Below are 144,179 nucleotides of genomic sequence, written 5' to 3'. Positions count from 1 at the left end.
TAGAATGATTCAGTGTGATTTCATGTTGGTTTTGTGTTTTTCCTCACATCAAGAATAGCTTTATATCTAGGTATTGTATAAGTGTGCTCTGGAAACAGAAAACTATTCTGTTTTTGAAAAGGTGTATATGCACAGATCAGGCCTCTTTTTTTTAGCTTTTTTTTTTTTTTTTTGTCTAAAAGATAAAACCTACATCAGTAGCAGAAGCAGAGCTTTGCATTGTCAAAAAGGATGAGAACATGTGTGGCATAAGAAAGTCACTCCAACATCCTAAAGACTGGAAACTAATATGTCTCTTATACATAGGCAGCTATGGGCCTGAATACATTGTTTTACAGATCTGAACAGGTGAACAGATCCACCAAAGAATGGAGAGAGCATAGAGTAGCTATACCTCAATTACAGGAAAAAGGAAAAAAGACAAAAATGTACCAGTGCCTCTGAAAGAGTTTCTCTACAATATAACAGCTCTTTGTGAACGAATGCACAGAGGACCAGAACACATCATGTAGAATGAGCTTTTCCTTGATTTCTGTTCATGTGTTTTCCTTTTCCCTTCTACTCCCCTCCCCTTGGCCACAAGCTTAAAATGATGTAAACTCTTCTGAGTGTCACACAAAATACATCTGAAGAGAGAGAGAGGGTTACAAAAATGGCCTATACTTGGGATGTCTGGAGAGGAAAAAAATGCATGCTGTTATACTTTTGAGGGCCCTTTCTCAAATGTTTCTTGTACCACCTGCACCATGGTGAATTAGAAGTACATGCCTTGTCTCTTCATCTGCCAAAATAACAGGTATTCACCTTACCAAAAATGACAAACTAGCTAACAAAGGTATCTGATACTTGTTAGACTAATTAGTCCGCCTCTGATGCCTCTGCTCAGTATTTGTCAGGACATGATATGTGAAGACATGCTTCAGCTGTATAATTTTAAAGTTTTTCCTATGTCTCAAAACATAATGATTCAGACCAGAGAGTGACCTGTCCTTGTATCCCACAGTTGCTAGAAATGGATGCCCAATGGAATGTAAGAACACAACAAGTGTATAATATTTCTTTCTAAAGTACTCTTTCAGCCTCCAACTATTTTCACTTCATTTTTAGATTTTATTTTTTTTTCTGAACCTGATCTATCTGTTTAGTAAATCTATGGTCGTCTCTCATGAAACTGTGCAGCCTGTCCTTTAACCTATGTAAACTTTTTGCACACACAGTAGCATTTGGCAAGGAATTCCAAAGGTCTGTCACTTGTAGCTTATACAGCTACTTGTGTTTTTTACTCTGACACCTGTTTGGCTTCATTTGACACCCCAATTTATATATTGGAACAGAAGTAAACTCCCAATATGTTTTTACCCTTTTCATAACACTTGCGGTGTTGTGGGCCTCTTTCACATCTCACTGTTAGTTACATCTGTTCTAGGCTGCAGAAGCCCAGCCTGCATGTTTGTTTCTCCTCTGTGGAACTGGTTTCGATCTTGCTGCCCTTCTCTGAAATTTTTCCAGTTGTAATACATTCTGAGAGCTGCCCAGTATTTCTAACATCATGCCAGCTGTAGGCAAACTGTAGATTTCTACCATACCGTGAAAATGAGATTTTAAGGGTTTTTTTCTCTATTTCTTCCTAAAATTTTCTAAAATGTTTCATTTTCTGTTTTGACTGCTGCTGTAAGTATTGAGTTGATGTTTATACCAAAATATTTACCAGAACTCCAGTGTTTTGGAGCCTGTCTGGTAAGTGAATCTATGGATTATTTTATTCCATGCAAAACATTTTTATTTACATTTCTGGTGCCATTCTATTGTTCAGACACTTAGTATTTTAAGGTCTTTCTGCAGTTACTAAGTTTGCCATTCCCTCTCACCTTATTTAAATACCTTTGTTTCGTCACCAAATTTGGTCACTTCATTGCTTACTCCCTTTCCAGGTCACTTAAGAATATGTTGAACAGCACGGTTCCCTCGGCACAGACCTCTGAATGTTTCTTCCATGCTGTTTCTTGTCATGAGTCAATGTTATACTCTTACATCTTGTCCATTTAGTTTCTTTAAAAGACTTTGGGAGAGATCTTCTTAAACAGGTTTAGGAAACTTAATTTGACAGAGTTACCCTTAAATGAAAATGCATTGAATTCTTCATTTTATCAGCTGTTGTGATAACCCTTGCAGCCAGTTTCGGTACGTTTGCAAGGCAGGCATTCTCTTCACAGAAACTATGTCAGCTTTTCTTTGAATAAATAGAATTAGTGGACACTGGAATAAATGCTATCCTTTGTAGTTTCTCTCTGTATACCCTGTCTCATATGAATATGGGCATAAATATTATCTCTGCCTAATGTGAGGCTTACAGGTCTGTAGTTGCCACTTTCATCACAAACCATTTTTTAAAGTCACATTTATGTTTATACAGCAGTCAGAGATTGAGGTGGGGCTTAAGAAATTACAGGTATGCAGGGATTCATATTTTTGTCAAAAGAGAAGATAACAAAAATGACTCACTGAAGGCTTGATGGTTTGACAGAAGCCAGAGTTAAGAATTTAAAACTTTGTCATCTTGATGTACAATGATTTCATATCATGTGCAGAAATGTAAACATCTTCACTCTTTTCTCTTATTGTCTTCAGCACCAAGTTTTAAGCTAATATAATAGTTCATTAAAAACATTTGTATTTAGTCACAGTCATGACTTTAAACTTTAGCCATCTTGTGATTATTAATATATAAAAGGCTTTAAGAGAAGCAGTCCAAGATTACAGATACATGGAAGTTGTTCTTAATCTTCTCTACAAAAATGATTTTGTAAAATTCACAGTTTTCCCCCCAGAGGGTTCTCATTCACTGTGTTTGTTTTCCTGTTTTCAAAGTCCATTCCATAGCAAGGCAAAGTAGCACCTGCACCAACGTGTAAACTTTGGGACGGCTGTAAACATTACTCCACTCTAACTTTAGCTGATGAGATAAAGGGACATGCTTTAAACATAGCTAGACTGGTAGTTGCATCGAGTAACTGAAGTTACTCCTTGTGCAAGTGCACAGATCATACTTCTTCAGAAATGAGATTACTGTTTTGTTCCACAGAAGCAAGGAGGTGAATATTTTCCACTTTAATTAAAGTAATGTGTGACAGCAGGAAAAAAAGGATAGACTGGTAATTCTGTATATATTCAGTACTGAAAATCTGGTAAAACTGTTTGAATATTTGGTTTATTGCATCAACTAATGTAGAAAACAGAAACAAATATTAAACCTGATTATGTGAAAATCTCTTTTGAAGTATAGGGACACTGTAATAGCAGTTATACAAAAAGTGGACAGAATTGGCATGTAACTATAGTAGTCCAAATTTGTAGTGTGAGAAAAAAAAATCACAGTAGATTTCGTGTTGAAGCTTTTCTTGAAGAAAGGCAGGAAAGGGTAAACATATGAAGTCTGCTAATGCATTTCATTTTTGTTTTCATTATTGCCTTAACAAAAAAGCCTAATGGGAAATGACACAACTTCTATCACTTTAACTTCATTAAGGCCAGAAGAAAGAGCTGCTTTCTAGTGGCTAAATGCTCAGTATGTGAAGCAATATCTGAATGGTGGTGGGGGACATATGGAGTGTGGATGGTCCAAAGAAATGGATGAAGTAAAAAGTCAATTTTTTTTTTTTCTCGAAGCATCCGCAGTAGCAGCATGGAATGTGGAGAAAGAAAGAAGGCAGATCAGTGCAACTGTGATTTACGGATGCTTACAGGAACAAATTATTTGTATTTGGAAAATAATAATTTTTAAAATAGATGACGTTGGTTTGAGCTAATAACTTTTTGACATCTCTGATAGCTTTTTTTTTTTTTTTGGCCAGAACAGAGTGTTTAGTGGACAAAGTAAAGCCATTGTGAAACACCATTGTGTAACTGAAAAGCCTTTCAGTACTCTTCTACGAGACAGTGTTTTTTAACCATATTAAGGAAATATGGATGGTGGTGTACTTTGGTTGGAAAAAATACAGCTTTTTGTGATTAAGCTGTCGCGCAAGAGAGGATGTTAGGTGAGGTCGTACCTGGCTGCATTCTGAACTCTCTGATGATTTAATTAATGATTTAGGCTGATGGAACAGAGCAGATACTATCAGACTCGATAACTTTATTTGGAAAGAGTTGCAGCTCTTGGGAAGACAAAATGAGAATGGTCTAGACAAATCAGAGTGGTGATCTGAAATAAGAAGATGAAGCTGAAATACAGACACAAAGTTTTTCACTTATAATGAGGGGAAGTACAAAAAAAGAAACAGGAGTTTCAGAATACTAGTTCTCCCAATAATAATAGTATATGAAACAACAGTATTGCAAAGTGGATCTAAGACTTATGCTAGATGTTAAAACATAACAAATACACATGACAGAAAAATTAACAGGCTACCATATGCAAGATGAGGAACTGATTATCCCTCCTCTTCTGGTGGTGACTATGAAGTCTCACCTGAAAATTGTATTTTAAGAAATGTAGACCAATTGTTAAGAGTCCAAAGAGGTACTTCAGTAATGAACACATTGGAAAACATGAGTTGTGAGGAAAGACTGAAACAAAGAAAAGATGAAGACTAAACAATTGTCAGGGATAAATTTGCATTCTGCTTAAGTGAAAGAGCAGGGGTAGATCGGGTTTTTTTTAGTCCAGCACATTGACAGTGGTAATTTTGGATTTGTCAATAGCTGTGCTCTCTTATCAGTAGCTATTTGAATAGAATGAGTGACTATGCAAACAGGGAGAGAGACAAAGACAAGGTAATCGCCACTGATTTTTCCATGTAACCTTGAATATGAAAAGGATACAAAACTCATTTTTCTTAACTTTTCAGTTACTGAGAGAGTTTTCAAACGTCTCTAAATAAGGAATGGTAATGCTATGTCTCTTAGATCTTGTAGTTGTTACAAAAAATGGCAACTTAAAAACACAGGGACAATGTGCAAGGAAACCTCTCTAAAACTGTCTGCTAGTGTTAGTTTCCTCAGCTGCCACCACCCGCTTGCTTCTGCTTGCAGCAATTTTGGAATGGCCTGCATGCAGGATATAATTCCAGATGGTCCCATGCAAGTAGTCTGTTCAAGTGTGAGAATTCCTACCGTTGGAATAAAAATGTGAAGCAAAGCCTTGGGAGAATATTTTGTTCCTTGTCTTTTGAAGTAACATGCAGACTCTTTTGTTAACATCAAAAAGGGAAGAAAGAAGTTTGTCCCAGTGCAGAGGTTTCCATCAGAGAGATTTCCATAATTGTTCCCAATACAAGTTAAAAACAAAAAGCTTTAAAAAAATGAGACATCTAAATCCAGCACTCTTGAACTTTATTTTATTTAGAATAGAAATAGAATTAAATTGAAGTATGCAAATTTGAGAATGAAACACCTTTTTTTTTTCTTTTTTTTTTTTTTTCCCCCCTTGCCTTAAGATGGACTCCTACTGTTCTTTTGGATACATATATAAGAAGTCATCTTTTGACTTTTTAAGGAACTTACTGCCTTTATTGCTGCACTGAGAAAGTGTAAAAGTAGTGCAGAAATTGTGTAAAATGCAGAAATACTTTAAAACTTCTAAAGAGAAGCATGTGGAAATATTGGTAACCTTTGTATTCTGAGACAAGGATGGACTATTTTTGCAGACTGAGGTAGGGATTTCCTGAAATGTTCCTGGAATGTAATTTTGCTGGGCTTTAGTTCTTAAAATAAATACCACATCACTGAGCTGCAGCAGAGGTGTAGCTCTAGTTGCTGAGGTGTGTGTGGTTGAGAGCTGCGTGAGAATTCATCTGTTTGCCAAGAATTGTGGAAAGCAGTTGTAGTAACAGAAAACAATGTGAGAAATGTATGTCAGATGAATGTCTGTAGACGTGGTAAATGGACAACAGGAAGAACCTGAAATCCAGGATAGAGACTGTTGCTGTTTTTTCCTATGTTGAGACATTCCCTGCTACATCTGCATTGATCTCCCTAAAGCAAGTGGCATCTGCGTGCTGACCAGATAGGCTGCCCAAAGCAAAAGGTGCTGAATGCAGTCAGGATCTGTGCCTGCAGTGGCACTACCCTCCAGCAATGGTAAGGGCAGGTGGCAACTGTAAATAAGATCTATTAGATGTACCAAAAGTTCCTCAAAAAACCAACCAGAACTTTGAGAAACCTGTCAGCTACAAATAAGAGAGGAATGATTGTGAGGGTTAGATGATCAAATGTAACACTTGTTTCACTGAGCAAATGCATGTTGTGTGAAAAGGAGTTCAGACAAGAAACTGATTTGAAGCAACTCAGCAAATCACTTCTAATTTGTCATAGTGTCCTACATGAAGTCTCACCAACTTTTCCTAGTGAAGAGTGGAGCAATTTTCTTAGAGATCTGTTTCACATGATGAAACTTGTCAATAAGGAGTAAGCAGTCAGAAGAGATCAGCAGAAAAGGCCTTATTTCTGAAATTTGTTTTATTGTGAATTGTGTTTTCTTGTGGCAAAAATTTAGTAGAGATGATGAAATGTGATTATTATTTGATATTTAATGATTAACATGGTGATCATAAAATTACAAAGAAAAAAATTGTAGTACATTTCAAGTAATCTTCCTCTTAAAGATTCCAACCCCACCCCGAAATTTTTTCAGGAAATGGAAGCTAAGTGTCTTGAATGCATTTCAGGTTTTTTCCTTACTAAAGTAATTTGCACCTGCAGACCAAATTCACATAAAGATCCTGCAAATGTTTTTTTATTTACTTTTGATTTAAATTTAATTCAGCAGTGTAGCACCTCTGTATTTAGAGAATTATTTTTCCAGATTCTCGCTCTCTATGCTGAAATTCCACGCAAGTGACTATGAAATTTTGTACAGATTCGGTATGCATTCAGATACCAGTGCATTAAGTTCTTCAAGGGAACACGCATGCAGAAATGGAAGATCTCAGAATAAATCTCTTGTAGGCAAAAAAAGAAACCCCTAAACACTCAAAAGCTCTGTTTCTAATCCACACTTTTTAAAATTCAGCTGCAAGTCTTACATCCCCTTCCTGCAAAATTATAAATCCTGGGCTTTTAAAACTATTTCTGAGGCATCTGTTTATGCAAATTGTGTGATTGGTAGAGAAGATGATGATTTACTTTTCTGTAAAGACATCTCTGAAAGTGATTTTATTTTTTAACATTGTTAAAGGATGAAGCATTTAATGTATAAACTACTCTCAAGTCTATGCAGAAACTTCCTAACAAACCCAGCCCACATGTTGATGTTTTAAGACATTTTTCACATTTTTAAAATCTGTACTGTCCAGGTTCCATGCCTGGGTTTATAGAACTTGTTGTTTACCTATCCAAAGACTTTTTTTTTTTTATTACCTATGGTTAAGGATATGGGAAAAACTTCTAAGGAATCCAAAGGCTCAGTTATAAAGGAGGTTTTGTTTGTTTCTGCCTTGTCCATTTAATTCCGGGATCACAGATTTTTGATGTGAATTGTCCATCATTAACTAGCCTTCAGTATTAACTACTAAGTTGCTTGCAAATGCCTAATTTCTGAGGACTATTTAAATAATGCAAGCTATGGTGAGACCTAAGGTAGTGCATTTTGCCATCAGATCCTATTTTACATCAGTGTCAATATCTAGAGATGGCAACTTTGTCAGAATCTGTTGTAACGTTATGTCTCCCTGAAATGGATATCCTGTTGCATTAGTGGCTATAAAAACATCTCATCAAACCTGTTGTGGTCTGACAGACACACATAAATATTTCAGGAGGAGAGGAGGAAGATTTCTTCTGCACTTGATGGATAACTTGAAAATTGAAGAGTGAATGTTATCAAATACTGGAAAGAGAGAAGCTGTCAGAAACACCTGGAGCTCTCAAACTCATCTTACTTAAGAGGGTGATGTGGGGGGGATGCCTGCTGCTGGCTAGTGGAGGCTGTGGATACTCAGCTCTAAGTATCAGTATTCCCTGGTTAAAGCATGGGGAGTTGGGCATCCAAGAATCTAGCTTGCTGTATGGGGAGCTGCGTGTGCCACCTCAGTTAGACAGATCTAGACTGTTTTACTCCACTTGTTATAGGCTTCCACCATTTCAGCTGTTTCTGGTTGCTCTTCAGCTGAGGGACCAGGAACCTCTTAGGCAGTAGAAAGATTAATCTGTTTCCTTCATTGGAAGCAAAAATTGGTAAACTAGTTACTGTTTTGCAGCTTTGTTTTCAATCTCCCAAATCCTGAGAACCTAAACCACTCTAATGAGGATGTCCATGCTTCTAGCACATGACTCTTGATGTCTTTGTGTGGTCTCTCAATGGAGGTGGTCTGCCTCTGGCCCTTCCTTGCGAGAGCTGACACACATGTCCAGAACATGTCTAAGGAATGGGACTCAGCTCCTCTGTGCCCGTGTTGACTCTGTAGTTCTGATTGGAGTAGTTGAACTCTGCGGTAACAGTCTTTGAACAGCAGCTAGCAGAATATTTAAATGCCTGAAGTGATGGTGTTTGAGCTGTAGCCCTAAGCAACTGTAGTTACATGTAGCCTCAGCAGTCTGTTTGCTCTTAATAGGCTGCCCAAGCATGTGAAAAAGGATCTTAATTTGTGAAAGCTGATATCTAGGTGCTTCTTAAAATCTGGCTCTTTTGTTCCAGCACTAATTCTCTTCTCTAATGTACTCTTTTGTTCTTTAAAAACAGAATTCCCTGATAATTTTTGACTTCTGGCTAATATTTTTAATGATTCAGTCTTCCTTCTAGTGCATAAAATGAATATTTAGGTATACTTAAGCATATAACATCTATGTGATTCGTTAATAAAGTGTGTTATTTGCGTAGCCTAAACAGCTGATATTTGTGCCTGTACCTTTTTTTCCCCATTGTATCCCTTAACATGTGATGTAAAATCAGATTAGGTTTTCACTCTGCCTTTCTGTGAACATATAGTGAAACAGTTGGATGTGCTTTTATATACTTTTTTTTTTTTTTTACCTGTTTGTTAAACAAGTTCACTAAGGGGAATTTTAAGAAAGCTTTTGATTTGTTGACTTGGAAGAGTTTGATATCCTACAGTTGGGTGAATATTGAAAAAAGCCATGTGTGCAACCCTGGGAATTCACCTGTTGCACATATATGCTAAAGCTCTGAGATATAATCATTGGGTGATCTTGTAAAATACCCATAATCAATCTGTGCCATGTATGCTGGCAGAGAACTGTTTCATAAATCAAAATAATTGCTGTTATATACTGATTTCTAAAGCTTACAGGCTTGCACATAAATTATCACTTTGTTTGAGACTGTGAATATAGTCTCCTGAAATCTTTTTCTCTTTGTAATCTTAACTGTTGTTCAGAGAATGTTTGGGATTTTGTCATAGAAATAATTTCCTGTCTTACCCACTACTGTTTGCACATACTTGTGTGAGTGCTAAATAGATTAGAATCAAAACATATGGGGATTTTTGTTTTGTTTTAAATACTCTGCAGGAACATAAGGAATTCCTTAATCACTTCAAACCCCTCTCTAAATTGATGTGTGTAGGCTTTCTTCTACTGGGATTACTTTAATAGAACTGGAACCAGTCGAGATACAGCAGTAATGTAATAGAAACATGTGGTTTTAGCAATAAGTGTTATTTGGAGGAGTTAGAGGAGTTTCAGGTGTTTCAAAACCCTTTGAGTGTAATAATAATGTTTGGTTATAACTGAAATACTTTCAGTGTACATGCTAATTTAGGAGTTGTGTTATAAAACTGGTTTGTGAAAAAAATGTAAAAGCTGATATTTTCTTAGGGTGTTAATTGTAAGTTCTAACTGATACAGTTCAATATTGCCTTTTTTCATCTACAAAGTTCACTCTGGCAATTTGTTTCTGAAAAATTTTCCTTCTGATTTTTCTACACATATTTGTCTTCCAGCTGTCCTCTTGAAAGTCTTTTTTTTCTTTACAATGACCTCTTGATTCTATTGAAATCAACTAGTTCCATTTGCATACTAGATCTATATACAGTGTTTGCTAATTTTTGTTGTGATGCTGGGCATCCTTAATTTTTGGTCTGGTTTCTCAGATTGGTATTAAAGCTATATTTGCAAGACCATTGCTTTAAAAATGGACAAATAAAACTCTCTACATCTGTCACATAGTGAAAACAAATGTTTTTTGCCTAGGTGGTATGTTTCCTCTCTGTTGGTAAATAGACACTATATTAATGGCTGCCAAAACAAACGTTACGTGGCTGTCGTTTCTAATGGCAGGAGGTAGTTCTCCCCTTTCTTCCTGCACCTCTGCCTTGCAACCTGAACTCTGGTTTAAAACCATGATAAGTGTCGTAATTTCTATGTTAAAACAGAGATCTCTTAATTTAGAGGATACATTCATTATGTGCCATAGTGGCTAAAGAGAAGATCTGTCCTGATCTCAGTTTTATTCGAATATTGCAGTTTATTTGGTATGTGACCAAATCTTAACACGTTCATAAGGTTTTTGTTTAGGCTTTAAAAATTCTCCTCCTAAATGTATTGTTTACTCTGAAAAAGTATTTCAAACATATTAGGTGAGCACATTAGGTGAGACTGGCTTGTAGATCTGCATTCATCTGGCGCATTACAGTTCTCATAACATGTTTCTAAAGCAAATTGCTGTAGGCACATTTGCTGACTTAATTGCTGTCTTATATATTGTTAAGTGCCATATAGCTTTTATAGAAAACAGACCATGGATCTTTCTTAACTAGTGGAATTAATAAAACTACAAAGAATTTTTATAATTGTAGATTAGAAGTTGCCTTGAGGTTATTCAGTTTTCTCCCAGTCTCTTTTCCACCACATCTTGTCATTGTGACTCGTATTTCTATAAAATTTTGACTCCTTTATTTTTACTTTTGAATACATACATACAAATGTATTAAATAAATATAAAATTCATTAAGTATAAACATACATACAATGTATTCATTAAAAGCCCATCAAGTTTGCACTGTGTTTAAAACTAGGAAACTGGATGAAGAATCAAAGAACAAAATTCAGATTTGGCAGTAATTGTATTTTAATGATAGTATTTATGATTGCTCTTAGACTACTTTGTGAATTGCATGTTGTGAGTTATGACTAAACTGCTCAAACCCGGTTTCCTAGTGCAAGACACAAATGTACATAAGCAGATGGCTGAGAGAGGAAACTGCACCAAATGTAGTTAGGATTATGGATCTCTAGCCAAAAGATGTGGTCTGAATAGGAAAATTGGTTGTGGGGGAAAATTGTGCTTACCTTTTGGTGGCAGCATATCTCTGATATCAAAGAATCTCTTCAGTATGATCTGCATCACTGATATTTTTGTAAATACTTGGCAAAGGCAAAGCAGCAAAGACAGTAGCAAAGACGGAGCCTTTCTAAGTAAGAAATGATGGTGGAGACACAGCCGAGGTGAATGGTACTAAGTAGGGTTGAAGGGTAACTCAGAGCTCTAGTAAGGGACTGCAGCTACTGGGCAATGAATCTGTAGTTGTTAATCTTGAGATAAGTTATAAATTCCTTGCAGAAAAGCAGGAGGCAGCTCTTCTGTTAACAAGCAAAAGAGGAACCTGAAATGCCATATGCCCCAGGAATTGGAATGGGAAATTTTTCACAGATAACCACAATACTGCTGACTTAAGCGCTGACTTGAGCACTGACTTTCTGAAGCTTATGTCCTTCTTTCTTTCTCTGACTTTAATTGCCCCAGAAGTTATCTTTGTAAAATGGACTCAGTGCTTGTATTATATTCTCTAGTACTGGTGACACAGGAAGTATACCCAAGTATTAAGTGCAAGCTGGAGTTGAATTTTCAGAAAGCTTTTCTAAAGAAAGTCTATTTGCTACCTCAGAGATGGTTACACCTGGATAATCTATGCATGATGGTGTGCTTACCAGCTTGGTATTGATCAATGTTTGCCACCCATATCTGTGGGAACATCTGATGTTATGATTTAATCTGTGTATGAGTGAGGTAACCACCTTACAGAACATGTTTTATTTACTAGATTGAGTGTTATAAAAGGTAAGAGCATGGTCCAATTAAAAAACAAAAATTGACATAAAATTACTCTCTAGTTCTACCTCATGAACATGCAGAACGATTGCAATTTCCACTTTGTACAACTCTAGTTTACTGAATAAGTCAAATTTCACCCTCCTATCTTTTCTAAAACCAAGACGTAAATAGCTAAAAATCTGTGTATGCTTACAAAATCAAGCTTTTAAACTTTTTTTTTTTTTTTTGCCTAAAGCGTATTCAAGTCATATCTGAGTTGAAAGCCCTGGTATGAAAGGACTTGTTACTTTGAATGAGAAAGGAAACTCGTTAGAGAAATAGCACTAGAACTATGATGAAGAGTGAAAACTATGTCATACTATCTACATCATACTATAGCAGAAGGGAGAGTTTTTCTTGTGTTGGCGACTATGCAGCACATAAACTGTGTTAACCTGTCTCCATAGAAAAAAATTCCTTAAACTTTATGACTCAGTGAAAAAAAAAAATTATAATGAAGGTTTTAGTTTACTTTGCCTAGAAGTAATTCAGAAGTAAGGGCAGACCTGCATGAAGGGGTAATGTAGTTTTGGAGCAATAAGCAAGGCAGTAAAGATAAAATGGTGGCTGTTGAGTATCCAGAGTATCTTGAGATACAGACCAGGTATCTATCTGTTTGGGCCAAGCTACAGGCAATCTTTGTCAAGATTAAGCATTCAGAAGGTCTTACTTGGAGCAGACTAAACTTTCTTTTAGTTCATGACAACTGCTTCAGCCTTAGAGACTTGGAATAAGCAGACGGACATCTGAAAATCCAAGCGGCACATTAGCTATGTCTTTTTTCCCATGCCTTTCCCTGCAGCTTTTGTATGAAGTTTGCAGGAGGTTCTGTAATGGTTTGTTATTAGAGTATAATTGTTGCAATGTTCTCAGGACAACACAAGCTCCTTTTCATGGTCCAGCCACAGTAGTGGTACAATAGAAAAGCTGTTAAGATGGAGCTGAAGATGGGGACTAGTTTTCCTAAAGAAACTAAGTCTTTTTTTCCCACATAAAAATGTTTCAGTGGTGAAGATGGTGGGGGATAAACCAAAAGTTACCAAAAATCTGAGTTTCGTACTTGCCTACTCTTCTCTGAAAATGAAAATTCAGCAATATGACTGTTAAGCATTGTAATCTGAATATTTCATATTCTCATTCTTTTATATGTGGGCATGATAAACAGCTGGAATAAGTCTCTTAAAATGAAACACAGTCATTCCTTTCTACAGAACTGATCCCAGGAAATGCATCCCCTTTGAGCTGATGGTCTGATATTACCAGGTAAGAACTTCCATGAAGCATTACAATGATGTTTTCAAGATCTAGACGTTGGAGTCGGGATATATATAATTTTTATCCCTGAATTAATAATTTTTTAAAAATTAATTATTAAAATTAATAATTTTTTAAAAAATTGGGGGGTATGGTGTGGTATGAGGAGGCAGATAATGCATGAGGTTTTTCACTGAAAAATCAATTGAAAGTTATCCCACTCCTCCCCCAACTGTAAACCCATGGAAAACTTTCCTTAAGATCTGTATTTGTTCTAGTTAGTCTAATTAAACTTTGCTTTGAATTTGCTGTAGTGTAACAGGACAGAGACTTTGTGAAAGACTATCCAATTCCCCTGCACACTTGCTTTGCATAGGTTTATCAAAGGCTGTACTGTAAGATTTCCACTTGTGATTTGCTTGTGGAGAATTAGTCCTGGAGTTCCCACTGTGAACTGGATAGCTACTAATAGCAATTGTGCCTCCTGACTCAGGTATGTGAAAGATTGGAAGATGCTGTAGTTATACTGGAAAAGCATCCTCTGGAGGTGCAGACTCTTCTCTAAGGAATTGTGAAAATTCTGTCAAACTTTAGTAGATAGTGGAGATTATCATCATGTTTAGATTCTTCAGTGGCTGGTAGCAGATATATCCTTAGAACTATCAATAAAGTAATAAAGTATGCTAGGTGCTAAAGAGGAAGATGAGCCATAAAAGGGTGTTATCCATGTGGATCACTTATTTTAGGGTTATCTTGAATGTAGTGGTGGAATGACATGGAGAGAAAATGCAAAAGCAGATTGGAAGTTAAAGGAAAAGAAAGTAAAATGAAGCAAAGATGGAGCTACAGGAGACAGGCACTGCATCATCTTGAAAGGTAGGAATAGCAGAAAAAGTTCATTATTTTAGTAATGATATTAAAAGAAAGAAATGAAGTAGAAAAGCGGGTAAGGAAAGATTGCATACAAGAAGCTGAGAAAACACTAAAATATGTGAAAAGGATACAGTGAGATAGAATAGACTCTTAAAGAAGCAACTGAATGGTTTGAGAATGAATCAATATTTTTCCTTAAAAGTCTGCTGAGATTAATCTTGGCTAAAATGTAGCAATGACTTTTTGCAAGGGAGGAGGTAACAGATGGACCCAGAGAGGGTCTTGACTTTCATGTCTGTACAGATTTTTAAAAAAATTTTGTTTGTTGAAGGCATTAAAAAATATCTCTGGCAGTTTTTCCATTTCCTTTGGATTTCATGTCTAAAGAAATATGCAAACTGGGAGAGGGAATGGGAAACTGAGCCAGGTGGCAAGCCTATTCATCACCTAGTCAGTTGTGGAAAATACTGAATGATCAAATGAAAGTGTCTTAAAATAACACGAACACAGAGACAGAAAAAACTGCCAAGGGAAGGAATTTGTGTTAAAAGAAAACTTGCAGTTTCCCTGTCCAGTTGTAATAAAAGACTTCAACGTTCAGTGGAAGGCAGTGTATGTATCATGTGCACCTATAATTTTTTTATTATTGTTACTTTTTAGAGTAGTCATTAAAAAATACTTTTTTATGAAAGGCATTCAATTTGAATACTTTTATGGAAAATACCTCTTGTATTTATTTATATGTGTCTGAGTATGCCTGTATGCCATTTTTACCCATTTTTGTAAATAAAAATAATTTCTTTAACTTACTGAATAAGCTGTGAGGTGGTTTGGTAGCTCTGTCAACTTAAGGATGTAAACCAAAACAACAGGAGAAAAAATTATCTTTTAAATGAAAAAGGTTTAGATCTTGAACTGAAACTGACATATCAGCTATGTATATTAATCAATCTGCATGATTAAAGGGGGCATGGTTAGTTTTATTATAACCCACTACCTATCCCTTATTTTTCACAATGTGGAAAAGGTCAGCTGGTAGGAAATCCTACTTCTAACCTTGCTTTCTTTGTCTACTTTGTATTCATGAACTGAAGAACAGTGTCTGCTAATAAAGACTACAGTGTTTTAAAACCATTCTCAAGTTTTAGAGAATGTTCCAAATGTATCTGCTGGGAGCCTCTAATATTTTGCTGGTTGATATGAGTAATTATTTTTACTGTATTTGACTAAATTTAAAGGGTTAGATAACCATGAAATTTTAGTTATTTCCCAAAGTAGGATCCCTTTTTTAATACCCAGTCACCTTAATCACAACCATTTAGGAAGTCAGAGCTATGTACCAGCACTACTTAAAAATCAATTAATTGCTTACCTAAGTATTCCTACAAAAATAAAACTTGTAATGAATTTAACTAATATTTATATGTGGGTAAACTAACATTGGCCTCAGCAAATGCTGCTAGAATCCAGGTGGTATTCTTAAAGACTGAATCTATACTGGACACATTTTACCATAGATGAGAGAGGAGTTTAAGGTATAAGCTCTTCAATTTAGAGAAGGCACAGCCCAGAAAATGCTGTTGTAGACATGTATATGCTAACTAAATCCTGTATTAATTTGGTCCAGGTGTAGTGAGAGCTTAAGACTTTAATTTGTTTCCTGTAGTCTTAAATGCAAAATACTGTGATTGGTTGGCCAGTGTAGAAATGTGAGAAGAAATGAAGAGCTTCAAAGTCTTGTAAGAAATAGAAAGGAAGTATTTTTGAATCATAGATTTGGATTGATACATTCTATCTAAATCAAAAACCTGATTAATTTCTCCCCCTTTTTTTTATAGCAAAAAGACACTTTGACCAAACTGGCCAAAATATTTGGAAGATTCTCCCACCATTCCACCCCCTGCGCAAATTGTGAATGAAAATGGAGATTAAGCCGTAAAAGCTTTAAAGACAGCTTAAAAGAACTTCTGGTCTCTGGCCAGTTCTCAAAATAAATAATATCCCATTTTTACCATCCCTCTCTAATAGTTTGTCAAACATGTGCAGAAATAATCATATTAGCATTTATCAATTATACAAATGTCATTCATCAGCCAACACTATTTACAAACAAGGAAGTATAACGGATTTTAAAATCCAAACTGCTTAAATTAAAAATATATTTATTTCACATAGCAGATAATATGTTTTGAGATTTGTTTTCTGGGCACATGAGCTCTTGGGAACACGAATTGTCCTAGTCAGGATTGTTCAAAGTTGCTCTGCTTGGTAACAGGGTTCTTGAGTGCTGCTGTAGTGCAAAGAACAGTGATGTGCTAGAAATATTTTGACAAGCACTTAAAGAAATAGAGGAGTAAACTGTCTTTAAAGACATCGGTCCCAATGTAAAAATGTCTGTGTGGCCACTGTGAGGCAGACAGATTTGGAATTTACTTTCTTCAAATGTCCTTGACTTGTTTTAAGCTCCAGTGCTGCATAGACATTCTGAATCTAGAGTTTAACAGTTGAAACTGGGCTTGAACTCAAATGATATAATTGATTTAATTGTTTTATGCCAATTAGTTCTTAAAAATTTCTCTGCTTGAGTACAAGGTTAGCAGGCTTACTGTTCAGCCACCTGAGGATCTTTCTCAGAACATTCTCAGACTTTTATCCCAAATGTATTTTTGAATTATATACCATGCTTAATGAAAAGCAGAGAGTTAATTGGAACAAGCAATATTGGAAATTAGTTTTCTGTGTACATGAAGGGGAGATTTATAGTTCCTGTATATTTCATGCTTTTGTAGACTGGAAGGCAGCACCTTGCAGCATTAGAAAGCAGGCATGAAAGAACCTTTTAGAAGATGAAGGAAAAAGCAAAGAACTTTCTTGTCCCAAATTTTGTGGTTTTGGATCTTGGCACAGTTGTATTTCATGGAATTAGTGGGAAATGGTTTAAAATGGACAGTCATTTTCATCATGAGTCATTATGAATAGCAAGATATTATATATAAACACATTGTTTGGAACCAATACAGTCAGTTTTATCTTGTGGTTCAATTAATACTATACTGAATATGATCTTCTGGAAATAGAATACCTTGATTAGATTCTGCCAGTTACAAACTAATGAACCATCTCTGGACTTCCTTTATTTACAGGTGACATCTTGCATTTATTTAGTCAGAAAACTTCATAGACTGAGGTTCCCTCTAGCTACATAGAAGTGACATACAGCACAACAGCAAAAAGTTGCCATACCAGAATGCAAATACAAATCATCAATATTGTAGATTAATCCATTGATATTCCAACAACAAACCTTTGCTTTTCATTTTTATATGAGTTTTGGCCCCTAAAAATTATGGAAATGATGAACTTAACAGTGTTAGCTTAAAAACCTCTCTTGTAGAAACCTGCAGGACTGTGAGAACTACCGTGGAAATTTCAGTCCACAAGCTGCTGTCTTTACCAGTTCGTGTAATGTATCAGTGACATAAAAGTAGAAAAGTTGACAAGTAGGCATGGCTCTTTGGAGGTGTGAAAAATCCATTAGGCTTCTTTTGTATCTTTTTTTTTGACTGGATTTCCAAGGAGAAAAAATTCAGTAATGGATTCTCTGAGATGGATTCTGAAATGCAGTGGTCTTGACAGAATTTCATCTATGTACACTACTTAATAACTACTTAAAGAAAGGTAGGAAGCTGGCGGTAAATCCAGTAAATGCAAGTTAAACGCTACTGTCTGACCTTTATTTGAACTGCAGAGTCAGATCCATCACAGGAAGATTGGTTTATCCTCTTGTGTCTAAGATACTCTGTAGTAAACGTAGTATTTTTGTCCTGGAGAGCTTAGTTTACAAGTGAAAACTTTTCTGAGTCTGGTAGATTTGATTAACACAGGCTAAAACAACGTGTGTGGCTAAGGATGCTCTGTTTGCATTTTAGAAAGTCACACCAGTTCCATATGTAAAACAAACCCTTGTTTGAACTACAGGGTTAGGGCGATCACAGTATAATTGGTTTATCCTCTTATGTCCAAGATGCTCTGTAGTAAACAGAATATCTTATGTCCTGGAAAACTCAAGCCTGGCCAGTTTTTGGTTGCTTTTCAGTAATTGTTGTAACAGGAAACAGTGAATATTCATTCCCTGTTAACATTGAATGTGCTAGTAATACTTTACACCTTTATGAAAATTTTCTCAGGCTGGAAAAGAAAGTCCAAGTAGATATAATAATTTCTGGTAGGTAAGTTGTTCTGTGTCATTGATCATCCAGGTAGTCCTCCTCTGTACCTTTGTTACCTTTACTGTATCTTTTGAAGAAAGGAATAATCAAAAGTTATGCTTTTCTGGCGTAATTGCAAAATATAGTCACTCTAGTGTTATGATATGCAATAGCAAGTAAGATATCTTAGTTGAATCTATTAATTTTTCTTATTAGGATATGATTTTAAAAAAACATTTGAGTAGTTCAGACTACTGAACTTAAGTTTCAGTGAAACCCCTTGCTTGATGTTTTAGCATGAAGCATGGATCCTGTGTTTGAAAACCTTTTGTGCAGTGAGGTGCTGACAAAAGGGTGAACTCTAAAGTAATCTATGCCTCAGATTAACTCTTTAGTCCCTGCTTCCACAGTAGTTGAAGCGAAACACAACCATTTCTCCTAGGATGCCTGCACGCCTGAGGCTAGGCTTGGGAACCTGTCTCTATAAACATTTATAAAGTAGGTTCTGGGAATCCAGAAAAACTCAACACCACCCCCACCCCTCAGCAATAAAGGCTTTGTCAGTGTGATTTTTTTTTTTTTAATTAATAACAAGATTTTACAGAATCTGCAAATAAATTTGGAATATATCATTAGGCCTCCTATCAGTAAATGCTTCTTAATGCAAAGGGAAGTGAGAAATTCATGTATACCTAGATGTAGGTAACACTCAGGATAGCATGAAAGAGTTACCATTTTGTCATCACCTCTCAAATTAACTTTAATTGTTCATTATTCTTCTTACTTATGCACTACAGTGAGGGAGGAGAACAGCCTAATAATTCTTCATATGAACAGTGTAGGTGATCATGCAGGTGTTGGTCTTTCTACAGCTGCTCTAGAAATAAGGGAATAAGGTCTAGGTGACTCACAAATCAATAGCACAGTCTGTGACTGCAGAATTGTCTCATATTCGATTTAACTGCATAGCTAAGCTAGAAAGTCTATCTTAGACCATACTCATTGTGCCATTTGTCTCATCTTCAAAGACTACTGAGTGTTGGAAAAGTGAACAGTGAGGATTTAATTCAAGTGTGGAAGCAATAGGATGTAAATGTATGATGCTTTCACAGTCCTTTATGTTGTTGCCATTATTTCTACAAATTCTCCTCCATGAAATAGAATTGTGGTTTGTATCCCAAATTCAGAAAACACCAGTGTTCTCTGAAATGAGTTGTAAATAGAAGGTGACCTGCAGACTAACTTCGTGCTAAATGGTGGTGCATTGAGGAGGAATTGTTTCCATTGAAGCTGATGGGTGTTCAGTTAACTCTTCCAGATAGGAGGACTAGGTATAACTTTGTAGTTTGACTTTAAATATGATAAGTTTTCGTAATAGAGCTTCTAGGTTTTTGTCATGCTAAATCAACTTATGTGTCCCATTCTCATTGCTCTTTTTAAGACAATGGATATCTCATGTTGTCAGAGTTGGATTCCCAGACAGAAACATAATCTCCCTCATACTCCTCTTAACACAAATAATGTGTATGTGTTGTGATAGAGATGGTGGAGAGCTAAGCAGCATTTTTTCTGTTCTGCAGTTCTGTGCAGCCCTGCTTATGCTCTGTTTTGGAATGAGACTTTGCAAAGGACTCATGGACTTCATTTAGCTTTCTAGAAAGTTAATGGGTGTATCTGAAGTCAGTTAACTGGGCTCTCCCTTTAAATGGTTTAAGGATAGGCAACTCCAGAGAACAGTTCATTCAACAAAATGATGATTGTTTAAGACAGGAAAAGTTCTCATTTTCGAGAGATTCTTATTAGCCAGATTTAATAATTCTACTTTGTGAGTTCATATCCAGATCTATTGATAGAAATGAGATATTAAGAAATTATCTAATGCAGAGTATACTTAAATCACAATACTATTCTAGATCCATATTTTGATTTGATGACAGGAAGCATGACAGTACTTGCTCTGGAAATCTGTATATAAGAGTTGTGTAATTTATCTAAAATCTTTGTTCTCAGAGAGCTGTGATAGCTTTAATGTAATAGGTGCAGAAAATTCCCTCAGTGTTATCATGTATGCTATATGAGTACAACTGACATGTATGATTACCGTGCATTTTAAGAAACTTACCTCCTGGAAACTTTTCAACGTGATTTCAAATAGATTCCTCATAAACCAAGCTCACAGAGATTAGAAACAATTTTTATATATAGCGGGTAACCTCTTTTGACGAAGAGACTTAATTGGTTTCTATTCCCTAAATTTGGAAAATAGGTAAGCATATTGGATTGGGTCCATAAAGAAATAACACATGTACTGCGAGCCCACAATAAGATGTTGTGATTTTTTTTTATAGTTGCAGATATCCTGTTTTCCTCTTGGTTTACAAAGAAAACTCAGTGTCGAGGGAACTGAAGACTGGGATGTGCTGGGCAAATACAAATTTAACTGAAGCCAAGAATGCCCCTGGTTTGGCGCAGAATAGAGTAGTAAGCAGCCAAGGACGTTTGGAAAGCCAAATCCAAACCAGTATGGTGAGCCTCCTATATAGTACTGCATACAGCAATAATTATATATGTGAATTTTATTCCATCATGTCTTTATATCTTGTTTTAACAGAGGATAGTCTGCTTTCTAAGTGCCAGAGCAGGGTGATAATAACTTCATGAGTGTCACAAACTTTATATTCTGCTCCTCTAGAAAGAGCTTTAATTTCTTGTCATTAGCTCTCTGCTTTTTAGCCAGAATTGACTGTATGGCTCTAGTTTGCCCTGGTCAGGATGTGGGAAAAGCTCAACCCAACATACAGACTGACTTAAAAAAGTTATATTGGCACAGAGACAGAGTCAATAAGTAACTTATTTTGCAATATAAGTAGAAACCAGGGTGTGATTAAAAAATAAAAATAAATAGCAACAATAGTCTATCTTCTTTTGTGATAACACAGCAGACCTTGACTTCTTTCTAGGATTATTATTTACTCCTGATACTGTGCTCCAGTAGTATCTCTCAGCAGACTCTTCCTCTAAAACTGTTTTCACAGCAAAAATCTAGCTAAATATTTGTGTTAAAACAGCCTCTGACTTCTTAAGTTTATGTACTGTAAGGTGCTAGAGTTATACTCTCTATCACTTTGGTAATTTTTTATCTAGAGTAAAATAAAATGCTTTAGGCTGAATGAGATTCCCTGAGAGGTATCATTCTTTAGTATAGTCGTTCCCTGGTTTCATGAATGCACAAACATTCATGTGGAAATGAGTATTCACCGTATTTGTAGATGTACTTGCTTTATATTTTCACCAAACTACTTATCCCATCTAATTTAAATTATTTTCATCTTGTTTTCTAGAAGATCCATGTGCTCTTACTAATTTAAATCTTTCTGTTCTGCTCTTCCCCATTTTTCTCTCTTTTTGCTTGTTGTTGTGCCTGAATTAAAAACATCTGGATTAAAAATGTTGAGGTTTTGATAACAAGCCTGTCTCTCATTTATTTTTCTTGTAAAATACCACAGCATCCTTTCTATACTTAGCATCCAAGAAAAGTTGAGATGTGTTGAAAGGTTTCACTAGAAACAATTTTTTATACAAAATCACTGTTTTGATCAGGATTTTTTTTTTTTTCATATGAAGTTTTTACTTCCTTTGGTGAGTTAGCTTTTCATTACACCTCTGAAAGGGAAAGAAAACTGGATCTTTTGGAGCATCAACAGCTGACACTGAAAAAATGAAAATTTGCATGTACTTCTAATGATTACAGTTGTAATTACCTTACTGCTATGCTTTCATGTATTTTGCCAGCAAATCCTGAAGGGCCAGGTGCACTCACAAAAAAAGATGAGAGGTGTGTACAGTAGATGAAAAAACCTATGCAATGATAACATGCATTAGCAAACCATTCTTCACTCAGCTGCAGCAAAAAACTATACAGAAACTTTGCATGTTATTACATACTAGGAAGAAAATTCCATGCTACCAAAACAAGGTATGACTGAGGAAAATGAATGCTAGTACAGCAGCCTAGCCAAGGATCTTCCCATTCTTTTTTTATTTCTTGCCAATCTCACTATGTTGCAACCTGCCCAGAAACAAGGAGAAAGTGTAGGCTAGGGAATGAGCTTGTTATCATAAATCCAGTGTTACCACTTGAAAATGGATTATGCAGATGAGTAACATCAAGCTCTTGACACAGTTTGTAACAGTAAAGTTGGAAATTCAAGTTAGTGCAAATGCTCTTCAAGCTGGAACAGTTGCTACTGCAAAAGCAAAATGGGTAAAACCTATGAATGGCAGACTTGGGGAGTTTGTATGTTGTTTACTGAGTATCACATGTTCAAATCTAAGGGAAGTTGTTTTTCAAAAGTTACCTAATTACTGATTCAGTTGGAGCCACTGAAGAATAATGCTTAGAAATTCTGCATCAACACAGGGTTCTGTGTCTTCACAAGTTTTCTCTAATTCTATTACTGGACTGGAGTGCAACTGCAGAACTGATTTTCCTGCACATTTTGGGACAGTTTATCTACGGCCTGAACTTTACAAATCAGATGTGGTGTGTAATTAGAGTATTTGTTGTAGAATGAAGGAATTCTGAGCTCTGATGTTGATTCATCAACAACAACAAAAACTGCAATCAGGAGGAGTATCTGTTCATATCACATCCATTTGTGTTCATACTGAACTCTTGTGGAACTTCAGAACCAGAAATAGCTGTGGCTCTGCCAAGCAAAGACAGCCTCAATTTCCACTGGACATTCCAGTAAGCATTACACTTAATTCCTGCCTTTAAGGTAGAGTACAGTAATTAAGTGATGTGCTGCATAGCTGTGGCCCTCTACCACTTTCTACATGTCATAATGCATCATGCTATGAATGAAGTCAGGAGTGGAGCTCCTTTGCTGATAGTCTTGTGCTTGGCAGGATCTGCAGGTACATAATAATTAACTGATTCCCAATTATACAACAGAAATTGTCCCTGCTCTCTCAAGCAGGTAATTGCATATTAATAAATGCTAAATAATAAATATTGTAGGTATGAAAACCTACATATTTTTTTTTCCCCTGTTTATAAAGCTAGATTTACCTATTTTCAGACATATTCTGCATACACAGAAGCTTATTCTGCCTTCAAATTTCGTAAATGACATTGTAATTCTGGTAAATTAAAGATGTAAAAGTGTCTGTCTGTCTTTAAAACTTCAATCTAGTTCTTGAGCTCTGACCTCATAGGAAGTGAGCATTTGGCTCCTCAGTAAAATCATCTCTGGATTAGGTTTTGCTCACATTCAAGTCAGCCAGGCAAATAGTTGCTGCCATTTGACTTCTCACAGGCGGAGTTGTACTGCTTTCAATTAGCTCTCTCCCCATCTTGTCCACCCACCCCAAGCCTCCTGGAGACCAGGAATAGTGCAGTGACTAACAGGAATTTTCAAATAGCGCAGTATCAAATTGATTCCAGGCTCTGCAGCCATGTTGCAAACTAAGTTTTGCCGTGAACTTTTATTTTAAAATACCTGGTATATTTATTTTCTATACCTTTTCCACTTTCACCTTCTAAAAGAAAAGCTTGTTGACAATTTACTGGTCATGTAGAAGGGTGAGGAAAGAAGATTTTTAACAGTGGAAAAATGCTTGCTTTCATAACATGTGTCTTGGTTTACATGTAATAGAAAATAAGCTTGAGATGACAGTTTCTGAGGTGCTTGTTTCCAGAGCTCAGGCTACGTTGTTTAAAGGGGTGTCTGTGTAGACAGCTTATGTAATTACTTTGAAGAGGACCTGTACAGATTATCTTCCTGTAATGTGCAGTGAGAAGAAGATCAAGTTGCATATTTTGCAGTGTGTGCTTGTGCTTGTGTGTGTATATATTATATATGCATGTGAAGTAAGCACTGGAGAACTGAAGTAATAGATCCCGGCTGTGAAATTTTATGCAATGTACACTTAACACATGTAAATGCTTTGTCTGGCAATCATGCCAGTCACCATAGAATAACATGCAATGAGTAGAAAACAATTTTGTGGTAACTGCAGCCCACAGTGGTTTGATGAAAAGTCCTAGTAAGAAATTGCTTTCACGTCAGAAAATTCTGTATCGTCAGAAATTCCTGAAATGTCAGCAAGGGTGTAGCCCTTATGAAAATCCTTGAATACTCCAGGGTTACTTTACCTTGCTTTCCTTTGTGTCTTCGTTTATCTTCTTTCATCAGGTATATGAGCAACCAAGTGTATAAGTATTGCGCAAATTTGTGTCCTTATGAGGAATGAGTCTTAGTCATTGGTGTATTTAAGTTTTTTTGTTTCAAGAGCAGTTAGCTTCTTTCAGAGGTAAAGTTTTCAGTGCAGAACAGGCACTGCAAGAATCATGTCAAAGGGCTACCTCGTGCAGAACCTTTTCAGTCCTTTGTATATAAGCCAAATACCTAGTGTGCTCAGTTTTCTGTTTGGCATTTTTTTATTTCATAGAAGATCCCCAGGGAACTGCATGCTTAGCTTTCTTGCAAAAAACCCTGAAAAATACATAAGCAGAAAAAAGATAGGAGGTGCTTGACTTACACACACCACCCCACCCCCCACCCCCCCCAAAGTGTGGCTAGAAAAGTTAAAAAGTCAACCTTGTTCTTTTCTGATTGAAAGCAATAAGAACCTACAAAAATATCTATCAGCCATCTCAAAATATTTAGAGAGAGCTTTTGCCTTTCAGGGAACTCCACACACCACATGGTAACATCAGGCTTTGAAGCCGAGGGTGCGAGCTGGCCACATCACCCTGCAGAGACTGCAGAGGTGGGAAGGGGCTGGGGAACACCATGGTGTGAAACAGCTGGGCCCCAAACCTTGCAGTGTGCCCAGTGGGTGTTTCTGTTCTGAGCTGGCTCGGTGATTTGGGAAGGGTGGGACCTGAAGGGGAAAAGGAAGGAAGAAGAGCTTTCGCCTTGCTTTTATCTTTCCATGTGGTTCTGCACTCGGATGAAGATGTCTTCCCCTGAGCACTTGGCTATTTCAGTAGTGTATAGTCAAGTGCATACTATTTTAAAACCCTAAAGCAAAAAACCGCATAAACTCTCTTTTATAATGGTATCCTAGCTTTCATGTAATCAGGTAATTCAAGGTCGACCATCTTTTTCACTATAGGTTTGCCAAACTATTAGACTTCCTTTGTTACTATTTCTTCTAATGGGCCTAATCAAACGTGATTTTGAAGAGAGGGGGAGATCCTTTTATGCTTTCTGGTTCCATTTGAACTGCATACTGCTAAACAGTAAAACCAGAAAAATTAAGCTCTGTTTTGATGGTGTAAGTCAACATCTATTATCATAAGAACATATTTTTTTGTGATTTTTTTTTTTAATTACAAAAGAAAACCTCTCTCATGTCCTTCCAGATGTCAAGTAGGTGACACACAGCACTTTTTTTTTTTTCCTTGTAGTGTTATACTTCAAAATGAATACGTTTTGTTTTTGTTTATGCTGAGTGGAAATTAAACACTGATGCAACCTTATTCTGACTATGCTTTTACTGTCAATTGTAACCACTTAAAGCAGTAGTCTAGTAAATAATGTTGTCTGCCAAGAAGTTGGCTTAGGTGGAGTTTTCTGAACCACTCCCCAGCACTCTGAAGAACTCCTGAAACTTCCAGTATCTGTTGCTGACACTTGAAAAAAGAAGAATTTGCTGCCTTCACACTCTCACTGTGTTCTTCTTGAGATCACAGTACTAAACCTTTTGAAGGTCTAGTTTGGCACACTTGAGTTTGGAGGCATCATTTAGATTTCTGGTGGTCTTAATGAGCTGTGGAGGAAGAAAATTAGTGTTATGCCCATATTCTAATATATTTACATATGTGTGTGAGTATAAAAATATATATGACCTATACATCTCTGTTACATAAGCATTCAGAGGTGTTGTCTCCTCTAACCCAGGACTAGTGTCTATATGAGTTCTTTACATGTGTATTAATGATGCCTCAGAAATGGTATTCCACATATAGAACTAAAATAAATTATTGGTTATTTTGAAAGTGATTGTTCTCTGAAGATTCCTGTGCCATGTTGGATGTAGTTGTGAGGGAGAAGGATCAGAGTGCAGTAAGACACTGAAAAATGTTGGATATGTGAAATTTATTGTAGTGCTTAAGGAATCATATAGTATCATAATGTTATGTGTATTGTGTTTACATAGAAAGAGAACATTCAGACAGAGGACAGCTGTAACTACCATGAAGTACAGCAAAGTTTTAATGTCCACACAAACCTCGAACTGAAACAAACCACTGAAGATACAAATGAGTGTTATTCACCTGTGCCACTTCTGACTAGCCACTTAGAGTAAAATTGAGCAACTTCAGCCAAATTGTATAGAATATTCACAGAATTTTACTACTAGAGGCAAATATTAAAGGCTTCCTCTCCTCAGAGCTCCTGAATAATAAGATGGCCTCTGAAATACTCGGCAAATTTGAACCAGTTGCTACAAGATTATAAAAGCCCTAAGGCAGAGACCAAGTTTTAAGTGAGCACTTTATTACTCTTGTGTGAATCCAGCTTGATTCACTCAAGCCCTGTATTTAACTGCTAACTGCCTTGTCTGGAAAGGATGTTCTGTGTATCCTGTGATAGCTCATCCATCATCAGCAGAAATACATTTAACAAGACAGGAAAAAACCTCATATTTGACTAGTATGTACATATGCAAGGAAGGGGAGGAGGAGGTTTTGAACAAGGTTCTCCTTCCATTGACCAAATAAACACACTGCTGCCTATTCTAAACAATGGTTATGTTGCTGATGAGTTGGAAATTTCTGCATTGTATATAGTGCATAGTAACCAATAGAACCTACCATTTTCCATAATGTTTGGTCTGTTCAAAACTTCAATTCTCCTCCTTGGAGGAGCACAATTATATGAATTGCACTGAAGATTGTAAGTAGCTTCAAAGTTGCTGGTTTAGGGCCTTTGTTCCAGAAGAGTGATCAGTGTGTGAATGACAGGTAATGGTGCAGATGGTCAATGAAATATTCTTTGTTGTAATCTTTTGTTGACCCACTACTATTCCTAAATCATGAAAGAGAATGCAGTGGCTGATACCTAGAAAATACAGACGGTTGCAAATATGGGCAGAATTGCAAAGACAAGACAAAGGCAAAGTTACCTAAACTATAAAAATTCTTATAATGGAGAAGACATGTTTGCCTAATTGAGACTATCCCAATTGAGCTGGTAGTTTTATATCAGCTAAAATGTCACACATCCATTCCAAAGTCAGCAACATCAAATGTCTTCCTTTGCCTTTCACAAAATTACTGTGACCGATGTATATTATTGCTTCAGAGTGTTAAGTCATGTCTCATGATTGAATCACATGATAAAGAATATTTCTGTTGATTAATAATTGGTCTGATTGCCTAACCTGTACTCACTTTGGTAGTCCCTCAGAGAAACAAGCTTCAGGAGAATGATTCAAATGTCAAATAAGTATTCTAAGTTCGAACCTTGTTTTACCAAATGTAATCTCTGTTGCAGCCTATGGGAATTTAAAACATTGAAATAACCTGAGTCTCCTTAAGGTTTTGTAGTGACATGATATTCTGGGAGGGGAAAACAGGGTTCTTTGGGTTTTACTATATAATCCAGTTTTACACACTGGCTGCAAATCAGGGGTAGTGTGAAGATGACTTGATTCTACGAGCTAGAAAAAACTAGTCTGTACTGAGTTAATTTCCTTAACTAATTTGAAATTGTAACAAATAATTAAAAATCATTATGATATAGTTCAACTCAGACATTTTGAGAAGACATGCCAAATTCTGTAGGGCATCTGATTTCCTTTAGCTGGTCCTTATGTTGTTTATGCATGTTGATATTTGATTTGCTAAGACACGGATAAATATGGCTAGAGATGCTGGGGTTTATTTATCTTTTTAAGGTCTTTCGGCTAGTTGCATTGCAGAGGAGGTGACTTGCCGCTTACGAGTCTGAAGAATGATATGCTGTTTGGGGTCTGCCCCTTAAAGAAAATGTATGACAGTTTAGAGTGGGGGTAAATAAATTTAGGGTGAGGGTAAATAAGACAGAAATGTATGAACACAGCGATAAGGGAAAGCACATGTAGAGAAGAGCAGTGCTCAAGGCTGAATTTACAGGCTGTTCATTACTGATATACAGACAACTGTAATTGCTGTGAAAGTACCCTAGTGGGTTGAGCAGCATGGGCAGAGTGCTTTGAGTTGATCTGGGAGTACATGGAATAAATCATGCTGTTTCCACATCTCCTTGGCACCCATGACTGCAGGACCCCTTGCGATCAGAGCATCACTAGCATCGCAAGTATCTCCATAAACAGAGCATGTTTTGCTAATCACTGAGAAGAAGCAGGCTCTGATAATTAATTACCTGCCTGGTGTTTGTGTGTAGTTCATGCTCAGAAGTTTTTCATGTGAATATAGCAGGACAACACTTGCTTTGTGTCCTCTGGCCACACACTTGTCTTTATGCTGTTTTGTGCAGTCACTAAAGTAACAAAACTTGACATACATATAAGTTATAGAAGGATAAAGCTGGAAGTGTTGTTGAGTCCAGTTGTTTACGCTCACAAACACAATTTCTATTACATAAACTAATACAGCTCCACCTTGAAAAGGAGTGAATTTCTCCAGATGTTTTTTTGGAAAGGTGTCTTAAGAAAGACAAATTCTTCTCGTTAGAAACTCATTTCTAATTTCTAGTCTGAGCATATGCATGGCTACATTTTATCCATTTGTTCTTGTGCCATTTTTTTCCTTTACCTTAGACAATGTTTTTCCTTCCTGGATTGTCCCTTTCCCCACAATGAATTTATAAGTAGTAATCCTATCCCTTCCAAGCCTCTTGTATGAAATTCTGTTGCTTCTTGGAGGATCATCAAACCTTTCTCTTAATCCCATTCTGAAGTAGTCTCTTGAATATGACTGGCCATTATTGTGTGTATTTAACTACCTACATGAGTCTCATGAGTGCCTTGTAAACTGACAATATTTTTTATCTCTATTCTGAAACATTAAGATACTTGTGTTTCCTGGGGCTGTGATACTGATGCTCATAGATAACTTGTCATAAACACTTTCTAATTCTGCCAGCTAATGAGACAGCAGCAGATGTTTTTAGATCCAGGCATTTATCTGTAACTCCATCTTAAATTCTGAACTCCTGGGGTCAATCTCTCTACTGCTGTTCTGTGTCAACCAGTTATTTCTCTGTGTAGCTTCCACCTCCTATGTTGTCAATGTCTTCTAATTTTACACCAGCAGCATCTTTTGTTGGCACATTCCTGGTCTTTGAGATGGGCACCTTAGAAAGATCAAGGAACTCCACCAGTGATATCCTTCATTACTTTCCTTCTTGCATCCACCTGTTTTCTTCTCCTCTTAGCCTTGTTCTAAAGCTGGCCTATTATCAAGGTGTTTAGCAATTCCAGTTACTCCGGCCCTTCTCCAGTATTGCATTGAGTATTGAATTTGCTATTCTCTTGCCCTAAAAATGGAGATGGTCATGAAAAAAACCTTTTCTTCACTATCCTTAAGTTTGAAACTTAAACTGGATGAAAGACATGTCTCTCTGAGAGGCCTTTAGGGGCCGTTTCTGTGAACAGAATAACGTGAAGAAGCAAAGGACAGCAGTAAATGGATATTCCCTTCTACCACCGCGTTTGAGCCTTTTTTGACCTGATCTGATCCTGTTCTTTATGTATACACATTTAAATTACTACGTGTAGTGCGCTTTTCCTTCTCTCATGCATAAAAAGTGTGTGTGTAGATCTTGGTTGGTATTTTGACACTTTTTTTTTTGGTCATATTGCTGAACTCAAATTACAGTATATGTAAATAAATGTAATTTCAAGTTCCTGCTGTGGTATTTTAGTTGTGTATATGATCCTGTTGGTAGATCCACAGTGTCAGGTACATAGAGTGATGTTTGTCCATAATTACATCCTCTTTTACAAAGATTCACAGTTTTGCATTTTGACCATTTTCTGCATTAAAGGGGTGACTGAGCTATGGAATACCTCTATACTATAGCTTATGTGTTAGCTTCACCAGTCTTCAGCTTTTGTTTTTGTTTTCCTTTGGCGATGCAAAACCTTCCCTCAGTGAATGGAGATTTCCACTCTAGCCTGCCTCTCTGCTTTTACAAGTGGTGCAGTGTGCTTTATTTTTGCCTTAAGAGGGAGAGGGGCATGGGTTGAAAGATAAGAAAGCTGTGTTGTAGCATACTGGTTCCAAAAATGATAAAACGTCAAAAATAACAGACTTGTTCCAGGGCCATGCAATCAAAATAGATTTTGCACTGGAGATATAAAAAGTGACTATGCAAAACATTCCTGAAATAATTTATGCTGAGTTCAAGTTTAAAGCCAGAGATATACTAGTATATTATGTGTTCTTCTGGCATTGTGTTTTGAAATCAACAAAATCATCTAAACTTTTGCACTCCCCTCATTGCACTGATTCCCTTAATATTGTACAGTCAGAGCTACAGGTTTACCAGTTTTTCGACTGGAAGTCTTTATTGGTTTTTAGTGTCAGTTATCCGTTTTCTATGACAGTGATATGCTATGACTTATTAGTATTCATGGACTGAGCTATCAGCTTCTTTAGTTGCACATATTTCACTCTGTTCTGGGCTGTCTTGTTGCCACACTTAGAAAGAGAAGCATTCATATGTCTCTTTGCTTGGCAATTAATGTTTTTCTGGTTATGCTTACTTATGCCAACCACCAGTGCAACCTACCTGTTGGTAACCCAGCTGAGCTGGTAACATTTGCCAATCCTGGGCAAGGCCTGAGTCCTGCAGTGGGCAAGGTATGCCTGTTGCAATCCTAGTTTAGAGTCTAAAAGGTTTTACATTTTAGTGTGTGTGGCCTGGCTATGCCAGTGGCCTTAGGGCCAGAGAAAGTGCCCTGGCTCTGCTTAGCTTACTAACACAGGTATAGGTATAGCCAAGGGGTAAAGGCCTATCAGGACATTTCCCAAGACTGAATATTTTTGTTGTGAAGGTATTTAATTTCCTTCCTCTTTCTCTACCACATCATTTTCCTCATTGCTTCCAGATCTTTTACCATCTTATTTCATGGAGTGGTTTGTTGTTTTGTTTTGTTTTGTTTTGTTTTCCCCAGCTAATTATTTATTTTTAATTCTGATTGATCAGGAAAATACCCAGGAGAGAACTGACACTAGAAGGGCCTTAAACATGAGCTAACTAACTTGAACATGTACAAAACCATCTGCAAAAGGCTTCATATAACAAGTCTAAATTCCTATAATAAAATAACTTATTAATCTGCAAAGTTAATGAAGTCTCCAAATAGCATGCAAAAAATTATTTTGAAGTATAGTCTTTCAGTTAGAAAAAAACTGTAATTTGAATTTAGAGTCTGGTGCAAAGCCCACTGAAACAATTGGGAGTTTTGCTAGTGCTCTCAATTGGGGCTAGACTTGGCCTCCAAATGCAAGCACTTTTAGGGTGAAAGAATTATAGTCCAGTGGAAATTACATTTTCCACTCAAAATAATCTCTCTGTTCTGAGAGGTCAGGCTCTGAAAGTGTCCCGGAACTGGGACTTCACCAAAGAGTTATAAAAGTTACGTGTTAAATTGTATATGCTTTGATAACAAGGTAAAATTAAAAATGTGGCGGAAACATACAAAGCCACAGCAAAATATTTTTTTTCATAAATTATATCATATGCATAACACTATAGAGATCATACTTAGCATAAACTGTCTCCATTCATATTCTGGAAATGTCCTCAATATCTGTGTACGTACTTACATATTTATATTGTAAATTCTCTGCATTTGGAAACTAACTGACTGCCACAGTGCTACAGCAGGTGACCCCTAGAGCATGTGGCAAAGAGTGGAAAGCGACAGCCATTACTGAGGCTGGTCCTCCCTTCACTGCCTTGTACTCAGCCTGTATTTCCATCAGGGCCCTGCTCTGCCCAAAGACACAATTATAATTTTTTTTAGTTGTAAGTGCCTTCATAATGGAACAAATAACTTGCATCTTGAAAAAATTGTGGCTTTATAGCATGCCTGGGAGGATTTGTGTTGCATGCCGTGAATGGCTCATGAAGTGTTTGAAGGGATGAGACTACATGGGAACTTTTGAAAGACTGACCCAGATATGGGGCCAAAAATAGCATAGTCTAGCTCCAAACCTTGCTTTGAGTAGAGTGAACTGTCTTACCAGGTCCCAGATATCAGGAATCCTGGGTGAGCCATGTTAGCAGGTTCCGTTTTCTTCTTTATGCTTGCTGTAGAAGGGAGTTTAGAGACAACTGCTGTTACATGCAGTGTGAACAAACAGGGGCTTGAGAGCCAATGACGGAATTAAATTACTTGATAGTATAGATATATAGTCTGCAGAGGTCAAAAGGAACCTGAATCAACCCTTGGGTATTAGCCCAACATGAAGCTGCTTGGGACTTTTTTAAAATATAATTTGATCTCCTGTAAAGAAGTCATAATGAAAAGTGTATGTGTGTGTTCATGTTTATGTACAGGAAGTAAGGGTAGAGTCTGAAATATGATCTTTGAAAAACTTTTGTGCCCAGTCCCAATCATAGGCTTAGCATGGCTGAACTCTAAATAGGGAGAATCAAGTAAGTGATTATTAGGGTGTTAATATTGAGTTGGGGCTGTCTACGCTTATTTAAGATTGAGATGTGTTAGTGACACGAGAATGGGCAAATTAAAATTACTGGGTTTAGTTCCTGCTACATTTATTTTTATTGAGACACACTTTAATTATGCTGCAGTAGGGGTTAATTTAACTTGTCTAAAAAAGAGAAAATCAATTTGCTGCCAAATTCACATATTTATAATACTCTAGGTTATACTGAACTAGAGCTGAACTTTGGGAAGCAAAAAGTAAATTGATACTTTGCACTGGAAGTGTATAATATTTAGGTATAGAAATAATATAGGTATAGAAAGGTAGTCAGGTAACTTCAGTTAGAATGAATGAAGTGATTTTGTTTTTAATGATTTATAAGTTACTTATATTTAGTCAGTACACTGAATTTGTTGTGTAGCATCCATTTGAAAGTATAACTTAAATATTATATATAACATTATTACAGCATTTATATGTCCTTTTAAACCCTTTGATCTACCTTTTGTTCTGATACCTTCCTTTTAAATTTATGTAGTCATCCTTTGTGTGATAGCGAGAGGTTGCTTCATGGAAACAGTGGGAGAACAAGGTTTAATGAATAGCAGGAAAGTGTTTGTTCTGCTTTTTTTTTTTTAAAAAAAAAAAAAAGAAGAAAAAAAAAAGAAGCACATTATGTGTATTTTCATGTAAAGACCTAATATTTGTTAGGAATAGCTGACTGATTATTTTTAGGTTTTATTTTTTTAAGAGAACTGATGTAATCAGAACTATGGAAAATACAACATTTTGTTTGTATTATATATTTCCCAGTTGTTCTTCATTAGTAGAATTATTTTTCATATCTGAGCATTCCTCCGTCCAGCATTGTCTACTGTTTTACTACCCTAACTCATCACAATTTGCTTGTATGACAACTTAAAAATGTCAAGAACATATTTTCATATTTTAATAAAAGTGATGCATAACCTACAGTTCATCCATGAGAAAGGTAAAATCTTGTTGAAGTCATTGTTTTGTTTCTTTTTGGGAAAACGTCAGATTTAACCTTTTATAGAGAAAAAATAGTATCTATCTTTACTAGATCTGGAAGAGATTTCCTCAGAAGCATCCATGAAGACTTTCTGAACAGTCAACTTCTTCAGGGTGTTAGTTATTTGCCTGAGTCGGCAGTTCTTTAAAAAGAGATGACATGAGTTCTTCTATGAAGAATTATCAGAAAATGAGGACCTCGCATATTTTAAGTTTGTATTGCAAAAATACAAGAATAAGAGAATGATTTTAGATTTATACGATGTTTTAATCTGTATAACACTTGATGAGATTGTTCAATTATTATTGGTCCTGGCCTCCTAAGTCCTATTTTCCTTATTCCTTCTTCTCTTATTCATGAGCAATAAGCAAAACAGACTTATACTTGTATGGTAATTAAAAAGCAGTCTAGATAAGACTGAGGTTTAGCTCAAGCTGAGAGACTTGAAATCCATGAAAAGGGCTTGGGATCATATCCTATTGATAATTCACTCAAAAAAAAGGTATAATAGGTCTGGTTCTAGATATGTATGAAAATATGAGAATGATCAGTGTTAGGTTAATGGTTTGACTAGATGATCTTCAAGGTCTTTTCCAACATAGATGATTCTGTGATATGTTCCAGATGAGCTAGCCTATCTTTAAAGTGTCACTCTATTCTCAGTTTACATTAACACTTGTTGTTCTTTCTGTCTTTTATTAGTAAAGCACTTGGCAAATTGAGATCTTCATCAATAACTGACTCAGGCTTTGCCACGGTGCAGTTACACAGCTAGTGACAGGGAAGGTGTTAATATTGGCTCTCCAAGATAAACTCCCAATTTCTGAAGCATTAGTGGCCTCAACATCATATCATAGTTTTTACAATATTTTATTTTCCCAAATTCTAGTATAAATGACTTGGTAGGGCAATGGCCAGCATTGCTGGTTAGGACCATGCACTATACATAGTGTTTGAAAAATGCTACTTTTAAGATAATTTCAAATATCTCACATATATCTGTTGTGTAATAATACCAAGTACAGACTTCAAATCTGTAAATAACCTGTAAACATAATTAAGGAAAAGAACAAACATATTTGACAGGGTGCCTGTAGTTCATCCCTGCAATGTAACATTCAAATCATGCTGTGAGGTTAATATGAATATGAATATTAGGATAGCTTGTTAAAAATATGGATGTACATGTGTAATTTCAACCAAATATATCTTTACCCTATTTATAATGAAAAACATATACCTATAGCTTAAACCTGGCTAAACTAGGTTTTTTTGCCTTTTATCCTTAAAAAAACATAGTGACATCTATATCTTCTAGGCTTGTTTGTTTAACTTATAGTTTCATTCTAATTAAATTCATTAAACCAGCTTCACATCAAAGTATATTCATGGACTCAGGAATTCAGTACCAACATTGCTTGAAAAGTTTGCTCTGTCTTAAAAGTAGAGATAAGATGAGGTTTGTAATGGAAATTTTAGACATAGCCTTGGCCTGTGTGCTGTGAATTGTTGCTGTTGTAACAGGTTAGCTTTTTTTAAAAAAAAAAGTTGCTGATTTTTGCTTTTACAATGATATTTCATAATGCAGTTAATTCTGTCTTCACCCTGAAACCTTCCTCTGTGGTCTTCAATGGTGAGGCCAGAATGAAGTCCAAGTTACATATCACAGTAACAACTTTCTATTGTAGGTTCCTGGTCTCCATCTTGCATTGTAACTCAGCTCAGTGGTGGTACTTGAAATGATGAGACGAGAAGAATTTAGCCCTGTCTCTTCTGTGTAAGAAATACTGGCAGTGGAGGTTAGTGGTGTGTTGCAATCTGCTTCATGATATGTTGGGGCTGAGGGAGGCGGGAGACCGACCTATCACATCTGCCTTGGAAATCTCTCCAAGGTAAACAGGAGGAGAACAGCATGTATGAGGGAGGATGACCCCAGTGTTGATGAGTAACAAAAACAACCAATAAATTCACATCAAGGATGCCATCCATGACATGAATATATACTTAAGTGTGCTATCTGAATGTACTGCAGTACATTAAAAAAAAAAAAAAAAAAAATCACCCTTGAATAACTGAGAATATGTGACTGGAATGCCAAGCAAAGGGTCAAACAGTTAGACAGGAGGGAGGGAGGAATTAATAATAAAAATGAAGCAATGGTGGAAAAAAAAGAGATAGGAAAAAGAAACCCTTTCGTGCAAGCTTGTCAGAAAATGTGCAGCATACATTATGAAAATTATACTTTAGAACAATTTGCGTCTTCTTTTATATATCTTTTTAAAACTATCTCTTGTTAATTAAGATTTGTGACAGCTGTTACAAGGTAAATAATATTTTAATTAAAGTTCTTTGTGGATATTTGAACGGAATTCCATTGGCCTTGCATTTAACAGGGAAGAAGTATTGGATACTATTTTAGGTAATGCAAATTTGGGCTAAAACAGTGACAATAACTTTCGGGAGAAATAAATCCATCTGTAATTTTTAATTCATTTGGTATAAAAGGTCCCTCAGTTACAACATCATTATTGTTCTGAGTTAATATGCTGGAGAATTTGCTTTTTCTGTGCCTGTCCTCCATCTCCTCCCCCCAGAAAAGAAAAAGGAGCAGTTGTTAATCACAGCATGTAATTTACATTTTCATATGCACAGTGTGAAAGAAAAAACAATAAATACCTGAAATGAATAATTCATAAACATCCTATTGGTTGAAAATTAATTAATTTTTTAGTGATCACTTAAAAAAAAATACCAAAAGAGAAATCGATCTGAGGAGGCAGTCTAATCTTTGTTTTCTTCTGTAGTCAATAATTGTGAAGATATGCTTTCTTAATGTTTTGATGCTTTTTTCTTGTGAAACTACTACCTTTAAAAATGCTGACAGTTTGAATTTGTTGACAGCTGTTATTGTTTCATCAGGCATATTGCCGTGATGCGATAAAAACAGAAACATCTGAGAAGTCTGAACCATTCTTGAAAACTTATAATGAATCAGAGACTTGATGTTTTGTGTGGAGCTGTTATTTGGAGGTGCTAGATCAACTCATCTCAAGCATATGGCTGATGCATATCCTTGTATGCTCTGTATGAATTGGGATAAGCTACTCTCTTTCAAATATGTAATACTGAACAATGTAAACCGGTTTAGGTCCCCATATAAGTAGTGGATATGACATGATGTTCTATCCCACAATATTGGGACTGTTGATAAAGTCATACAGTGGGGAAAAATGACTGGGGAGCTCCTATTTGCTTTAAATGTATTTGGAACATAAGAAGATGGGTAATTAGAACAACTAGTCATTTATCTCCCAGGACTTGATGAGACTGAGCAACCCTGTTACAGATTCAGCTCATATTAACATTACAGCTGCAGCTCTTAACATTCAAAAAGTGTCTTATTTAAGAGACCTCTGATAAAATCATGAAAGTTAGCAGATATTGGTAGAAGTATTATATTTGGAGGAAGAGTTTTAGAGGAAGCACCTTATTAATTTGATCATCAAATCTGATTTATCCATCATTTAAACCAATCTGGTACAAGTGGTTATGGAGTTCCACAGTAAACCAGAACAAGGAAGAGATCATGGTTAAAAAAATAATCCTAAAAATTGTAAAAGACATCTTGTGGAATTGCAGCTAAATACAGAGTAAAGGTAGAAGAGTAAAAGTGGTAGTTCAAAGACACTGAGGGTCTTTTCCTATCTTTTTCTGATACTTTCCTTTTCTCTTAAATGGTTGTATATATGTTTGCCTAGGAAAATTTATCTTAGATCCCCGAAGCGATTTAATTTGTAAATGTCTGAAGTTTGGAATCCCCAGTATTAGACGGGGATTCAGTTTTTATGGTGTAGATGCCCAACACCTTGTAAAAATCAAGGCTTTTTTCCTGAGGTATCTCAGACGGGAAATAAAAGCTGATGCACTTGCAATTACTGGGTGCCTTCTGAAAATTTAAACCTAGAAATTTATGGAGATGGAATTTATTGAACTGGAATGGAGAAGTGATGTGTCTGAACTGAAACCAGTTGGTGCTACAGGAGGGAGTTTAGTTGAATAGGTAGAATGTTGACTGAAATTTCTGGACTTTAATGAGCTGAATAATTCAGATGTCAGAATAGTTATCTTCTTTTTTTTTTTATTCCTAGATGTTGATATTTTTGTCACATGTGTAATTCCCTCCCTTCTACCCATAAAAGCACAGTAACATAAAGCTTTATCTAGTTTTGAAAATTATTTCAAAGGAACTGAAGTAGTTTAGGTACTGATTTTCATTGAATGCCTTTAGAAGTGTGTCTCATCATCATGCGATTAGATCAGTCAGACAGGTCTTTAAATTATGAAAAATGCCACTGACCTTTTAAGTCTATTCTGAGAAATACAGAAATCTGAAATTTTTGTCTTTTTGAAATTAAAGATAGATCCATTGTCCATTTTTGTGTGTTTAAGCAAGGACCAAACAGGTACAAATAGTACTACAATAAAAATGAAAACAAATTATACTGATTTTTCCTGAGTCAGCTAAGAAATATATAGAATAATGAAAACAAAGCAAATCATTCTTTTCATCTTTGATGTTTTCTTCTCTCTTCATACTCTTATTTTGAGTTATTTAAGCATGCTTGAATGATGTATTATTCAATAATATTTTCATTCTAAATTACCTTTACTGTACTTCATAGCTCATGTAATTAAAATAGTTGTTCAGAGTATGCAGATGACTTGCAGTTTATGTGAGATCATGTCTTCAGGAGATAATGCTTGAGGTGGATTCCCAGCTACCTTTGAAGCATTTCAAGTAGGTTTAATTTGAGATAGAGACAACCACGTTTTTGACACAATTCCATTTCATTGATGTTCCTGTTTGCCCTCAGAACTGTCTGAAGTGTCCTAACCAGGATCTAATCGTACAGTTTTATTCTGTAATTTCACAATTGTGTAACTGTGTTTTGTTCTCTTATCAAACACGTGCATAGTGCTCAAATAAAAAAGAAAACAAACCCACCCACAACCAAAATCTGACTTTAAAGTTGGAAAGGTGATTAGCAAGATAACTATTTAAAAAAAAAACACCAACAACAAAACAAAAAACCAAAACAAACAAAAAGCTTAAAGTCTGTTAGTGAGTCTAAACCAAACTTACATTTAAAAAAGGCGAGATGTCAAGTATATCCTTAAAACCTAATGAACAATGGTATGTGCTGGTGCTGGGAAATTCAGATTTGGAATTCAACTTATGTTTGTAAAGATCTGAGCTGCAGCAAGCTTTATAAAAGCTAAATGTACATTGCAACATGGAATAATCAGTTATTGGCCTATGCTGAATGATACATATTTTATGATAGTTTAGCCTATGCATTGCTTTAAGGATTTTTGGTTTGCTGGTTGTTTGTTGTTACTGCGTTTAGCCCTTCCTAGAATAAATGCAAAAAACCTGTTTCTGATTTTTTAAAGATTCATAACTTAGCAATGCAGAAACACACACACTTGGAGAATGCAAAACAAAAAAGCAACTGAAACGTTTCAAATTGTGTGACTACTTCCCTTTTAGATAAGAGACCACTGTAGATGTCAAAATTTGAAGTATTTTCTCTGGGTTTTGTTTTTTCTAAGTGCATGTGCTTCTGAACCATAATTTTTAGTCTGTTTTTTAAAAGCAGAAAGAACTTTTAAAAACAAAATGTTTAGTTAGTAGTTAAAACAAATCTCTGTGTGGGTGGGATTTTTTTTGTGTGTGTGTGTTTCTCATATATTTTTAGAACAAATCCTAAACTTAACCATAATATTATTCACTTACAATTTTTAATTATTCATTAACTTCAATGCCTTGAACAACGATAAAAACATTCTAGAACATTAACTAGTAATATATGTAGTTTATGGCTTCAACCTGAAGGAGCTGAACACTGTAAGTAGTGCCCGTTGCATTTAGGGATGACATTCATAAACTGGAAAAATGAATGAAAATATCAGGAATGCTGATTCAAACTCTGGCTCTGTGCTCGCTTAAATAACTTGGAATCTCATACTACTTATATAGTCAAGTAAATATCCTTTAATTTTCGGTCTGTCATTTGACTTTGTACCTGCTCGAATTTTCAGACCATTTTTTTGGGGAGGGGTTAGGCAGTTTAAGGAGTGTCTAGAAACTGTCAGTTAAATCTGAAATGTAGTATAAGTCATGGTTCAGGTTACCAATTCTGAAGTATGGGATACATTATATTTCAAACTAATATTTCCCTCTACAGTTGATGTTGTATCTGAACTAGAAATCAAAGCTCAAGTTGGTGAGCATCTCAGGTTAGGCTGCCTTTGAAAAGGAAAACCTGTCCCAGGCTCCTCGTGCCAAATCTGAACACCCTGCCTGACTCTGCAGGACTGTTTGTACATTTCAGTGTGTCCAGGACTGCGTGATTCTTGCCCAGCACAGTCTGTATGAACATGTAGCTGTGGTGTTACACTGGGATGTTTTTACTTCTGCCATGGTGCAGCTACTCTGGGTATTCTCTTATTTGCATGCCTTCTCTTAAGTATGGCCTTCCATCATGGAAATAGCTTTATGACCCCTATTGTGCAACAATGCATGAAACTGCAAACACCTGGAAAGATTTTCCATGGTGCAAGCATTAGTACATCAGTAGCCAAACATCTGGAACTCATTGGGAGATTCCCAGTGGTCCCTTCAAATGCTGATTGAGATTTCTTTCTTTTATAAGATGCACATCTCTCTTTACGCTGATTCTGAAAAAAAGAGTGGAAGAGGGAAGAGGTAAAGTCTCTGATTGGCAAATGAAATTATCTACCACCGGGAACATTTTCTGTTAAAAGTGTAAAATACCAATGTGTGTATGTAATTTTTTAAAAAATAAAATTATCACTTAAAATGTCATTTGTGGTAATTACCAAATAACAGAATTTTGGGTATCAGGATGTCTGTAAATACTTTGGTCTTGAAATATGGATTTTAGCCTAAAATGAAATGCTTTTCAAAGAAGTTGTAAAACTGACCCAGGTCTCAACATAGTAAGAAATTAAATCCCCTGACTTAGGCTGGTTCTCATAATGTATGTTCTTGCCCTGGGTTCTACAGTTTTTTTCCTTTCTTCTTTTTCTGTGTAATGATATGTATAACCTAGAGGTTAAAAGTAAACAGAGATGAAGCAGCTCCAGTTATGTCTGCTATTTCCAATTTGTCAGATTTCCTCCTTCCTGATCTTTCACATGTGAGTCCTTATTGTGACTTGTTGCTAATAGCTGCCGATATTTTGCTTGCTACCACACCCTTCCTGGGGACATCTGGCACATTGTGGCTTCACTACATCTGGAAGATGGTACAAATTAATCTCTGCTTAATGTCAAATCATTTTTGAATGGCCACAGTGGCATAATTTTCAAGACTGCATGATGACATATGTGGAAAGTGCCTGTACACTTTTTTTTTTTTTTTAAAACTATTTTCCTTTTATTTTGACTTTTTGTGTAACAAAATAAGGCTCCATCCTGGGATGTTTTGGTGCTACTCAGCATAGGACATTTATTGATTTCTTCCTTGTCAGGTTGGACACTCAGTCAAGTATTGGAGGAAAAAAAAAGGCTTCCTTATCATACACCTTTTTTTTTTTTCTCTGTGTAGAGAGACTGGGAGGCGAATTGTACAAGCAATATTTTGATGACTGTATGCTGCTCAAAAATACATCTTAGAGGGATATAAGATCATAGGTCTAGCAACTGCCTCCATGTCCTGCTGGAGTGTCAGAAACCAGCAGGAGCCAGTCACATGATTTAGCCTTCACTGTAGAATTTATGTTTAAAGGTTTCCATCTGCATATTTTGATTGCTTCTAATATTACATTTTAAGTTACAGGAAGATACTGATTATTGTTTTTTGGTGTGTGTGTGTTTTGTTGGTTGGTTTTGATATTTGGTTGTTTGGAGTTTTTTTAATTAAAAAAACCCCTCTCCCCAGTAGTCCTTCTGATTTATTTGTATATGCAATTGTTCAAAACAGAGGAAAAAATAGCCAGGTCATAAACTTAGCTCTGTATTGACTTCATTAGGAGCAAAGCCCCGAAGTCTCATTGCTAGTGTCTTCGCTGAGAAATGCTGAGGGCCAGTAAAAACTGAAATGTAGAACAAAACGGAGGATACAGTGTGTACATTTTGAGATGTTTTCCTTCAGACTAGCTCTCATGTGGATTTTTGGTTTAACTTCAACTGAAACAGATCTGGTTCACATACTCCAAATCAATACTTAGTGTGCAGGGACAAGTGGGAGATTTGCTTCAGAAGTGACCTTGGTGATTTAACTAAACCAGTAATTAGGCTCAGTTATTGTTGACTTCAGTCAGTGATGTCTGGTTTTGGAGATATTATTGGTATTAAAAGAGTGTGATCTAAAAATGAGATCTTTTTTAAAAAAGATTGAGCCTAGGTATACATATTATTGTTACTTTTCCTATGGAATTTGGGATTTCATTTTCAAAAGCATGAAATGTACTTACAGGACTTTCGTCATTTTCAGGTGTCTTTTTTTAATGCAAAATTTTATGATGATCTTAATTTTAAATAGAGTATGAGAAGCATTTTTCAGAATCTTGTGATTTATAATCAACTTATTTGACTGCCAAAGGTTCCAACTGCTGACCTCCAGAAGTTTGGCATATAAAAATTTAACTAGAACATGTTTGACGGAAAAGATACGTAAGGATGCAGCAGTAACTTCAGAGAATTTGGATCACAGAACTGGTAAGATTTACTGGATAGGTACTGACTTACAATGGAGAAAGTGTCCAGTGTAATTCTGGGTGGAAAACAAAACAATCTTATTAAGAATACATATATATAAAAGAACACCTCTGTTGTCTTTTCTGATGTAGAAGAAAGCTTCATTCTGGTGGCTAGAGTAACTGGAAAAAAATTAAGTAGAATTAGGATGTCACATATGATTTAAGTCTTGCCAGAAACTGAAGTCAGTGAGATGTGCTGAGTATATTACTGGCCCAGGATCTAAGACTTTTCCAAAATCACACGAGACCTCTGTGGTAAATGTGAAAACTCAGTTCCGATCTTCTGACTTCTAGTCCAGTCTTCAGATTGCAGGAGCATCCACGCTACCCTTTTGTTCTTCATCTTTCTGTACTGTTTTCTTATGTGTTAATCAAGAATGACAACATATTTGTATGTCAAAGAGATGAGCCACAGGCAGATCTAGGTATTGCATCCCATACTCCATAAACTCTGCTTCTATAATCAATGGAAGTAGTCTGTAGAGATAACTCTTACACATAAAAGTGATAATATTGGGTTCTTCGTCTCTAATGTGCTCTTTTCCTTAGGTTACCTTCCAGTTTTGCTAATACATAGTCAATACATTAGGCATTGTGGAGAAATGTAAACTTTTAATGCACTGATCAATACCAACTGTAGTGCAATTTAATGATAAAAGAGCCATTGAAACTTTTTGCTGGAAAGACAGGCTACATTTTTCAAGCATGTGTTTATAAACTCCTGCTTCTAAGCACAATGGCTGCATTATAAACGAAAGCTCGGGAATAGGCAGTGCTCCAAGCAGAGTCAGGAGTGGAAAAGGAGTAACAGCTGAGTTCTGTTTATCAGAGCAGCTTGGGCAGGATGTGCTTTCACATACCTAAATATTTATGTAAACAGATGCACATTAAACCACTTAGAAATAAATAAAGCTCTCTGAAAATAGAACTCCCCAGTGACATCAGGAGCTGTTTATCTTCAAGAACTGTGGGAATGGGCTTGAATATGCAAGTATTTCATTGAAAAAAAGGCAATAAAACTAGCTTCAGATGTAATTTCATAAGTTTGTATGACACAGGCCATCTGACTGTGCTGAGTGTACAGATTTACTGGTAGTATTTTTCTAAAACCAGCCAACTTTACCTTCTTTCTCAGCCCCACACAATGGTTGATCATCTGTACTTGTTGCTAGTAGGGCCTTTAAGTGAGAGTGTGCTTTTGTCTGCCCTTCTGCATACTAAGGCACAGAAAGCCTTGTTGGAGCATGGCACTCTGCTAGACAAAGGGCAGTCTTGGCATTGGCTGTGTCTCACCCACACAGCGCAAAATACCAGGTCTACACAGCTTTTCTACCATTATATTACGTGTCCATATAGAATTGTGTCTCAGCAAACAAGGGTTGCTTTTAGTACGATTGTATACAAATGCTGAATTAACAAGTGTTTATCATCTACACCTATCATCTACAAGTGTTATTTTTACAGTGTGCTAATTTTTCTGCTTCAGTTCCACAATTTGAAAGATAGTATACTGCAACCACAGTTTAGTAGCTGTTTTCTCTCTATGCTTTTGTACATAATTTTTTGCTGGGGTCATGTTGTGTAGTGATGTTTTTTAAAGAAAAGTTCTATTTTTTACAGCTCTGTGAAAGCTGGTGGGGTTTTTTTGTTTTTGTTTTTTTGTTTTTGTTTTGTTTGTTTGTTTGTTTTTTAATATAACTTACTGCATGCACCACCTCAGTTAAGTTGTTACTTCTTTAATGAAATTCACCAAACTCCTAAATTTCAAACATTACTATGGACTTCTCTTTGACCCTTTGTCTCTGAAAATGCAACACAACCTGTCTTCCAATTTCTTTTTCTTTGACATGTATCTTGGTTTGCAGAGAAATTATTAGGACTTATTTTAAATACGTTGTCCTAGAGTATATAAATTAAACTGCTCCAACTCAGCCCAAATTTATACAAGAGGAAGAAGGTCTGCTTTCCGTGGATTTTTATTACATTTTCTGTATGTGATTTCTCCTACTTGACAACATTAGTTAAGATTTTTGATAGGTTTCAATTCTATAACCTTGATTGCACTGTTAGCCCTCTATGGCTTATTGACCAGTTTTATCTCTAAAAGCTTCCTGCAACAGAAGCTAATAAAAGAAACATTCAAACAAGCTGTTTGTTGTAAATTTAGGACAAATTAACTTTAGGGGATATAATAACAATGAAGATGTATTAGCAGATTTTTACGATCAGTTTACATCAATAAATGCCAGTCCTTGTTCCATGTGTTCTTACTGTGGTCAAATGGTTAGAGTTTGTGGTTGGAAAAGGAAATTATTTCTGCTCAGTCTTGAGTTGATGTAGACAAAAGCAATTTTTTTTTTCTTTTTGCATGAAGCACCATGCTTCTGAAACTTAGTGGTTCAATACCTTCAGTTTGTCCTTAATTCCAATAAATGTGGAAGTGCTAGTGCTGCAGCCAAGTCAAGCGTTTGTGTTCTGTGATTCTGAAATCCTTGTAGTTGCTTGCTCCCACGGAGATTCATTTTGTGAATGGGACAAACCTGACAATAGCTCTTTTGGCCATAACACTCATGATCATAAAGGCTGACTGAATAAAACCCCAATTTATACCCACTGACTTTGTCTACAGTTACACAATATCTCTGTTCTGGCACCCCAATATGTATGAATAAAATGAACAATTAGACTTCACAGATCCAAAAAGTCAAAAGCACTATTATTTCAGATACAAATGCAAAGTTTTGTCCACCTTTCATTTTTTAAACTTGAAACAATACCCTTGACTGTGGATAGAATTTGTTTCCTAGAATTTCCCCATATATTTGAAACCTTTTTTATGTTTCTTCTACTATATTATATGTGTTGATGAATGTTAAAAAGAGGAAAAAAAAATGCAGATAAGAAAATGGAGATATTTGTTCTGTAAATCTGGCTTTCACCAAGCTTAGTCAGTTACTTCATTCAGACAATAATTACTTGCAGAACAAAATAATGCTTGGGCAGTATCAGAATGCTACTCCTGGGCTCCATAGGATTTATTTTAGAACTTACTTAAATTGGAGTAAATAAATTTTCTTCAACATTAATTCCAAATGTATGATAACTCTATGTTGATTAAAGTGGTGTTGTACTGCTATCCAAGACTTCTCCTGATGTTCTCATACAAATGAAAACTTACCAAATAGTAATGTAATTCTAGGTAAATTCTGAAGTTACATTTTCCTGTAAAATCAAGAAATTTTAGTTTAAAAGTGGAACATCTTGAAATACAAAGTTAAAATAAGGAAAAAATAAAAATGTTTCTCACCTCAGGAAAAACCTGATAGTCAAATCTTGTTTATTCATAGTGTCCTCCATGCTACTTAAATTTTTAAAAGTTGGTTGACATAAAATTTATATTTATACTCCCATGTAACAATGGATAAAAGATCTGGAAGGTATATTTCTTCTTTTACAAGTGATTCTGATATTTAATTAAAATACTGATTCAGACTTTCCTCTTAGGTATGGTATTCTGTGAGTGGCAAAGAAATTTCTCATCCTTTTCCACCTGCTGTCTTCTGAATAGCAAACCACAAACTTGCTTACTTTGGAGTTTTTTTGTTGCATCTCCAAGAGGTCATGAGTTTGTAGGGAATATTTCTTCTCATCTGGTGAGATCAGAAAAGCAGGAAATGTGAAAACTTAAAATCCTGATTCCAATTTTTGTGTAGTCAGTCAAACCACTGCAAAATTAATGATATGAACCCCTCTGAAAATATTTGCATTTGTCATGCTTAAACTGTGCAAGACATTGGGGACAGATATTCTATAAGTGTTTCCCAGTGTAGTTTACTCTTGTTGACAAGTCGGGGTATAATGTGATTGTGATAGATATATTTTGCCTGTGCTTGCAGCTATATAATTCTAAGGGAGTTAAGACCCCTTGGAGAATAGAGATGTATTCCTGGCATAGCTTCAATTTTCTCTGCTCCTTAATCAGTGTCATCAGTTGAAGAGTTTTCTGTGAGCACTCTTCCCAGAAAAAAAAACAACCTCTTTCATGGATACTCATGTGAGAACATGTTGAGGAATGGTGTATGAAAGACAGAAGAGTGAAGTAAAATTTTTTTAAAGTGATTTCCCCCACTGTTGTGAAGGTGTCCTATGTCCACGTAAGTGCACATTAATAATCAGGAGACCTAATGAATTTTAGATACTTTTTTTGAGCATTTTCTAGGATTGGTGTCTTACACAAGTGATAAATTTCTCAAAAATCCAGAAAATAGATCTGTACGTACTCAATTTCCCATTCACTTTGTCTCTGCTTAAAATATTCTGCAGTGCACCCAATGTTAGAGTGTGTGCAGCTACTTCATGCTTCATGGGAGTTTGTGGGGGGTTTTTTTGTTTTTTTTTTTTTATTACTTAGATGTTGATTATGGATAGTATGTGAACAGGTGATGTGGTTTTGACTTAGTGTTCATTATTGATCACCTTGGGCCTTATAGAGACACACACGTTTTAGCACTGAGTTTTTCTCAGGAATGCAAATTTCAAATGATACACTTGTTATGAGCTGATTTGCTATTAGAGTTTTGATTTGCTATTGCAGTTTTTCCAAGATACCCACTATTCAGTAGTAGCATGTTTGGCTTTGTTGTTGTTGCTTTTCTTTGCATCATGAGGACTATCCTGCCTGCTGCATGTTCTCTAATCACATGTTGGGAGAGGAATAAATTATCACAGTCATAAAAGTGTGGGTTGCCTGGAGCCTTTCAAGGTGATCCAGTCCAACTTCCTTCTCAAAGCATGAACATCAGATCAGTCATGGCTTTGGTTAGCTTTAGTCTTGAAGGCCACACGCTGTGGGCTCCTGACCATGTTACAAGCTTGTTACTTGGACCCTCTCCAAAATCCCCAATTCTTGGAGCGGGGGTCCAAAGCTGGATGAAGTTCTCCAGCTGGAGTCTCACTGGTGCTGCACAGAACAAGAAAGTGTCTTCCCCTACTTTGTTGCCCCTGTTCCTCCTGATGTAGCCCCGTTGTGCAGTTGGCCTTAGTTGTGATAGAAGTATACATTTGTCTTGTATGTAGTTGGCATCTGAAGTAACTACGAAGCTGTTTTCAGCAAGTGCTGATACATCCTGTGATCCTGCCCCAGGAGCAGAATTTTTCACCTCTTGTTGAACTTTGTAAGTTTTCTGCTGGGCCAGTCCTCAGTTTTCTTAAGGCCCATCTGATTTAAAGCTCCGCTGCCTAGTTTCTGTTAAAGTGTTTGAATTCCTGGCAAAAATTCTGGTTTTGCCATACACTGGATATATCTGTGGCTTGAGAGAGCAGAGGAGTCACTGTCTCAGGTGGTGTTGCTGCTCCAGACAAAAGAAAGTAACAAATGTCAGAGATAGTCTTTCATGTTACTATCCAAATGACATTTTTTCGTGCATTAAACTCTCTTTAAAGACATTTTGGTTGATAAAGGCATTTTGAAGACAGATTTCCACATGGATAATAGTAATTTCCCAGGAGATTGTGATTAAACTTCATGCACGCAACAGTGGGGGCCTTGAGAAAGAAGTGTGCCTTCTTTCTCAAGTTTGTTTCTGTTGCAAGCATCTTATAGATATTCTGTAAAGTTATGCTCCTAGCTTGTGTTTACTAGCATTCATGAATGGTCATGCTGTACAACTTTACAAGATTAAAATCTTTAACTGTTACCTGTCTTGAAAGCTTCCTATTAGGAGGACCAAATCTTTCTGACATCCTTCATGGTAGTCTCACATGGAGCTTGTGTGGCAGGAGTCTGAACTACCAAATTTTCAAAAACCTTGCATGCATTGTGAATGACATACATGTATGCCACTCAGAATTTCTTAATGTCCCCTTTTAAAATCTTAAGAGTGCCAGTGTGACAAAGTGCACGACAAATGACACTCTGGGTCCTGGGTGTTTTGTTGTTGAAAGAGTCACTAAGTAGCATTTACTATGCAGTATTAGGAATGCAAAAGTCAAGATGGCCATTAGGCTTTTCATGGTGGTTCAGGAAATCAAAACCTAAAATGTGTTCAGTAATTGCATCACATTCCTGGAATCCTTCTCTCCCACTGTACTGACATCTTTGTTCTGCTCAGTGTCTTTCAGAACTGTCTCCATCTGTCAGTGAATCTGGCAGATGCATGGCTTTGTCCTGTGGGGTTCTTACCTGCCAAAAGGTATACAAACACAGGGGAAAAAAAGATTCATGAGTTTTTGCTGGATGTCTTCAATTTTGGATAAAGAAACATCTGAGGGAGATTTATAGACATTTTCTGAGGTGATATTGCTTTTGTGTGCTATTTTAACAGTGACCATTTTGATTGGTCCACCTGTCAGTGCTTAGTGCTAAGATGTCCATAACAACATGTCTGTTGTTATTCCTTCACATGAATTTCACCACAGATCCAATTTCTAAGTGGTACTACAGGAAAAGATCTACAGGCCTTTAGTAACATTCCTGTAATGACAACATCACTGTCCTTTTGTGTTCCCTTTCTTTAGGGAAAGTTATAGAGTCTTATGTTTCAATGTAATGTTTTCCTCGATTAAGTTAATTTTGGTACTGGAGACACAGAACACGTGGTTTTCTCCTATTTTCCTCATGCTGTTCCCCTTCTTCATGTAAGGAGCTGTGCTATCTTCAGAGATCACTGAGGAATTCAGAACAAGATGTGAACAATACAGGGAAAAGATGGTCCTATCTTGTGGCAAGCGAAAGCAGTCTTCGTGTAGGTTGCTAGAGTGTGCTATATCTGATATATTGGTCTCTTTGGCTGTCAAAATGCTTTTGAAAGGCAGAAAAAAAGCAGCAAATATTGTGTTGGACTGTAGTATTTATGGAAATACTTGTTGATGTTCTAAGATTGGGGACAGCAGTCTTGGAACATCATCCGTCGTATCAGCCAGATCGTTTAAGTCGTGTATATTTGTAGTCTTGGAATGCTTATGAAAGGAAATTATAATACCAGATTGAATTTATACATTTTGGTGATTTTTTTTTTAAAGTAATTTTAGGAAGTACGATACCAATTTCTGTTAAATGTTTAACCTGATGTACTTTAAATGAACTTCTGAACCTGCTACTGCTGGCTTCAGTGAGGTATATTTTTGTGTGGAAACCTTTGCATTTGAAATTAATGCATAAAAAAAAAAAAAGTAATTTCAAAATTCTGAAAGGGTTTCTAAGAAACAATTGAGGGAAAATAATTTCTTAGCAGTTTTTCAATTTTCATTCATACTGCCAGGTGCTACTCACATGCTTTGGTTAAATCCTGTTGGTTTGTGGATTATTTTTTTTCTCTTTCTACCCTAATTTCTAGGGTTATATAAGCCTTGGCTGTGGAACTTCAGCCTGTTCATGTAAACCTGAAGGTGTCAGTATCATTTTTGGATACCAGATTGTTTAATCACAAGAGAAATTCCTGGTAAATATTTTTTTTTTAAAATGGGTGGAGATTTATTGCTCTATTCATTTTTATAGTTTCTTAATCTGGTTTGAGTCACTGGGAAGGAGGCCATGGACTCTTTGGTATAGAGCCTTTGAGCAGCCTGTGTGTTATTGTGCTGAATCACAACACCTGCACCAGCCTAAACAAACCGTTTTTCTCGAGCCCCTGGAGATTCTAGACTTATGAATAGCAATTTTCTAGTCCAACCAATATAATCGTAATAAAAGCATCAAATATTTTGAAATGGATAAATATTCATCTGCTTATGCTTGGTCTGAGCATAATTAAATTACACCTGATGTTTATGATTCATTCTATGAAGCTTTACAAATTATGTTTTTGTGGTATGAGAAATACTTTGAGTGTTGAATTGCTTTGTGTGATACACTTTATTATTATTTCCATATGCACAAACCCTGGGAGTTTTATTATCCATTTAACTTCCATAAATCATTATGAGTTACTGAAAAATTGTTGCTTAGGTCAGATCACATTTTCCACAGTTTCATTAAAATATATTTTGTGGAGCTATTTTTCTCACTTTTTTTTTCATTCTTGATGCCCTATGCATTATTTTGTATGTATGAATTCCATCACTAATACTTGGTAATTAATTTATAAAAGTAAACAGCAAGAGAAGAGAGAAAGAGGAGGCACAAGTTCTTTTTCTCAAACTGACTCACATGTCTTATGTGAATTTGGGCAAATCACTTAACTCCTCCATGTTTGTTTCCACATCTGTATAGCAGGAGTAAATTTCCCATGGGCTTTATAAAAATTAATTAGTCTTTGGAAAGTACCTAGAAATTCTGAAATTGAAGGGCCTACAGATTCCAACATCTTACAAATTATATCATGATGGCATCAATTAACTTAGGCCTTGGTCAAAAGAATGTGCTGATTATTTGTGCATTTGTGTCAATAGCTGTAAGTAGTGTTGATTTATGTTTCGCAGGACTGTATGATTATCACAAACCCTCTGCATTGTTCTCTATGTTTATATACTGTCATCAATAAACTTGACAAATGTAAGTCTGCTTGGGCTAACATTATGACTAGAAAGTTCAGCTACCAATAAAATTGGAGTAGGACAAAAAATCTGGAATTAAAAGAAGAATGGTTTAAAAAGAAAAATATTTATTATTAAGATAAATAGTCTTAAAACTGTTTTTTGTTCATAACTTCTCTTGCCTGTTACTGCTCAGTGTTTAACCTTTCCCTTTTGGGCCACAGGAACAAAAAGGATTGAGTATTTGCAAAGCAATGCTCCAGCTATCTGGAGACCTGTGCCTTTGGCCTTTTTCTTTTTATTGTCATGATAATTGTACTGGTTTTCCTGGCTGACCTTGTGATCAATAGAAGTCCAGGCATATCAACACTGATTGCTATTTTAGATCTTATTAGAAATAGCAATTAGAATGACAAAGTGCATTTCAGATTTCTTTCAGATGGACCTGGGAGGGATAACTAACTCCACACTGAGCAAGAAACCTCAGAAAGGACTAAGCAGGTTCTCATTGTCTAGGGTGTGACAAGGCAGTTGTCTGATGGTGCCTTTGGTGTCCTACATCCAGCCAACTGAAGTTGTCAGTCTGATACAGCCTCTGCTGAGCAGGCAAGATTTTCAGGCTCTGGAGACTTCTCTGAGTTGTAACATAGGGCTGAAGTGTAGTGCATTATCATTCTGGGCATTATATGAGAATTACTCAATAGGAAGAACTGTCACCTGAGGCCCTGTGAACATAAGGCAAAATATAATTCTTGATGGATAGCAGTAGTAATAAAGAGAAAGCCCGCTAATAATTAGCTGCATAATTACTTTAGGGTAGACCTCTGGAAAATCCATTTTCCCCATACCCTTTTCTTCCTCCTCTCCTTTGCAAATCAGCCCTTGCCAAATCCTAACTTAAAGCATTTGGCAGGCAAAGCTATTCATGTCCTACTCTGTATAAAGTACCCTCCATGTGAGGCACACATATAGAGAAAGTTTGGGTAATGGTTGGCTTGGCAAAGAGATTTTTTTGGATGGATAAAAATTCCCAAGGCCTCTGTTTATTTATATAGTTCTTGGAATAACCCTGGTTTCAAAAGGCTGCTGGCCAGCTGCTGAGACAGCGTTCCAGCTAATATATTCCCAACGCAATCACTACACTTTGCTTTTCCCATCATGATATCCCCAAGGCTGTTTTTGGTTAAATCTCATGACTGGAATATAGGAAAGTTCACATTAAGTCAAAGCTCACAGTGCCACAATGTTTCTCTCTTTTTTCTTTTCTTTTTCTTTTTCCTTTTTCTTTTTCCCTTTTCTTTTTCCCTTTTCTTTTTCCCTTTTCTTTTCTTTTCTTTTCTTTTCTTTTCTTTTCTTTTCTTTTCTTTTCTTTTCTTTTCTTTTCTTTTCTTTTCTTTTCTTTTCTTTTCTTTTCTTTTCTTTTCTTTTCTTTTCTTTTCTTTTCTTTTCTTTTCTTTTCTTTTCTTTCTTTTTTCTTTTTCTTTTCTTTTCTTTTCTTTTTCTTTTCTTTTCTTTTCTTTTCTTTTCTTTTCTTTTCTTTTCTTTTCTTTTCTTTTCTTTTCTTTTCTTTTCTTTTCTTTTCTTTTCTTTTCTTTTCTTTTCTTTTCTTTTCTTTTCTTTTCTCTCCTCTCCTCTCCTCTCCTCTCCTCTCCTCCTCTCCTCTCCTCTCCTCTCCTCTCCTCTCCTCTCCTCTCCTCTCTCTCCTCTCCTCTCCTCTCCTCTCTCCTCTCCTCTCCTCTCCTCTCCTCTCCTCTCCTCTCCTCTCCTCTCCTCTCTTCTCTTCTCTTCTCTTCTCTTCTCTTCTTCTTCTCTTCTCTTCTCTTCTCTTCTCTTCTCTTCTCTTCTCTTCTCTTCTCTTCTCTTCTCTTCTCTTCTCTTCCCTCCTCTCCCCTCCTCTCCCCTCCTCTCCTCTTCTCTTTCTCTCTCCTTTCTCTCCTTTCTCTCCTTTCTCTCCTCTCTCCCTCTCTCCTCTCTCCTCTCTCCTCTCTCCTCTCTCCTCTCTCCTCTCTCCTCTCTCCTCTCCTCCCTCTCCTCTCTCCTCTCCTTCTCTCTCCTCTCCTCTCCTCTCTCTCCTCCTCCTCTCCTCTCCTCTCCTCTCCTCTCCTCTCCTCTCCTCTCCTCTCCCTCCTCTCCCCTCCCCTCCCCTCCCCTCCCCTCCCCTCCCCTCCCTCCCCTCCCCTCCCCTCCCTTCCCCTCCCTTCCCTTCCCTCCCTTCCCTTCCCTTCCCTTCCCTTCCCTTCCCTTCCCTTCCTTCCCTTCCCTTCCCTTCCCTTCCCTTCCCTTCCCTCCCTTCCCTTCCCTTCCCTTCCCTTCCCTTCCCTTCCCTTCCCTTCCCTTCCCTTCCTTCCCTTCCCTTCCCTTCCTTCCCTTCCCTTCCCCTCCCCTCCCCTCCCCTCCCCCCATGCTTCTTTAAATGGAAAGGTGCCTGTTTCAGCTGCTTTATCCTGGAGTATTGGTCTGTGGGGAAAATACGGCATCTGTAATGCAGTGTATCGCTGCATATATAATGCTAAGAATAAGCAGATCACTATGGTGGGTCTCAAAAAGTGCGTGTGAAGAGGTTACTTTTACCAAGTAGATTAAACATTCTATTTCAGTGACTAAGATAAAAGCAGAGCCAGTGCGAAGGATCTCTCTGGTATAAATGCCCTTTTAGCATTTCATTGTTCTTATCAACCGAACCATGCAACCGAACCACTAAGGCAATGAGCCAGGACAACAAACTACACTTTTTTCTGTTTGTTTTTATTTGAACTTTTTTTTTTCTTTTTTTTTTTTTTAAAGTCAGAAAATTAAAGAGCAGGGCTGATATGTCTCATGGTCATAGTGCACAGAGAGCCTAAGGGACTTAGCAATGTTTGCAAGAATTTTTGAATATAATTAGTTGAACTAGTCTCATTGAAGAAAATTATTGCCCATTTCTATCCTTCCTACCCATGGCAATTCTCATATTTCTTCCACAGGTATGAAAATAGAAGTGAATAATGACACCTAAAGAAAACAGAACAATGAGCCAAATGATTAATTTAGATCCATGGTGCCATTTGTCCATGTGATGAAGGCAGGTCTGAAGGTTCCCCAGGCAAAACCAATTCATATATGCTTCAACATCCCAACTTGGCCACAGGAAAGATGGTTGCTCTATGCTTCTCTGTGGTATCTACAGTCTTGGACTAAACTTTATGCAAGAATGTGCATTTTTAGCAGAGGTTGAATACAGGCAGAGCTGGGCCTAGCAAACCTATCTTGCAATATAAACTTACTCAAGTGATATTTGAAGTGTCTGCTGTTCTCCTGTCACCACTTGACTACAGCAAGCAGCCAGGAAGACTGTTGTGTTATTTTTTCTTTGCTTTTCTACATAACTACTACACTTCTTGATTCTTGTATCCAGGATAAAGCAACTATTCTTCACTGCTTTACCTGGTTTCTCTATTGAGTACCACCAATTGTCACAGAGATCCTATCAAATTAAACGTTACCCTTCCTCCATCCCAAACCCATACTGCTTACGCAGAATGGAATTTAAAGTTTGGGCAGTTCTCAAAATCCATGTTTTATTTTCTTCCTTCCTACGTCCTGTTGTGCTTATTGTTAACCACAGTTCATCTTCACTGTGGTAAGCAGTGCCACAGACATCTCCTGCTTTCATTGATGCCAGGTTTGACTTTCTGCTGTGGGGAGTTCTCTGACAGATACTTGCTAAGACAGTAATTCTAAGTAGAAATAGATTAACCACCCTGAGAGTGGCACTGGAAGGAGGAGGTTCAGAAGGCAGGATATTTCACTTAGTGAGGGACAGCCAGCACTACAGAACTATTTGAGGTCATCTCTGACTTTGATTATATTACTCACTTTAGACAGTTAGCAGGTAATAAGCTCTGTGTTGGTACACGCCTGCACATCTACAGAGCTCCATTAATTCCAGTAAGACTCAAAAAACACACACAAGTGAATTAAAGAAGTGATGAAACTATTCTGGAGAGAGACACAGGGATGGAGCCCTGGAGGACAAACACGTATTTTCAGTTTCTCTCAGGAAATTAGGACAAACTAGAGATCAGTCATACATGGGAATGATTGATATTTCATTTTGTTCAACATTTTAGGGCACTTCTACACCCCCCTAAATTTTGTTAGTTTGGTGCTATTTATTCAACTAATCCATTCTGAGAGGAGTTATGTTTTCTGAGTATCCAGAGAGGTGGATCTGATTTTCCCAAAAGGCTGGTTATAAACCTAAGGACACTGCAGGTTGCTTGTTACAGGCAGAAGGTTGAAAGATCACTGCATGTTGAAGATCTTTGCAGCAGAACTCCAGGGAAACAAAATTTTTCTTGAGAGTCCCACTGTGTTTTATAGATGGCAATATTAAAAAGCCTGAATGCTTTTCCTGATGTTCTATTAAGTACACATGGGAAAGCAATATTTTATGTGAAAAGGAGCCCAGCTCATGTGCACAGTCTAGTTTGTGTTATCATCACTTGCATCTTTTGTGCTAAGAGTTTCTTGCATTTCCAAAATTTTTTTTCTACATCATAATACATCTAGTATCTATACCACTTGGATTGGAGGACAATAAAAATGTCCGAACTCAGCTTGTAAGATGATCTTTGGGAAATATAAAACAAATGTTATGTAGGTTATTTTAGAGTCTTTCAGAAATCAGAGATCATGGTAGAGTAAGGTAGATTAGGAAGAAAACACCACACTAATCATTACGGCTATGACTAATTGTTCATTATTAAAAAAATATTGCCCTGTTACTTTGATTAACTTCTGAACAGGAATGTATGTATCTGAGATCATATACATGTATTTATGTGTATTCTTAATGAAGCAAATATGAACACTAGCTGTTTATGTATGCATACTCTTATGGATCAAAATTCTAGACTTTTTTTAACTTTGCACACGTTATATTGATTTCTTTTTCAAAAATACATGCAAAAATTATAAACTCGCATAGAATAAGATATGTATATATATATAAAGATTTCACTAGCCCCTGTTTCTTTCATCTGCATATTTGTACACATATACTTAGCTTAAATGTTTCAGTATGAATAGCTAGCTGGTGGGGGAGGGAAGGGTCAGTCAGGTGTAGTGTAGATAGATGTGATTATTCATTTAAAAGCTACTGGCTGGGCTACTTAAATAGCTAGTTTTGATCAGTTATATCTGGTTTCCACATGTGTTTCCTGTTTTTCTCCTAAATTCTATACTGCTCAGGGACTTGGGGAATGCAGGTCCAGGATTTTCCTGAAAGGAAGGACTGCTTTGTTCATTACTACCATGGGAATGTGTTAAACTTAAGCATGTGTCGTACAGGTCTCAACTGTGTTTCTCCAATAGCAGATACAAGCTTAGCTCATTAGAAATATAAGAATATGGCGAAAGGAATGGTGGACTCCTACTTTTTTTTTTTTTTTGAGTGGGTAGCAAAGAGGAGGGGGATGTGTGTGTGTACTGTTTACTCTAGTCCTCTTTTTCTGTCTGCCAAAGTCAGTTCAAGTAAATTAAAACAGTGACTTTGAAGTATGCAAACTAAAGTAGCTCTGGTTTTTAGCCTAGCATAAACAATGTAAAATACATCAGTAGTCTTGAACACTCAGGAAGAGATAAAACATCCCAAGCAGAAAACCTGGGAACATATCAAAAATGTGTTTATTTGAAATCTGTGTCAAGGCACAATTGTATTTTTCTCTCCTCATACAATACTGTTTTAATTATGAGTGGTTCTGTCTCTTATTATGGTAATCTGCCATAAGCCCCTAGAAATTGTTTATTAAGAATTAAGATTCTGACTGTCCAGCTATGAGGAAAAAGATACTAAATCTGTTGCAGCCAGGTCATTATCAACATATTTTTCTAAATGTTGTGTGCTCACTTTTAGCTGAGTTTCCACAGTAAAAAGTAGGATTTTCCTGACTAGTTTTTCATGAGGGAGGGGTATCAAATATATTCCAGTCTTAAGTACCATAATACACCCAAAAGAAGGCATTTCTGTGGCCCAGTCCAGGCCTCTGATGTTAGGTGTATAAGTCAGAGCATGATTTCTCTAAATTCCTTTTAGAGTCAATAGAAAATATACTTTTCTGCAGAAAGAAACACTGCAACATGCAGTTGTTTCAAGAAACATAATCTCCATTGAATCCTCAAATGTTACCATGTTCAAAATTAGCCATCCCTAACTTTATAGCCTCCAACCTTCTACAGCCAAGCTCTCCTGCTTCTAGAGCATCTCACAGTCACTGTTAGAGACCAGGCCTAAGCCTATCCCTAAAATTCTTTTTGGCTGGCAGTCCCCAAATATTTAGTTAGGCTTGGGATAATTAATTCCACTGGCTTCTTCCTGACAACCCAAGACAGCAGAAGAGGACCTAACAGCCTGCTAGCATGCCTTTCTTCCATGCCAACTCCAAATTAATTTATTTCATGAAATCATGTGGTAGCATATATGTGATCAGATTTCTTGACTACCTGCCCAGTTTGTGACTAGCCTGTGCAGCTCCTTCCATCTGGGCTAACTCAAGACTGTCTTGGTACCGAGGTTCAGCAATTTACCTGATAACTAGGCAGGTGGGGAGAGTCACTCAAATTGAAGAGACAAGTCTTAATAGAGCCCTTAATAAAGCTTTTTCCTAAAGCTTAATGTTTCATAGCCAAAGCCTGATAGTGAGTGCATGAGTGTGAGTAAAGGAGTGGCAATATTTTGATCTCAGACTAAAAAAAACAGATGTAATGTTGAGCTGATGCTAGAGTCGCTTTGTATTATCCAGGTGGCGTAAAGAGAAAACAAAGTGATGAAGTCAGATGTGTTAGTTAATTACAGTCTTTAGGGAGCAGAGATGGAAGCATTCTTAATCACATATTAAACAGACTGCATTTTTGTTCAGCTGATTGAGAAAAATGTTGCCCAATATGCTGTTATATCAGGTCTTAAGGAATCAAATGAAGAACTTAGGCAAGATGAAAACTAAAACCATATTTCAAAATGTCAAGAACTGGTTTGGGATTTCCAGTATGTCTTTAAAAAAAGTATTTCAGAGAATCATTCTTCTTATTATTTTTTTAGGAAACCGCAACTTTTGGAAAAAAAAAAAAAGACAAAAGGTTATCTGTATGAGAGTATTGTTAATAATCCCTTCCACTGAGAAGATTCTGCAGAGGGCAAATCTTGCTTGGAAATCCTTGTGTATGCTTCACCAGTTTACCTGGCAAGATTTTAAATAAAGAAATAGGGTCAAGATATGGAGGGTGAGAAGCAAAACTAATCACCTTGATAAATGACAAAAAAGTTAGGGAATAATACTGGAGAATACCAGATCTGTGAAAACAGGATTTTGCTTCTCACTTTTTGAAGAAGCAATGGAATGCAGAGTTGCTGTAGGAAAAGATTTATGATTTTAAAACAGTTATAGAGGATTATTTAATATTTGCAGATAAACATAGAAATGAAGAGCAAGATTAGGTGCTGTTAAGGCAGGAAAAGTTTTATAACAGAGTTATACAAAACCTAAGTTTGTGAAGGAAATTAGTGTTTTCTAATGATGTGCCAGATTCAAAGCACCAGGGAGAGGAAAACTCTACCATTACTTGGGTAGGAGCCGAGAACTCACCTAAGTTGCTACCAACATTACAAAGTTGTTATTGTGCTACCCACTATAGAGGAAATTTTAGAAGAACTTATATGACTATATTAGCCTTGCCAAATTAGAGTATAAACAAACATGAACAAAAAAGTGTGACAGATGAGATATTTTGGCAACTGTATGTTAAAAACTTTAGTCAGAACTTTTGACTTTTCCACAGTGGTCTTGACTTTGCTTCAGGTAGCAGTAGAGACTTTTGTTCAACTGTGGTGGCTGTGAGTTTTTAGTATTTATAATAGCTTTTCTTTCAAAGAGAGTTAAATTTTTTCTCAAGCAGTGCCAAGTCAGCTTTATCTCTTCCACATTAGACAGAGATCTGCACCTAAACACATGCAGTTTCCCTCTCTAGTATTAATACCTTGGCTGTGTCTAACTCTTATGGAATTACATTTTTTTTCAATTTCAAGAAAGTGTTGTAGTTCTTCAGTTAGGAATATATATTCGAGTTCCTCTCCTCTGTGAAGAAATCTTGACTTAGTATAGTCCCCAGGTAAAAAGTTCAAATGTGACAGTTTCTCTTTTGAGGTCTGGAGCCCAGTTTAATTCCTATTTGTGTTGGCTGAGAAGATGTTTGTTTAGTTTTTGGTCTCAAACTGAGATAGTAGTAGGTACAGTTTAATGGGGAAAACTTCCTTTGATCTGAAGAAGAGTAAAGATTACTAGCAAATTTATGTAACAGCTCATGCTGTGTGTCACTGTTCCTGCTTTCAGGGTTGTCCATATTTCAATATGTTGTTGGTCAAAATTGCCTTTGTCATACCAGTGACAGGTGCCAGGTCAGAGTAATAATAGTACACTTGAACTACTGTGATATCCCATAATGTATTTGGCATATCACAGTAATTTGTGATATGCCAGATCACAAACTGGTATGTGATCACCCACATCACGTATTTGTGATTATTATATGACATTTTTGTGATTATCACAAATGATGTATCCAAATCCAATTCATATGAGCACTGAACTGTTGACTCCTACGGTGACTTAACGTGAAGGGAAAGATTGTCATAATGTCTGCTGGTAGCATAGAGATGGTTACCATAAAATCTGAAAGTATTTGATAGATAAAGCTCTAAGCAAAAGTTACTAAAAGCCGCCAGGGTTTTTTTTGTGTTGCTGTGACACCATGTAAAACAGGGTGGTTGGCCCTTAAACACTGCACCTGATTGCTAGTGCTATTCCTGGTTTGATGAACACAGCCACAAAAATTGTGTTCCTTTTTCTTTTTTTTTTCTTTTTTTCTTTACTGGTTACTGGGAAACCAATTTGACAAATATGTTGTCTTCAATTTGAATTTTGAAGTTGATGCGCAAAAATCCTGGCAGTGTGTGAGTTCACACTTTTTGTGGCACAATTTAACAGCATAAGCCTGCATAGAATGACTTCAGTAAATCTGAAGAAAATAAAAATGCCTTGTTCCATATTTTAGTTCTTCTGGAAATTCCTTGATGATCTTCTCTGTGGATTTATATATACTGTGAAACTGTTTGCTATAAATTTTTTTTTTTCATAAACTAGTTTTGAAATTCTTGACATTCTGAAGTTTTTTAGAAGCATAACAACAGGTTTGATGTTATTGACAGGATTACTTGACCCGTTTTACTGAATCTGTTTCAAAATTTCTTCAAGATCAGACTGTCATAAATCAATGAAATTTATTTTTATTCTTTACATTTATAATGGTACATATTGAAATATACACACATAGTGATTTTTTTTAACTGAAAACAGGACTCCTATCTGACAGTCTAAAGCCATTCTGTCCATTCAGAGGATCAAATGGTTCTGCTCTTGATGCAATTAAGTGTTATTGGCTTTTTCTCTGACCTAGTATAAAGACTTGAAGGCAGAATCCAGGCAGCTTTCAGTTAGGTCACAGTATTCTCATTGTCACTATGTCAAGAAGCATATGTTTTACCAGAAGAAAAAGAAATATAAAATTACAGTTCTTGTTTTGACCTGATTCTAAAGTACCATGAACTGACTTGGAGACAGGTCCTACTAAATGTTTTGCATACATAGACAGTTTTGATATAAGCTAGCATTCCTCATGGAGCAGTGTAATTTTTTGTGTTTCCATTGATATATATTTCCTTTGAATGGGAAAAAAATATTTTTATATAATTTATGAATAGATATGAAAAGATGGTTAGAATAGCTCTTATTCTGAGAGTCTCTTCCTTTTAAATTTCCACTGAAAATTAATCTTCTTCCTTTCTTGTAGTTAGCAAAATTACAATTAGTGTTCATTAACATTCTTAAAAAAAAACCCCAAAAAACAGAAAGAAGGTAGATATTTGTCCATACTCCAGTTTTCTAGAACTATGTCAAGATGCAGTAGTTAAAATAAGCTTCTTAAAAACTGTAAAATATGATGCAACTAGTTTCTCATAAATTTCTACTTCTTGAGTAATAATCACCTAACAGTGTTCAGAACCATTTTGTTACCAAAGGAAAGTAAATATCTAAGTGTAACTGATAATGAGATGAATGACAATTGTCAAACTCTTTTTGAGAAAAGACTTGTGTTCCATCATAGCTGACTGAGCTTAAACAGAGCCCAGGGGAAGTCTCTGTTGAATTCTCCCTGCCCCCACTGAAAGTTTCTGAAAACAATCTGGAAATTCAAGTTCGTACACTGAATCAAATACCTCTGGATGAAACCCCAAAACAATGACAAAATGCTAAGTATATGGTGTTGAAGAACAATGCCACCAGAGGTAGATGTTCAACATAAAAAAGCTGAAATTCAAAACAGTCACTGGTATTGTTGTAGTTCAATGACTACTTCACATTCTTCTCATTTTCTTTATTTTGATTATTGCATCTATAATTTGGATTCCATTACCACCTACTTTCTTATTTTTCTACTCTGATTTTCTTTAGCGATTTAGTGCTTTGAGAACTCTCCTATAGCTTATTGGAGAACTATAATAAGAATGAGAAGAGCATAATGTAAAACCTTTAGGGGATAAAGGGGTTTTAGGTTAACCTAAAAGTTTTCCTCTAGTGAATATGTTAAAATCCTGTCACAGTACGGTGCTGTGTGTTTCTGATTAAACAAAGTTGACACCTCATTTATTTCTGCTATATTTGCCATTAGCTCGGTCATAAAATATACTTCGAGTAATTTTTTTTCTTATGATTATTGTAATGGCAGTGCTCCAGACACTTTTTGGAACACTTTAAATGTTGCATCTCTCTGTAGAGAGATTTTTCTCCAGAGAATTGGACAATTCATACAATGTGTAGAGGCTTTTGTTTGGGTTTAGTTTTTTTGTTTAGACTATTAAAAAAAAAAGGCCTTTCTTCCTTCTGGAATTATTTTTCCTATTTTAGTCCTCATGTTCAGTTACAAAGGGTTCAAGGACAATTTGCAATGGAACAGTTTATTTGTTGGCTTCTAAATTTCACCTTGAGTGGAGAAAATTAGTCTGGACAGAGTCCTGGGTAAGAAAGATGTTAGAAGATGGGTTGCATAGTTGAACTGGTTATTGTTAGAAGGCAACCTTTTTTTCTGCTTTCTGACTTGCACTGAACAGAAGGGAAAAAAGGGTATATCCAGTGACTTCAGGTACTGAGACCAGATGATACATCGTGGATTTAGGAGTATATTAGGACAGTGATGATATGTGAAGGTCTTAAATTAAGAAGAAATTCCAATTGCTGAATGGGAAGCAGAGTTGAAAGCTACACAAAACCCCCCCTCCAAAACAGTAAAAATGTGTGTAATTAGGAAACTCATGAGGATTTTAAAGCATTCAGGTCTGATCTGATTGTTGAAGTGCAAAGGATATTCACATGCAAAAGTACAGCTGTAGAAAAAGGAAAATCCCAAAGACTGGGCAGAAGAAGACGAGGAGGGGGAAAACAAAAAAAAGAAAAAAGAAAAAAAGCATTGCTTGCAATGAATAGAAGCCTGATCATGATACCCTGAAGATCTGTGTCTGTGTTTGTCTGTATACATTATACTCTTACCTGTATCAGGATGCATAAAATACGTGTATTTATATATAAGCTTAAGATGTATGTGCATGTAAATACAAAATAATGAAGCTTTTATTAATTAAACATCAGTTAAAACTTATTCATAAAGAAAAAATCTTACATGTTCATAAGTTAGTCTTGTGCAATTGGTCACATTTTCACAATTCACTAGCAAGTGCAGCAAAATAAAATATTTTTTTCTTAGTTTTTGGTTACAAATCTTGACCAATTTCTCTTCTCAAGATCCATTTTTTCATGAGAATTAACTCTGAAATTTGCATTGGGTATAATCCAACAAAATGGGTCAAAAGAGGTAGTCTGTGTCGTGTCCATGTAATGCTTAACTTCAGTTTAGACCTCCTTTGAGGTCTTAACTTTGTTTTAAACCTTGAATTCAAATGAAAAACAAAACTAAAATACCTTCGAAAAAAAACCCAAACCCCAGTAACTTCAAAATGTTTTTCTACAAGAAAATTCTGGATGTTTGGCCAGGATGTATGACACTACAGTTAAGCTTTATCTCACTTTCTTTATGTTGTCTAGTAAATTCTGTTTGTTTGAAGACACTTTAAACTGTATCAGCAAGTATTATGGCCAGCTTGCCCTTTCTTTGTAATAGTTCTGTAGCAAACATTTAGATTGATACTGATTAGGTTATTTTATAAATCTCTGAAGATAATAAAATAACATAAATATCTGTGGCAAATAATTTTTAGTGCAATTCCTCAGAAGTCCGCACTTTGTCTTAGAAGCTGGTTTTGCGAACTTCATTTAACATTTTATTTTCCATAGATCTAAGAATAATGATTAAAGAAATGTCTGTGTTTATTATTTGTATTCTTCAGAAAGTCTTCATACTGTACAGCTGCAGACTTGAAGTCCTTGGGAAGTGTAACTTGCTTGTACATCCTTATGATAGAAGATTATTAAGAAGAACTTGATAATACAGTTAAGAAAGCAAAGTTACTTAAGAAAGCGAAAATGCTAACAGCAACTTCTAAGCAGTTGCGGGTATAACTCGTTCCAACACAATAATTATCACTTTATATTGTGTTAAAGGGTCTTCCTGCCAATTAAAGGAGTCATCTTCAGATGTGAGCAGGTAATTGTGCTGGGCCAATGGTGTTATGGTGGTTGTATTTCTGTTGCTGTGCACATCTTGCATACTGTCTGCTGGAGAGCCCTCATAGGATATTCTTTGAAAAAAACAAAAGATGAGATAAATCTGGATTTTTAAAAAATATTTATTTATTTCAGATTGAACATTAGCCTTGCTTTCACCAGTCACAACATCAGCTTCCCTTTAGCAAGTAATAATAAGAACTTCACTGAATTTGTGGAAATTTTACTAAGATGTCTTTACAATTACACTCCTATCATCTTGATTAGCAGCTTAGAAAATTGAAAGTGTGGTAGGTAAATTAGTCAGAAAGTTTACAAACAAAGTTTTGTGTAAGTTTCTGTAGTCTGTTAGCCTGCCATGATAAATTTATAGCAATTTACTTCAGTACCCACAAGCCCTTGCCTCCCTGCTTGGGTCAGCAGTAGGAAGGTTTAAGCAAAAGTCCTGAGCAACTAATTAAACTAATGCCTCTGAATCCATAGGAAGATACTTAAACCTTTCTGAGGCAGGGATTAGTAAAAGGCAATATCCTATCAGGATCCTCTAGCTTAAGTTTTTCTGGAATCCCCTTTCTCCTCGGATCATGGAGACATCCTGAGACATCAGAGTTTGCTCCTACCATGCTGGGTTTCTTGCTCCATTTCTTTTCATTGTGTAGCCATTCTGCAAGTGCCCTGGTGGGCAGCATACTCTCCATACCCTTCAGACCTTCCTGTCCCAGGCCAAGTCGGGACTGGAGCCTGCTATATGCAGTAGCCTTGAATGCAAGAACTGTTGTAGCAGAACAAAACATGGTCCTTAATGTAACTCCAGGCTCACATTAGAGTTGAAAATAATTCTTGTTTGTAACTCGCTCAAAGAGCACCTTTTAGAACAAATGCCAGAGGAAACTATTGGAGAACTAGAGGAAGGGGTACCATTAGTGTGTCAAACTATATTGCTGTTGTTCACAGTTAAACAGCCTTTAATTAAACTGACCACAGGGTCAAGACCATTCTTCAAAGTCTTCTGTGTTACTGAAAACAACTTTCTTTGAAAAGGAAGACTGAGAAAGAGTAGTGCTAGTTGGGTAGCCTTTTGAACACTTCTTAAGATGAGGCTAACTCTTGGACAACTAAAGTGAGCCCTCTAGCTCCGGGCTGCTTTAGCATAGAAGCACCCTCTGGGCTGAGCTGCCAGGTATCCTGGACCTTGTGCCTAATGAAGTGTGCATCCTGACATCCTGGAGTTGACAGATCTAAGTGGCTCTTGAGCCTACTTGTTCTTTAGCTCATTCCCATCGCACTATGGAATGGAAGAATTATGGGGGAAGTATAGGCTCATGACTAGCTCCTTGAGCTCCCTATCCACTGAATTCTTTGCAGTATGAAGTATGTATTATGTAAAGTTCTTGGGGTTTATAATGTGGCATGTAGGATTAATAAGGCTGGACATTCCTAACCTAGGGCATTTTTAGGTATTCGAAGGTTTCTCTTTACTAATCCATACTTTTTCAATAAAAATGCAGTTATCAGATTAGGAACTTGGTTTCTTTGTTTATTGATCCAGAAATAAACTGTGAAGACATAACTATGGTTTTACGGAGGAAATCTAAAATTAATGACAATGTTATAAATGCAGTTTACTTGACCTGTCTCGTATTACTGTTGCACATTTTATTCAGTAATGTTCAGACCAAGACAGCTCTACAGAACTGTTATTTATTATTATTTCTAACCCAGCAAAAAGAAACAATTGTTTGACATTTAAAGCCATCAGCTTTGACTTCCTCAAAACTGTTGTTATATACTATAATATCCTTTAACTTAGCAATAGAATTCTGTACTCTGATTTTTTTTTTTAATTATTCTTTTTCCCCTCCATGTAAACTTGAATGTTATGTTCTTCTTCTGTGCTACATAGTAGCTGGAACTTAGAAAAAGACTGGGAAGTCTGGAGTTTGTCTAACCGGAAAGAAACTTCTGTGTTTTATTTTTCCTCTTCTAGCTTGACAAAAAGGTCTCTTATAAGATGTTATCTTTGACAATGATGCTCAGTGTTTGAAATAATCAGTGGTGTCATAAAATTATTGTGTAAGTTTATAAACTTCAATTACTCTGTACAATTTTTGCTTCTTCAGGAATGTCTACAAGCTGTTACTAATTTTTAGTTTAACCTGACATCATATTAATCAGGTAGCAATAGTTTCATGACGTACTTAGTGTGGGAACCATGTAACAATAGTAAGATTCAGAATAAATACTTGGTTTTCTGATATTTACGTGTCCTATCCAACTATTATATAATAACAATGTCAACTAAGAGTTCTGGCAAGCATTCAGTATCTCAGAAGATATGGATATTTTAGTCTCGTTCAGTGACAGCTCTGTCATTTACTATGGGCTTGACCAGGACAGTAAGCCTAGATGTAAGAATATGGAGCCCCTGAATTTCAAGTATTTCCTTTACAATCCTATTAGTAGTTCATGCTTAAGATGTTTACAGCAATTTATTACCGCTATTCTAGTGATAGGTTAGCACTTTCACAGTTCTCCTAGTCAAACCATCAACACAGATAAAGCTGATTAGTTATCTTGCTTTTTTTCTTTTATTTAATTATTTTCTAAGAAGTGGGATAGTCTCTATAAACATGGGATTGCCAGGAAGGGCAGATAGACTTTCTGTGAAATCTTGCAGATTACTTTAGTTTAATTAATTCTGACAGCTCACCTGTCACTTTAATAGGCTTCTGTTAAGTGAGGAAAAACAAATTTTTCCCCTTTGGCTGCCATGAGAGAGGTCAGGAACAGAATAACTGATGGTTTATAATACAACATTTTTAAAGGGTTTGTTGCAACAAAGGCAAAAACCATCTGTAGCTGAAGAACAAAGTACAAAAAGTCAGTTCTTGTATAAACTCTGATGATCTACCCGTAGTTTGTCTATTGCAAGGACTAGAAAGCAGAAAATACCAACAATAAACATCACTACTCAAAAAGAAAGAAAAAAAAAAAAAAAGGTCTTGGCAGCAAGTTTTCTTAGGCAGCTTGCCAGTATCCTGATTCAGTGTTTATGGGAACATCTTGAAATGACTCCCAAATTAATGACTATATCTTCCATCACTCCAGTCTGATGTCTGAACATGAGGAGAAATAAACAATAGTTAATGACCTGGAAGCTGCTGGCAGTTACTGTATTAGTTCTGGTTCTTATTTTCACTTATTAACAGCAAACTATTCTGATCAGATGTTTATCTTTGAAAAACATATGCAATGGAAAATTGCACCTCAGATTGCTATCCATTTCACCGTCTCTTTAACTGGGACAGTTTCACACAGAATGAAATTATCTCAATTTGATTTCATAACTAGCTGCTTTTAAGATTAAAAGTTCTGCTTTAAAGTAGACAGTGTTTTCTTTCTTTCTTTTTTTTTTCTTTCCAGTGAGAGACCCTAGACACCTGAACATACTGTAGTATGGGTTTCCCTTGCAAACTCGGCAGGGATACGTGCACAACTGTGCTAAAAGATTTTCCCTGCTCAATACCATTGGCCAGGCCAAGCTGCTGGGGAGAGGCAATTAGTTCTTTATGCAAAGTAGTCAGATGATAAATTAGCATAAGAGTCATGATCTCTCATTTTGCACTGAGTGTGCATATATGATGTAAAGCGCTTATGTGACATTAGCTGTAAACTCAAAACTGTCTTTTTATTTTTCTCCATTTATTTGGGCATGAATTTATTGTTTTGTTGGGTAGTGTCTTTTTTTTTTTTTTTTACAAGCTCTTGCAGTCTGGTACAGTATGTAATTATATGCAGAGGTAAGATCCGTGTGATAAATTTCACAATCATATGATAAATGTTTTCAAAGTCAGTTCTGAATTACCTAATTGTAACGTTGGAACTAAGCCTCTCCAGGTCCCTTAGCAGCTTCATAGGCTCATGTGCTTCTTCAGAATGCTTTTTATTTTTGCAAAAGAATATTCCATAGCAGCTGAGAACATAGGACTGGATGAGTGCCTTCATTTATCAAGCCCAGACCCCTGGTGTTACAGGCACCATGTGAAATAACTCCTTCCGTGTATTTACAGTGCTGCATTTTAAGAGTTCTTCCTCCTTTCCTGCCTCCCTAAATGTGGAATTCTTATTCTTCCTCAGAGATCAAGAAAAATCATTCATTCCCCTATAAAGGCTGTAGCTTTTTCTAATATCATTTTGGCCAAGCAGAGAGAGAATGTGTGTGCTTTACGTTGTCCTCCCTCTTCAAAATACCTATTTCTAGTCCTTGAAGAAAGACCCAGGATGATGCAAATCAGCATTATAATATTCTGCATAGTTCAATTAAAAAGCTTGTCTTATCTGGAGGTATCAAATATCAAATTTAACATTTGTCTTCTACTGAGTAACCTTCATTTTGATTTATGTTACTAAGAGACTAGAGCCTACGGTCACTTATTGTGAAATAGAGTAGTTGTTTTGTTTTGTTCTGGTTTTTTTCCATGTTGCTGTGACACTTACATGGTGTCATAGAGAAGTTCTAGAAATCTTCATTTAGGATGATTGTAAAATGCATCATTGCTATGTGTAATTTAAATTTCTCCAGCTAAGATGTCTTTGTTGCATTAGGATATATTAGCTTCTTGTGTACTTTTGATTCCTAAACCTATTTGCTGGCTTACTCTCTAATTGCTCCCACTCCAGCTCATCTTAATAACTTTGCTTGCTTCTCCTCCAAGAACTGTTACTATTTTTCTAGCTACATTATGAGGACCTACATCTCTAATGATATGCTTCAAACACTTCTGGGGTTGTTGAAGAAATTGCTAAGTGATTTAGCAAAATGTTAATTTTTGTTGTCTTAATTATGGGGTTTGATTTTTTGAATACTCTTGTGAATTGTGCATATCAGATATCTTCAATATTTTATTTCTTAGCCTGAGACCCCTTACAGAGGGATCTTGTTTGTAAACATTGCTAATGACCTTACAACTGATTTTAATTTCAGAGTTTCAGAACTGTGGTATGCAGTGTTTCTAATCCCACAAAAAAAATAGACTTTTTACAGGAAGCTTCCGAAGTAACAAAATGGTTTTTACAATGAATTTGCTGCTGAAGTTTGGGTGAACATACATCATCAACTTGGCTCAAAATGTAGTTTAGGAAATAAAAACCTCTACAAGGTACAAAAATTTGACCATTGTCTGTTGAATCTGGGTAAAAATCTGCCCTTGTGAATTAATTGAAATATAACTATTTTTTCAGTTGAATGAATGTAAATCTCGACATGAAAGAAATTAGCCTGGACCTACACATGGATGAAAAATGTCCTTTTAAGAAAGGTCTCTTACAATTACTTTAACAAAAAATGAAATTAATTTTTCAAGAGTCAACCATTACGATTTCAGTTATAGAAGAATGCTCATGAAATTAGGGCAGCTTGCTAGACACAAAAACTTTTCCCATTCTACATTTCTCCTCTGTATTAGACATAGGAGAAGAAGAAAGATGTAGCCAGACCTGTAACTGAATTTAAAAGAGAACTCATTTTGAGATTTGGCAGATTTAAGTTAGATGCAATCACATCAGTCACATCCAGCACCTCTGCAATTCCTAGTATCTTGTGTTATAAACCAATAGAGCAGATACTCTATAGATGGTCTCTATAGCAGAAATACTGATTTTATAGCCATAAATTCTTCCTTGTCTGCAATTCAGTTCTTTCATCTAAACTGCTTTTATCAACTTTATCCATTTATGCTTGGTACTATATTTGGCAATAAGCTCAAAGGCAAGTGGAAAACTGTGCAGTTTGCTTCTTGACTCTTGTAAGCCTGACATAGACATGAAATCACTTTCCAGGCCTTCCTTTTACCCTGTATAGGAAAGGTTTATAGTAAAGAATATTTAAGGCACCCAAGTTTGGTATTCTGCTCTGGAGCTACTGGTGTGCATTTACACTTTCACCTGGTTTTGCACCAGCAGTTATTTTCAGCTGATCCAACTGCAAATAAGTGTAAGTAGGTATTTAGTGATTGGCAGGGGAGGGCAGAAGAGGCAAGGGTGCCTGTATATGATGCTCCAGAAACAGGTCTGCTTTAACTGAGCTATCCTTAGTTTCTTGTCTTTGAGTAGATCTTTCACCTTTCTTTATGGATGATTTGGTGCAGCGTTTTAAGTTAGATATCCATATTTGAAAACATGAGTTGGTGTCCGATATGAAGAGATGATTTCATAATATAGATGCAGTAGAATTGCTATGATTATGTCCAGAAGTGATTTATGATTTATAATTTAAATCAGTGCACTTTTCCTTAAGTATAATGAAAGTGAACAACAGATGATGATGATGATGATGATGATTATTATTATTATTATTATTATTATTAATCCAGAGTAAATCCAGAGGTTTTGGGTTTTTTTTAAATCCAGAGTAGAGATCACTCTGGATAAGCCTCACATGCAAGTATCTGTAGGCAAAAAATGTGAACTTGGTTTGAAAGTTTAACATGAATTAAAAATCAAAAAGGACAAATAATGGCCTACTGAAAGACAAATTTATTTAAATTTCCTGATAACTAGAAACCATGCATGGAAGTTGGAACTGTGGGCAAATGTAGGTTAATGCCATTCCACCCTTTTCACAGTACGACTCTAGAAATGGCATCTAAATTAGGCCATCTAAATACTCATAGATTTTGGAACAGAAGGGATTGGTATGTATCATCTCTTGGATCTTCTGCCTAACACAGGTGAAACAAGCTTACTTAGTATCCGACACAAGGAGCCTAGACCTTCTGTATAAGCTCTAACACATCTATCTATAAAATGCTAAACCTTAATTTAAAATGATGGTTGGTGAACTTTTCTCCTGTGTGGTTTTAGATAGATTTTAAAATAGCCACATTTTGGAAATGTGTACCTCATTGCTGGTTTTGATTTGACCATTGTCTCAGCCGTTTCTCTGCTGGCTGGAGGTCTGTGGACTATTAGAAATTTCCTCTTTGTAGATGTTAGTCTTATTATGTTAGTCTTACTACTTTTGGGTTTTGGCTTTTGTGTGCTTTCAATTTTGACAGTGCCAGAGTGCCCCCCACCTACTAGGCTTCTTCATTGCTCTAAATACTCAGGAGGTTTTCACCAGTCACCTCTCCACTCTGCTTGATGAGCAGCTTTAAGGAAAACCTGTAATACTGTTAATAAGGAGTACCTTGAAGTTCTACAAGATCTGCTTAAATTTGGCCATAAATATCCCCTTCAATATTAGAACCGCACAAGAAACTGTGCAAACATTAAAGAGTGTTTTTTTGCATCAAACAATTTTCCCAGTGTATAATTATGCAATTATTTAAGTAATAAAGTTTTAAGCTGGTACACGCCTATAACTTCCTTATACTTTTTCTATTAAAACAAAATGCCCTTAAGCGTTTCACTTTTGTTTTATATTCACTTCATTTCCCAGAATAATTAAAGCTTAGTCATTCTTTATAAAGTCATACAGGTAGGAACATAGATCTGGTTTGCAATCACAAAGGTAGACCCAGATAGTACTCTCAGTCTACTTTTGTGAGAATAACAAATTTTCAACAGAGTTCTCAACTCTCTGCATTACATAATACAAGTAATTAAAAATTTAGTGTCAGAACATCCAAGGTCACATTTATAGTTGTATAAAGAAATATAAGTCCCCTGATTTCAGTTAAAAAGATGAGGTTACACAAGCTAAGCATCTGGGTCTATGCATTTGAGAACTTTCTATAGTGTAAGCAGTACTATACCTCCTAACATTAAGAAGGACTGAGACAGGTTAACAGGGTCATTGTTCTTTAGTTACGTGTTTTATGAGACTAGAATTTTTAAACCTTAAGGTTTGCAGGCATGAGTGCCCACTGTAGGGTTTGCACCAATGTTTATAAGCCTAAGTGCATGATTCTCAGTGCAAGGCTTTGGTTCACATGAGTCCCAAAGGCAGCTTTCCAGTTTTGTTTTACTTTTTTCTCTAGATTGTGATAACATTCTTTCAGGGTTCCCTCTTAGATCGTACAACTGTCTTGAAACTTATCTAGTACTGATCTGTGTCATTTAGGAAATTTTGCTTTCATCTGAGAACTCATAATGTTCAGTCAGTGTGTGCCATTCATAACTAAATAGCCTCTGCTTTTCATTGTTCTTCTAATTAATGATTGTTGATTGGTTTGACTTGCTGCACATTGTTGCCAGGCATGATCAAAGAAAATCCAAGATTAATCTGCTAAACTAGATGTCAGATTAGTAAATTCCTCTGTGCCATTACAAAGATTTTTCTTCCTCAGTAAAGGCCTGTCAGAGGATGATGGCTTGGCTATACCTCTGACAGGTCAGTCCAAAGGTCAGTCCCTGAAAACATGCACACATTAATGCAATAAAGCATGATGACTCATTTATATCCAGTTTATAACTCCAGCACTCTCTTCATGAATGTTAGTCAGGTACTGCTGAGAAAAAGATAATTTACTTTGATTGCTTTTAAATACAGCTGAAGAAAGTATTTATACCCTATCATGTTGTGAATACGTAAGGGTTTTTTTCAGGTCAGTAGTGTACTCATTCAGTATAAGCCAGAGAATAGAGTCTTGTAAGTGTCTTTTTTTCAGATAGCGTAGCTCTGTTATTTCTGTGCAACCCCTTTAGCCAGAACTTGATTGACAATAAGAAGGACCAGGCTTCAATATAAAAGAGTAACTAATAAGTGGGCTGAAGTCCCGACTGTAAACCTTCATAAATTTCACTAAACTCCCTGGAATTCAGTAATCTAACTTTCTCTACTGTCTGTTATGAAAGGGACCCCAAACAAAACCCCAAACCAAAAAAACCCCCCAACAACCAAACCCCAAAGCACACACTAGCAAAAGACATAAACACAATAACATGCATATAACTATTTTATAACCACGTCCTTGGTGCAGCTTTCCTGGAGACCCTTAGTTGCTCCCTGCCTTCTACAAGATCACCTTGCAATCTGGGATTGTCAGACCCTGCTAGACAGCAAGGCTAGATTTCAGCTGCTACTGATCCTGTGGTGCAAGCTGCTTTCATCTGCCTTGGCATGCCACAAATCCTTCTTTTCTCTGACTGCCCCTTCATTAGCCACTGCAGTTTTGGTCTTCAGCTCAGCCAGAAAGCAGAGAGTTTGAGCTTTAAAACAGTTGCCCTGCTTAATAGCTAAAAGATGTTTAAATGAATCTCCTGTTTTCATCCTTTCTTTCATTGATAACATCTGCATCCCAGTGCTGGAAGCTACTGGTTGAGATGAAGGATTAAAATCATTCCCCCCAGCAACATAGATGTAGTGGGTTGACTGGGCTTCTTTCTTCCACTTTATGAAATGCTTCCTTATCTCCAGAAATACCTTTTTAGCAGAAGAAAATAAAACCTCATGTTTCAGGCCTGCCCACTGGGCCCTTTCATTGTCTCATTTTGACCAGGTATCAACAGAAGGATTCTCTGTTTTGGTCTCTTTGCCAGTGCAGAATGGCTTTCACTGTGCTGGCACCCCTGAAGCATATGGCTGCTTTTGCTGGTAGACTTATGCCACAAATCTTACACCTTACCTAACTTTGCTTAAATTTAGGGTTGCTTTTTGTTTTCTTCTTCCTCCTTCCACTCTTCTTCCCTCCTCCCTTTTTTTTTTTCTCCCTTATGAGTGTTACTGTTTCATACCATTACTGTCTCTAGTAGTCAGGATAAACAGTGATCTCTCACATATTTTTATTCAAGAGATCCCAGGCTAATAATTAGAGGCAGATATCAGTGTTTCAAAAATGTTTTCAGAGTTCATTTGTGGCCACCGTATCTTTTGGGTTGGTTTATGTTTAGTTAGGGAAGCTTTTACTGATTCTGTATATAACTGTGAATAATTGAAATGCCACGGTGTTCTTCCCTAAGTGCTTTTGCTGTTAGTTCATCACACTTGGTCAACAGATTAAATATCATTATTTCTATTAAATGATCATAAAATGTTTACTTTTCAGTTTAAAGGTCAAGGAAAAAAACCTGTTAGCTCAGGATCTGTTAAATTGCACACCTCAGCTGCCTTTTAAAGTTCTAGACTTATTGATTTTTCCTCCTACTCACTGAAGAATTTCTGGATATGTTCATTTTTGCAGCCTAATTAGCTTTCTGCCATGAATAAAAGATGTTTTCCAAACCATCAGAGTAGGCAATGGATTTATGAAGTGGCAAAAAATGCACGAAACCTGTATCTCTTTTGTAAGGAAATGGATGGCTCAGGCTGATATTGAAGGAACATCATAGTTGGAAAAGTGGAAAAGAAATATCCACTTCTTTCATGTTTTTAATTTGTGGCAAAGTTATTTAATTAGAAATGTTGTTTCTCCAGACAATTGCTGATTCTCTGCTCGCAGAGCATTGTTTGGTTTTGTTTGGTTTATGTCAGTCTATAATCCACAACACAAGTAGAAGATTCAGCTAAAACTGGGAAAAGAGCAGTATCATCTCCTGACATATTTTTTTACAGGCCATAGTATTTCCCCAGGCCATAGTACTTAAATGCTCGAAGGATAGTATATGGTTTCCTGTAAATCTGCAAACTGAACTGAGGTCATTTTGCACCTGAACTTTTCCAGGCATGTCAGCAGATTGCTGTAGTTTCCTTAAGACAAAAGAAAAAGGAAAGCAGCTGAAAATAATTAATATTGAACTTGACACATCAAAAATGTAATTTGTCACTTGTGATTAAAGCCTTTATCTTTAGTTCTATTTCTGTATTCATCATGGGTCTCCCTTAGCTATCATTAGGCTCCACATGGTTGGAGTTAGTCTGACCTTTGATCCATCACAATAGACAAAGGGATCTGTTGCTGCCCAAGCTAGTCAGCAACAGTATAGATCAACGAATGTAAGCTTGGTTAATAATAATAATAATGATCAGTTTAGCTACTCTGATTAATTTTTAAGTCTATGTGGCTAACCTAGATGCTGCAAAAGAAAGGTTAGATTCATAACAAAATTTAACATTAGGAAGTCACATTGTGGTAATTTGATCAGATGTGAAAAGTAAAGATGGTGGAAGTGATACATATTTTCAGTATACTCATATACTATTCAGTTGGAAAAATAGAGAGTGATAGTTTTACAAACTTTCTTTTGTTTTTCACTTTTTCTGAAGCCTTCCAGAAGTTTGCTGAGTGCCACAGATATTGTGGTGGCTTATTTTCTAAGCACAAGGAGCTGAAATGTTTGACACATCGCTGGCCTACCACATCATTGTCCTACCACCACATTACCCTGTTGCTTATCATTGTAAACCCATTCTGTCATACTGTATACAAACTGAAGCAATGCATAAAATATGATAAATGAATGTTTTCATTATCAGCTACATCTTTTTTAGTACAGGCATGTGTAGCTGAAAGCCAGCAATATTTTAATGGGTGACTGTAAGTGGTGTGTTTTCAGAAGCAAACCATTATTTAATTCAGTTTAGTCATACAGAAAGGCTCAGACTGCAGGAATAAGTCACACTACCTGTTGTTTAAACTAATTTCAGTACCTCAGTTAAAGCCAGACTATGTGTTCTGTGGTGCCGTTTATTGTGGATGTGAAAATGTGAAAAAACGTGAAACTTTATTTCCCGACCCTGTGTGCTTACTGAATATGTCCCATCACTTTCCACAATAGTAAAATCCTAAGCCAAGCCCTAGTTTGGTCTCTATTAAGTAAAGCTCCCTTGTGAATAGTATGAAGACTATTAGATCTGTAGTTCTATTATTAAATATTTTTGTGGTAACAACTTCATTATTCTAAGGTCATTAACACACTTCCTCTGCTACTGTAAGTGATTGTGGGTTAAAGTAATTATTTTAGGCATCTACATTTTGTTGATCAACATCTAATCATAAATAGCTTGCAGTTTCTGGAGGTTGGAACAATAGCTATCAGAGAGTTATTATCCAGAAGACCAGTTTTCCCCCCTTACACTGGCTTCAACAAGCACCTCCATGCATGAAGCAGGGTTTAGTGTGGAAGTGCTGATGACTAAACCTTTGAATCTGAGCACCTAAAGACCAAAAGCCCTGAAGCACCATTGTGTTCCCTTAATGTGCATAAACACAGGTGCTATTTTTTCAGCAGATACCCCTGCATTGAGCCACATAGCTTGCTTGCCCTTTGCTGTAAGGTGCATCTTCCGGTGAGACATCAGCAAGGATCGAAGTACATTAGGCTATGTCACCGTGTCCTTTGGCTCCAACAGTTAATAAATAATTTACTCTTGTTTTAGGTTTATTTTGGTAGGTTGTAAATAGGTTTCAGTGTCAAATTTACCTCATTGACGTGATTCTCCAGTTCTTCTTGTTTAAAAGGGAGACATACTGTACTGATACATGAAAAAGTGAAAAGTATTTCTTCTCTGTGACCTTTAGATTTTTTTATATCTTATGATTTCTTGAATCTATATTTGTGTGGCAGCACCTTTTCCCTTATGTATTAGTTTCTTTGGGAACATTATGCAAATCAGTGCATAAGTCACTATTTCCACTACCATTTCTTGCATCAAGCCAAATAACTTGGAATGACTTGGTAAGGTCTAGTTCAATCTTCAGACATCCCAAAGAAGGCCAATGAGAATTTAGAGTGAGGTGCAAAGCACGCAGATTTTTGACACATCGTAATACTGTGACAGCATTTGAAATGACTATTAGTAATTTTGATCAAAATTCTATAGAATTTTTGTCATGTTTCTGACAAAGTCTCTTTCTCAATTTTTTTCTTCATTCTTTTTTTTTTTTTTTTTTTAATAATTATTTTAGCTATGGTAGAGCTCTCTTCATAGCTTGGTCCCACAGCCCTCACAAAACCATAGGATTTCTTCAGTAATGGTCCTCCACTTTCTTGCTTGCAGAAGTGCTATTGGAGTGTTTTAGCCATTTCTGGACAATACTATGCCATATAAGAGTAATGGAAAAATATTACAACATGAGAAAATTTCTCCTTCTTTGATGAAAGTGCTGTCCATCTAGAAGGAGAATGAATTTAAGACTTCAATATCAGACCTTAATCCCATCCTAATTCTTTCCTGTGCTGCTGCTGTTCTGGTTTTTGTTTTGTGGTTCTTTTTTTTTTTTTTTTTTTTTTCCCCAAATGAAAAACCAGTAGTGTTAATAGCTATGTGACAAAATGTAATCGCCCACCACTGAGTTAAGTTTTTATTAATAAGATTTGTAAAATGAGGTAATTTTATAAACTGGCTCTCCTCTGTACTTGCCCCACATTAAAAAACAGCAAACAAAAAGTTTTACTGTCACACTTGTCTCTTCTGCATTTTGAATAGTTTAATGCTTTTCCCTTGTGGACCCAAGGTGACCGCGTTTCTACTCTCTAATGTGCAGTAGTGCCACAGAACCCAGATCACTCTCCTTTTCACCATTTATTTCACATCTATTTCCTTTAAAGTTAAGGAGACTTCCAGTTTGTTTTTTGTTACTGTAGGTTTTAAGTTTATTGCATGTTATCAATAAACCTAATTTTTATTTTTATTTGTTATGACTTCTGCTGAGCCTGTTCCCTGCTTCTCTGAGGTCAGTGCTGACACCAGTGAGACAACTGGAGAAATAAGGTACTATTTGGTAGTTTATTGCTCTCTAAAAGGTGGTGTACTTTAAATTTTCATTATTTTGTTTTTCTTAACAAATAAAGCTTAAGCAAGTTATTAATGAGAAAAAGATTTGAGTAAAAAGAGAATGGTCAGAGGATATAATTCTTACCCATTCCAGTTTTACCAATGTTAGACCTCATGCAAATGTAATTTTTGCCACATTTTCAGCTGTTAAACTATGATTGAAAAAAATGTTATGCAGAGAAGCAAATAATGAACAGTAAAGCCAGATAAGCAATTTGTTTTACAATTTTCACTGTGTTTTTATTATTCAGGTACAATAAGAAGTCAAAATTAAAAGTTTCAATTTAAAAAACACCTCTTGTTCCTTCTCCCCCATCCCTGCCCCCAGTGGTAACAATTTTTCTGGGGGGGAAAAAATTAAGTCATATTTTCTAAACTATAAAGTATGAAGTTTTCTCTCATAACCAGCATAGTTTGTTTGAAGTCACATATGGTTGCACTTCTCTTGTGTAAATGTGCTTAGCACTTACTCAGCTTTGGAAGTGAGGTTCCAGTTTCATACCAATAAAACTGATCATTGTCCACTGGTGATTTTTAAAACGGACGCATTTCAGTTCAATTCATTTTGTTCTCTCCTTACTGCAGTCCAAATTTCCCCATTTTCCTCTCTTTACTCCTGAAAAGGGCATTAACGTGCTGCTTTGGCGACTGGTGTTGCTAGCTAAATAGAATCTCTGTTTTCTCAGTGAAATTGCCGAAGTTATAAAAATTAGAACAGCCATGTCAGTCTGGAAATAAATAGTCTGTATACTAGTATACTTCATCACTGGGGCAAAAATAAAGTAATTTTCCAAGGCAGTGAGCAGTAATCTTACTGCTGCCTTGACTGCAGCAGGGCTAAACGCCTTGATTTGGAAGTGGCAGTGAGCTGGAGTTGGTGGCTGGGGGCTACCTGCTGAGGTACATCTGTGCTGGGGTGCAGGGAGATCATCTCTCGCTGTGACTGGGCCTTTTAGATGCTCATTTTAAATGAGTTGGGTGCTGTGATGTTACTTCTCTGAGCCGTCTGCTAGCAAGGGTCCTCCCCAGCACCCTCCCACCTCAGGTAATTCCACCACTGACTTTAGAGGTTTTTCCACTTCTAAAGGGTGGCTCAGGCTTTCGGATCCTGAGTCCAGTTTTGAGTGCTTTTACTGACCATAGTGAGGACAGAAGGAGAATTTGAAGTGTACTGGGAGATTTCATAGCCTTAGAGATTTGTGCTGTGTCTTACAAAAATTATTATTGCAAACACTGGTTATTGTGCTCTTCCCAGAACAGGATGAACAGAGCTTATGGCTGAATGTCACTGTGAATGAAAAAATATATTAAAACAGTGCCTTTTTTTTTTTTTTTTTTTCCCCTTTCCTTATTTCCTGCATTCGTCCTTTGATTTGATTTTGGGGGTTTTTTTGGATTACAAATAATTTTGTTTGTTTTCATTGCCAATTTACAGAACAAAACTTTAAAACAGAGAGCAATTAAGAGACTAAATGTTTTTCTCTTGCTAGCTGGATAGTTATGTCTTGTCTGGCGGAACAGCAGTTGCAATGTGTATTTGTGTAGGAGGTTAAATCTGGTGTCAGTGGTTTGCAACTGACAGTTACAATATGTTCCTGTGGCAGTTACAGTGCCATTAAGAAAAAAAGGATTTTGCTCTAAGTGTCTCAGTAGGTTGGGGGGTGCATTTTAAACCTCTTCGTATGCAAAATACCGGGTACTAACATTATGTGTTAAAGTGGCTGAATGCCCCTCAGGAAAACAGTAACAATGAGTTCCAAAGACTGTTTATTATAAAGGGATTAAGAATGTTTAACTTGCTCCCATGTAAACTAGCTCCAGTCAGGAAACCTCAGAGTGGAATCCTACTGACTCAGGAGGCCAAATACTCCAACAGTGTAAGTCACAGTAAGAGCAGGGGTTTGCTCGGACCCCTATGATCTTGTTATGGGGCCCTCACATTTTCATAGGAGATTTTTGATTAAGATTGACCCTGATTTCTCCGAAGGGAAAAGTGTCTTTTCTCACACACACATTTGTTTTTGTTTGTACAGAACATTCAGCAAAAAGGTTCACAGGTGTAAATGGAGGGTGAAAAAGGAGAAGAAAATTTGCACCTCTGAGTGCTTCTCACCTGAAAATAAAACATACTGCTGCTAGTAGGCATCTTTATTACAGCAAGTTCTGACCTGAATGAACTGCGCTGGCATTAAAATGCATGAGAGGATCCAATGCTCTTCCAAATTGGGAATTGTAATTTTGTCTTTTTTTATGGGCCCTTTTTATATGGAAATCTCTCCTCTGTATTAACAGTTGCTGAAGTTGAGCCTTCTTCCAGAGTTGCCAGGTGGTAGTGAAGTAGCTGTTGTGGGGCTGGATCCAAAACAGTGAGCATGATGTGTGTACTTAACTTTGTCTTGGCTTCCAGTAGGGCAAATGCATCCCTAAACTTCCTGGAGAAAGCATGGGGAAAATGAAGAGGCCAAACAAAATTCATAGGAACTACATGAACAACTGTATTAACTGACATTAGGAAAGCTGAGGAAGGTGTCCGCCTTTTATCGTTATTGTCTTAGAGCTTTGGTACCTACTTCTAGGCTGCAGAGACACCTATGTCAGGTGAGGTCCATCACATGAAACTGCTATATATATTTTCTTCCTCTTTGAGGTCCATTTTATTTCTGTTGCAGTTAAAAGATCTTGCTCATAATCTTGAGAGAACACGATCCAGATTAAATTTCTAATAAGCACATTGTTACCGTAAGCCAAATTGTCTGCTGTCTAGGAATATGGAATAATTGTAATTACTACTGCTGCTTAGGACTGGGAGAGAAAGCTGGAGGTAGGGTAGAAGGAACACATATAAGGCATAGTGAATTGAAATTTCTACCCTGGAACCTCATACTAAGCTGTTTTTCATGCTAATAGTCCATATTATAAAAGACTTGATCAAGACTTTCAGCCTCCTATACTGTCTCAGTTGAACTCCCTGAACTACATTTGTCATTTAAAGTGAGAACAGGAACGTTTCAAGGAAGTAGACAACAAACCCAAGTCATAACATTGTTTGTATCATCTCCAGATGAGAAAGGGAATCAAGCAGAAGTAATACTTTTTATCTTCATATTTTCCTGTCAATGTGATTTTTTTGGATGCATAGACATTCCAAATTACAGTGGTTTCATATATATTATTTATATATATATAAAATTATATTTTTATATATACACGATCTTAAAGAATACAATAGAATAGAATAGAATAGAAATTATATATTTAAGATGTTGTAAATCATTGTAGTTTGAATAGACTTTTTTTTTTTTTCCTGGTTTGACAGTAAATTAGGGACAATAGGGATGTTTGCCTTCAACTCACTCCGTAAAAGCACCATTTGTCTCAACAAGTTCGTCAGGCAGTGTCTGTTGATTCATGATTTCAGTGAGATAATGGAAGAAACACCACAAACATATATACTAGATATATGCTAAGTTCGCTGGGAATTGCAAAATAGGCAAGGTAAAATAGAAAGCAAAACAGGAAATAAAACATGGAAATCCCCCATGGTGAAGCCAGGAATTCAGAGAAGGATAAGCATGTACTTGTTCACATGATAACGTAATGTACCAAGCCATGTGAGTGGTTAACATCTACAGTTATATGAGGAATAGATGTCGCTGTAGAGCTTTTATTTGTGATTTTGATTTTTATTCTATTGTGCATTTATGATGTTTGCTAGGGAGCCTAGACAAAAAGAAAATAAAGATGAGGTTTCCTCAGGAAGTGGCTTTTTCTTTCTCTCTTGTGGAGATTTTTTCCCTGCCCCATTTTGATACTGTATACAATGAAGCTTTGCTATTTGTTATTGAGGGAGAAAAAGATTAGTGAGTCAGAATAGTGGAAAAACTGAGGGTATTCTGTTTGGAGGCTGTATTGTCCTTTTAAAAGGAATGTGAGAAGGGAAATCCTAACCTCAATGAGGTCAATGACAAAATTATTACTGACTTAATTAGGATAAGGATAGTATCTTGCAGTTGGGAGCAGAGGTTGGGGGGGAGGGTGGGGCGGGAAGAGACAAGAGAGTCAGAGATTTTATACGTCCAGAGGGAATGAAAGACTATAAGAGAAAGAGATGACATTCACAGGGCCAGTGCTTATTTCTAATGAGATGAGTAAGTAGGAAGCATTTGAGTCACTACAGGTTTTCTATGCTTTTCAGATTGAAAATATATAGTCAGAACATATTACTATTCTTTCCCTAAGTGAACAGTGCTTAAAAAATACTGAAGAAACAAACACCTGATAAAACAAGCAGGAAAGATTGAGCTTTTTAGTTCAATTTTTGTTTTTGTAACCCTCATCCAGAAGACAAGCAATGGTAAAACTAGACATGGCAAGTATAATTGTAAGACATATTTTCTTCAGCCTTTAATTTGAACTGATCTTCCTCAAAAAAGCAAAAGAAGGTTTATTTACCAAGACTTGATAAAGATGTGGAGCAAGTGACATTAATTATAGATGATCTTTAACTTGTTATTGATGCCTTCAGGAATCAGGTCTTCCTGGGTGAGTGACAGGCCAGCTAGTTTAGAATAATCTGGTAACAAATCATCATTTCTGTTTTTACAAAACTTCTGGAGATTCTCTATTAGAAATATTCCAAAATATCAAAAAGAAAACATAAATGATCTGGAGAGCTTCTCACCTTACTTTCTTAGGATTTTCAGGTACAGATTATGAAGATGTGCTGATTAGGGGTGTTCTCTCTTAGCAGTATGTCACTTGTTACCATTCATTTTCTAGATTGATGGTTTTACAATAGAAACTCCTTTCTAGAAGGATATTCAGAACAGTTACTGAAATTCAGTTATATTCCTTTTGCCTTTTACTGAATGGGAAAATCCTATTTGTGTGCAGACTAAGAGTTTCTTCTGGTTAACAAAAGCAAGCCACACCCTTTGACTATGTGTTTATCAGTATTTTTAAATTATGGTACCGTGTCATATTATTGAATACTTCCTCTTAGGCTTTTACTTAAAGTAAAGCACATTTTAATCTTTTCTCTAATTCTGATTTGTTCTTCATTCTTTCCAAACGTATATAAAATAGAGGGTTTCATGGGGAACAATTATGTTTTGCTGCAATTAAGTTCTCGTTAATTAAATTATTTTTGTCCACACTTTAAGACAGTGCCCTTTCCAGCCAAAAGGAGTGTGTTTATGGCTTCAGTACTGCATGATATACAACCAAACTAAAAATGGTATATACCATTCTTATTTACTGCAATAAAAGACAATATACACTGACATAGTTACTTTCTCAGTTTAAAAGTTATGTCTTTGAGTTTTCTCAGGAAAACACAGAAATGTTTCAGAAATCATTGTATACAGTAGCACTGATTGTTTTTCTTGGATAAGAAGAATAAGCATAAGCAGCTTGTGAATAAATAGCAAGAAGTTCTAATTCCTGGTGTTTATTAATTCCTATGCTATTTGCCCCTGATGTAAGGCCCAGGAAAAAATAATTATAACTTAAGTGCACAAACCTGCTGAGTTACTGAGCCATTTTACCTTTGCTTCTCAAAACAAAATACAGTAAAGCACAAAGAAGTGGTTTAAGGAATTTCTGCATTAAATTACCATTTTGAACTCATAACCTCTGAAAACTGTACCATCTCTCAAATAAAAACAAAAGCAGTAATTTCTTTTTTTCTGTGAGTTTTTTTGTCATACAAAGACAGAATCAAAAAGGTATAAACTTTTACATGACATTGTCTCTAAGAACAATCAGTAGAAAGTCTTAAGAAGTTTAATCAAATTGGCACAAAACTTTGTTTTAATGACATAAGTAAGATTATAGCAAGTCAAACACTCTGGATGTTTCAGAAAAAACGTGCTAACCAGTAAACCTATTAAGATAGGCTTTACCTAAATGCTGTTCTCTTAAGATGATAGTAGTAAATGACTCCTTTGTAGGATGGCCATTTCAAAAAAAATGTTCTGACACTCCATATATAATGATAATGAACTGTTAGAAAACTTCATGCTCACCATAAAGTTTGGATAAATGTTTAGACCTTCAGTTAGCCATTCATGTTATATTACCTGTTTTAGACAGGAATATACAGGAAGTGTTTATGTTTTGTTTGTAATTGTTTCTGTAAAATGCACGCTGCTGTATCTGCACTATAGTTTTGGAACCCTTTTCCTCCTGTTTCTGATCTATGTGGGAATGCATGTGAGGTGGAAGAGTTGCTGTGAGCTACCTTACAGATGCACACAGAGATCTGGATCTCGGTTCTGAGCCTATCACTTGGGTCAGGCTATTGTGTAAGCACTGTCATTGTTTTATTGAACACTGTAAGAGAAACGTAGACACAGGGCTATCCAGATGTATAAGCTGTGCACATCTAAACCTGAAATTGTATAATTTGTGAACATATCTTTGTGGAACAGAAAATCTAACTTCAAAAAAAATCTATGACAAAAAGTGGATACAACTGTCTTAGGATGTGGCCTAAGTACCAATGATGCTGTTGGACAAATATTTTTTAAAAAATCAGCAAATTACTCATAAAAATATAAAGAGGAAATACTCGGAGAGAATTTCTGTGTTATTGCTGTGAAACAGAGAGCAGAATTCCTCCTAAAATATGTCTTTCTACAAATATAATATCATTTGGAAGTTTTTCATTCTTTTATTTACTGTTCTGTCCATTCTATGTGGTCTTGTCATATTAATTTATAAAATACAAGGAAAATCTTAATGTGTATACCCACAGCAATGTGGTATCTTAGTCTGTCAGTGTCCTACATGTCAGGCTCCTCTGAGGCGGATTCCTCTATTTTTTGCTGCTTTCTGGAAACTCTGCTTTTTGCTGCTGGATCACTGATTGCTGCTTTGGGTATTTTTCTAGCAGTAATTGAATTCTAAATACGTTGTGGACTTGCCCACTATCACAGAGCAAAATCTAAGCTCACTGTCTGTAAGCAGCTTAAGAAATGAATGTTAGCTTATTTTCCTGACATAGGTTTATATTATTGCTATACTACTTTTGCATTATTTTTGTGCTCAAGGAAAAATTACCTTTTAGATGATGTTTGTGGATTGTCTGATAAGGCATGAATTTGTGCTGCAACCTTTTCCAGTTAGTACAAAGGTAATAGTATGGCTTTTTACTGTCTCATTGGTTACCTGTTTTCATGGAATTTGTAGTTACTGTGCTTCTGTCAAAGTTGATCAAACTGGCTAATAAGTTCAGAAGTAGTTGACAAGTAAGTGTTCAGTGTGAATAGATGTATCGTGCTTCCACCATGAAGGGACTGAAAATTAAAATCCTGAATACAGCCTTTGGACAAGCTACAGGAAACTAGGAAATACTGGGAATGTATCAATTCATCTCAGTGCAGTTATTTTCTTAATGAAAAAATTTTCAGAATAACAGTTTTATTATACTATACTGTATGATATTACTAGGACAGAATCCTACAAACATCAGCACAGAAGAAACTTCAGTGACATAAATATTCTCAGTCAGTTTAATAGAAGAATGTAGGTGCACATATATTTGAAACTTATAAAGCTTGCCTTTTGTGAGTACCATCATCTACTAGACATAATTTAAAACAACACAAATCTGACAAAACTTTTGTATATTACAATAGTTAGGAAAATATTTAATTTATCTGAAAATTAACTTTTTCTTCTTCAGCTTTACATTAATTGATACACCTAGTTTGTATGAGAGAAGTGAATTTCTTCTGGAAAATAGCTTTTACATAGCTTTAAGATATATTCTGGAAGCATTTGAAGATTTGTATTTTATTTTATAATGTTCTCTCAAATACATTAAAAATCAAATAATTTTTAAAATAGATTTAGTTTTTTTAATGTTACCTTCTTTCCTCTTTCCTGTTTCCCCTTCACTAGACAAAAGAGAAATTATTGTAATAACTAAACAAAGACTCCAATATAAACAGGTATATAAAGATGTATAGAAAGATTCACCACCATTTGTTTCGTTATATTTTAAGTAAAAATATTAGATTACAGAACATTTCTAATATGAGAGATAAGCTCTATATTCTGAATTCTGAAGACCCTGCCTTCTTCAATCCGATTTGAATGCAAAACATATTGTTAGCAGAAACTCTGATATATACTCATAAACTAGGGGTATGACTGAGAGAAAAATCAAGCAACAGAAAAACTGCTGAATTCATGTCTCCTGATAGACTTGGCTCTTCAGTTTTCATTAACACTGTGAAATGGACTCTAGTCTTCTATCTTCCCCGTCTAATGGAATTTCAATACAGTACGTTGGACGGCTGTGCTTTTTTTTCCTTAGAGCACCAAATTCAGTTCATGACCCATTTTCCAAGCTCATTTTTTGTTTACGTCTTTATTCCACTTCCAGTTGCATTTCCATACTCTATTCTAAGGAGATTTATGACTTCTGTTTTATAACTTTAACTTCCCTTTGCATTTTAGGAATCAGTTTTAAGGGGAGAACGTACTATGAGAGGCAGATAAGAAAGTTTTCTTCCAGTGGGGAGGGATTTCCAAATTTAGCCTCTAGACCCACTAGAGTGAGTGCAAATCTCTACTTCATGAACATATTGAGACCAGGTGTGAGTCTGATCCTTCCTCTCTTGTGGGTCATGGAAGTTTCTATTCACTGTTTGAACTCGCACAATGGTTGTCATCAAACTATTACTCCTCATTATTTTAGAGACCAGTCATTATCCAGACTGAAAAACTTCAGATTTCTAGCTTGCCCAGCAATACAGCTAAGTGATAACATTGCTGTCATATAACACTAGTAAAATTTATGTGGCTGTTCTCAGAGATAACAATAAATAGCAACCTCTTTGTAGTGGCATGTGCTCTACTTGATGTGGAGTTTCCAATTTCCCCTTCAAAACCAACAATGCAGCCTTCAGGTACTTCTGAAGAAGTTGTGTTAGGCATGGGATGGGTTTTAGAGACATCAGTACAATAGAAAAGAGAGTCATTAACACAACATAAATTTTAATTTTTTTTAGAAACAGATGAAATAGTGAGCTTCTCTGGTCATGTGCTTTTCCCTGGAACATCACAGAAATAATATATTAAAATACTGGGGGGGGGAATTTTGGATACCTTTTTGTGCTGTGCTAGAGGAAAGCCCCAAGACTTTCCTTTTCATCCCACTTCAGGACCTTGGTCAGGATTTAACATTTATGGGTTTGCTAGAACTTCCTTTATTGGACCTTCTATATAGTAATTTAACAGTATTAGATTAACATAGCCTGCAGCTAGGAGCAATCATTATCCTTATGCACTGTAACATATTATAGGTACACTACAACTAAGTAAAGGAATTTACCTCATTGTTTAGTTCCTAGATAGCCACAGGTTTATGATTAATTTCAGCATTACTAATTTCACTGAAATGAGAGCTTTAGAATAAATACAAGGCAGAAATCAACACAGTGCATCAAGCAGTGTGTAAATAAACTCTCTCAGTTTTTTCAGAATTACCTTCTTTCTCCCTAGCTCTCCTCAGTGGATGTCTAAAGCTGATAAATGCAAGGAACACATGAACAATATTCTCTATATTCCTATCTGGAATAGGCTGTTCCATAACTGCCAGTGTCTTTCAAAGAATACTTTTTTTTTTTTTTTAAAAAAAGGGGTGAGGGGAATGTGCATCTTTTTGCACAACAGATAGATTAAAAAAAAGGAAATATACTTTACCTTGAAAGAGCTTCTATAACATAAGAACAAACCTTTGATTGCTCTGGTACATTTATTTTAAAGTTTTGAGAATTTTGCTTAGTGTTTTACACCTCTGACTTTCAAAACATTTTTGTTACTAAAATTCATTAACCAAATGTCATTAAACTCTTGCTTTTGGAAAGTATGTTCTTGACATTCTGCTGAAGGAAAAACTTACAGTAGAGTTTTCCTGTTAAGCTTGTTCCTTGTTAACCCTTATCAAGAAATTTTATGAACGTCATGTAGTAACCTTATGTTTGTGAGAGGGACTTTGCTATTACTGCACAATCTTCCTCTGTCTAGATTTTTCTTCTGTTTAAAAACGACAGAAGATAGATTTTTCTGTCAAAAGTACATATCAATCCTTTGTTCTTCATAACAAGTAATTTCATGGACATCTTTAAAAATAACCACCACAATTGCTCACAACTTCTGAGGGATGAAAGCATTTGTTCCTTTTCAAATTGTTTACGGTTGCATCTCACAGCTGTTAAAACCACAGTACTTTTATTGAATGGAAATATCTTGTCAGCTCAAAAAAGTCTAACAGCTAAAGAGACTTAATTAACTTTTTTTTAGCCCAAAGTTTCCTTTAGAATCTTAAACACTGCCAAGTATTTGCCAAGGTCACCTATCACTTTCTCCTATCAGTCACTTGGGAGCAATCAGTATGTTGAATGGAACAGGCTGTAAAAAGCCAAGGTGCAGATATGTGCTGCAGATTTGTTTTAAGGTCAGGTTCAGTGACAACTAGTCCTGCGAGGTTCAGGCCACAGCAGAATATCTTTGGTTCTGAAGAGGTTGTTTTTTTTTTTTTCTTGTCATCATTTTTGGGGTTTATGACTCCAAATTGCAATTTGAGATTTTTGCTGTAAAGAATGGCAAAACTTTTGCCACTTGGGCATTAATTTCATAGATACAGGCCATTGTAAATTTCTAGCTGTTTAAGCAATGAAGAAAAAAATTGTCTTTCTTTGGCTTTCGATTCTCTTAGAAAACAAACTTACAGGGACGGAACATAGTATCTGTGAATGTCAGGTGTTTCATTGCATGTTTCTGTTTTGATGCTTTTCTGGAGGATTCCTAATGTAGGAAAGCAGAGTTTGTATTTTGTCTCAGCAGCCAATACCTGAATTATCAGTCACAGCAGATAGCACCAGGCATGGAAGGTAGACATGGCCCTTATTTCAGAGTCTCACCACAGTAAAGCCTGTTTCAAAATTCCCTTTTCTTTCGAAAGGACATCAGGCTTTTTATCTTCTACGATAATTGTCTTCACTTTCAGGTATACTGAGACAGAAAGCTTTGAAGTGAGACTAGAACTGTGAGAAGTAGGTAAATTCCAGATGACATCTGGATCTCATTTACATAAGAAATAAAATATTGTGAAGAGACAGATTGAAAAAATAATCTGTCACATAGCCAGAGACTGAAATGCTTGAAGGGAATAAAAGGAGTACCATATTTTGAGCTAGCTAACTTTATCCCTCTCCAATGGCCATTTACTCTGATACTGCTTTCAGATTTTGTGGAGCAAACATGTTCCTCTGCAAGTGTTACGTGTTCAAGAGATTCAGAGTTGTCTCTGTGTCTGTGGAAATAATTATGGTTTTTGACCTCAGTCATGGCAGGCACAGCATGTTCTGCACTCCCAGTAGACTCAGCACTTTGCAGTATCAGGCTCTTTAATGATATGCCTTTGCATCTTGGCATAACTTCTTACTAAATGTGACTATCCAGCGGTACATTGGATGTCACAATCATCAGCCAGTCAGTGTGCTCTGACTGCAGGGACTGAATACTGGCTAGTTGAAAATTTCTGCTTTAAAACTATTCAGTCAAAGGATAGTTTCAATAATGTTTAGGGTGAGAACTCCCTGCTGTTCCATAGTTGGAGTGCACCTTATTTTGCTTGTGAGCTGATCTAACATATGCCATATGGACAAAAAAAAAAAAAAATCTACATTCATAGATGAGCTTTTGTCCTTTCAGGCTAGGTTTTACCATTTCAGTATGTCATATCCAGTAATTACATTTACTACTTGTAATCAAAGCAATTTAATTGTACTTGAACAAATAGAGAAGTACTATTATCACATTCCTCTTGGATTTAGACTTTCAAATTACGGCGATATTTTTCTAATGAAAACAATAATTCTGAAGTTGTCCCATAAACTAAGAATGTTTAATTATTTCCTCAGACCTTCCCCTTTTAGAATAAAACCTTTTTAAAAAGTTAAGATCGGTAAGAAGTCCGATGTCTGTAGCTGCTAGTTGGTACTAAAACTAACCTTTGTGCACTATTTTCATGTCATTCGGTGGATCTTCTAGTATAAGTAATGTGGAACAAATAAGTTTCTGGATTTTATTTGCTTTAATAGCAGTTTATACTAAATGTTACTAGAGGAATCAAAAAAAGTAATGATGATCAATTTGCTGAACTGTTAATAACACTGAAGTCTTTAAAATATTCCTGTATGTTTGGAATTCACATGCAGAGCTCCACTGAGCATTTGCTTAGAGCCATTCATGCTCCTTCTCTGCAGAGTGCGCACACTAACTGCTTGAGACAAACTTTTGCTTGTTTGGAAGCTTGCCTCTATTCCCAAATAAATATTTATACTGGCAGTTACCCCATTTGTTTACCAGCCATTCACAGATTGGACTGCATTTGGAGAATTAATTGCCTTACAGAAAGATGCTGTTTATTCTTTGACAGCATGTTTCTGCATTGCCCCTCTAGATGGCATTTCTAAAAACAATTCCACATGGAAACATGCAAGATATTTCTGTATTCCCCAATAGCTTTAAAAATAAATACCTCTGCATGATTCACAGGGACCTCTGTGTGCACCTCTGAGTTAACCTGAGCTATAAATGCTTTATAAATAAAGTATGCTGAAACAGTAGATACACTTTTTCCCACTGATTGTCTTACCTGTTTGTCTTTCTTTTCTTTTTTTATTTTTTTTCTTTAATTGTTCTCAGATATGTTAAAAGAATGCTTACGCAGAATTAGATGATGCTTGGATCAAAATATCTTATGTGGCTTCCTAGTGGTTTGGGTTTTTTTTTATCTTTACAAGAAACTTGTAATCAGAAGATATTCATGAATCAATCCTCAGTCGACAAACTGCAAATCTCAGTGTAATGTACCTGAATATTTGACTCTGTGCTTTAAGGTAAAACATCCTCTTAGTTATAGAAGCATGACTTGTTCAAACCTGCAGGAGCCAGAGCATGGAAATGAAAGCTTTCTCATGGTGTGGAACAATAGAGAAATGCTACAGCCATTACTGTAGCCCACAGGCTACAGGAGATGAGACCTACTCCTATTCCTGTCCCATGCATTCTGTGCTACTAGATGCAAAATATAAGTCAGCCCTCCATGGCTTATCTCGTGATTGAATTGAGTAAAATAATTTTGACACATTTCCCACCTAGATTTTAAACATGCTGTAAAGTCTTTGGCTTTCTCAATCTGTTACAACATCATCACTTGTTAATAATTTCCTTAAATTTCCTGTTAAAAATAAAATAATGAGAGAGTTGGCTTTGGCATCTGTGCTCATATATTTTGCCCATAAGGAATTTTTTTAGATGGATATCCCATTCCTATCAAGGTAACACGATCAACCCTGGGTTTTTTGTTCATGAAATGCTAGATAACCTTTGGTGGTTTTCCTAAATAGTTACTCAACAGAAATGACTGTTACTTATCAAGATGTTTCATGCCTCTTAAATACCATAGTAGTGTTTTAGAGAGCTTTTAATGAACAGTGTCATAAAATGTGGCATCTTTTCTCAGCAGAAGATAACAGTCCAAATTGCAATATTGCCCAATAAGGCTGTAAGCTGCTGGCAGTGTTCAGCTTCTCTGCTAGAATGAAGGAAGTCTGAAAGGGCATCTGTTATAACATGAAGCAACACCTCCTTGATTTAGTAGCCTTGTAGTTAACGGAGTTAACAGATGCATGAATACTTCTCAACTGACCCAAGCTGAGAAACACCGAGTTAAAACTCATAATGTGAGCTTCAGTCAACCTTGAATCATGGCATTTTATGAAAAAGTGATGTAAAATATAATCTGTATCTTTCAACAAAGCTCAGTGAAAGAGAAGCTGATTAATGGGTTATGAGAAGAGTATGAGCATGCTTGGATTGCTTTTATAGTACTAATAATGTAGTTATGAAAGTCTTTTCTTTTGACTTGTTTGAGGCTAAACAACCCTTAGCAGACTAGCTGAGGAAATTGTGTGGAGACTTATTCTTCCAGTAAAGCTTTTCAGGATTGGGACCTTGTGCTGTATGAGAGCAGAATGTGATGTAGGAAGACTTAAGCTATTTCCATTGAATTATTACCTTCTGGGAGTAGGAGGCATCAGGGTTCTACATGTGAGTCCTGGTCTATTTCTGAGAAAAAGGAAACACACATTGCCTGAGAAACAACAGCAACAAGCAAATTGCTTTATGAAATAGCAAGAGGGGCAAGGAAGATGTTAGGTATTATTGGGTTTTCTTATGAGATCTGCTGTCTTGGGTTGTCTTTGGATTTAACAGGGAGGGAAGAAAACTTTTTGGAGAACAGACCAGTGCTAATGTTCAGTTATGAATTATTTTGTTACTCCGCTGTGATGGCTGGTTTATCCTAAATAATCAGGCAGTACTTTTTGACACAGTCCTGTGATTTTTTTTTCTCCTGATTACTTTCTAGAGTTTACACAGTAATTTAATTATATTCTCTACATATTTTCCTAAAATAAAATATCTAGTAAAATGACAAAATTACTTACAAAGGATGTGATCGGTTTTGATTTTGTTTTGGTGTGTTTGGGTTTTTTTTTTCCAGAAAGAGTTACTGTTGTCCTAACTATTCACAAAATTTAACAAAAGCTCGGCATTTGAGTCCTTATCACTTTCTGCTTTTGTAAATATTCTTATTTGTAAATGCAAAATTCCAGCATTACAGAGATGGTATCATTTTGTCTACCAAAGTTTGTTTTTGTGTGAATGGTTACTTCATTTTGAATATGAAGTGCTTGTCAGAAAACTAGGTATTTTTCACAGTCATAGACATCACAAAGATTTAAGAAGTGATAGTTTTGTAAACACCCACTGCTTTATGTATACCTTGTTTTGCCCCATGCCTTGCCATAAAAGAAAGTGTTCCTTCCAAAGGAATATTTTTCCCTTATCTTTCCAGGCCTGTAAAAGTAACCCCAGAGATATTTTAAAGATTATAGTACATCCTACTGCACACTTTAAATGCAGTTAACAGATGGCATGCTATCTGTTACAGTGAATTGGCTGTACGTGCTATACCATTTGAGCTTCTTGCAAATGGATCACTTTCATGGACAGAGTAAGTAGTAAAGGGTAGCTCTGTGAATATACTCAGATCACTGGAATGAATAACTTACTAGGGGTGTAAGAAAACGAAGCACATCAAAGCAAAATCATACCTGGTGGTTTTTCACTATGGCAAATATTAGCGATTAAGAGCTAAAATAGAAAGCCTCATTAGTAGGCTTCATCATCAATATTTCTTGACCAAAACTGAATATGATGTAAATTTTCCTTTTGGTACTCAAAACAGAAAATAGGGAGGGTGATAAAACCTGTTGACTTCATTACCACTAACTGCTAATGACGGTGATTTAAAAAAGGATATCAATCTGGTATTCACTTCAAGGCAGCAAGAACAGAAGTGAGGGAGTAGTGCACACTAAATAACCCTTTTTGAGTAAGTTGCTGCTTAGTGTCCAGGAAGTTTTATTCAAGAATTTCAGTGTTGCTCAATGGGATTCACCCCACAGCCTGAGCAATAACCTGCCAGGAATGATGGAACAGATTTGGGGATCACGGGAAAAAAAAAAAAGAATGCAGGGAAATATAAAATAAGGGAATGACCTGAATCTTTAATAGGCACAGAATTCTATTCTCAGGATGTTCTAAGAAGTATTTAAGGGTTAATTGGAACTAGCTATCACTTTGTCACTTACGAGAACAGTCAGAAGGAGAGTTCTTGTTTTCTCATCAATGCAACTAGAAATTTCAGCAGTCCTTTGTAGGCTTGGTTGTTTATCAACATCATGAAAATACCCCTCACATCCTCCTCCCCCTCCTGAGCCAGCATTCCTGATATGCTCTTTATACTCCAAATGCCTCTGCTGAATCCCAGGCAATCTGAAACCAACCGAAAAACTTACATTCACTGCAGGATTGTAGGGGGATTTGGATCAGGCCCAGCAACAAGAACATTGCAAATTAAGAATGATGTGGAAAAGTGGGTGTCATGACAGAAATATGTGCGTGGGCGCTTGTGTAAAACCTGTACACAATATGCTAGTGCTGTGCTTTTCCAACTTTTATTTATTTTAGCTACTTATTTCAAAAGAATGCAATTAGGACCTTTAATATAAATTTTATTCCTATTTTCATAAAAAAGTAAACAGGGCGAATCTGTATGAAGATATTTTTTCTCTTATTCTGCAAAAACAGGCAGAATTTGACAGCAGGGAACAATTTGATTGAAGCACTCTTGAGACACCCACAGGAACATAATCTTCCTTTTGAGAGAAAAACTAAAGTACAGAACTGAGCTGTGCCATTTGAGAAGGATTCATACTGAATTGTTCAGTGCATGCTATGTATAATTAGTGCACACTGGCCGAGTGATTATTTACACAATAAATCAAGATTTGGTCAAACAAATCTCTCTTCGTGTCACCAATATACTTTGCTGGCTGCGTTTTTCTGGCTTCATCCTAAAATCCCCCCTCCCCGTACCTCCTGTTTTCTTTTTTCTGCAAGGACTTCCAAATGCCTCTCCATGTGTGCTGACAGCACAAGGCATTCATTACTGGGAGACTCACTGTCGAGACAATAAAACTATGCAGGGCAGGATTGCATTGTCACTATCTTCTTCAGAGCCTGCCTTCAATATGGGAAATGTTCTCTAAAATAGCTTCTACCCTGGCTTCCCTCAGGTTGTTGTGACCTTTTGTTTTTGTGCAACTGGAGCTTCATTAGTTTGTTGCTGCATGCACAATTTCCAACGGCCGCTTTGAAGACATGTTAATTATAGTAATAATTTCCAACTCATTTACTAGTCATTGCCTATTTTCTTGCAGGGCAAAAGTGGAAATAAGATCTTGCCCAAACCACTCCTCATTGAACAGTAATGCCTTAAGTCAAATCTCTATCTGGAATTTTTTTCTCTAGTAAATTTTGCCAGAAGCCGTCGTTTTTCCAAGGTCTGTGCAAGTAACTGCATAATGCAAACACTAATACTCTAGATCACTTCACACGTTAGTAATAGGGGAAGCATTTAGCCATCAGAGGAAAAAAAAAAATCTATTAGATAGAACACTTCATTTACTGAAAGCTAAATAAGCGGTTATTCTGTGGAAGTCTGCAGTTACAGTGCTTTTCCTTTAAGCTTGTGAACAAGCCTTTGGGCTGCACTGCTTATTTGATCATCATAACCATCAGTAGCTTCACTGTAGAAACTCCAACAAGAACTCCCTGTTTTGGAGCTTGATTCTGCGAGGAACGGACCTGGAAAGTATTTTATGTCTACAGTTTCTGGCAAAGGCATTTTCTACTGGCCTAGGTCTTTGGCCAGGATCTATCAAGAAAAATATAGGTATCTTTTCAAAAGGAGCCAAATATAGTAATGTGTGAACATAATTGGTAAATGCACACTGCTGTCCATTTGCACATGCAAATTTGCTAATGTAAATACAGACTTGCATGCGTATTCATTATTTTACGGACTCAGTCTTGGTACCTGCTTGAATTTAGCCCACGGGGTTATTAGTTTCTCCAATTGAATCATGTATTTTGACTAGATGCAACCAGAAGGTATGAATTATGGTTCAGTTTTGGTGTATTTCTAGAAGTGTGCTCATTGAAGCAATGTACAGAGGAGAAATCCCCTTCTCGCAGGTGATCTAAGGGAAAGGAAAGTAAGCATGTGTCATCAGCCACTCCCTCCTGCTCTTGTACATGGCTGCAAATGAAGCCTTAGCTATGTATTTCCTGTGGCCACCCTTTTTGCTGATGATTGTTGTCTCAAGCTGCGGAACAGCTGATCTTCAGTGTAAGCTGCTGGTGCGCAGTGATCTATTTGAAATGTTGAATGAAGTAGTGTACCAGCTATTGAGTAATTTTGCTCATATTTTATGTTTGCTTTGTCCCCTGTACTGGCTGGAATGGGAACAGTCGTGTTAACAATGTGATAGCAAGTTAGTCATATGGTGATATTTAAAGTTTTACTGCCAAAGGTGACCACATTGGGAATGTTTGATTCTAATGGTGGCAACCGTGTTGCTGGGAGATGGGGAGATTCCTTCTTCAGCTAAGATGATGTTACCGTGCTTATGCATCAGGTGCTTGGGCAGTTTCAGTCTGGGAAAGGACGTCATGTTTAAAAAGCGCAAGTGCTCTGAACGTTGGTGGAGGGGGAGGAACCATGGCTTTGGAGTGCCTCCAGCAGGAGCCCACTGCAGCCACGACTTTGACACTGTGCAGGTCCTGCACTTAGTAGAGTACAGCGTTTATTTAGGCACTCTCTCAAACGAAAGGGAAATGCTCAATGAGGCAGATCATATATTATACATTTCAGTAACAGCTCATTCGTCACAGACCTAGTAACTGAAGGAATGGTACAGCTTTCTTTAAAAATGGAGGTTATTGTAATAATTAAAAAAAAATAATTCTTTCCACTAATGCACAAATGAATCCTCAACATCTTGAAGTCTGATTAGTTACTTGCCTGAATACTTTTTTTTTTTTAATTAAAAGCAGAACTCACATTGAGTAAAGGAATCTCTAACACTTCCTGGCTTAACCGTGTCAGAAGTTTTTCAAATACTGTATTCTTCTGTGAGATTTAGAAGTTTCTACTTTTTGATCTTGAGAAAATACTGCAGAGGGCTTTAGTAACAGTTACTAAAAGCCAGCATTGATTTTTATCTAAAATTTTCAAGAGGATTATAACCACTTGTTATTTTTATTTGAGTCGTGGGTCAAAATATTGTTTGTGAGCAGAGGGACAAACACGCACAAAAGACAAGTTTTAAAAGGATAATATTTTGTCTCAAGTAAAAATTATTGTGGATGTTCCGATTTTATAGAGTTTATAAGTATTTATAAAATTGTTAATTGTACCATACCAAATTTCTTGCCATTTCAAGTACAGTTTTTTTGTTTGGTTTCTTTCTACATGGCTATCTGCTCTTTGGAACCTGAAAGAGAATCCAGATCTTCCTTTTCTATATCTCTAAAAGTGAGTTAACATTAGCACAAAGTGTGTGATGGCACAGCTAGGCCTCAGTGGGTGCAGGGTAAAGATTGCTTTTGGTGAACTGCAGATTAGAGTTGTGTAGACCCAACTTCTGTGGATGATACCAGTGACATTTGTTGATGCACAGACCACTGCCCAAAGTGATGCCTCTACATCTGTGGGCAGATCAGTGCAGAGATGGTGGAGAAATTTTTTGAAGAGTGGAAGGAGGACGCTTGCAGGAGTGGGAGAAGAGGTTGTGTTTGTGCACAGGTGGCCCAGCGCCCACCATCTCCATGGCTATAGTACTGCAGAGGAGAACAAACATAAATACACAAGCTAGTTTCTGTCAGACCAGTTCTAAAAACCTGTATTTCAAATTTTAGTCATATATATATATATATATATATAGTAGAGGGGAAGGGGGAGATTGTTCGTTATCTAGCATAACTCCATGAGAATGTATTTGCTGATGTGACCCAAGGCGTGTATGTGAATACACTCCTTTGTTACCAGGAAATAGTTTTCAGTGTTTTCTTTGATCATAATTCACTCATATTAAATCGCATCATAAGTGCATAGTCATTTGGAATCTGATGGCAATATGCTGTCAATCGCTTTAGAGTACTGTCCCTTGGGAACACCAAATGGGGTGCTTGTTGCCTTGTTTCTTCAAATAACAGAGTTGCAGACATGGACAGAATATTAAATGTATCTTTTTTTTTTTTCTGTGTAAAAAATACAGAGTATTTCATTGCTATCTTGGAAGAAAACAGTCTGTGCAGATGATATAAATGTCTGTAATCACAGAAATAAGTTCCCACCTGTAGTAAAATTCTGACACAGCTGTGCTAATCTGTACAATTTGACATGGGACCGATTTCAGTTTGCTACATAGCTAAAAAAAGAAACCAGGTGAACCAACTGAATGCTGACATTTGAGTAGGAGCAATAAATCAAACTGGTGGGTGGGGGAAAGGAATGTTCCTTTCTTCAGAAAGAAGCCTGCTTTTTTCCGTGTGAAAATGAAATGCGTTTGCCAAGGGTGGCTCACTTACACTCCATATCATTACATATTAAAGAAAAGATTCACAGAATCACAGAATCAACTAGGTTAGAAAGGACCTTGAAGATCATCTAGTCCAACCATTAACCTAGCACTGACAGTTCCCAACTAGGGCAGATCCCTCAGCGCTATGTCAACCTGACTCTTAAACACCTCCAGGTATGGGGACTCCACCACCTCCCTGGGCAGCCTATTCCAACGCCTAACAACCCGTTCTGTAAAGAAATACTTCCTGATATCTAGTCTAAACCTTCTCTGGTGCAACTTGAGGCCATTCCCTATTGTCCTATTGCTTGTTACTTGGTTAAAGAGACTCATCCCCAGCTCTCTGCAGCCTCCTTTCAGGTAGCTGTAGAGGGCGATGAGGTCTCCCCTCAGCCTCCTCTTCTCCAGACTAAACACCCCCAGTTCCCTCAGCTGCTCCTCGTACGACCTGTGCTCCAGACCCTGCACCAGCTCCGTTGCCCTTCTCTGGACACGCTCGAGTCATTCAATGTCCTTTTTGTAGTGAGGGGCCCAAAACTGAACACAGGAATCGAGGTGCGGCCTCACCAGTGCCGAGTACAGGGGTAAGATCCCTTCCCTGTCCCTGCTGGCCACGCTATTGCTGACACAAGCCAGGATGCCATTGGCCTTCTTGGTCACCTGGGCACACTGCTGGCTCCTGTTCAGCCAGCTGTCAATCAACACCCTCAGGTCCCTCTCTGACTGGCAGCTCTCCAGCCACTCCTCCCCAAGCCTGTAGCGCAGCTGGGGGTTGTTGTGGCCCAAGGGCAGCCCCCAGCATTTGGCCTTATTGAACAACAACAAAAAAATAGAGCCTGTTAGATATGCTCAGTAGTTTACCAGTGTCACAAATATAAAATTCATTAGAAGCACAACTTGGAAATATTTAGCACAATAATTGTATTTTTTTCTCTGTTGTGCCAGTAATATCTACACTTGTATTCCTGTCACAGGTATCCTTTGGTATCTATGTTTGTCAGTAGGAATTTCCTATTGCAAACTGAATTGGTCAGTATTCTCAAAAGTAATTGTTAACTGGGAGATATCCCTAGGTCACCATTAATTTCATCCATGTTTGCTTCTGGCATGAAAGAAAGCATCATCAGTGTGGTGAGATATTGTTGCTCTAGGAAACTTGCACAGATTAGGTTTAAGAGTGAGGGTCAAAAAGCTGTAAGAATTTTGAACTGATTAGCATAGCACAAGCTTTTCATAGTGGCTAATAAAGGAATCCGCATTGTATAACAAATGATTTGTTGCTTTTGGAGGATTTTGATAATAAGGTTTCTGTTTGTGTCCCACCCTGTGAGGTCTTTGTTCAGTTATTTATTACTGGGCTAAGGATTACTTCTGTAAACCTGTAATGATTGTCCAGTTTGTTCTTGGGGAAGTAATTCTGTCATGGTCAGAGGGAAGGGGAGACTCAAACATTTTTTTCTTGAGCAGATGAGTTCTTCGTTAGGCCTATGTAGTGCGTACAGGTAGTACCTCTTGTTGTTTTCCTCACAATTCTTACCTCTCGTTCACTAGGAGCTACAGTTAGGGATGAACACTTTCCATCATCTGGTGTAAGAAGTGCCATCTTAAAATTTTAGGCTTTTAGCTTGAATATGTAAAACTTATACATCTCTAGGAATGAATAAGTTCTCTTTCAGAAGACAGTCATGGAAAAAAATTAGTATAGCATCAATAAAAAATACCTTCTGATACATAGCAGAATATTTGAACTCTGATCTGATCTTCCTCAAAATCGCTGATAGACTGACTGAAATTTTCTTCATATTTCAAGTGATGGGTTATTGAAGTAAATCCACCATGTGGTGAGTTTACCAAACTTTTGTCTAATTTTGGCCCTATTACCCACAGGTGAGTTACCCAAGTAACATATACAACGTGTCTCATTTCCAAACTGGGTTTGTATTGTTTTGTATATGAATAATGAAACATCTTAATTTATGCTGTGCAAAAATATCTGTGAAAATTATTTGTCACCATTAGTTTGTGGATTCACATGAGTACTCCTGTGCTAGCTGACCCAATACAGTTCAGCTGCTGGTTTAAAGGAGGATTTTCAGCTCACTGCTTCTCTAATGAAAGAAGTTGCCATTGAATCTGTATGATAGAAAATAACAGAGCTGGAAATACATCCTACCCTGCTTGGAAAGATCAACTCTTTCAGTTGTGACATTTCAAGGACTGAAATGTATCATGTTAATATTAAGTCATAGTTATTTTTGCTCGGAGGTGAATGTATGTAAGACTTCAGTGCATAGATGGACTATATATATATATATAAAATAACTTGTGGAAGAGGCAAGTGACACATGGGTTTGAAGATTATCTGAAAGTATAGCTGAATACCACTAGTTAGAATTACATTCTGATGTTACTACCACCTGGTATTCCAAGGGACTCTTGAAATTAAAATTTAGGCTATTTCCCTCCATGTTTCAGTGGTGTATGGACAGCAGTTCACAGACTTACAATAATATACAATGTGATCTTTTAAAATGAATTTTAATGAGTTATGTGGATCCTATGTAGATTATAATGTGTATTATAGAAATGGGAAAGGGAGGGGGAAAAGGTCTGTTTTACAGAAGCCTGCCAATCTGCTCTCCCAGAAACAATATTTGAATATTAGCAATATTTGCAGTATAATAACGCTCTGATAAGTAACAGATGAGGTGCTAGGAGTTGCAACTGTAGTGAAAGCAGTTTCAGTGGCAGTCACTGTTTGACACCAGTGAGTGTAGATCCTCTGAGTCTGACTGCTTCACCAGATTTTCACCTAAGAGAAGGCAAGAGAGAACTGATTACAGGACTCCCCAGACCTGTTCTGGGTCCTCATTCTGAACCTGGTCTAGATCTGACATAGACCTGGAATTTGTTAATGTGCACAGAAAGCCGTAATGAAAGATGGTGGTTGATGTCTTCTGTTTCATAACAAGATCTTCCTCTGAGCATTTTAAAGAACCTCATTGTACTGTATCTTCTTCAAATCCAATTCAAAGAGCACTGTAATTTGGCAATGCCCGTTAACTTAGTGTGTAGATGACACAGATAGAAACAATTGACATTAAAGACGCCTAAAATTTATAATAGCCTATCTTCGCTTGCTTGTAATACTGCCAAATTTAAGTAATTTCAGTTTTCTGTGTGGGATATCTGCCTCAGCCTAAACTATTTTGGAAAATGTTCTGCAAGAAATGGTGCAGCCACTGCTACGAAAGCATCAGGAGGGGTTAGTTTACTTAGGTGTAAAGTTATGTAGCTAATGTATTGAAAAATTCTAGTAATTGCATGCTTTTAGGAGTGAGAGGTGGTCAGAATTTGGTTGTCATTAATATCTTTTGTCATTCTGTGAGAAAGCTATTGAGTTTTGTTCAAATTGTAAGCCTGTAAAGCTCTCACATATGTACGTATCCTATTGAGATTTGATAGAATTTGGCAGCTTCATCAGCTGAAGGTTCTGTTCACATTAAGGATATTCTGGCCCCACATTTCTCCGGTCTGCAAACTGGACTATGTATCTGCCTTGTGGCCATAATTCATGTTCTAGTCCAGGGCTGTAAGGGGCAATTGGGATTTTCCACTCATTTTTCTTCTTCCCTAGCTGCTCAGATTCACTGCAATGCAAGTAACAAAAGATAAAAGCAGAGATTTTCCTTTGAATGGAAAACAGTGTTAAAGACCCCTATCTTTATACCAATTGTATAGCAGATTTTACACTGTTGTGTCCTAACTTGACTGGACATATTTATTAATGCAGTTGATGGATAAGACGCTGAATTCCAGCCTGGATTACCCTTTTTTACTCCTGAAATTTACATATAAAACTCACCTGTGCATGTAGGTTTTCCACACAGTTATTTGCATGCATGAATATGTGTTGGTTAATGGTATTTTGAGTCATTGCAGCCCTTAAACAACCATATTAAAGGTGCATGACTGAAGTTTGTGGTAATTGTACCATCTGGAAGTCTGAATTCATAGGTAAGAGTATGCCTGGAGTGTTGAAGGATAAACCTTCTCTCTGAGGTTGAAATAGTTTATATAAAGCAGGCTGGTAGTACTACATACTTTCTACCACAAGTCTTCTCCAAGTTCCATCTAAGCCTGGGAATCGGGAACATGCTTTACTAGTTAGCTGCTACTGATTTCTGTGTGTTTTCCAACCCACAATGAAGTTTTCATTTTAATTGAAGGAGAAATATTTAAGAATTTCATAGCGAGATAACATTTTCCTGACATGCACATGAGGATAAGGAACAAATAAAAAGCTGCAGATATTATAAAGACACGAATTAATTATCCTACTTTCTATAACTACTCTGCAGAGTGCTGTTCAGCATACTTCGTGTAACAGCACTCCTCATCACGATGTTGCATCCATCTTGGTAGCAGACTTCTTTTCTCCTTTGAAAAAAATATTAAGCAGATTCAAAATTTCAGCTGAATACACAACTCTAACAAAAAGAAAAAAAAAAACCCTTTGTTTTCTTTTTTAATGGCCAGCCATTAGTGATTCTGAAAATAGAATGCATTTCAAAAGTAGTTTAAGAGCTGCTTTCATCAATCTTTATTATTTATTGGTTGACTCAAATGACAGATCTGAGCTTCTTTATAGTTGGAGGTGTGGCTGATGGTTTGTGTGCCCTTCTTGACCTTGTCAAGGGCAAATGTAGTTTAAAGTTGTTTATAAACTATAAATTTCATGGTAAAGAATGATGTGAAAATAAATCCAGTGTACTTCTTAAATGATTAAAAGTACATTGTGTAAACAGGATACTTCAGCGAGGTAGTCTCTGGAAGGGTGTGTTTCTACTCTTTGGACTAATCTGAACAGACATGTAGTACAAGCTTATAATTAAAAAATGTTTTTGTCACTACACTTGGTGAGAATGGCAATAATTTTGTGGGTAGCAATGAAACTACTATGAGATGTTGATGTTTACAGTTTTGAAGAAATTAAGTAAAAGCAAGTTCCATTAATATTTCAAGAAAATAATTCACAATGATCGAAAGAAACTGCTCTGTTCCTGACCTCCTGAGGATTTAGAGGCATATGACTTCTCTTTGGTAAGAGCAGGCTGGGATGGCTAGAACACAAACTCAGATTGGATGCCTATGACTCTTAGACATTTGCCCTTTAATTATATTGATTCCAAGACCTGCCTTGTCTCTGAACAAGTTAATTCCTTCCGCAGTGCTGGACATACATCTTCACAATTTATACATATATTATAGTGTTTGAAAGTAATTAATGTATAAAGGCTATGTTACTGTTCGCTAGACTGTTCATAACTTAAGGTGGGACAACAAATAAAGAAAAAACAGGGTTAGAGTATTTGGGAAAACTATTTGAAATGTTTTTTCAAAGTAAAGGCTAGCAATCTCAAGACTTTCAGCTCTAAAAAACCAAACTATATGCAATACTAAATGGATTTTCCATGGCATGCAGATGAATCTCTTAGTTTATTCTATTCCTTGTTCACAAGATTATAGAAATGACTGTGATAATATTAGAAAGTTTTGATCATAGAGCGCTTAAACTGATTGCAAAATGGCACAAAACTGTACAGTTTTGGCACTCTCAGAGCTACCATGATAAAGTGGTAAAAAAATTTGCATGTTTGGTGATGTGATAAAATAGAAACAAAACTGTTTGCCTGCTGACATTGGTTTCATAAGCTCACCTTTCATCTGAACATAATAAGGAATTTGCTTCTCTACTTACTGCATGAGGTTTTAAGTCCTCCCCTTGCCTATGACTTTTTAAGATTGTTTTTGAATATGGCATATTATAATCCTGTGTCATTCCTCCCCTCTCCATCCCATTGCTATTTCACCATTAGGTTTTACTAAATGTAGAGAAAAAACCATGAAATTCTAGCATTGTGGAAACCGAGGGCAATTCAGTGCTCCACTAATTTATTTATTTAGTTGCAAAGGTAGAATGTAAATGGCAAAGCCTTGAACATAGTTCCTAGTTCACAGTTTAAATTCCTTTGCCTATTTAGATTATTGCTCTGGTACACAGATCTTTAGTTACAAAATTAGAATGTGTCTACATTTCCTTAGAGGTATAAAGAGTTTGGATCTACACTTTAAACTGGGTCCTACTCCTATTATTATTTTACACTTCCTCATATGTGTTTTGCTTATTTCTGGAATATTTAGATAGGATTAATTTAATTTCATTACTTCCATGGAGTCGTGTTCATACCCCTGAATGAGTTTACAAGGAGTATCTGAAAGACAAAATCATATTTAATCAATTTCAGAGGTTCTTAGAAAAAGTACATTACACATCTTGTTGTGATACAGTTCTAGACATGCTTCCCTGTAGCATGTAAAAGCAGGTAAAAGCTCTAATCAAGGTTCGTGACACTTTTGCTGTGTAAATATAAGTTTTAAAAGGATCCTGGGTGAGCTGATCTGACCGTGTGCAGAAGTTTTTTCGAAATTGAAGAGCAAGACCACTTCTGATTCCACATGAGCAATGCTTTTCATGCAGTGTTTTCAACCAAAGTGTAAAAAGACAGTGCTGGTATGTGAAAACAAGAAACTAACTAGACACTAAGTGTGTTTCATCATGAGTAGGGACTGTGCTGGAAGTCCTTTAAGCCAACCACTTAAACAGCTCCTTATTTCCTGATGGAGGTGTCAAGAGATGTGAATTCTGCTACATCTCCTGTAATGCATGGTGAATTTGTGAACCATATTTCTTGAATTTGTTGGCACGTTGAACTGGATGCATATGTAAGATTTTGATTGTATGCCTAAGACTTCACTTTTAGTTGCAATGGAAGTGACAGTAGCCACGAGTAAAGGTGACTAGAAATAGAAATACATTCATATCACATAAGTACTGGAAGTACTTATAAATGAAAATCTCCATCATGGCTCAGCATAGATACAATAAAAATACTGAGATTTCTGAGGAAGGACGTTGTATCAAAATATCAAATTTAGCATAACTGTGTGGGATGGGGAGTGTTTTGGTTTGTTTTTTTAGCCTGTGAGGAAAGCACTGATCAATGTTTCCTTCTGCTTTTGTAGGCAGCTGAAAAATCTTTTCCTTTGTGGATAGTCAAGGAGCTATTTTTATGATTTTTCCCATGAAAATTGAAGTTACTAATTTCTATAGAAAAAAAAAAAAAACAAAACCATAAATTTTTTCTAAGGAGCTTCCTCTGTAAGCATATTTTTTTGAGCAGAATGTCCCTGCTGGTTTTTTATCATGATTAACTTCATCTAGAAAACTGGAAGCCAATATGCAATAAACAAAAGATGAGGCAAAGCACAGTGACAATCTCACAAGTTAAAATGGATTTAACATGGAAGGAAACAAGAAACAGGAAGAAAACTTCCCTGTTGTACAGAGTAGTTTTATTTAGGTTTTACAGCTTTGCTTATGAGCCTGTCAGAATCCAAATTGTCTTCAGTAGGACAACAGTAACTGTTAGGAAGACAAAGGGAGAGTGATATGTGGATTCTGTCACTGGAATTTAGTGCAATTCCACACAAGGGGAGTGGAAAGGAGTGACAAGGGATGGGGGAAATACATGGGAAGTTATAAAGTTAGAGGTCACACAATGCTCATTTAGTTGTAGGAAGATTTGAAAAAAATTCTGGTTCCCTGTGCTTTGTTTGAAAATTAATGTTTTAGTATAAAACTGATCATGCTCCAGGTCTTAGCTGGCTGCTATTCATAGTTTGAAATCAAGCTGCTTCTATAATTAGTGTGTTCTTTACTTATCTAGCTTATGTGGCAGTTCAGTGTTTAGTTCAATTTACGAACTAAAAATTAGGGTAGAGAACCAGATAGGCACATGCCAAAAACCACACTTCAGACCGAGTTTAAATTTAAAGAAAAGTTTTCTGTCTCAACTTAGCATTCTGAGCTACTTTCAGCCAAACCAGAACTATATGATCAAGCAGTATGGCCTTTTATAATATATGTTGGGCTTCAGAGTATGTATCCACACTACAATTTTGCAGCTTGGTCACTTTTTGAAGCCAAGTTAGGATTTTGTTTTCTTTCCGAATACTATCACAGTCCAAAAGCAGCCCATTGACTGCTGCAGATGCTACATCCCATTCACTGTGAATGAGAACATTGGAATCTCTCCCTGATTGAGTAGCATCATTGTTGCAGGTATCTGACAGATATTACTTTAACCAAGTAAACTTATTTTATCAAGCTGATAGCTACTGTACTTCTGAACTTTAAGGAACAAGAATGAATGTTAAAAGTGGAAAACCCACAAGAAGATATAATTGATATCCTTATAGCTCAACTGATTCAAAACATATTTTTGCAAATACATATTCCAAGAACCACCCACACAGACACTGATCTGAACAGACTAAGCAGCATTAAATGGTAATGCTTTTTCCTTTAGGTTTTTTTTTTTTTTAATGGTTATCAGAGTTGTCAATCTATTAAAGAACAGTTCTCTTATATCCACTCCAGAATTGCCAAGTATTTATATAAATCAATGAGTGGATGATATTTTTTGCATTAAGGAAATGTTACAAATCTTCCTAGGTAGCTGTTGGTGTAGTTTTGCCTTATTCTAGACCTACTTAATAGCTCCTTTCTTAAATGTTTTTTGGTTTTGGTTGTAAGAGGAATACATATCCAAAGTGCTCGGGGTATGGTATCAAGCTATACAGGATCTATTCTTTATTTGCATGTAGATGTGGTAAAATAATGCTGCTATTAGGAAGGAAAGTAGTGATATAACTGCTGAAAAATTTGGAAGTGCTTTACAGACTCTCTCTTTTCAGATAGACAAGCTAATTTTATGGACTATGTACCTGCGGTACAGATTTGAAGTGACTTGACTGAGATGAAACACAAACCTGCAGTTGAGTCAATACTATTCTAAATGATGGCTGCTCTAACTATAATTAAACTTGGTCTCTTCCAGCTAAGATGTGTTTAACATAATGTGGAGTGGTCTCTGTGGCAGATTTTATTACTGTAAAACAGTATACCTGGTGTAGAAGTCCGTGAAGAATTTGAACAGCCTCTGGCACACTGATTTTTCAATAGTATTTCTGTCAGATTGCGAAGGTGGGCCCCATCTTGGCAAATGTAGAGAAAGAGGTTGGACAAACTCCAGCATGGGTTCTTTGCTTTGTTGCTTTTCAATTAAAAAATAATCACACGTGATGCATAGGCAATTTCCTGAAGATGAATGCATTGAATTGTTTGAAACTTTCAAATTTCTTATTGTCTAGAATAGTAGAACTTATAGTGCAATATAGTGGCACTGTGTCCACCAAGGAAAGACTTAATTCTCCTGTTGAAGGTGATCTCACCATTCACAATGGTAAGCAAATGGAAAATTCATTATTTTATCTGATCAAAATAAATTTTAGATTGGGACCCTAAAAGACTGCAGTGACTGCAGTGGATTAGGGTTAAATTCTTAGTGAAGTCTAAGTCTGAGTACTTTGCACAGAATATTTCTTAAATAATGTGTTTTTCCATGTGTATTAAGATCAACAGGCTCAAATAAAGTTCAGTGGGCTGTGGACAGAGCTGCAAATTTCTCTCAAGCTACATTTCCAAATAATGATGAATTCAAAGATGAGTACAAAATATGTGGTTGTTTCTGTCCTGCTCTTTGTGTTCTCTGCCAGTCATAACTGTACTATTTACTGGGCTACATAGTACTTAAAAAAAATTCTGGAGCTGATATGACCTCAATCTTTACTCCATTATCCTTTCCCAGTAAATTCACTCAAATACACAAAATTTATGATGTTTTATAATACCACCTCTTCTCCAGGCTCAATTCCTTCAGCTTCTCCCCACACGGCAAGTGCTCCAGCCCCATCCATTGCAGTGGCCTCCACTGAGCTTGGTCCAGTCATTCCTGAACTGGACCCAATGATGTGATGTAATGTAGTCACGCTTACCAATTGCTCACTCCTCCCTTTGCTCATCTGCCAGAGCAATTTCAACCATTGTCTCACGTGTCCCAGTCACAGCTATCAAAGTAGCATTGACCAGAACCAGGATGCTGTGGTTATATGTACAGAGCCAAACTCAATCTATTTTAATCATAGGTAAAAAGTGACAATTCTGATTTTCCACAAGACTTGTGTTAGGAGTCGTACAGTGGTACAGATTCCAAGAGTTCTCTGATGTGAGTGAGGTCTGTCCAAACATTCCAGCAAAACCATTCTTGGGGGGGTTTACTATACTAGATATTAAAAAAATGTGCTGATTCTGCTTACTTTGCAGAAATCTTCCCCTGAACTTTCTCATTAAAATTGTTTTCCCTTAAAAATAAAGAGGTAGAAGAGGGATTAAAACATTCACTCCAAGTAGACCTCTGATACTTTTTGACCTCAAGCCATAATACACAGAAAAAAAGTTAGTTTTAAATAAAAATGCTTAGAATATTAATGTAAAAAGTACACTAATTCTGTCAGGTATTTTAAAAATACGGCAAAATAGCCAAGGTCATAATAAAATTTAGTTGCTACCATATGTGAAATAATTCAATAACAATCTTAATATGTGTGTCTGTGTTTGCCATTGTTTCAGTCTCACTGTATGGAAACATCTACTTTTGATTCTAATTGCAGGTATTTACACATGCATGCTGAAACAAAATAGACTCCTTTGGGTGCTGTGAGACAGGGTGTCTTGACAGCTTCAAAATCAGCCTGGTATTTGAGCAAAATTATTGAAAATTCCTGTGGTCCAGAGGCCATACAAGTAGCTGAAAGGCCATGCTGAAGCTGGAGTAACAGCATAGGAAAAGTTCAATAAAGATGAAATTTAAATGCAATTGAGTTATATCAGTAGTAAAAATAAAAGAGCTGAAAGGGTGGAGGGATCTTGAAAACTTGCTTATTAATTATGAGCTGGATGTTGCATAATAAAGAGTTTTACAAACAAATGAGAGCTGGTTGCTAAAGACAATATAGATTACACAGGAAAGCAGAGGTAATTATTTCTAGTAATACGCAGGGGTACTGTTGATCCCACGTAATCAGTGTCCCCAAATCCTGAAACTTATTTCAGACTTATAGGGGTTTCTAAAAAAGCCCAAACAAAACCCCACCACAACTCTCAACCCCTCTGAAACAGGGAAAAATAAAGTAGTTTAATTTCACTGTTTTTAGAAACTTTGGAAGACATTGCTACTCTTTTATTTAGGTAAAATAAAAAAAAAAAATTTGAGATACCTTAAAAAAATATTAAAAATTAACAGCAACAACAGAGTACCAGTTTTCTGTTACTTTTCAAGATACTATTGATTTAGGGTTAACATTCTGCTGAATTTTATGACCTACATCTTTGAAAAATACTAGTGGGGTTTGGTGTCATATGTAATGAGGCTTGGAGCTTCACAGAGTTGTAAGTACTGTTGTCCTTTAGCCATCGTCTCTTTGTGGTAGCTACTTTAACTCAAGGGGCTACATCTTTCTGTTTTGTGTTTCAAATCAATAGTATTCTAAGATAATGTCATGATTTTGTGGGATTACATCACAAATACTGTTTTGGTAAACATTTTTTCTTATTTTGGTAAACTATTTTTTTCCCATTTTGGGGCCAATAAACAAAATTATGAATAGCAGGAAAGGTAAAAGCAGATGCAAAACTACAAATATGTATTTTTTTTATGCTAGATATATATTTCATATTTTCTATGGCATGTGAGTCAAACAATTTAGGAAAAAAACTGTCTTCAGGCAGTCTTTGTGTATGATTTGAATAGTTAAGTATTCATTTATTGTCTTCAAGTATTCATATTATTGTTCATATTCAACAGTAATAAACTGTCTTCAATTAAATATTCAATAGTCAGTAGTATTTATATACACTATATACTTACTAATTTTCAATATTTCTATAGTTTTATGGCCTATGTTAAGTAAATTAAAATCTCTCACACTTCTGTGCAATGAATACAAGGATAATACTTTGTGTTGCTGGGATTAAATGAAGATGTCAGGCTTCCTGAAAATGAAACATCCCAGACAATGAAACAGTTCCCGAGAGAATAATCTCTTACTTTATCCTTTGTATTAAAATACAAAAATCCAAGCAGCAGCAAAAAGAAAAAAAAAACAAAAAGAAAAAAAGTTTGCTGGATTTGAGAATGATTTAATATTGTCAGCCTTGGCAGGATGTTCAGTGGGACAATGAAAAGCTTCCCATGGGACCATAAAATAATCCTGGGAAACTCTTTTCAATTTCAAAAGGCTCTGTCACCCCAGTACATACTTTGTATCTCCCTTCAAGTCTTCACTGGGCACCTTCGGACAAAACCATTGCAAAGACTCTGTTGCAGTCTGGCCTCAGCAAGACTTTTCTAATGTGATGTGCCAGAATCCAAGGACAGTGTAAAAACATTATTCCTTCCCCCCATTACTGTGATCATAGGCCAACCAGTCACTCAAATATCCCCACAGCATGCCCTGCATGCCAGGCAAAGCTTTTGAAACCTACAGTCTAATTGCTTTCTACTTACATCTTCTACTGAAAATGAACTCATGCCTCTGGATACCATTTACAGCTCAGTGCAGTGGACACAAGGCTCATATTAGTGGTTCAAAGCCTTTGGAAAATATATCACAAAATACATAGGAAGTTGTTATTTTCTAGAGTTACTAAATATTCTTGCATTATCCTCTTGTTCCATGGACTTTTCCAAGTTAAAATGTCAGTTTTGTAGCTGAGTAGAAACTCTTTAATTTGGAAGGTCTGAAAGTTACTCTTGTATTTCTTAAAAAAATAAAATTATTCAAACACATGATGAAAATCTCTGAGGATGAGCTGTATTAATTCAAAATATCTTTAAGAGTGTGAAGCTCAGAATTGTTCCCAGCTCAGTTTTTACTGTATGTATATACATTGGATAGTAGTAACTTTGTAAAATTTTATATACCTGTAAAGCCAGATTACTTTCTTACATTGCTTTACTAAATAAGGTCTGTGGTGCAAAGTCTCGAGAAGGAGGAGCTTTCTGTGGTTACCTTTTTGTGAACCTTGGGGAGCCTGCAACTCTGTTAAGAGATTCCCCATTGACAGAAACTCTTTATGGAGGATAAAGCTTGCCTTCATTTACTGGTGAATAAGCAGAAATGACAGTATAGGTCAGACCCTGTTGCATTTTGATATGTAACAGCTTGGCATTTTAGTCAGATGCTGTAAAAAATTAAGTTTGCAGATAAAATGCAGTTGCTGCTGAGTAATGTAAGAGCAAAAGAAGAGTCCTAAACATCCTAAATTTCTTTCATTTCACCCTCTCTCCCCCACCTCCAATTAATCTTCCTTTGCCCAAAGGACTCTGTGCTGGAGTCAGGAGAGTTTGCCTGTTTACCCAGGAGCCCAGCATGACGTGTAGTTTTTCAGGCTTTCTAGGTGGGGCTTTAAAATTCTGTTATTTAATTTATGTGAGGGGAAAAAAAATCTCTGATTAATCAGACATGTCCTGTTTTGTTGCTCTGAACAGCTGCAAAGAAATTGTACTAGAAAGCTAAAACCATTGAAAAGACCTGTTTTTAACTAATTCAGAGCAATAAAACAAACTTTACTAGCAAGGTTACAGTGGGGGAATCTCTAAAACTGACAGATGACAAACTGGTGGGTCAGATCCTACGTTCATTGGCATGCAAAACTTGCCAATAAAATCAAAAGTGGTTTTATCAGATTAGATGATCTTCAGGAATCTACCTGGTATTTTAACAACTGCAAATCTGCACTGTATGAGCATGCATTTTTTATTTTTTTTTTAATAAATATTTGCCAAAACTAACATGTTCATATGTAGGATTTGGATTGAAATCAATTTTGGAATATGTCAGAATATAGGGTTTTACATTGGCCCATTGCTTATTTTTACAGTTCCCAAGGTACAGTTCAGATTTTCAGAGTCTGGAGAGGAAAAAAAAAAAAGAAAATCAGTATTAAGGATGATTAATAGCAAATGGTTATAATTTTAGAGCATTTACAGAGTTAGAATATTGCCACTTGTAAAAACATTTTAAAGTGGAAAACATTTTACATCATTAGAAAAATATGTTAAATACAGCTTTGAAGTGTATTGCTTTAAAATAATTTCAGTAGAAATCACCAATACATCTGGGTGGGGGTTTAGAAAAAAATTATGCAAGGCTACCATTGCCTGAAAGATATTTTAAATGGATGTTATACACTCTGATTCCCAAAGAATGTGACACTGATGCTTATCAATTTAACTTATGAGGTAATGAATAATATTGAAATACACTATTTCAATATTGAATAGTATTCAATAGTATTGAAATTATATAGATAACTGGGATTCCACAAGAAATAATGAGCAAAAATATATATATTTATAGATGCTTATTTCTTCAACAGAAGTCAGAGCAGGGATCTTTTGGATTTAGTTTAAGGGTCTCCTATTTATCATATGCTTCAAATCAAAACAAAATCAGGACCCAAGTTCAAGTGGACACGTTGCTTTTTGTTGTCTTGAGTAAATGATGTTTGTGAAATTAAGTTATGTGAAAATGACACCGACTTCAGGAAATCCCTGTAGCCATCAATGCAACAATCAATTTCTATAAGAAAATATTTTTGCAATGTTGCCAAACACCATCCAAACAGAAAGATTTTGTTATACAAAATAGATTACTGTTAGTTTATCTGCAAACTTATGCTTGTGGTTTAAAAGGAGCATATGGCAAAGTAAGGTAAAGGATAATATCACTGTGAGATTGAAATCTGTGAAATAAGATGAAAGAAGAACAAGATGTTAGCCTTAAACATTTCAACAGGTATATTCTTATAGAATCATTTAGGTTGGAAAAGACCCTTAAGATCATTGAGTCCCAACTGATGGTTAATCAGGTAACACCTCACACAGACTAAGCCACCTGAAATAGCCACTGAAGTACTATTGGTAATAGCTGCAGCTTTATTTGCTGTGAAAGCAAAAGAAGCCTCTGCTTTTTTCATTGGATATGGAAGAGTTAATACAGGGAATTAACATAAATGGGAAAGGCTTTTAGAACCAGTTTTCTTTCCTCCCCATCCTGGTCCAATACCTGATCTCAGGCACTAGCTAGTATTTCAAGTGTAAAAAAAACCACAGTTCATTACAATATTTGTCTGGAAGTTGACTAAGTTTGTTCAAGTGTGGAGAAAAGATGGACTTGCCATAGGGTGATTTTTCCTGATCAGTCCCTTGCCAGGATTAAACTGTACAGCTGAGTATAAATGATAGTGAGTTTACTGCCTGGATTCTGGTCAGAAACACTTAAGTAGTGTAGTGCTGTGCAAATAACTGCTGCCGTAGAGACAAAGCTGTGTCCTGCAATGTGTTGTACACTGGATGGCATTGGGCTGGAACAATCGAGGTTGTATTTTAAGTAAGGCAAAAGGTCGTGCAGGCTGCAATGGGGAAGGCTTTCAGCAGAGTATGGCTGCTGGAGGGAGGGAGGGAGAGAGAAATGAAGTAATCCTTTAAAGCAAACAGAGTTGCTTAAATAATGCCATGAAACTTCCAGTTCTCAACAATGGTCAGAGATCAAGCTGTGTTTGTATATACAGGGTTGAAGGTTAACCAGTAACTAAAGTCTTCCCTGATTGCCACAGGTTTACATTTTCTCTGTCACTGATGTTTGCCAAGTGGGATTTTGTGAGATTAGAAAGAATACAGCTGGGCAAATGGGTATATTATAGGGCTTACCCAAACAGAGTTAGAGAGGAGGACCACACTGATACGATACACATGGTGAGTTCAGACCACTCTGAGAGGTCTGATGGATTGTGTAACAAGAAAGGGCTGAATGCAGAAAATTTTAAAGGGAACTCTGTAGTTGAAAGACCGGACTTCCCTCTCATTTCATATTTCAAAGAAGTTGCAGCAGTTGAAAGAAGATGCAAAGGGATTTCTTTTTTTCTGTTTTCCCTGGTGTATTCTCTGTGCTGTTTGACAGCCCTTTTCAGAAAGCAGTCTTTAGTATTCACAACAATTGCTGAAAAGACCCTGATAGTCAAAAAGCAGTGTAAATAACTTCTCCTGGTAAACAGTAGCAATGACAATAATAATAAGCAGCATGTGATATGTAATTGCAATGATTTTGTCTAGTAATTTTCAAAGAACTGATAGTGGAGTGACAGATAATTTCCTTTATGGAAATTCTTTCCTTTGGCACTTTGTTCTTTTCCTTTCTTTCAGCCAAGCAGAACTGGCTAATGTATCTCCATTCTTTATGCTTCTGCTATTTCTGCAAGCTCTGACAAGAGCTTAACAAATATTATTGATATGTGATCTTGTTACTGTCTCATTTGGCTGTTGAACTTGCTTGTTGTTTACAAGAATTATTTATATTAATCTAAATATTGCTGAGGTAGAAATTATTTCTGATACTAATAAATGTCTGGCAACAAACACAAAAAAGACTATTGACATCTATAAGTCTGTTTCCTAGTCCAGCATGTCCGTGCATCTACCACCCAGTACAAGGTGACTCCAGCTGACTCTTGTGTTGCAGGGATGCTCTTGTACTACAGTTGATAAGTAACGGTAAGGATTCGTGCAAAGGGGTGAACTGTGGTAATTATTTCTTGCTTCATGCTCAGCAGATGCCTAAAGTAAATAAAATTTCTCATGTCTAACAGCAGGAGTTATTAAAGGTTGCCTCAGTGTGCTTAGCATGTGGCAGGATAGGCTTTAAGACAGACTTCTGCTAAGGGGAGTTACTTTGCATGGGTAATACTTTTCTCAAGAATATTCCACACAAATACTGACTCTCCTATTATCACAATATAAAGTTATGCCTTGATCTATTATATACATCACTGAAATATATTTACTTTTTAAAGCGTATCTTATAACACTGAATAAATGAAGTCTCCTAAGCATGTCTGCATTGTAAATGTATTAAAGGCAGAGAAATAAAACAGAAGACAACAGAAGTTCAAAATCTAAACTGAATTCCTGAGGAATGATTATTTCTTTCAAATGTTGTATAACATTTCTAAGAATCAAACTCCTCCATCTAATCCTTGAACAGTACGTTACTCTGGACTATGCAGAGACTAACTGACACTTGATGTAAGTATGAGTAGCAGGCACTCTCTTAAAAGCATCTTTAAATTTAATAAAATTATTTTCACAGACTGATTGGTAAAACTATGAGTCTCTGCTAAATTCATAGCTACTGTGAATTTGATTCTTCAATCCAAACTAAACTCCCCTTACTTTTGCACTTTTTAACTCCTGTAAAAATAAAAGCTTGAATGAGACTATTTGGATAGCACAGCAAAGGATCATAATGGAGCCTGGATCTGGTACAGGGTGCTTCAGTTCTGTAGTGGTAAATGAACTGTATAACAATATCACATACAGAGTTTCATGCAACTCGTGCATAAGTAATTTCTGCATCATAGTCTCCATTTCTGCATCATAGCTTCAAAGATGAGAATGCTTACCTTTGCATTTTACCTGAATCTGACTCTCAAGAATTTGATGCTTTTCCTTAAATTAAAAATATTTGATTTATTCTTAAACATCTTTATTTCTGTTCTGTTACTGTCATGTACAAACATGTCCAGCCAGGTGTTTAAATCTCTCTTATCCCTCGCAGCAATGAGAAATGGAGTACAACCAGGACCTTGCAAGATCGGTGTGAAAATTTCTGTCAGTTTTGGGTTTTGTATGCTGCTTCCAAAGGGCAAAAGACTTGGGCACGTATATCTTCTGTTTCATATGGTAAAGTCTTTAAAAAGCTGGAACTATATCATAAGTTTTCACTTATTTCTACTTGGTAACAAACCAGGAAAAAATTCAAAAGCTTCAGAAATATAAGGTCAAAATCAACCTATTTTAACACTTTATTTACTGACTCTCACATAATAAGTGATTTTTAAATTTTTGTGATTAAAAAGCTAACAGTCTAATATATAGTCAGCAAAACAAGAGACCTATAAAAGCATTTAGTAAGTAAATATTTGTGCATGAAGGACTAAACAAAGATAATATTAAAGCTTAATTACCATTAGCTGTTGCTTTACTAATAAAAGTTATTAGGCTAGATTCAAAAAGGGTTTTCAGAACACTTCAAAATTACTTTCAGTATTGTCAAGAAGTAAATACCTTTTCTCTACATACTCTTGCCCTAGTAGCACAGGATTATTAATGTTTCAATGCTAATGCAGTTGGGCACCTTCTCTTATTCATGAGGTAAACTTTTATAAAGAACAGTTAAATGGTCAAGATCTTGAGACCTTTGAGAAGGCTGTCACATTTTTCTATAGTGCATGTTTTTAAACACTTAAGCAAATGCTGCAATTCTGTTGAGACTGTATGAGTGACATCTTCATAGAGCTGTAGCCAAGTTAATCAGTTTATCACTCTATGTTTGTGTACTCTTGAATAAAGTCTTGACTGTGGGGTGGTTTTATGAGCTGTTCTCCGTAAGTTCTCTTCCATGGGAATAAATCAACTCAGATAATTAATATGAGCCAAAGATTCCACATAAGTATTGATACAATACTTACCATATTGACTAAATTATTGAGATAAAAATATACTATCTGTGTCAGCAGATTTCACTGTTAAGTTATGTTATTGTGATAATGACTTCAGTGTTAGAATTATGTACATGAAATTTTTGATTTTAAGATTTTAGTGTTAACCCTCATGGAAAAAAGGTCATACTTCTCAACTTACTGATTAACACTTTGTTCAAGATGCTTCTTTGGGTGGTCAGGGAAGTTCTGTGTAAACATACAGTTTACCCATAGGCTCTTACAACGGTCCCTTTATATTTTGTAAAACTACCCAAGAATGTTAAGTCTCTTCATTGTAATCCAATTTACAAAATGATCCTGTAATCCCTTAGAATGTGAATCATTAATTTTAATGTGAACCATCTTATAAAGTAATAGAAACCTGATTGCACTATGTAGAGAGAAAAGTAGATGGGTTTAGCTGGTTTTTTAATCCAAAAGTGAGTTTTAAATGGAGTTTACAGACTCTGGCTGATTAGTAAATGTAACAAGCACATCAGCAAACAATTCATAGATTATTTTGAGGGACTGTCTGTAAAATCACTGATGTGTGTTAGACAATATTCACATAAATAATCCCATTGCTGTTAAAAATATTTGTAGAAATAAAGCTGCTCACTTAATGCTTTGCAAAAGTAGGTTCATGTGCCCAAGGTATTACAGATTTCACTGACAGAACAGGCAAATCAGGGCATCACGCAAGGATCAGAGTATGTGGAAGAGCTGCAGAAGTCCAGTGGCACAGAAACCTCTTGAGTCTCTCTCCCCTGCTTTCTCATTTCTCTTGAAAAATTGGTATGCACCAATTCAGCTACTTTCAGGTTTTACTTTTGATTTTGTATGAGTAGCAGAGAGATGGGCCAAAATTTTGCCCATTCTTTCCTCATCTGTGGTTAGTAAACAAGGCATCCAGTTTCATGTAACCAGCCTTAATACTTGAGAAACCCACAGGGCAGGTTTATTGCTCCCACTCACTTCCCCTGTGCGTTATAAAACGGAGTCTCACCACTGTGGAATAACCATCTGTTGCGATACTTTTGTCCATACAGTCCATCAGTTCATTTTGTGCAGATGTAACTAGCAGCTTAAGTGTTGTGTGGTAGTTTTGGCTACAGTTTACTCTGTGAAAAACTGTATGTTTGAGGTAATGAACTGTGCCTGCATCAGCAGTGGTTCCTAGTTTTTAGATTCAAAAAGAAAACCACCTGTAGAAGACGTAACTCTTAAGTCTGAGAAGCTATTTTCAGATAGTACTTTTGTACTTTGTGTAAAGATGCAAGTGCTCGATTGTGTTCATGAAACACGTTTTACAGATAGCAAAAGGAAGCTGAAGCTTTTGAGATGTCTCAGTTCACTTGGAGGTATTCCTTATCTCCAAGTAAAGCCCCAAGGCACATTTAAATCCCCCATAGAGCAATCTGGTTGACAAGGTACTGTTTAGTAATTTCCCAATGTGCATTTGAGGCACTGGGGGGGTTGGGTTTTTTTTACGCTCCTTGGAAATGTTATAAAATGAGTTAACATTGGAATACCTACTTAAGGTATCTTCCTGAGATAGGAGGTGGATGTTGACCTCTCATAAAACATAAGTTCACCTTTGGAGAAACTGGGTTGCAGGGGTTTAGATTGTTGTAGGTTTATCACAGTACCAACTTCACATGAAATATCCAGCAGAAACATCTAATGTCATGGCTAGTATTCTTTCCTCTTTAGCAGCAGTTAAGTTTTATGTAGTTAAAGGTCATCCTTGAAACCTTTCTGAGATGTCAGTACGAGCAGCTAGGTCTTTTTGTGGCCCACAGTTCTTAGTGGAGACACTATCATTCATCACCACCAGTGGAGGATTCCTTTCTCAGTTAAATCAGAAGGAAAAAATCCTTTTAAAAGATGAAGTCTAGGCCAAGTCTGAAATATACAGGATTTGTCGGTATAAAGTAGTTTATTCTGCTCAAATAAAGAGCATTTTCCATGAAGTGTCAAGTCAGAGTAGTTAACTGACAGTAAATTTTTGATCAGCTCCTAGAGCATGTGAGCATTGATGATAAAATTCTCTACTAGAATGTGTATGTTTTAGGAAAGAATTTGATCCAACAGTTTTATACTGATGTAGCTGTTCATTTTTCAGCAGTGATATAGGGGCAAGTTATTTTATTTACCTCCTCAAAGATAAGGAAGTCTCCCATAAAGCCACTTTGTTTTCTTTGCCTGGCTTTGGTATGTTTGATTTGGTGGTGGTGTACTTTCGTGATCCATTTCATATAGCTGCCTATGTGTACTTTTGTTTTTCACTACTAGCTCAGAACTGACTGCCCCTAATAACATTATTCGAAAAATATAATTCAGCAAAACAGTATGTTGATCTTTTGAAGGTTATCTCTTCTATCAATCTCTAATTTCAGCAGGATTGTCCTATGTTTGAAAATCCTGCCATACTGTTGAATTACAACATCCCAGAAAAAAGCCCTCCACGAGTTATGCAGCTTGTGGTAAGCAGCTACCTGTGTTGGTGGAGCACGGTCTTGATTTCCTAAACATAAGAGCCTTCATTCTCTGCATTTTCTCGGGCAGAAAACACTGGATATTAACAAAAGTAGTGTGATCTCTATGACTCTGAATGTAGGTAATTAGCCCTTTGTGTCATCTTTAGGCAGTCTGCAGAGCACATTAAAATGAACAGCATGAAGTGTATGTGTCCCCAGGATGCTAATGGAGCCTTACTTAGTTGTACATTATTATCTGATTGGGGCCTTAATAGACATACTTCTTCTACCTCTCACTACTTTTCTGCCTTATAAATTTTATTCTTCAAAATGTACAAGATATATTAATATATATAAATATATAATAAACTAGAAAGAAGTTTAAACCATAATATGATATAAAATTCAGGCATCAGTGTACAGCTATTCATTACAGTAGTGACATCTCTTCCACGAGACTTTGTTTATCAATCAGCTCCTTATGCTTTGAAATACAGAAATAAGGATTTTGAAAGAACATGGCTTTATAAAATGAGTAACATTGCATAGTAAGATATTTTCTCTGCATTATTATTCCCATTTTTCTGTAGTTGTATGTTTTTGTGATCCAGTTGTACACTTTACCTTTGTTTATTCGAGACATACAATGAAAAGTTAAGTTATAGAAATGATCCACTCAAGTAGCGGCACTGGCAGTCTTAATTGGCCACACTGTGTCATGATGTGCCATTGTGTGGTTTATTCATTATAATTATTTTTGTTTATTTGTGTTAATAACATAATGGTAACTCAGAAACCTCTACTGGCACTGTTATGAAAAATAATGAGACATTCAGTGGTAATTTCTGGTTAGTATTTATGGAGACGCACATTTCCTTAGGAGGGAAATAAAGTTTTCTAATTTATGATTGTCATGTTGGAATGTTTAAAAACAAGTAAACAGACTTGTTGAAATATAAAATCAATATGAAGACACAAAATAATAATTCTATTTCTGTGAAAAACATGTTTTGGTAGGTTATGCAGCAGATGCAAAAGCCAGGGCTCAGTTTCAATAAATAAATAAAAATAAACTTTTGCCACAGAGTGTAATACTTTTAAAATAATTACTGTCTTCCAGGCTTGTATCGTAGGGAGTGAGTAAAATATATATCAATGAGATAAAGGACAGCAGAATATAGCAATGCCTGGCACTTATGAGTTAAGCATAACGATGCAATTAAATTGCTTTAGATGTGTTACAACAGAAGGAATATCTTAACATATTGCTTTTGTAAAAGATCTTAGTGCTGCCTTCATTTCTATGTCATTTGCACTGCTTTCTGGACAGATGTTAAATGTTGTGTCCATGATATGTACTTTGCTTTTTCTCTTGTCCCTGAGCTGAAAATTGACTGGATAGTGCAGTGTTTGGTTTTGGAATAATTCGGTTTTTAAAGCAATAAATCTGTTTTAAAAATGGATAAGCTGGATGTTAGAGAAGGTCAGGACAAGAAGGATGTCATGCATTTGGAGAGAGAGGTGGAAATGCTTGTGATGATTCACAGTTCCTGATGGAGCTCATTTGTCGGTTTGGGACTGGCCTCCAAAAAACCTTCATTTTCAGTACAAACAAGCTGTACATTTGCATTAGGCAGTATAATGATAGAGACTTTCTGAGTATTTACCATCAATCAGCATCTTCTCCCTTTCTGTAAGTGGTCTGTCATATTATCCTTGTCACAGTTCACTGAGTGTTTTGAAGGTAAAGGCCTTCACTTGATTTCAAGGAGGAAGCCAATGTAGAGTGTGGAGAACAGGTATGATGGATTTGTTGTAATCCATGTCACTGAAGTGCTATACTGACAGATATTTTTTAAAGCATTAGGCATCGTTGGAGACATCAGGTACAAATATTGCATGTAACTAAGGAGAAGCTGGAAGAGTATTCTCTCACATGAAGATGATAAATATATCATGAATAGATGTTGCTGTACAAGTGTTTGGTAACAAAAGAAATTTTACTACAGTCCTAAACTGTGTACTCAGATGATCAATGCCAACTGTATGGTTTAATGCCATGAAATACAAGCAGAGGCATATGCCATAGTCATGCTCCTTGACACATCTATGTAATTTTCTTAGTTCACATGGATGTTGAAAATATCTGGAGAGAGAATGGGTGTTTTTGACAGTGTAAATGAAGAATATGGGGATGGATGTGCAGTTTCCTGTTACTGTTGTTTGGAGGGAGTGATTTAAATCATTTCAACACATGCTGTTTGGATCCCTGCCATACCTTGGGACAGATGATGTTGGATTATGCTGGAAGATCAGGAATATGAGAACAGATAGCTCCTCACTGACAGCAGATCTTCCATCAATCTCTCTAAAATTTGTCCTGTCCTCTGTGCTGGCTTTGATCCCAAATGGATGGGATCAAGGGTATTGGTTTCAACTGAATTAGTTATATTGCTCTCTGGCTGCCATTTCAGACCTGTACAGATTTGATATACAGGGTAATGCCAAGACAGAATTTTCCTATCTAAGGATTTTTCAAATGTTGGTCCAAATACTGCATGTCCTAGGAAAGAACGGAGTATATCTTTCATAAATTAAACATGAATTATTTCAGTTGTGAGTGGCTGCAGTTGCTTGTGACATTCTTTTATCAGCTAGGCAGCCAATCCGTTTGCAGAAACTTTTGGGGAAGGCTCCTGTGCAATTTCCAGTATTCCTTCAGCAGTGTGACCTCTTCAAACACTCTTGGAGCATAAAGGAGGAACTGGACTACTTAAAAAATCTTGTTTATGTGGTGATGTCACCAAAATAGGATCATAGTTCTTTACATTAATATGCATTTATTAAGTATCTTCCATATCAAAAGATGCCAAGTACTTTACATCTCAGCCAGTTAAATTTGCAGGCTGTGGCCCTGATCCAGAGACCTCTGAAATGAGTCTTTTCATTGACCTCACTGGACTTTGTAGTCCAAGCTGTCCAGATAGCAATGATTTCATATGCCGTGTAGATGAAACTACTCCTGTTGTAGCTTATGCCAGCCAGCTCGCAGGAAAGGACAGCAATAATATATACAGGTTTGGTAAAACAAAAGAAATGTTGCTTTTAATTGAAATTACAAAAGAAATGTAAATAGGTAAAGAGGACAGTAATCCTCAAAGCTGTCATTTACCCAAGTCTTTGGTGTTAACATGGTTCTTTTGAACGAAAAAACACAGAAGTTGCTAAAGAATAGAATGGTTTGATGTTAAAATGTCACTGATACCAATTTTCTCATTATCATATCTTTGGATGTCTTCTACTCAGTCTCTAAGCCCACTACTGTCCTTTCTCCTTCTCAACTCAGTAGGTTCAGAATGTGAAGCACCATTGCTCTAAAATCACAGAATCACAGAATGAGTGGAGGCAGCTTGTACCTACTCAGTTTATGCTACCAGCTGGTCAGAGACAAGTCACCTTTGGTCTAGAATGGATGTGGCAGGGTTAGCCATGTGTTGTGCTTCATTGAACAAACCCCTGCAGCCAGTGCTGCTTAGCGTGGACTCTGTAACACATTAATGTGACCAAACACATCCAAGACAAAAGCTGTTTTATTTCCAGTTATCTGAAGTGTTGGCAGAATGGCTTTCTTGCTAAATCCAAGCGAACAGACATCAAGAAAAAAACCCAATTATTCAAATGGCTCCTTTGCTTCCAGTATTAGTGTCTGCAGATGGACTACAGTTGCTGCTTTCTCCTCTTCTTTTTGCAGACGGGAGTATTTATCTCAGCCTGGTGGTTAGCAATAAGAGAAACAAATATGTTCTAACAACATAACGACAGACACAAAATGTACCTCATATTTGCTAAACTCTCCTGTACACCTCAAAAACATGTAAGGATTATGTGGTGTACCGATCTCATAGCCACCTGCAAATGTTTTAATCGAGTCACCTACGTGCTAGGTTACATTTTGTTTTTACATTCCTTACAGTATTTGCAATACATTTTTAAAATAATAAACTTGTTTTCATCTGTTAAAACCAAATGTCTCCCTTCAGGAAGTTTGTTTACTATTTTCAATACTCATCATTATATTTGGTTCTGTTTCCAGAGTACACACAGCATGTCTCAGAATGTTCCCTAACCAAGTGGAAATAGATTATTTTAACAAATGGGGCCTTGCTCACTGAAAATGACAGCTCATATCCCATGTAAACTAAACATAGACGAGCAAGTTCTCCACCCCAGCTAGGTGAGCACAGCAGTATGACAGAAGCAGGGACAGAACCTTCCTTGTCTCCCTCAGACCTACAAGGACAAAGCTGCTACCAGCTTCCCCATATGTCCCTTTCCCCAGCTGCTGCCATTTTCATTTCCACACACCATATACCCCCCCCCCCTTTTTTTTTTTTTCTTTTTTCTTCCTCTTTTCTGATGATATGAACTGTAGACAATTCATTCCATTACTCACTGCTTGGTAAGGAAAATGGTAGTGAGAGACATATGGATTGATTTTTCACACTTTGCACCATGAGTCTCATGAAAGGCAGAGAATGTTGTAGTTGTATCACTGCAGTGGTCTAATTTCTGTATATGGATCTGTGTGTATGAAGAGAAGAACATGCCCTTGAGTACACACACTCAAATAAATATAATGGCATTTGTGAGATTGGGTCTGTGGAATTTAGATTCCTTTGTCACTATAGACAAAGTAATATTTAATGTTGAAATTAAGTGTGTTTATACATTAGTATTAGTCTTTCTAAGGCATACAGTGTTATTGCTTAATGATATAGTATTATTGTTTAACAATATGTATAAATGTTATTCATAAAAGAAGTCAGAGTACAATTCAAAGCAACATCTTAATCTTGTTCTTCTTTCTCTGTGGTTTTATTGGAAAGCTAAGAGATACGAACCTGATTGTACACAGCTGCCTCTAACTGTATTATAGAATCACATCTGTTTTCTCACTCTTAAGAGATGGTTGAATTCTTGGGAAGGTATCATATATAACTGAGTGGGCTGGGTTCCTTGTGCCAAAGTTTTTACAGTCTTGGGATGGAAACTGAAGTGGGTGTCTCTTTGGCTGCCTTCATAGTGTAGTTCACATCTTCAAGCCCAAAGCTGAGGAATGGCTTTCAGCAAAGACTGTTTTGGGGGTTCTTTGTGGTGCAAATAGGATGATCAAATGAAGCATTCTTAGCGGCATTTCACTCTCAGTACACACAAGGAAATGATTAGTGTTATAGTCAAGGGAGAGAATCTACAGGACTGTATTGGAAGGGCCTAGATAAATTGGTGAAATATTATGACAAGAAAGTCAGTCTTGTATTTTGTTACCCTTATATTAGGAGAATAGCAACATACACACCTTCAGTATTCTGTCCATCGAGGTGCTGGAGCGAGTGCAGAGGAGGGCAATGAAGCTGGTAAAGGACCTGGAGAATAAATCCTGTGAGGAGGGATTGAAGGAGCTGGGACTGTTCAGTTTGAGGAAGAGAAGGCTGAGGGTAGACCTCATCACTCTCTGCAACTACCTGAAAGGACATTGTAGAGAGGTTGGTGCTGGTCTCTTCTCACAGGTGATTAGCAATAGAACAATAGGGAATAGCTTTAAACTCCAACAGGGGAGGTTCAGACTGGACATTAGGAAAAAAATTTTCACAGAAAGAGTGGTCAGACAGTGGAATAGGCTGCCCGGGGAGGTGGTGGAGACACCATCCCTGGATGTGTTTAAGGGTCGTTTAGCTGAGATGTTAGGGGATATGGTGTAGGGGAGAACTTTGCAGAGTAGGGCTGATGGTTGGACTCAATGATCCCAAGGGTCCTTTCCAACCTGAATGATTCTGTGATTCTGTGAAATACTAATGATTTCTAAATCTCCCTGTACGTTGTCTAGAAATGCCCATTCCCACTTCATTATTTTCTGTGTGTCCTACAATGAAAGCAGTTTTTAATGCAGTGGAAGAGAAATAACTACTGTAACAGCATTAGCCACTGAAAAAAAAAGAAAAAAAAGATAATTTAATCTGCTAATATACCTATGCTACATAGAATAGCACATATATTATTCAGAGCCCTAGTAAGATCAGTTTCCACAATGAAATGTATTGCTAATAAACAATTCGATCAGGAGGGAAATACAATATGATTGTGGGTATATGATGATGATTCTTTTGATTCTTCTATATCAATAAGTGATTTAGCTTTAAATATGTTTGCATCTATGACAAATTTAGGTGCCTTCAAATGTTTGCTGAGGTGACCATTGGTAGTTAGACCACTACAAAAGGATTTACATAGGTGTGCAGACAAGAGTGTGCATTTTTTTCAAACCTATTTGTGACACATTCCTTTGATCCAGTTAAGCAAACAGTATGCAGCTTTACTCATGGTGTGGCTGTTTGCCATGTCTTTGTAGCTTTCTGAAAAGAAACAGACAAACAGGATTTATATGCCCAGAATATTTAGATTCTGAAAATGTTAACCAGCTCCTATTTATAAAAACAAATCTATCACATACTCCACAGCTGAATACAGCTGACAGCTTAGGAATTGGGATATGACAGGACCGAAACAGCATACAAAGAATAGAAAGGGATCATATTAAGACTGCATTTTACTTGTTTGGTTGCTGATGTCTTACTGATGCGCATGTGTTGCACTGTTTGAATCATATAGGAGAAAATATTTCTTACAAGAAATAAAGCAGGTAAATTTGTTACATAGTCAGGGTCAGAAGGAAACCCAAACATACTTTCCACATTGTAAGTTTAGTAATAGTTGGCTCACAATTTGAGTTTGAAAGGGACAGCCGATATATTCAAAGAACAGGAACTGAAGCAGGAGCATAAATCAGGCAGGGGATGAGAGGAAAACATGAACAGTCCACATGAGAGTTGATGCTACAGGATACTGGATGATGAAGGATCTTGAGGCAGGAGCCATTGTGGGGAGGAGGAACTAGTACTAGAGTCATAAAATTTTAATTTTCTAAAATAATGCTTTTAAACAGAGCTATTTTTGGTCTAGTGCAGGGGAAAGTGTTCTAAAAGGGATGTAAGTACATCCTCTTGTATATTTTTTGACTTTGAATATTAAACTATGAATATTTGTTTTTATTTTTTAAGCATAAAATCTCCATATTCATGGCATTCCAAGATTTCATGTTCATATCAACACTGAATTTGGAGTGAATTTCCAGTGTTACCCAATTACAATGTTACAAAAACACGGGAATGAATTCTTTCAAGTAATGCTATACTGTGGGTCAGTGTAGCAGAAAGGACTGAACAACTGCTTTCCATCAAAGATTAAACTGCCTATTGATATGGTTCAGTAATAGCAACGCAAGGGACAGTTACTGCTCATTTGCCAAGGCTGCATTTGTTCACGCAACATTACTTTTTGTAATGAAGCACTAAAGAAAAATAGAACATCAAGGGGGGTAGTGGGGAGCATGATCTCTCTTCAATCCCTTCTCCCCAGGGATGAAAAGACATTAGCACCTGTTCTTTCATTGCTGACAAAGAATTTAGCATCTCTGATGTGGTGCTGATCAGGTACATCCTATTTCTATTTTCTTCTTGGAGAAGCACCTGTAATCCTACAGATTCCATGCAAAATGGTTAAATTGCAAAGGATTAAAGTGAAAGTTAAGAAAACCTGTTAGTTTTACCCTTCACAACAAGACCTCATGTTGTATTACAGTTCTGAAGATTCAGAGAAGGATTTTTCAGCTGGTACTTCAGGAGAGGGGAATCAAGGCACCATTTTGCAGTATCAGTCATAATGGCACATTTTCTCAGAATTATGGGATTTAAGTTTGTTTCTTCTACTTGTTATTAAATAATAAACATACTCTGTCTCCTTTAAAGAAAAAAATAAATTCGATTAAATAAAAAGGAGTTCAGCTATGTGCACCACAGGATCTCATTTCAGCTATGGAAGGGGATTAGAGTGGTATCATCCCTTAACATCTGAGCTAAAGGAAAGGTGTCTGTGTTGAAGAATTGAATTTCACAGTTCCCATGAATTTTCTTTGGTATCTTCTTTCTGTTTTGTCTTCAAATTGGGGTGTGTTTTTTATGATATTAATAATTTAATTATTGTATTTCTTCCCTTTAGACTGTGAACATCATCAATCCAAAGGACTGAGTGTTTAATGTTAGGTATTAAACCTGAAATGCATTGGATTTGTTCTCTGTAGCCTTTCCTGAAACCGAGTTGAAGTAAAGTTGAAGATCTCCCTGTTTCACACATAGAAGGTAGGGGAGCATCACCACAGCTTCATGCTTCAGATATATTCTGTCTCTATATCCAGGGAGAACTTTAGACACCACAAGGCAGCTGCAGACACAGCTTTCAGGTGTATCTGTACATCTCATGATAAAGAAATGTATTCTGTATTGACTCACAGAAAGTTAGATAACATAAAGCTGCTCACCTTTTATGCACTGTTTTATCATTCAGTGGTTCAGGCTGCATGCATGGGTTTAAATGGAAGCATGGATGGTTGGAGTTGGATCTTGGACCCCTGTGAATGTCATGCCATCAGTAGTGTCTGAGGACTGGCCTCCTTAGTTATTTTGGTTGCCAATAGAAGTGTTCTGGACATGACGAAATAGGTCTGTACTGAAAACATCCACAGAGCCCCTTTTGTCCATCCAGTCCTTCCACTTGTCCATAGCTGTTTCTTTTTAATAAATGTGTGCAATCTACTTGGTGGTGAATCTTCTCTCAGTCTATAAGAGGAATAGAAAAAGATAAAAGTGATAAAAAGTAAAAAAATACTGAACTTGAGCTAAGGATATTGGGATCTGATTCTTTAAAGAAAAAGTCTTTCAGAATTGAAGAGGGAAATGTAGCGATCACATTATGCTTTCATGCTCTTGAGGAAAAGAAACCAGGTCTTTGCTTATTATTCAGGCTAGACTGAGGAAGACTGTGCTGTGTTTGCACAGAAGTTACTAAGGGCAAGCAGTTAATTTGGTTACACAGGCAGCTGGCTGTACTTTGTGTACATATGAGCCACTCCAAAACTTTATCAAGAAATCTTCCAATTAATTCATAGGAGAAGTTAAATATTAATGCAAAAGTAAACAGTCTGTTGACTTGCTGTGTGGCTCATTAGTTAGGAGTGTAGCAGCAGTGTTGAAATACTGATAGTTTCAAGAAACTTATGCTAAACCTAGATCTCTTTTCACAAAACAGCTATGTAAGGGATCATTGTAAATTACACAGTAACTTGCAAAGGGAAAGTCCAGACGAGATTCATGTTGGTCTTTCCCTCATCTTCTCAGGCATTTTTAGCTTTGCAATGTATTCTGTATCATGGAGAACTGTTGTGTTTATTCAGAAGTTATATGATGCACCTTCTGGTTTTAGATCAGTAGTGTTGCTGATGTTTTTCAACCAAATCACAGCACAGCTGAGGTTGGAAGGCACCTCTGGAGATCACCTATTCCCTAACCACCTCTGCTCAAGGCTGGGTCAAACAGAACAGGTTACTCAGGGTCATGTGTCCAGGGAGGTTTGGAGTATCTCCATGGATGGAGAATCCACAGCCTCTTGGGTGACCTATTCCAGTATATGACCACCCTCATAGTAAAAATAAAAAATGCTTATTCTTACGTTTAAATGGAATTTCCTGTATTTCAATTTATGTCTGTCGAATCTTGTCACTGGGCACTGCTGGATCTTGTCCTTTCACTGACACTCTTCTTGCTCCCCACAGTTAGCAGGAATCCTGGCTGGAAGAACAGTTAGGAAAAAAAACTCCATTTGTATCTGGCCAAACTGCCAGTGGCAGGACACTGACTGCGAGCTGTTGTAGAGACATGCTGTAGAAGAAGAGGCAGGGGAGGTAAGTGATGGCTAGCTGACTAGGCCATGGGAGCAGGACACAGCTTTTTACAGACTGTAGGCCATGGAGCAGGATATGGTCCTTTAGATCCAGTGCTGTTTATTCCAAGAAGCAAACGTCTACAAGAAAGGAAGTACCATTACAGGGAGGCAAGGCTTTTGCTAAAGGAGAAGCCAAAGACTGTGCTGGGTGGAAGCAAAGCTCTTTCTAGGTATGTTCTTAGGTGACAAGCCAGTGACTCTTCTTTTTAAGTTACTCTGGACTCTATGTAGGTTGAGAAAGCTTCAGTGCATTGCAATTATATGTAAGTGCATTTCCAAAGGCTTTATCTATTTAGATACAACAGGCACAGAGGGAACATTTTTAATCTTGGAGAAAAGGAGAGAAAGAAATTGTAGCAAATAATTTTTCTTATTTTATGTGTTTAGGTTTATATTTCTTTAGTTTCCAGTTTTACTGCTTTTGGGACCAAGTTTTGGGGACTAAGATGAGGCAATGTCTATAAATGATCCTGTATATAAAATTTCTTCTCTTCCAAATTGTGACAAAGAACCTGGAAATTTAGATGAAAACTGAAACCCTAATGATTCATTTCAGATCTTTAATTCATTATATGTTTTTCCATATATCCTTTTTAATATTGCTTTTACTAATGCCACTTCAAGGAAATTGGTAACTTGATTATATTTTGATTTGTTATTGGTTGTCTGATATGATCTTATCTAGTTGCTTATATTTCACCACTTTACACTTCTCTGATTCTTTGTTGTTTGACTTTAGTGTAATTCAGAAAGGACAGCAAGCCCATGTTGGCAGGGGATAACCAATAAAGGAAAAAGTCAGATCTTCATTTGAAATTTTCACTAGGGATTTACGCTTTATTAAGTTACCAGAGTAGGACTCCACATATTTATTGAGTCATTTTATTTTCAGGGATATGTCTTCTTTGATAGCACATTGTATATAAAGCTTCTTTATGATTCTGTATTATAGTAACCAGTCAGACACCTGAATTAATAGGAATTGAATAGAAAGTGAAATCAAGAATTTGGCTTCATCGATTGTTGATCAGTGAGCAAATTTTCTTGCCCCATTGAAGTTGTACTACCTTCTGAATAACCAGCTCCAAAACTGGCTTTACAAAGCCATGGATCACTTTTATGTGTCAAAGGGCTCCAGAAATTTCCAAATCCCTTCATGGATTGGAAGATAACTTGGATTTTATATAAAACTGCTTCTCCTTTTCTTTAAAATAGATGATCTAAAAGACATCAAAAGTCTCCCAGGCTCTGGAATAATTAGAGCAAAACTTATTCAGACTGAGGCAATTTTTTTAAATAAAGCAAGTTTTGACCTCCTGGGCAAAAAAGAAACACTCTAAAGGTCTGAAAGGAAAACTCTATCCCCCGCTCATGCACTTGAAAGAACAGCCCTGCAGAATGGTCTTGCTTCCTGGCCTCTCAGCTTCACAAATCTTTCTGAATAAGATATGGTCGATGCAGCTTCCCTGGGCTCCCCATGCTCTGGAAGCACTCCCCACCGGAGCAAAAGCCATGGCTTTCCAGGAAGCTCCCTTGCCCTGCCACTGATATGTGCCAGGACAACATAAACAAAAGCCTTCATTTGGGCTTGGGTCAGGCTCTTATAGCAGAGCATCATATACAGTAAACTGAAAACAAACAGGCAAGGCAGGTCTGCTGTCCATCAAAATGATGTCATGTTCGTTATGTCATGTTGCGTCAGGCTTTCTCGTTCTTCCCTGTGATCTAGTTAGGAAAGCTCTGCCTTTGACTGTACTTAGCTCCAGTAGTGTAAGAATACACCTTCAGTGATCTGGGGGCTGCTGGCTGGTTTGCTTGGTGTTGATGGAAAGGTTAGCTACGATTTCAGAGGTCATCTTACAGAACCCAGCAGCAGTCTGTTACGATGAATTTTGTGAAACATGATGGCAGGTGCAGGGGGGGCATTAATTTTGTCAAGGAAAACCCACACTGAAAGTAAAAGAGATAAAAAGTTGCACAGCTTAAAAATATGTTCTCAAGTCTGTTGAACGGAACCCATCATGCCAATTTTAGGTTTAATTCCAGTAATTTGTATTACATATGTTTTTCCTGCAAGGAAATGCAGGAAATTGCATGTATTGTTTTCAAAATTGCTTTCTTAAATACTGTAGTTGTCTTTCCTGATGACCAAAGGATATAGATTTAATCTGCATCCAGACATCAGTAAGTTTTGCTGTAACAAATCAACAGAGCTAAATAAAGCACCATGTTTTGAAGCTGTACTGGTCATTTCATATATACTGTAATGAAAATACTCTCCTGCTTGTTTTTTTCTTTTTTTAAAGTATTTTTACTTTATTAAAAAATACTTACCTTGAATGGAAAATAAATCCTAAAATCAACTTTTAAGTATGAATGTCATATGTTCAACTTCTATTTAATATCCACAACGATTTAGTCCTAAGGGAAGAAATAGTGCTGACATAATTTTAATCCACCTGAGCTGCTCGTGCTGGGACAGGAAAAATTCTCTTTCCCCATATCTCGTGAATGTGTATTGATAGATAAGCCAGAGGTGTATTTTAAAAATGCCTTTTTCTTTTTAACTTGCCAGAATGGCTTTTGTAATGTTCCATTCTTACTGTGTCTCACATGGCTCCTACTAAGCCATTTGTACTCTGTAAGCAGAAGCTGAGATGGCTGCTGTTTGTTTTCAAGTTACTGATTCAGAAATTTCAGCTTGAAAAGTGAAAGACAACTGCATTTTCCATTTTGCGTGTAAGCAATGAGGATCCTGGAGGTTGGCTGTGCCTTCAGTAATATCCATACAATTCTACTACCACCATGTTCTGTGTATCTGTGCATTCTGTGTATCATGTTCATTCTGTGAATCCATCCGTGTGGATTCACTGACTCCTAAAAACGCCCCACACTGCAGTTAATCTTGAGTTTGGTCAATGGTTTTACTGGTAAGATTTTTAGATTTGATCAGCCCCCTTATCTAGGATACTCTCTGATTATTAACGACCACAAATATAATGTTGGGCTGAATATATGACTTACGTACCCCAAAGTTACATGTTTTCTAGACTCTACGCTGGAAATCTTGAATCTTCATTTACATGCTGAAGTTCCTTGCACAGAGCAGGGCCTGAAAGCTGAATTCACACAAGGTGCTGCCTAGTTAGGGAGTGTAATACAGCTAGGAAAAAAAACAAACCAAAAATTTCTGCCCCCCACCCCCACCCCCACCCCACCCCACCCCCCCCCAAAAAAAAAAAAAAAAAAAAGCACCAACAGAGGTCTGGGTGCAATAGTTTATCTGAAAGCCCAGACTCACATAGAGTTTAGACTGTGTAGTACAGTACATCTACTTTAGACATGCTTTTATCAAGGTAAATATGTTGCTACAGAAGTTGATGTGGTTGTAAATAACTCCTTGCAATGCGTGAACTAACTTGTTTAAACCTTGATTAAGGATCTCTGACTACACCACAATTTGCAGAACAGACCTCTCGGGTCTCAGCAGATGTCTTATTCACAAAAGAAGCCTTTCTGCCAGAGGAAAGCAGCACTCATTCTTGTTTCTTTTGAAGCAGAGCTGGAGGAGAAGGCAGGGTCTTGAAAGACTTAGTAGTTAGGACTGTCTCCTTGGAGGTTTGAATTCTATCTGCTTGATGTAAATGCATAAATTCCCATGACTTCCAGATGAACCAGGATGGTGGAACATCATGCTTTCCCTTGCTTACTCTCACTGGCACGTTCGATGGTGGATTCCTTTCTGTAGAATGGCTTAGCATCAATTGTATTGGAGTGTGAACCCTGCCTAAAAGGTTGGTGGTTGGAGCACTCTCCTGGGAAGTGAGATTTTAGTCTTTTGAATGTCTGTAGATTTAGGAAGTTATTGAATCTCTCTCTCTCTCTTGCTGAGTCTTGCAAGCATTAAACTGTAGCATGAAAGGTGGAGATTCCCACCCATCCTTTTAAAAGACAGTGAGCATGTCTGCATTTTCTGAGGAACCTCATCTTGTCAGTGTGGTCTTATTATTATTCAGTAATGATTAATGTTTTGGATGCCTTAGGGGACCTACACATTCCTTTGCCAAATTTCTAGATCCTATCTTGGGAGGGATGTGAGAAATAGGCGCTGAGCTATTTAGGCTGGGGCAATTCTAAGCATGTACAAAGCAAACACCTAAGAAACTTTCAGGTCAAATGGGGAGGAGAGTGATAAGTTTAAGCACCATCTGAAGTAAGAAAATCTTACTAAGAAGTAGTTTGGATTTCATTCTGAACATTGGGCCTCCGATCTGAGTCAGTCCTGTTTTAGAAACTTGTGTTCTTTGCTGAATGTGGCTAATGGTCACTGAAGACAATGGTACTATTCTAGAAACAGGAAGCAAAAATGTTTGCAAGTATGAAGATATCCATTTATATTTCCAATTTAAGATGTACTTATATTTTGGCTGTTTTACTGCAGGTGATGTCTACATGTGAGTAGATACTGGTTTTTGATGGAGTCTCTAATTTCCTGCTACTAGACTTATAGACTCCCTTTTCTTCTTAATAATACTGTCTTCTACTCAGAAACAAAACTTTCTGGACATGAAAACTTCAGCTGGCTCTGATGTTAACTGAAAAATACCGAGGAGCTTAAGAGTGTAAGCCATCAGGAGTTCTTAAAAAGCTAAAACGCTTGGCATTCTCACATATCCATGTTAGTAAATTAATCAGAAGATGCACTGTGTCTGTTCTCACTTGACTCTTAGTGTTTTCATAACCATTGCTTTGCAATGAGAGGTTTTACACAACTTATCACAGAGAAAGCAACATTAAGATTTTAGGATAGGTAAGGAGAAGATTTCTGCATTAGAACACTTCCACTTCTTCTGATCCGCACTTACACTCCCAACACAGGCAGAGGGATTTTAAATTTAATCGGGCTATCTACTTTAGAAGCTATTTCCTATTAATTCACACCCATTCACATGATCTCACTGCGTGAAAGCTCTCACCTTTGAAAAGCAAAGTTCAAAGTTGAGTACGCTTTCCTGACTGGAACTATTTGCAGCTCAGTTTCCCTGGGTTGAGAGATATAATATCACATTCTTGTCTGGTTCCCACTGTTCTAAAGGTATCTAAAGAGCTTTGTTTTTAGAGTTTTTTTTTTCCTCTTGTCACCTTAACGATCCTGCCTTTGGTCAGTGGAAATCAGGTGCTATTTATTCAATTTCTGCAACTCCCACTTCATGGGAATCAGTGTACCATTAGCTCTGCCCATGGCTTTAGAAAAACAAATCCATTCTGCTTTGGGAATGCCAAATGAGACTAGCTAGGGTCAGACATAAAGGAAGCAGGAAGAGAACAACAGTGAACAAGGAAGCATTAGTATGAAAACAATTTCATATTTATGAATCATAGAGCCTTTGGTGAAATTAATAAAACAATGTGTCCTGGGCACATTCAAAGAAAGAGTTGAAAGGCAAAATATCTTTATGAAGGTGAAATAAGTTCGTAGTATTATTTGAAGTGCTCTCAAGAATGTTTGTTCTATACACAAGGAGAATGGGAAAAACTGAAAGTAAGTCAGGGTTTGTGGGTAGACACAGCATATTTTACTGTTACACTAGAGGAAACCAGTCACAATTTTAAGCAGATAAGCCTGTCATCAGCTGATAGAAAAACAACTTCTTGGGCCTCATGGATAGGAAGAATGGACTGATACCAAAAGCTTTTCCATTTTTCCCACTATACTACAGGCAGTACATTAGTTTTTGCTACAACCTTTGGATATCTCTTGTACGCTTAGAGCATGATTGCTACAGCAACATTCTTGCAAATGTGAAAGACCTTTGATGCTTTTCAGCCACAGCTATATTTTTACTTATATTCTTAGAATTTTGAAAAAGCGGATATTATCCAACAGAAGTACACCCCTGACTTTGCTGAAATTTAACTTCAACTTTGTAGCTGAAAGCATTCTAAAACAATACAAATGTGTATAGCTGTATAGAATTTTGACAATATTATATATATTTTTCTAAAAAAAAGTATAATCATGCTTTCTGAGTGTAAACAGGTAGGCTTTTGCTATAAGTAGAATTTAATTTTTTTTCTCTTCTTGTAACATTGTGGCTTTTTTCCTGTTTTCTACGCAGGTGTCTATTGGTTGCACTGTAAAACAGGCCTGAGATTTTCTCTGTATCTACTTTGGGTTTTTTTCCCCCACTATGCAAGTCTCATTTAAGTCAGGACTATTTTTTTTTTTTTTAATGTATCTCTGTGTATTCTTGCCAATCTTCAATATGAGCACATTAAGGCTTACTATTAAAGTGAAGAACGAACAAAGTCATATTCTAAAACATCCTGTTCTAGCCTGTGCTGTTTTGCATGTAAATGTTAGGCAGTATTTCTGCCTGATCTTTGCATTAGTTGATGTAGCTAATGGAAAATGCTGTTACCTTTCAGTAGAAGAACTATAGAACAACAGTCCCACATTTTCAGTGGAGAAAAACAATCAGTATTTGAACAAGGATGGCGTGAATGATTATTACATAGGCACATGTTTCTTTGCTGTGTGATGGGCAGGGACGAGGAGAGGAAGACAGGCATTAGAGAGATGGTGGGGTGAAAGACAAAAAACCCCATGTAGTTGGGTGGCAGAACAGCATTCTACACCAAATTCTCTAGTAGTGTAATAAACTGGGACAGTGTTGTCTTCTGCCTCCATGTCAAGAACTGACGTGCATCAAATATTATTAAATGATTTGGATAAAACTGTTTCAACAATACACTAGAAAATAGTATTTTTATTTTCTCAGGGTTGGATTGTTAAAGAAAATTCCTTTTAACTGTTCTGCTAGAAGAGAAGAGCATTAAAATAGAAACCAGCATATTAGAGTAAGTTAGAAACTTTCCAGTGCCACTAAAGCTAAGCGCTTATTCTTTAAACCCCAAACATTTTATTTGAAACACCTGGATTTGATGAATTTCTATCAAGGCATGGTCCTACAGGAATGCTTCCTGTTTTTTTATTTGATTTTTCCTGAAATCAGTGACATTGAACATCTTAGGATACCTATTGCATGGGGCAGATACATCTGGTAAGTGTGTCCCAGGTCCAGAGAGCCTCATGCAGCTATTAGTGAAATGGACATTCTGCTTGTCTTAGTGCAGAAGTTGATAAGAGGTAATAGAGCACTTTATTAAACTACATTGGTGGATGAATGCTCATCAGCTAGTTAAGATGAGGTCAAAGCCCAGATTTTTTGGACTTTGCTTGCTGTTTGTTGATTCTTTAGCAGACATGAGAAAAACTTACCTATTTTCTTGTAACTGTGGAAGCAGCTCTAAGGAAAGCTATCTCTTTACAAACTTTGCTTCTGTGAGAAGAACATAGTTTTCATTGAGCAGTTGAAATCAAGTGTCAGAATTTCCTGGAGACTTGGATGCACTCCGGTTTTTGACTGTGTGTAATTTATTTGAATATTTTGGTTTTGTCCCAAAGCAGCATGAAGGGGCCTCTATCTATATAAGAGAAAAGTCCATGAAGGTTTTATTGTTGCATTTGACAAAATGCAAATTGCCTGCAAAATTCAAATTTGCAATGCAATTGCATAATGCAAATCAATTTTAATTTGCAAAATTCTCACTAGATGGTTGTTAGAAAATATTGCAAGGCTTCTTGCCAGTGGAATAATTTTCCCAGTTTTTTACTTACAGACTTTAGTATTGCAGAGCATTGTAGAAGCAGGAATTTAAATTTTCTTTTGATTTTACGTTTAGATGTTCCCAGTTTCGGGGCTATGTTTGAATCTGGACTATCATACAAACATTTCGAATTTTAAATTTCATATTAACACTTGAATCCAAACTTTCTTAAATTTTTTGGATGGTGGTGGAGAATGTTGATATTCTAGACCAGTCACATCTATAAGTTACTACAAGAAAATGAAAATTGTGAGGAATGATTTTCAGGAAACATTTTTGTAGCAATTACTTGCTTCTCACCCCCACCTTTCCACTCTCAACCAGTCTGTAAGATCAAAATCTATTCAGTTTTCATTGTTTTCAAAAACTCATGTGATACATTCAGGGGTATATGAGGGAGGTAGGGGTTCACAGCATACCAATCATAAGACAAAGATAAATTAAATATTTTTTCTTTTGAAGGCAGTATGTTTGAAAGCTGGATCATCCAGTGTCAGCAGGTAGGACAAAACCAGGACAAATGATGGAATCAAAGCCTTACATCCTTAGCACAAACTTAAAAATAAATAAACCTTGAAGAGTATCAGCATGCCTGTACTTACTTGCAGGAGACTGTTTGCAACCCCCTTGTTCTATTTCTTGTGCTGACAACTCCCAGCTGTGTGGAATATTTAAGGTGGTATAACATGGGCCTACTACTAAACTGAGTACTTTACTATCAGTTACGTCTTTAAAGAGTGCCGAGTAAAGACAGGGGTAAATTACTGTTTTTCAAAAAATTTTTAACTATATTTAGAAAGTTAAGTGGTTTTTCAAGTTTTAAAACATGTTTGGTAAAAAAACCCTAAATCATTTGCTCAGCACCTTCCTATGTTTTCTCCTAAAGACAGTCTATAGTTATTTGCTTATCATCTAACTTATCAGCACTTAAGATTTTCTCTTTAAAGTATCTCTCAGTTATTTCTTGTACCAGAAACAGCCCTTGAAGTTTTAGGCTGATCTGCTAGAAATCTGTTTTTATAGTCAAAGTCCTTTCAGAAGTCTAAGCATGTCTTGAGGTTCTAATGTAAACTCTGGGATACTGGGAGTCGCCTTTGAATTCCTTTCAGAGCTTTAAATTCCCTTTATTTCCTTTCATCCTTCAAAGAAAGGCATTATATTGATTTAGATTTAATTTTTTGAGATAGAATACAATTGATCTGGGAGTTTACTATTGTTGCACCTGAGTGCAGAAAAGATGTAAATTTTAGAGGTTATGTTTGATTGTCAGCCTTACGGTTCTTGTGGGCATAAATGTGTGCTCATATATATATATATATATATATATATTTATTTCTCCTTCTTAGTTTGTATTTGCATATGTGTGTTCATATATCTCTCTATATAGACAAGTATATCTCTCTATATGTTCATGTATACGTCTAAATGTATAAAAAGTTTTAGAATTTGTATTACATTTCAAATCAGCACAAAACTTGTACAATTTCAGTGAGCCAGCAATATGAGAAAATGTTTTGCTTTTGAGCAATCCAGACATTTCATTTTCATTGGACAAAATATTTTTTGTGTCTTAAATTTCAAATTGAGAAATAATTTCAACATACAATGGTGGTTTTTTGTTTTGAAACTGTCAAAATGGATCACTTCGGCAACTTTAGGAACTTTGTTCCTGAAGAAGACATTAATAAAGACTGTCTTTTCCTCCTTTAATTTCAACCAGCTGATGTTTTCTAGCAAAATAAATTAATTTAAAAAAATAAATCATGAATGGGTGTGCTTTTCAGAGAGAATTCTGCAGTGTTTTGTTAACTAATGGGCAAAATAGTATATAAAGATTAGTTATAACTATCAAGTAACTTAGGGTGGCTATTTTATCTGCAATATGACATGTTATTGAAGATACAAAATGAAAAATACACATCCAGTTAAGATAAATATTCATACTCTAAGGGTTTTAAACAAAGCTAATACCCAACAATGGGTACATAATCAATATAATATACTTCTACACTTAAACTATTTTGAGCTGTGGAAAATATAAATATACTATCAAATTTTATTTTATGGTGAGCTCAAGTAATGACTGGAACATTATAACTATATTTAGCATGTTTCAGTTTTTTGGTAGAAAAAAAATATTAAACTGTATAATAATGTCTACATTAGTTCCAAAACTTGGGGAGTGATATTATATTTTTGCAGATGCTTAAAGCTACTTCAGGGCTGTGCACAGAAATAGGGTTATAATAACAGTTTGGGATGTTGTAGGATGAAAAGGGTCAAGTGATGTAAACCACCACAGAGTCTGCATGTTGTCAGTATCAAATTAAATAAGGGTGTTCAGGACAATAGTATGATTGAGGAAGAGGGGTTGCTTTATCTTTCAGCTTTGATGCACTGAAAGTACATAGTTCTTAATGTAATTTGACATAATTATTTGAATAATGCAAAACCTATGAGCAATCTCAGCAGCAGCTCTAAAGTGAGTATCTCCATAGTAAGCACAGGGACAGTGTGCCTGCAGCTCTGAGACGTAACCGCTGCTCTTTTGATGAATGCTTTAAAAATATTTTACGCAACTTGTGAGTAAAAAGACAGAATAATTACTGTAATCAGAACATCACAAGCTGGGCCCAGGCTCAGCAGTGTGTTACGGAGAACTGTCATGAGTGGTTGTCTGGTGCTTAGTATTTTCATAATAGTAAGGGCTGTCTATTTCACATTAACTCTTTATTTAACATAACTGGATTTTTAAAATATACAGAATTTTTGCTCTGAATAAGCAGTTTCCAGAGACCTTTTTTTGTGTTTCAATCAGGACATGCAAAAATGTTGCTGTTAGATATATTTTTTGGGGTGGGGATGGGGTGGGGGTTTTGTTTTGATTTTTTTTTTAAAGCTGTGATCCCTTTAATCAAAACACTACTGCTTTCCATTTTTTGCCCAAGCAGCTCTTTTAGCGGATCCCGTTGTTTTCCTTACAAGGAGGAAAAACTGATTGATAAAGTTTAGTGTCTTTAATGCAATGCTACTTATTTACAAAGACTGTCCAAAGGCTGTTTTCTGTAAGCAGTGGAGGAATTAGGAAAGAAAAAAGATTATTTCATTGTTCCCAGCATCAAGGCCCTTTGAGCCTGCAAGCATATTCCAAATATTCCACCACTCCAAAATATACTCACCTGACTTTTCTTAAGAAAACATACTTTGATTTCTCTGAAAAATAAGTTGGAGTATTTCTGGCTTTATATTACTCCTATGACTTTCTGAAAGAGATGCTTGGGTGAGTTATGTCAAGCAGCAAAGTAGGATCCCAAGGCCAACGCCAAGCTTGATCTTCTCTTGCCTGCCAAGCAGACAGTGACGTTGTCCCAGCAGGAGAGTGTGAAGATACTGACCTCCTCAAGCTGTGTTTGCTGCTGGAAGGCAGGGGAATGCTGCGAGTTGGAGGGAGGATGCATGTGAGAGACTGTGAACACTGCCTAATGCTTTCTGCCTTTAGCACTCTGTTTTTGGTTGTTTCCAACCAGCTCATCCTAGTAATCTAAACTGAATTTTTCCATATATTGTTCCTTCACACCATTAGATTTTTTTTTAAAGTTTCAACAAAAATAAGTCATTCACTTCTGAAAAAGGTTGGTGAAGAACAGGTGTTTTTGCCAGTGCTCATTTTCTTAATTTGTTTTTTTAACAGCTGTGTATCCTCTGTGGTTTGGAGATATATACTGAAATTTAGCAGTGAAGTGCCCTTCATTGTTCTCATGAAATTCACCCTGTTTCAGTCAAGTTGCAAACAGGGGTAAAAATTGCCATTTTCATACATGCAGCAGGATTTTATGTCTTTTCTTTATTTGTTTTGCTGATGTTATTACTAATTTTCAGAAAAAATTGTCTTACAAATCAAAACAAAAAACTTTCCGTAGAAAAATATTGATATTTTGATACTAACTTTATTCTGAACTAAGACATACCAGCTGAAATAGGAACAGAAAATTAATGTAGAAATATCAAAATATTTCATTTTGCCCACTTGAGCTCTATGTCCCCCAGAAGTACAGCGGTGATGTATGAGATGATAAGTACCATGATGAAGCACCACAGTGCAAAAGAAAGAGATGATTTTTGCATCATGGGAAACAAAATTTATTTCAAGAAATATTCTTCTGTAGAAAACTTTGATTTTGTGTGTATTCCCACAATTCCTATAAGAAGCCTCTCTGTAAGAAAGAGATTTTCTCTGTTCAGTTCAATAGAGACTTTTACAAGGAAGGATGACTACCATTTGTCAAAACTGAGCTTGAAACAGACATTGAAAAATTAATTCTGTAACACTTTTTAAGTCACCTTGAACATAGTAAGAATAATGTTGTTAATAATAATGAAGAATGTGATATATTGCTCCAAGAATGAAATTGAGAAAGTATGAAACTCAGAGGTCTGAGAACTGCTCCAAATAAGTCAAACAAATAATGAAAATCCATCTAAAATTAATTCCCAGATTTTTCAGGCCTCCTTGCTATTTCCTAACCTTTTAATGGAGCAGATGAACCAAGAACCAGCCTTACTAAAAAAAATTTCAGACATCTGTTTCAACTTAAAATGCCTCCTTTGTTTCCTACTTTCATAAAGTTTTTTAGAGAAAAGAACTTGTCTCAGTCAGATCTCCCCCATGTTGTGATCTATGTGAAATAATCAATAGCAGGATGCGATAATCTGCAGTGTGATATACTGACAAATACAAACTAGACTAAGCACAATATGGATCTCTTGTTTCTGTAGCTATTTTACACTTTCTCAAAGGACTTACATTTATGAAGGACTTAGAGGTATATGCCTGCAAATATAACACTCTGTTTTACTTAATTCCTATTACATTTGAAAACGTAGAAATTTCTCTGGTGTATGAACTCTCAAATGTGTTCTCTGTGAAGTACATGGTCTATGAATTCTGGCTTTTTGTAGGGTTTTTCTTCTCAGTTTTGATTTTAACTTCTTAGAAGAAGCTACAGCTAAGCTAATATTAATCAATACCAGCAAAGTTTTTCATAGAGTTGCCACTAAGGTATTTATGTCCTCATAAATATTAGGGAGAAGGTTCATGCAGGAGTGGGAGAGCAGCTTGGTGAAGAGATTAATTTTATCTTTAGTCAGTTTGAATGAAGACATATTAGAAACCAGATTTTAGTACCTTTTTTTTTTTCCCCCTCAGTAAGACTCCAAGTTTAGACTCAATTTTATATCAATGCTATGTAGACATAGTGTTATAAAAGGGCCATTAGCCTGATCTAGTATGACAACTCTCATGTTACGTTTTTACCATGATAAATCCTTTAACCACAGAAATACTTTATATGCAGTGTGAAAACAAACAAATGAAAGAAGTAATCTTCTGGATTTCTCTTTTCAAATTTATTTCAGTAGGAGCTGTAGCTCTACAGCTACATGATCACTTTGATCCATGTTTGTGCTGAAAGGGGTAGTCTCATCCTCTCCTTGCCACAGTCATTTCTCAGTTTCTCACTTTTTCCACTGTTACAGTCTGTGAAGCCTTGCATTGAGCTAAATCACTGGAGCGCAAGCTTTTTGGGGACTGCTGGGGATGGGGACAAGTTGGAAAACATTGCTTTTTTTACATAATGGCTGAAAGCAATGCCCTGGAAATACACAGCTTTGATACTTCATTGCGAACTACTTCATGATATACTATGCAAAAGGTAATTCCACTTTATTCAGATAAAATTATAAGCAGGATGAAGCCTAGGTAAAAGACTAAATGATGGGAATGAGAAACGAAACTGTGTTAAATATGTTTAGACAATGGCAAGTGAAAACATACAGTATTGGTAGAAAGTAGTAGGACATGTTGTACTTGTTAGTTTTGTTACTGACTTGGAAAAAGGAGTTAGCCACTCAGTAAATAAACAGCCCCAAAATTGCTATGCATCTACACAATGACATAAAAAAAGATGTCACAGTAGAGAGGAAAGCTGGGAAAGAATTAACAATACAAGGTTATTATTTTGTAAAATAAACAAACCAAACCAGAGAACTGAGAAGCTATCCTGGAACATTTTGTTCTCTACAGGAAGATGATTCTGGAGAAAATACAATACTAAGAGACACCAGGTTACGTCAGCGTACGCCAAAATGTCATGAATTTGTCAAACAGTATGGATATGAAAAGACTTACACAGTTTTGAGCTGCTTATGAAAAGTCATCTCATTGCAAAAGCAAAAATCACTATGATGAGCCAGTACTGGCATTCTGGACAGCATCCTACAATAAAGATACTACCACACTGAAATGGGTTTGACTAGCATTATTAGAGCTCTGAGCATTGATTTCTGAAGCCTAAAAAGCTAAATGTGTGCAATTTAGCATGACTTAAGTTAGTGCTTAAACACCTGGAGAAGATCTTTCCATCAATTGTCATAGCTCCATTGTCTTGTATTAGTTATCATTTCCTAGGACAAGGTCACATTATTTAGCTGGAAACAAGTGGACAAAAGCAATGAGGTAGAGTAAAATACAGAGTAAACATATGTTGAAGATACATCATGTGAGATCCTTACAGTGTGATAAAAGTGGCTGTGGAATGGTCTACTTAGGCGAAAGTATAAATCACATTGTTCAGAGCTTTTAAAGTGTTCCTGCTGAGCAAAGCCCAGTGTAGCGTGCTGAAGTGGAGTGATCTTCCACTAGCTGGAAAATGGGCTGTATTCCATAGTCTTTCCAAATACTGTTATTCTTTACAAGAAGCCACATAGGAGAAGGATCAGATTTAAGTATTTATGTGTGAAATAAGCCATAGAGATTCAAAATTACTTTCAAATAAAAACCAGATTTATGAATCGCTGTTGCTGCAGTGTCTTGATTGAAGACAGCACCTTTGTAGACTCTTTGTGTCCATCATTGAAGTTTTGATACCCAGATGTTGGTCTGTAAGCTTAGTAAGATCTCTGATAGTAAACTAAGTAACCAGCTTTTCAGTTCTATAGAAAGGTCAGATTTGAAATCCCGTTAAGATTCTGCTTTTTAGTCTTTTTCTTTAAAGAGATTAAACTAAGGTAGTAGATCAACATATCTAAAATTCATCCTGACTTAAACAAACGACCAACAAGCATTGAAGGTACGCTTATAAATTTTAGTTCTGTTTGCCCTAAACATCTATCAGCTAAATTCTGAATTTCCCTCACAGCCATTGCTCTTTTTTCACCTTATAATCTAAATATCTTCTTTCCAATGGCATCCGTAGTTGTGCCCAAGAGTTATGTGAACTTTCCGAAATATGTAAACTCAGATTTTAAGGCTCCTTTAGATAAAGGAAAAGAGATATAGTCACTGCCACAAAATGTTCTGCACACCCCCACACGGTAGCCAAAACTAAACCAGAAGGAGAAAAGCGTGCCACTTGGCTAGACACGAGGTAACTTTCATAAGCAAAAGCTATGCCCATAGCCACCATACAAACTTAATCTTCATTCTGAGATCCCTGTGTTTCAATTCATTCAGTATAGACGCTAAAAGACAAACACAGTTAACAAGATATCCAGTGTCACTGGATAGTAAGTAAAGAAGGGAAAAAAATGTACAGAGATTTGGCTCTTTTTTGTTGCTTTGAGAAATAAGCTTTTCTTTCTTGATTTGCAGAGGATTTCTGGACTGCGAAATTGCACAATGCTGCAGTAATGCTAAACTTTAAAACGGGCAACATTCACAGAATCACAGAATCATGTTACCTCTTGTCCTATTGCTTCCTATAATA

The sequence above is a fragment of the Athene noctua genome, chromosome 1 (genome assembly GCF_965140245.1).
Source record: "Athene noctua chromosome 1, bAthNoc1.hap1.1, whole genome shotgun sequence".
Taxonomy (NCBI): Eukaryota; Metazoa; Chordata; class Aves; order Strigiformes; family Strigidae; genus Athene; species Athene noctua.
The sequence above is the reverse complement of the archived record's forward strand: the minus strand, read 5'-3'. Positions refer to the sequence as shown.